Here is a 144179-nt window from a genome sequence, read left to right on the forward strand (position 1 = left end):
ATGTGGTTTTATCCATGCCCTACGCCAGTCCTCCTTGTTGCACGTGAGGTGATTGGAATAAAAACCATAACATAGAACACCAACAACAAATACAGATTTGGCAGGTGTAACAGCAGTCAAACTCCCTCACATGCCTCCCCTTTGCATGGTTTTTGAGCACTTAGAACTTTCCTAATAAATGCAGAAAGGTGTTGAAGATGGATGGAGAGGAGTTTGAGATTTTGTATCAGCTCCCAATCTTGTGCATTGGCCAATGTAAAGGAAATGATCTTCTGCATGGCTAGTATAAAACCCACCAAAGCTTTCAAGCAAATACCATTGACAAGTGTATTGCCAGGTCCTCCTCTCTACTATGGCATGGATCAAAGAAGCAGGTCAAAAATGCCATGAAAGTCTAAGACAAAGATTAAGAAAACACAGTCCCAGACAAAGTCATTTATCCCACATTGGCTGGGAGGTGTACTTTTTTGGCATTTATATGTAAGGCTTCACACATCCATAGTGTGAAATCATTAAGAGGCTTTTGACGAATGGTGCTATGGGTGCCTAAGGTGGACCCCACACACGCGAGCGTGCTTCTTGAGGCGACTGAGGAGGCTAAAAAGTGGCAACAAGTGGACCCCACACAGGCACGGATCCTGAGGTAGCTTAGTTTTGCAGAGAAACAATGACTTAACTAGTGAGCAGGTTGCAGGAGATCCGACAGTGTGCATTGATTCGTGAAGGAAAGATGATCGAAATTTACCCTTCGTGAAATAGCAAAAAAGCATGTGTCAAAAAATGAAGGTAAGGCAGAGGTTAAAGAGTGAGCAAGTTCCATGAAGATCGATGGCTTGCACGATTTCAGAGCCCGAAGGTGCACACTAGTTAGCCATTGCGAAATGGCGAAAGCCAAGTGGCAGGTCTAGGTAGTAGGTCCAGGTGGAAAGACAGCTCATGGGTCCTATCCAGTGGCGCTGAGGTGGCAATGATTTGGTGCATAGGTGGCGGTGACGTGGCGATGAGGTGGCATACAAACAAGCAGACAAGTGGCAATGACGTGGCTGACAAGTGGCAAAAGATGAGGTGTCATCCCAGATGATGCCCAATGGATCCCATCGACGAATCGTAGGTTGCCACGTGGCAGGACGTCAGGCCAAAAATGGGTGAAAAAATTAAAATTAAATATATAGTTTCAACTATAGAGTAAATTCGAAAAATTTAAATGATGGTGCACATATTCAGGATTAATTCGCCCAGGGGTTGTTTTTTGGCCAAATAAGGAAGTATTATATATCAATGGAAAGCTCTCGGAATGAGGAAGGTAGTTATGAAGTTTGTTTCAACAAAAAGCAGATATTTCGAGAGAAGTTTCCATGGGAAGGAAATGAAATTCAGTTAGGGAAAAAAGACACTTGGCAGTGTGCTATGCAGATCTGATCTTTTTCCCTCCTTTTCTTATTCTCAATTCTTCTCATGTTGATGGGTTCCAAAATTTTGGAGGAAGTGCTCCAGTTTTCATGGCTTCCATTTTCTGAAATTCTTGACCCAAATGTGTAAAATTATTTGGTTTGTTTCAGGGTACAAAGATAACATTACAGTCTTGGAGATGTTTTCTAGTTCCAGGTCTTACTTGTGTCAGGCATGATTAAATTCCATACAGTATTGTCTCTAGGCATGTATTTCATTGTCATGAATTGAATCCTTAAGGAGGATGAAATTTGTCAATTTCAAGGAGATTGTTGTGGTTGTTTGTAGGTATCCTTCAATGAAGGTTTTAAATTCTATAGTCAGTCATAAATGATGAAATATGTATCTAGATCTAATAATTTTGTGAATGAATCAAATAATGCATTAGTATAAGGTATTGATGCATGAATATCTTGTTTAAGGAAAACCAACTTGCAATCTATGATTTAGATTTGCAGTTCTATGTGTGACTCTATTGCCCAATGAACAAGGCACTGGACTTGCAGATTTGGGGATAGTTTCAGATTAATTCAAATTAAAGACAAATCTATTTCCCTTTATGTTTAGGGGTTTGTGTTCTATCCTTCCCAAGCTCTGTTTCACCCATTATTTGTACAAGATCTAGCCAATTTGTATATGTTATCTAATTTGTTGAGTTTGTGGAATGGTTTATCTACTTCATTGGTGTTGTCATGGTGAGTAAATGAGTTTGATTCAACGCATCAAAAGGGTGTCCCCCCCTAGGTCTAGCAAAACCTGAAGTGCAGGAGGATCATTTAGGATCCTATGTTATGTTGTCCAAGCCCTGGAGTATTTTCATTGATTGAGATTGGCTTTCGCATAGATCAATTGTAGGTGTACTTGGGTTAACCAGATTTGGTGAACAACCTCATCGATTAAGTTAAGTTCGTTAGATGTATCAGTGAGGGTTAAGACATTATGGTGAAGGTCATTGATGGTTCTCTCCTTGTCAGAATCAAGCGTAGGATGTGACGTAGGGTCTATGAAAGAAGTTTCTAGTTCAGGAACCCAAGAGGTCTTTATTTGTGCTTCTTCATAAACAAGGATTTCTTTGCGGGGTGGAGGTGGTGATGTGTCTTCCTCTTCTGAAGTATTAAGTCATATGGAATCAAATTCCCACTCATGTGAGTTAGTCTCAGAGTCACTTTCCAGTAGCCGATTACTATACCATACGGAGATATCCTTTGAGTTAGGCACTGCATGTGTGATCGGTTGATGTACCTTTGGAGATGAAATGATTGGTGCTGCAGGAAGGATTATGGGGATCAATGAATCTGGTATGAGGAGTATTTGTAGTGTTAACTCTGTTGCTTCTGCTGGAACTGCTGGTGCCATAGATACTATTGTCAGTTCTGATACAGTTGCTGCTGCTAATGGTGCTATTGATGGTATTGCTACTGCTGATGGGGTTACTGGTTTGATTGGTGGGATGATGGTTTTTGATTGGTGGTGTTATCACTGATTAAAAATGGGCTTTTCTTTTCCCATGATTGGCTATGATTTGTTGAAATTTTGAATAGGGTACAGTTTCAAATGCTTCAGCTTTGTTCTAGACTTCAAGAGTTTAAGGGTTTTGATTTTAGATCCTCTTGTGTTTGTTTTAAACCCTCTGATTTCTAATCTTTCGTTACTTTATTCACTTAAGTAATGGGTCGTGGGGTCGTAGGAAGTGTCCCCCCTTGTTGTTTTCCTAGGCAGTCATGTTAATTAATCGAAAAATTTATATGTTTTTCTCCTAAAGTTGTCGGGCCCAGTAACTGGTGTGCATCTCGCAGGTGGATCCACAGCTCGCGTTATTTCGCTAGGCGAAGTTGCGCGTAATTTAAAACCAGCGAAGTTGCGAAAATGACATGGCATGCCACATAGACGGTCCAGCTGGTTGATGATAGCGAGTAAAATGGTGGCATGCGGTGTAAGTTACAACAGTCAGCGGGTCAGGATTAAAGGCTAAAAGGCGGGCCCCGGGGGTGAGTCAGGTCGCAGTCAGGAGATGACCTGGCAGGTATAGCTGTCAAGAGTAGATTGTGGCCCTGTGGTTTCCTTTTGGCATATAGCAAAGTGGCAAGTCAGCTCCAAAGGTGACTGGATGCCAGGTGTTCACAGTGAGTCAGTGGGCCCACTCCTCCCGAAAGCCTTTTTAGATGATTAAAAGATGATCAACTTAAGAGATGATCCGACGGCCCGTGCTATTTCGCAAGGGTAAGATGCTCGTTCTTTATACTCCGCAAAATAGCGAGAGTGCATGAGCACCATCCACATGTCATGATGGCGGCCCTGAAGGATACAGCTGTTAAGAGTTTGTTGGGGCCCTGTGGTTTTCTCTCGGCAAATGAAAAAGTGACAAGTCAGCTCCGACAGTGACTGGACGCCAGGTGTTCACAGTGAGTCAGCGGGCCCACCCCTCCCGAAAGCCTTTTCAAATGATTAAAAGCCGATCAACTTAAGAGATGATCCGACGGCTCGCGCTATTTCGCAAGGGTAAGATGCTCATTCTTTATAGCCCGCAAAATAGCGAGAGTGCATGAGCGCCGTCCACGTGTCATGATGGCGGCCCTGGAGGATATAGTTGTTAAGAGTTTGTTGGGGCCTTGTGGTTTTCTCTCGGTAAATGAAAAAGTGACAAGTCAGCTCCGACAGTGACTGGACGCCAGGTGTTCATAGTGAGTCAGCGGGCCCACCCCTCCCGAAAGCCTTTTCAGATGATTAAAAGCCGATCAACTTAAGAGATGATCCGACGGCCCGCGCTATTTCACAAGGGTAAGATGCTCATTCTTTATACCCCGTGAAGTAGTGAGAGTGCATGAGCGCCATCCACATGTCATGATGACACGTGGTCTAAGAAGAAAGTGTGGGCCCGCCAAGGTGGAACCGACGGTATAAAGGAAAGACACGCGGCCAGCGTTAAGTCGAATGCGAAGGAAATTTCAAGGCCAATGGTTGGGTGCCATGTGGTATCATATAGCCAATAGAGAAGTGGGACCTGGCGCGGAGCCAAAGTTGTTAGTTAATCTAACGCTCAATCAAGTTTCTTTTGATCGGACGGTCGGCGCTATTTCGCAGGACTAAGCTGCCGGATAGTTATGCTTCACGAAGTTGCAAAAGAGCAAAATGAAACACTTGCAGGAATGTTGTGACCCGTTGGAGTGAAAAATACGAATTCTCGTATGAATTCAATTTTGAAGGGACAGCCGAAGCATGCAGAATCAATGTTGTAGTTAAGGCCTTGAGTACAATATTTGATTTCCTATCAACCGGGTGAAGATATCTTTTAAAGGATTTTGCAGAAGAGCAAATGCAAAGTTATTTTCTTCAGGTACAGAGCAAGTCGGTTCAGTTGCAGAGCAAATTCCTTCAAGTGAAGAACAGGTTCTCTCATATTCTTGTGTAGCAATTCCTGTGTAGTGTTTTAGATAAGATAATTGATTCATCACAGAATTGTTTAAGAGTGGTATTCATTTCTTACATTCTCAAAATGGTTCCTAAAAGAGAGTTTTTTGGCAAAGTTAACTATTCAGAAAGGAGTGTTTGTGATGATTTTTTAGAACAGTTGACATTGTCAACTAATCAGGCTTCAAAGGCAAAAGAGTTAGTGCCCAAGGCCCCCCGTTTAAAGATAGGAGAAGGATTATATGACAAGGGTAACTGGTTGAGAGACCCACGGGTTGGATTGTCTGGGTTGGGGTTGTTTAAAGTTAGATTCGGAATGAGAAATTCTCCTACCCCGCAAAACTGTATTTGGGAATTAGATGTCGGGAAATTAGTTGTCCCAGGGGTATTTATGGACACAGATTTGCTAACCCAAATTGCACTCAATTATGATCCAGTCACAAGAAGCATTCAGGATGTAAATGGGAAAACCCTTGTTGAGATTAATGCTGAAGAGTTCAGGACAACTTTTGGGCTTAATGAGTTCACCAATTTTCTAGAACCTATAAATTTCACATCATTAGCCCAAATTTATGGTGCACAGAGGAGTCATCTCAGGAATGGGCCTCTCAAGGAGTTTTTTGTGAAAATGGGAGGGTTAACAGTTGTAGGACCCAACACTCAAGAGCCCTTTTCATTAAGTATGTTCACCCTGAGGGCTAAAGGAATGTATTGGGCACTTTGCCAAGTTTTGGGAGAAGATGCTGAAGCAAATATGCCGAATCATTACTTGTTAATGATTGCTCAGATTTTGAATCCTTCTCTTGCAATTACATTTGATTATGCCTCTTTCATTGTTGATGCTATTCATGGAGGGTTAATAGGAATCAAGAATGGAAAGGTGGATAGGCCTTTCGGATGGTACTCACTCCTGATGCATCTTTTTCTCTTCAAAGGTGGTGATTACTTTGCCAGTGGATTGGACCTTGTTAAGGAGAAGGAAGGAGAAAAAATGTCGGTACAATTATGGAGTACTGTGCTGTCATGGGATAGAGAGGATGCCAGTTTTTTGAAGTTTGATAAATATTTTGCATCAAAGATAAGGACTCTCCTCTTCTCTGAGAACCCAAGAATCCCCAAAGTTCTTTTGGAATTCATAAGACCAAAAGAATTTGCAGAGAACATAAAAATTGTTCATAACTGGGGTGACATTTACTTGTATCCAGTCTCCACAGTTTTTAGAGTGTTTGGTTTCAGAGGCACCCCATTTTTGCTACCTTACCAGGTCCCTCTCAAAGTAGGAATCATAGAGATCCTTAGACAAATTGGTGGCTTACAAGAGGCAGAGTTGACAAGCAGGGGTAAAGGGACTATTTTCCTTGCAGCTACCATAGCTCACCAATTTGTAATAACAAAAGGAGGCTGGAATTGCTTTGAGGATTTCCTCAAGCCTTATCATTTGTCCACTGCAATGTCCAAGTGTGCTGATCCATAAGACTTCTTCAACGGTATGTTTAGGAAGAAGGTAGCATGCAGAGGTAGGCCTCATCAATTCTAGTTTCCTGAAGACCTCATCAGAAATGAGTTTGATCTAGATGGGCAGGAGCTAAGGAAAGAGAAGTGGGTGGCTTATAAGAAAGCCTTGGATTTTGTGCATCAGTTTGATGCCAGCTATGACCCATTGTCTAGCTTTTTCCCACTGGAAGAGAGAATAAAGTTTTTGATTGTTTGCTTTGAAGATGTGATGCAGACACTAAACGAGAAGAGGGAAGCTGTAATCAAGAGCAATCCTGAGAAGGCAAGAATGATCCTAAGTAGGTCAGCTTCCAGCAAGGCAATCCCTCTTGGTGATTATACACTGCATAAGAAATCCAGTTATAGTGTGTTGATGCCTACAACATGGGAGCCCTCTACCTCCAAAGGAAAGAGGAAGATACAAGATGTCATTGACATCCAAGAAAGCCCAAAGAAGCAAAGGGTGGGGAAAGAAGTGCAATCAGATACACCTTTGTATTCCCCATCCCAATCCCCTATCCATATAGGAAATGAGCAAGCAGCAGCTGAGCAACTCCTACAGTTAGATAGTCTAGGGGAAATTGCATACACTTATGATGAAGTGGGGGAAGGAATGCTAGAAGAACCCATTGCTGCTGAAATGGATATCACTACTACTGAACTCAAAGGCTAGGAGTGGGATCCTGAGATAAAATAGGCAAGTAGTGCCTTTTTAGCTGATAACAATTTTGTCACATCAGAAGCATTTATGCAATTTATATGGAAATAGCACATAGATAAATATAATGCTAGATGTGAAACGAGAAAGGCTGAGCAGCCCAATAAAGATCCAGCCCTGGTGGAAGAGGAAATAAAGCAAGAGATGATGGAAGAATTCAAAACCATCACCCTTGAGTAGGGAAGAGATATGGTAGCACAAGTTGGAGTGCTTATCTTACCCGAATGGGATATAGCAGACCCCTTGGTACTAGATGCAGTGAGAAAAGAGACTAAACCCATGGAGGGGATTACTTTCAATAAGGAAAATGTTGCACTCGTCATGTGGTCTCTCAAGAGAAATGAGAGTAAGAAAAGCAAAGACACCCCAGGGTCGAGTTACCTTGGTGGAATGATGGTGAAGAGAGTGTAGAGTACAGGGGTAGTGGAGGCTGCTAGCACTGTGTTAGAGACTGCAAAATTTAGTGTTGCAGTAGTAGAGAAGTAAGCCAAAGAGAAAGAGGCCCTCCAAGTTAAGTTGGAAAGAGTTTTGAAGGCCTATAACAATGCCAAGGAGGAGGTAAGAGGGAAGGATAGCATCATTGCCAAGCTGCAGAGCCAGTTGACAGGAAAATACCATCAAGGTGAGTCTTCAACACTAATAATTTCCTCTTCTCCTACAAGACCTCCACCTTCTAGCCCTATCATTGAGTTTCCACCATCTCCAGCACCCTCCAGCTCTCAAATGGTTGAAATTACTCCTCAAGAATTGGAAAACTTGAAACAAGCTCAGGCCTTTTATGCAAAGAAGTATGAGGAGAGAGTAAGAGCTACAATTTCCAGTTTTGCAGATACAATAAATGCCTCATTGCTCTACAACAATGTAGGTAAAATTATGGATATATGGAATGACCTCAGGAGAGACAAGGCCATTTTGACACCTATTTTTGATAAATGGAGGCCTAGGGAGCAAGATTTAGAGTTTATGTGTGTATCTTGCGATGAGGCAAGGGCCAATCCCATCATCAAATCCACTTCTGATGTTGCTAAAGTCTTAGTACAATTAGCAGTAGAGGTGGATAATGTGGATAGGAAGATTAATTTGTGCAAGAAGGAATACACTGATCAAGTTTTTTGAGTTGCTCCCAGGAGTTTTTGCTAGCCCGGATCAATTAAAGGATAAATAGATGTGGCTTAAGGAGATAGAAGCTAAATTGTCAGCGAGAGTTAAAGGAATTATTGATCTTGATGATGCTTCTTTCTTTGTTGTGACAATATAAGAGATAGAGAAAATTAAGTCACATTATGGCTTTCTCAATTCAGAAGTCAACAACATGAGAAATTCTTGGAAAAGGTTGACTAAGACTAAAGATAAAGTGATTAATTTCTCATGGCCGACAGAAGAGGTGTATAATGAGTGGAAAATTAAATATGCCACCCATGATCGAGAATAGTTGGAGAGTGCCCCTGAAAAGATAGAAGAGGTTGCAACCGAACAGCCTGTTGAAGAAACTGCAGAGGCCGAAAAGAGCTTGTAACTGTTTTTTGCGAAAAGCTTGTAACCTCTTTAATTTTGAAAGAAATGATTGTAACAAACTCTCCTCGACAAGTCCGAAGCTTTGTGCATCCATGTTGTGTTAAATGGATACCAGGACTAGAGAAAAAGGGATCGCAAAGAATTGTAAGAAAACGCTGCAAAAATTTATCTGAGCTTTTCTAAGTCTAATGGAGAATACTCAAAATTTCTTGTAATATTTCTTGAACTAAATATCAATATACAGACCATCGGTTTTGAGTAAAGCTTTGTGTTGTCTTCAAGTGTGTTTACAAATTTGTTTACTATATTCATTCTGAATAATCCAAGGTTGTTCTGTTTGAATGGAATTGCAAAGCAATTTTAGTAGAAGTGTTCGTTAGCTTTTCTCTTTAGGAGGGAAATTAAAGATGTGGGGATCACTCATACCGGTAAACTCTTTTGGAAGAGACTTTGAATTTTGATGATCATAGCTTAATTTGGAATGTGTAAATTCTTGTAGGTGTCAGGCATATACAAGGATTAATAGAAACCAAGCCAATGGGAATCATAAAGATGTTTTGTTTGAGGAGTCTTATTTGAGTTTAGATGACTCTGTGACCTTGGATAAGGCACTGGTATTAATTGAAGTTGTTTATTGCATGTTTTGTTGATTGAAATACTGAATTTAAATATAATTACCATTCTTTGTTTTCAGTTTATTTCAAGGTGAATAGATCCACTGGTTTTCTGGACTGGTTTGCTGTGGGTTTATGTTTGAAAGTGTGAATTCAGTTCACAAAGGTATACCCACCTGGGCTCTGAGTAAGTCCGAAGTGTAGGAGGTTCAATCAAACCTTGTCATATGTTGTCTTGAGAATTTCCTTATCTTTGATGTCTCTTCTGCACCGAGTTTAATCATGTTATTTTAAGGATGTTAAAGGGAGTCAGATTTTGAAGACAACAGGTGGGATGATGGTTTTTGATTGGTGGGATGATGGTTGTTGTAGATGGTTTTGCTGGGATTTTTAGCCTCAATGGGGCAGTTGCTATGGTGTTTTACACTACTTTTATAACCAACAGTGACCTCTTTGTAAAAGGCTAATATAGTGGTTTGTTGGGTTTTCCTTTGAATCTGAGCTTAGGAAGAATCGCCTTTTGAAAGCCTAGGCCAGTGTTATCTTTGGGCTTTAATTTTGGCTGTAGTGGTTCATGTTGTCCTTGTTTGCAAGGTCCTAGAGAAATCTGACCATCATAACCTATTCTTTGCATAATGAGAAGGCCTTTGCCATATTGATCTGTGGGAAGCTTAGCTTGCAGAATATCGGTGGTGATGGGATCTTTATAGATCCATTTTGCTAAGTCTTCATCTCTGGTCTCTTCTTCTTGACTCTTTCCAAGGATGAATGGTGTCAAAGTACATGCTGGTTTGTCCAGCGGCGTTTGAAGTAACCGTTGAGGTTTGCCATGTCTTCTAGAAGAAGTAGACATTTGGCCCACACAAAAGAGTTGGCTCAAATTATACTCCCCAGGACCTTCCTCTGCTATTTTCATCTTGAGCTTCTCTTGCTTGGGTATAGTGGTGTTTGAACTGGAAAGAGAGGCTAGACTTATGTATGATGTGGATGAGATGGCTTCTCTATTGTTGGGAATGATAATATCTGGTTGATGACTTATATTATGACAATATGCAAAGGGGTTTGCATCGCCCAGGATTGTGATTTCTACACCATTATGCAGGAACTTGATACACTGATGGTAGGTGGATAGAATGACTTGCATGGCGTGTATCCAAGGTCTTCCTAATAATAAATTGTATGGCAGAGGAAGGTCCAGAACTTGACAGATGATGTGTTTCACCATAGGGCCTACTCAGATTGGTAGCACCATAGCTCCTTTGGATGAACGCTCTACATCATCATAGGCTTTGATTGTTATCTTCTTGCAGGGATCCACTGATTCAATTGCATATCCCAAAACTGTGACTAATTGCAGTGTACAGATATTCAGGCCTGCTCCATTATCGATCAAGACTCACTTGATCCTATGCTGGTTGATAAACCCTTCAATGTGTAGTGAGGCATTGTGAGGTTTCTGGAAGGATGAGTTATCACTTTCAGAGAAAGTGAGACAAGGTGATCACCTTAGGTTTCCAACCATAGCTTGGAACTGATCTATATTTAGGTTTGGAGGGACTGATGCCTCTTGGAGAGCTTGATCCAAGATTGTTTTATGGGATGGAGATATGTGCAATAGCTCTAAGATAGATATCAGTGCAAGAATTTTGTCTAACTATTCTACAAGGTTATACTGCTTTGGGATAGATGGGGTGCCTTGTGGAGCTGCTTTTATGGTAATCTTGCCGTGACGTGTAACAACATTGCAAGTGGAGCTGGGATTTTTTATGGTAGTAGTTGCAATTTGTTCACTGGCATCATATACCTGTGATTCACAGTGTAATTATATGCGGCTTGTGTATAATTGGCAGTATCTGTGTTTTGCCCTGAAGTGAAAGGACCCCTTTGATCTTGTGATGGAAGTGGATTTTTAAACATGAGATGATCATTGTTTGTTTTCTTTGGGTCATGTCCTTCGATTTTGATTTCACCTTGGTCTATAAGATCTTGAATAAGATCTTTCAATCTGTGACAATTTCTTGTCTTATGTCCTTTCCCTTGATGGAAGTCGCAATGCTCAGTATCCCTCCACCATGAAGGTTTGACTTGAGGTTCATAATTTGATGTTTTGGGCAAGGTCACTAGATTTTGAGAAACTAACTGACATAACATTGTTTCAGTGGGTTCCCCCAAGGTAGTGTATGTTCGTTTAGGTTTAAAATTATGTTCACGTTGTCTGGATTCCTCTTGAGATGTATTGCATCCTTGACTTGGAGGAGCAACTGTGTTATTCTTGGGTGGGGGGTTCTATCCTGCAAATTGAACCACGGGTTGTGCACTTTTGATAGTTCTTGCATCCACAACCCCATCGTTGATGACGTTTTTGTTTTTGTTCCAGAAGTTAGGCTTGTCACTATTGAAGTGTGGGCAAGGGCCATCCTTTGGTTCATTATATATTTTTGTAAGCCCTTTTTTTATGAGAGCCCGCTCACATTTTAAGCCTTTTGTGATCATTTCATTGAAAGAGTCTGTGTCTTTTATGTCTAGGTAAAATTCTATTTTGTCATTTAAGTTGGAAATAAATATTTCCACTAGTTCTTGTTCAGATAACTAAAGAGAATGTTTGCTAGACATTTGATGCCATCGTTGCAGAAAGACTAAAAATAGCTCACCTGGTTTTTGTTTAGTGTTACATTGATCAGCGATTGTGATATCACGTTCAATGTTGTGTGAGTAATGTGCCAAGAATTTCTGGATGAAAACCATTGTGATATCACGTTCAAATGTCTTAATGCCACCTAGTAATCGAGAAAACCATGATGTGGTTGTTCCTCCCAAGCTTTGGGGAAAAAGTCACATTAGGTAAGTATCCTCGTATGCCACTTCGAAGCAAGCTGAATGGAATTCTCTAACATGATCATGAGGATCTCCTTTTCCTCTATACTTTTCAAACTTCGATGTTTCAAACCATTGTGGAAAAGGTGGCATATGAAGATTCCTATCAAAGGGTTAGGGACAAATGTCATTAAGTGAAAATTGATTGGTTTTTACACCACTATGAATTTGTTGGGTGATATTTTTGACTTGTTTCCGTAACATGTCTATTTCATTTGGAGGAGGAGGAGGTGGGGGATTACCTTGATGAAGGTTATATCTGATGTGATCTCGACCTCTTTCATCCTCATTATGACTTTGGCATTTTGATGCTTGTCTTAGTTGTGCAACATCAAAGTCAGAGGGTAGTTTAGCCCCCTCTTGAGCAAGTCTTAAAAAGTGAGCATCCGCATTGCTCCTGAGTATTTCATCAAAAAGTCTATTAAAGAGAGGGTTGTGTTGTGCCCTTTCTATTGTTGCAGGAGTAGGAGTACTTGGATTTTCATCATTTGCATTTCCTCCAAGAGCTTCTTGGAATTCATTAAGATTTTCCTCCTCTTCCTCTTCATTTTCTTGTTGTCTAGACCTGGATCTGGTATGAGCTATTTTGTTTACAAGTTTTTGTTTAAGTTTGATGAAAATGATGATAAGTTGGTGATGAAATGAAAGATTTATGTTTGGTGAAGTGTTTTTCATATGAATCTCTAGCACTAAAGGTAGATGGTACCAAAGTTCTTTCTTGAATTGCTTGTTGTGTTCAATTGACAAAGTTTGATGTGATAAGGTGTAGAGGAATCTGAGATGTATTACAGACTCAACTACCTAGTAATGAGAGGATGCACTCATAAACTAGTTTTAACCTACGTAGAAATGTCTCTTAGGATGAGTTTATCCTAGATGTAGAGACACTCTACAAAGTGATGTGTTGTGTTTGATTCAAGCAATATTGAAATAGAACTTAGGACAAAAACCTTTTGATGTTTTGAGAATTGAAATGGATTGATGATATGTGAATGTGATAATGGATGAGATGTTCAACTTCAATAGAAACTTTGTGTCACATATGGGACAAATTCTTCTTCTTCTCTTTCAGGAGTTGGTGGTTCTTCCTGAGTTACGTTATATGTGTTGCAAATGTCGGGAGAGAAGTTAGGATTGATTTTGCCTCCTTTGTTCTTGTGATAACTCAAATCTCTGTATTGAGTAAAAGCTCTGCGGTTTAATGATTTTGGATCAAATTCATTTGATTTTCCTTGAAGGTAAAGACACATGTGATGTAAGAAGGTTCTTTGAGAGACAAATATTTGTCTATTAAGATAGAAGAATTTCCTCCTTTTGATAAAAGCCTTTGAGCTTAATGGTCTTTTCTTCAAGTTGATATTTTGATGAAGATTCTTCTTTCTCAAGATGTGAAGAATGGTCATATAGTTTGATACTTTTGATTATTGCTCTTTGTTTTTGATCTTCTATGTTTTTGAAAATGTTGGTGTTGGATGAATACTTGTTTTGGATTTTGGTTTTTTTATGATGTTTCTTTGACAAGAAAACTAAGCAAGCACACAAACACAAGAATGTTGCCTCAAAAGGCACAAGTAAGTATGGGTCTAGATCAACCCAATCTTTTGAACTTTGTATGACCCTTTCCTTCAAATGTATTTTAGGTGTTTCCAAAGCCTGAAGTTGGCTCAATTTGAACTAGTCTTGACTCAAAAATGAAAATACTTCTAACACTTTTTATCCCTAAGGTCAAATGGCCAATTACGATAATTTCAGCCCACATCTTGATATTTCTTCGACTTTGGTACTACATACCTTATGAATCCCACTGTGGTAGGTAAGGATATGATATACTAAGTCTTGCGTGAGCATAACAAATAGGTGATCCCTATGATGGGGGAGTCACCACTTTTATCGAGCTACAAGTAACCTTTCAAAAAGCTATGTTTCTACTCAAGGAAATATGTATGGTGAGTATCTTGGGAGCAAAACCATCTATGCTCTTGTACTGAATTTATCACAAATATCCTCAATCAATAGAACAGGTGGGCTACTACTTAAAAGTGTTTTGTAATTTTTGATGTTTTTGGACATAAGCTCATTCTGCAGTGACTCACTTAAGAGCCTTGTAACTTGTGGTGGGGCCCATTTTTCCTTTCGGCAAGTTACACTATAGGAACAACTATACCCAAGGCTACAACTTTCGCTCTCACCTGATTTCTATAGCGGCTCGAAGGATTTACCATGCGAGGTCGTTCCCAAGAGTGATGTGTCTCTTGGCAAGCCTCTCTTAAAAAGATAAAATTTGAGTGTTACTAACACTTTTCTCTTGCACTTAGGACCATGAAAGCCAAGGGAGAGGACAGTGTGTGTTAGAAGTAAGACCACTCGACCAACTCTTTTGCACAAGTGTGCCAAACACAAAATACACTTGTTCTTTTTAACTTGTCATTGCAATGATGTTCTATCTAATTGGAGATGTTGCTCCAACAACCATGATATTCTTTTTAACTTCAAAGGCAAAATGTTGAGTAAACTAGAATTTGAAACCCTGGTTAGCTTAATGAAAAACATGTTTGCATGAAGTAAAATCATTTTTTTGCAAAAATGAGACAAGTTGATTGTTCTTTTTACTTGCACAAAATCGAAATGTTGATTGTGAATTTTTAATTCTAGATTGATGCAAGGAAACCAAATTTTTGTGTTGTTGATTTTAAGCACCAAAAAGAGAATGAATCCTAACTTGCAAGAAATAAAGGTTTGTTTTGTTGATTTTAAAAGAACCAAAATGAAATTTGAATCCTAACTTGCAAGAAATAAAATTTATTTTTGTTGATTTTAAAAGCACCAAAAGAATTGTTTTTGATTGTTAGTAACAAAAAGGGTTAGTTTAAAACTTGCACACGAAACGAACAGTTAGAAAAATCCAAAAACATGGTGGGCTTCCACAAGCCTAAAAAATAATATTATCGGTTACAAGGCCTTTCTTTTACAATGTTCTGTTACAATAGCGCTACTCTATGTGAAAACAGAAGCGCTACTTAACACAAGAGCGCTAAAGTATGGACAAATGCGCTAGTTAATAATCAAAAGTGCTATAATATGGGCAATAGCACCAAATTTGAGACAATAGCACCATTGTAAGAACACTAGCGCTAAAATGTCAAATTACAATAGCGCTAAAGCGCGGGCAAAAGCGCCAAAGTGCAACCTGTGTGTTAAGCTAAACAGTCAAAAAGTTAGTTTTAGAAAAAATAAAAATGTTGTTGGTTGTTAGATTCATGTCGGGTTCACCAAATGATGCTCTACAAAATGAGGTTAATGTTTAGACTAAAACATGTGGTCCTATAACACACAAAACAAAGAAACAAAGGCAAACGTTAGTGTTAATCAACCAAAAACTAGTCTAAGCAGACATACCAAAAGAGACACTAAAAACAAAGTAAAGCATTTAACTATGAATATAAATGCAAGAAGACATCTCCAAATGCCTTCTACCATTCTCTTAGTTCCTTCTCCTTTGTTCCTCTCCTCTCCAAGTTCCAAATTAGTGTAGCTCTCAACAATTTTTTGCACTATGGATGCTTATGGAGGTTCAAGATTGTAGATGATTATGAAAAGTATGCAAATGCAAGCTTAATAACCAAATTAGGATGAACTATCTAAATGCTATTTGTTAATTTTAACCAAAAGAGTGAATGTGAATAAGATATGCTAAATTCTCTCTAAAATTCTCTATAGCTTAGATGCATACAAGTTTTCAGGATCTGGATTATGAAGAAATGGGCTCTATTTATAAGGAAAATGGAGCAATGGATGGTTGAGATTGACTAATCTCAAGAAGGGTCAGGATTGAATGATATTCAATCCATGTGATGATTTTCAACCCAATCCCAAGATGACAAGTGTCAATATGAGATAGGTTGAGAGGAGAGGGAATAAACATTAAATTCTTGATATGACCTGAAGGTTAACTTGGGAGTTAAGGTCAAGGTTGGGTTGAGTGAATAAATTCTTTATTCAAAGAATAAAGATTTTATCCAATGGATAAACTCTTGTGCAAAGGTAAAATGGATAACAATGGTCAAAGAAATAAATGCTTGAGAAGACACATGAGTCATATGAGGGTTGAGTTAGGGGTTAACCATAAATGGTCATGTAAGAGCCATAAGTGGTTTAGAAGTCTTTTAGAGGTTAAATTGTTGAACACACAAAGCATTAAATGCTTTTCAAAGACTTTGAAGTCTTTGAGAAGTGACTCCGAGTTGCTTAGGAATGTGACAATAATTAGGGGATGGATTAGGTTAATTAGGAAGGGTTTAGAATAACCTGGAAGGGGGTTAGGATTGCAAGTGGGTTTGGTGGGTGAGGGAAAATGGGATTTTAATTATAATAAAATAAAATTAATTTATTTCAACTTGTGGTTGCAACTTGATGCAACAGGGGGGGTGAATGATTTAAATAAATGTTTTATTTAATTTATTTAAAAAAGGAAAGAGGATTAAATTGAATAAACAAAATTTATTCATTTAATTAATTGTGAATTTGGTTTAATGAATTAATTAAAATAAATTGAATAATTTATTTAATTAATAGGAGAATGTTTGAAGATGAATTAATTAAATATTAATTTAATTAACTGATGGCTAGTGGATTTTTAATCAAATAAATAGCAAATATTCATTTAATTAAAATAGACAGATTTATGTGACTACACTTTGCATCACTTCTTTGGAGCAATTTCAATCATATTTTGTTTTGTTATGTAGTTGTTCTCTTATTTTTTGTTAGTTTATGAGCATATCTTATGTGTTTTATTTTCAAAACCTCAACACATATTCAAAACAAAGACATATGAGAAGATTTTAATGCTTGCATAGAGGTCATAACTTGTGAAAAGTCTTGTATAGTTGTTCTAGTTGTGAAAACTTAGGATTTCCTTCTAAATCAGCATTGCAAAACATCCTTTTTATGAAATATTGATGTATGGAGTGTTAAAAAACATAGTTTGTGCAAGTAAATGAGCTAATTGAGTCATTGTAAGTCTTAGAACAACAAAGTACAAAACTAAAAAACTACTTTTGGTGAATCACCCAATTAGTAATAGGATACCTTTGAAGCATTATAAGTAGTTTCCTTCTTTCTTTTCTCAATAATTATCCAATAGTCTAGTTTAGTTCATTAGGTGATTAGTATGGAGTTCTAGCTCTTCAATTGGAGTTTTGATCTCAATCATTAGAGCTCACACTCTAGAGATCATTCCCATGGTTGAATATTTGAAAACTCATCAAAAAACCATGATAAGTCGTCAGTCACAAACAAATTTTACATAATTTAATGACCAATATTAGCCACATAGGAGGGAGTAACTTTTGCATAACACTCGAGGACACAATATCCAAGATGAGTTAAAGGATGTACACTAGACACAATAGACACTCGAGTCAATCCACACTTCATTTTTAAACAAATTTTATGGAATATTGTATGCAATCATGATTTCTACTCACTTGTAGTCATTTACTATTCTTAATTCAATGTAGTTTCTTTCTCAAACAAGAATAATTAAGCAATCATTTCTTTATGCAAGAATATGCAGAGGAACATAATACCATGTGTTGGTTAATGGATTGGATTTCTCAAAATTTACAAATAAATACTCATGTTGCCCAAATAGAAAACCAATGATAACCAACAGTTGGGTAAATAATTATTGTTTTTACCCTCTACATTAAGGTACAACTCCCTATATGATATTCAATGAATTTTGAATAATATAATTTTTTTATGTGATTCACTTTTAACCAGAAAGTAAACAAAAGGCTTCAACATTCACTAGTCAACACAATATGAATGCTTAATGATGAATAATGAAATTCATAACAAGACATTTGATCTCAAATTGAAATTAACTCACAGGATGATAAAAAGAATATTTGAACTCTAATTGACACTCACTCATGTCTCACAGGACAAGGGGAATCAGAAAATTCAAAAGCTTACAGCTTGTTTCATTTGCCAAATTGATTTGCAGACTTCAAATGAAAAATCAGAGAAAAGAAATAGACACATGAACACATAATCATTCCAACAGAAATTTTACGCATTCAAAACACACAGGTTTCCCAAGTTGTATCATATATTTCATTCCACTCAAAGATGGGTATTCCACTGAAATTACAAGTGAGATTAGTCTGGTCCTCCAAATTTTACACAAAAATTCTATATTCTGCACAAAAACATCCTTACAAATATATATAGCCGCCAGGCTTAATTGTCTTTTTAAACAAAATGCAAATATGAAATTCAAGAGACAACCGTCTATAACTGAAATTTAACTAAACGACTACAAGCCGTAAATAGAGTCATAACTAAAAGAACAGAAAACGGCCTAAATTGTCTCTGAAGTGTGCATGGTGCCACGTATATTTCACCACTCCATATGAGCCATGGAGAAGTTATGAACTACTTGGTAATGTGGGAGCCCAATGTACAGGATGTGTTGCTTCCAAACTTCTTTATCCATACCCACTTGCGTGACTTTAGTTTTGTGCACTTCTAAGTGATCTGAATAGACAACCAACATGGATTCAATGTGGGCCACTCTGGTGAAGTCATCACGGGTGAAGGATTTTGATTCTTTAATAGAATTGATTTTCCCTTTGAAACTCTGCACCATATCCACTACCTACTCAATGGTCTGTCAGTCATCCTTCAGAAGTTGTACATCGATGCACTTCAAGTCTTTTTGCATCACAGCAATGAGTTCTTTCAATTCTTTTAGCAACTTAATGGACTCTTCATGACCTTGTTTTATGATTGAATTTCTCCATTCAATGTTTTCCTTGGTCACATGCAGTACCTTGTCATCCAAATCATTTACTACCTTTTCTGTAAGGAAGTTCATGACACCATACTTCTGTACATCTTTCATTTCAACCAGTACTGCGGCCCATTTTTTCCTTTCCTTTTCCCACGCCGACACTTCTGTTTCTAGCTCTTGAGTTACAGTCACAGCATCCTCATACACCTTTACCAGATTAGCAATATACTTTGTTCCTTGCTGAATTATGAACTCAAGCCACTCTTCAAAGGTTTCTGCCAGCACATTATTTCTCTAAACCTTATCCAACAAATTCTGGTTCATGGGAGATCTAGGATCAAAATTTTGAGGAACCTATGATAGGGGCTGTGGGCTAGGATGATGAATGGCATTAATAAACTCTGCCATCTGCCTCACAGTCTGTTTCAACTCCCGTTTATCTTTCTCATCCTTCCATGTTCTGGATAACATTCGTTTAGCAGAGGACTCTAGGTGTTTTGCATTAGCAGCCCTTGAAGCAGTTCCTAAATCAAGCTTTTCAACAACAAAATCCTGCTCCGTTGCATTTTCTAGATCTTTGTCTGAAATAGGCCTAGCCACTTCAGCTACCTAGTGCCCTGTATTCTCATCCACCTCCAGCATAGCTTCTTCTTTTAGCTTTTTAGACTTAGGTGTTTTTCTGAGGCATTTTCTCACCATATCCTCCATGGGTACACTGATAGGGACTACATTGCGTTTCTTACTTATTGATGCTCCTAACCACCTTGAAACATTTGAGGATATCTTAGCTGGTGGCATTTGACATTCAGATGAATCCATGGTCACTAAAGAAGTCACTTGATCGGGGCCTTCCCCAAACTGCTCCTTTTCTTTACCTGCATCTTGAGCTACAGGAATGTCTGTTTCTGGTTCACCCATAATCACTTGCACCTCCTCAGTATCAAGAACTATGATGGTTTCTTTTCCTGTGATGTCTGCACCTTTCCTTTTACTTCTGGAATAGGTGACTCAAACTATTAAGGGGCCAAACAGTGGTTCTTTAAGTCTTCTGGTTTGAACCTTTTCACTTTGAGTACCAATGACACCTGCAATATCAACAACAATGTTAGAAGAAGAAATTGGTACAACAGCATGAGATTGCTCAATTGATTTCTCGACTGAGCCGACAGTAAATTTTATTCCAGGCCTATGATCTCTTAACCATTTCTCTGTTCTCCTTATTACATTAAAGGTTATTGAATGAATATTTTCTTCTTCTTTCCTATCCCAATCAATTTCAGGAATAGGTTGCACATGAACTCTTTTATTGAACTCTGGGTCCAATACATCTTCATCTTCTGCTTCTTGTATTCCTGCAATATTCATGGGCAATTTCAAAGTAACGATTTGCTGTAAAGTGAACCTTGACCATAACCTTCTTCGGACTTCAAATTCATCACAACAATCCTCCCAATAGTCTTCTAATTGGGGTATATGTGAAAAGTTCACATCAACATTCAGGTGCTTCACTACATATTCTTTGCTATCGAACCCCTACCGAGCAACATATGGCGACAAGTTCATCTTCTTGAGTTCCAATTCTAAATCCAATGCATCAGAAATAGTTTGGCAACTATAATGTCAGAGTTCAACTGGGAAAATTGCTTCAGATTCACTTTTCATCCCAAATCTCTTATCCACATGAGCTAGTTGTCTGCTAACCTCTAAAAGTACATAATTGTCGAGAGCATATCTGGGTAATCTGAAAGGTTCATCTTCAAAGCCTCCAATTTTGCTATAAGTGAATCTAGGAAATTGAATGAAACAACTCCCATATGTGGTGACCAACTTTAACGCCTCAAGTGACATCCTATTATTCAAATTTCCTTGTAGTTCAAAAGTTAATCTTCCCGCAAAGACATCATTCCATCTCAAGAAATTTTCTGTGTACCTCTATATTTGCAAATGTGGATAGCACTCGTAGACCTTCATTCCATTAACCCAAGGTTCTTGATGTAATCCTGGCCATTCTCTGATACAAGCTAAAATATAGAACAAGTATGAAGTCATGTGAAAATTAGCTGTTCCAACAAAATTACTCAACCCTTAATGCAATCTCTCAGCAATTACTTGCGCCCAGTCTAGGTATTTTTCACCAGCTAATAATACCTGAATGTAAAAATACATCCAGTCCTCCCAATAGAAGGCATGTGAATTCCCCTTAAGCCTGTTCAAAAGGATCATGATGTCCCTGACTTCTGTGATGAAATGCTCTCTTGTTAAGGGTTTGGGCAACCTAAAACCTCCCTTTTGTATTTTAAGAGCCAGTTCCTAGCTATGACTCTCCAATAAACACTTCTCTTCTTAGAGAAAAATGCGTATGAGGTTCCTATGGACCAATCTTCATATGGCTCTTTGTCAGGAATTCCAATTGCAGCCATTACAGTTTCTCTATCAATCTGCACTAGCATGTCTCCATTATTGGCTCTAATACACCTATTACCAGCATCATATCGGTTCATGCATGCGTATACTAATTCTGGGCAAGAAGCAGCAATTGGGAATGCAGCGACCTCAACAAGACCACTGTGAACTATCTTTTCCATCATGGAATTAGCTGTCGGGTTCTTGGCTCTCTCTAGAAAGTTATCTAACTCATCCTGAATGAAGGTTGTATCATCTAGCTCTGGAAGGGTACTAACCAAGCATGATGTTTGACCCAATTTGGGTAGAATTGGTCTCATTTTTGCTTTAAATTGTGTCAATCAGACATCATTCAACTCCGAAGCAAATAATTACACTTTCCAATTTTCAAAACTAAACAGAGTAGGGGAAAATAAGCAATTGAACTCACCTGTCTTCAACATCAAACTGTGAAACCCTCAGAAGAACTGAGCTAAATTACCTTCTGTGTCTCCACTCTTCGCCAACGGCAACAATAATTACCTTACCTAAAATGCCCCATATTTAAAGACGGAAAAGACTGAAATGAACCAACACACGCTTCGGCCCAGCTTATTCATCCATGTGAAACCACTTGTGATTTGATATAATTTTGACATTCTTATTAATTAGAAATCAACTCCACATAGTCGACATGCCTCCTCATGATTGTTTCCATAATTACAATTTGAAAACACGAAAACCAAGGAAAATTTTGTTTTGATTGCGCTGCCTTTTCTTCCAAGACACCATCGGGCTGAGTTGAAAACACTTCTTTGAACCTTGAACTCATTTTAAAAGAAGTTCATTGGTTCAAAATTCAATGACAACAAGTCACATTTGTGAACAAGCAGAAAGAGACAAAAGGAACATTCAAAAACAAGGGAATGAACCTTGAACCTTGAACCATTTCAAAACAAAAGTTCAATGGTTCAAGTTCAAAGCGACCAACAGACTAGTACTAAAGAGAGCTACAAAACACAAAACAAAAGACCGATTGAACCTTGAACCTTGAACCAAAAAGGTTCAAAGTTCAAGTTCAATGACTATGCTAATGACAACTTAGAACTTTATGGAATGCATTTCCCTTGAACTCGAATTGTGAACTTTATTAAAGGTTTGACAAATGAGTACGAAGCTCGTTTAATGAAGACTTAAGTCCTAGGAAAATAATTACCCCTTTTTTTGATAGGCTATAAATGAAAAATAAAAAGGGGGCAACACCATGAACATAGGAAAATACATTAATGCATTGCACAATTCAATTATAGAATCACATTCATGAGGGAGTTACACTCACAAGGATTTGTTACACCAAATTTACCTTACTCACATATTCACAATACAAGGCCACACCAAAGGTACATTATGATTACACAATAAGGGTATTTTACTCCTTATATATACAATGATGACTAACAATTTCTCACATGAGGATTTCACTCATAAAGGTATGTATATACTCACAACACAATTTGCTATTACACAAGGGTTACACTGAGATTCATATACTCACAAATAGAACTCAACAGGAGCACATTGCCCAAATAATAGTAGGCATCACAAAGCACTTTACAATGACAAAACAAGTTGCTCACTTAGGAAATTAAGGTCCTCAAAAGGATAGGGTCAAAAATCCCAATTGTCCTTTTAAACACCCTATGGTGTATTCATACAAGGGAACATCATCCCAATACAATACTAGGGTCACAAATTACAATGCAAGATATGCATAATGCAGGTGAATCAATGATCTTTGCACTACCAGAAGGCTATGGAGCCACAAATATGCTCTTACAATGCAATAAATAATGCAAATTGGGCACATAGGTCCTTAACCCAATTGATCTACAATGATGGTATATAGATTTCTAGTTATGATCATTTGTTTTATTTATGCAATGATACATTATTACCCAAACTCACATGTAATTCACTTCAATGCAATCACAACAATATCAACACATCACTTTCATCAATCATTTCAACTCCTTTCGCATGTACCATATTGCATCATTATGAACATGAGAGACAAGATACACAATGCCAGTACAATAATTTCTAAAACATAAAAGCATGGATCACTTCTATCTCTATCTCATCCAAATGTACATTATACGATGAAGAGCACTATGCTCAATTAGAAGTAAACCATATGCATCTCAGTCAAAGGTAATCCAATAAACGTTCATGCCATCATATTAAGATTGCAACAAAAACAAGGCCACTCAAAATCCTCTAACATTCATGAAAGAAAAGATCAATCATCGAGGAGACCATCACACAAAAGGGGTCTCCTTGGCACATAAGAGGGTCAATCCAACCCAAAGAAATAAGAACTCATCATATATCATGCTAAGTCAAATGAGGCAACACATCCATTTTTGCCAAAAAAATACACACACATAGACCACTCAAAAGCCAAACAAGAGCTCACTATTGTGGAGAAATGCACCAAACAATCGATCGTTAGCCCACTTAAGAGGATCTCTCACAAGGGTATCCATCCATCCCTAATAGGTGCAAATAATTCAAAAGGTATTCTTCCTCCACCCTGATGAACCTTAGTTTTATGTTTTTATTTGCATACATTTTTATATCTTTTTAGGACTTTTATATTTTTTCATTGACTTTATATCATGCTTTAACCGACCTTATGGACCTATTTTGATAATCATGTCACCTATAGTTTAAGACCTTTATTTTGACAAAACCATGAACTTTATGAATGCAAGTATAATATTTATTGTTTTTGTGTCATTGATAAATGTGTGCAATGGATGATCATGAAATGTGGATAGAATGCTTGCTCTAATATTTGTGTTGCAACTGTAGATAGGAATTTGGAAATCATCAAAGCAAGATAAACATTAGCCTAGTTCAATCATGAAAACTACAATGCAGTGATAACAATCCTAAAAACACTCAATAAAGACATGAAAACAAGACATCAATTCAAATGCAAACCATTGCAAACTTGAATGTCTCCTTCATGTGGCTCCATTGTCCTTCTTTCTCCTTCAAATAGCTTTGTTGTGGATCTCACCTACTAGTGCATGAGCATGATGTGAAAGCAAGTAGACAAGATGATAGCACAAGAATACTCGAAGCATGATTGATTCGACCAGGGATCAGGGGATTCAAAAACGTGATCAATTGGGGATCTTTGATTGAAGAAATTCATCCAATTTATAGACAAATTGGAGAAAAGATCAGATTAGCATGAAAGTGATTCGAATGGAAATTCAAATCAAGAATAGCAAAATTATGACATGTGTATGACAAATTGCTATGCAAGGATTTATGACGATTTATGAGAATTTATGACAAATTGCTATGCAAGGATTTATGACAAGATTTTGAAATAGAAATAGACATTTAGGAATTTAGAAAATTAAGAAAATTAGGTTAGAAATGATGACTTGGAAATTAGGAAATCGATGCAAATTAGGTAAATTAATTAATAATTTCTCATTCATTAATTAATTTACAAAAATAGGAGGAATTAATTAGCCAATTAAATAAACATTTAATTGTGACAAGAAGACTTAGGATAGATAAATAAATCATTTATCCTAAAGAGAAAATGGAGAGAAAATGACAAACAAGGTTAAATGAATAAATCATAAAACCCTAGAAGATAAATTAGAAATGCAAGGACAACAATTAGGTCTTGATGTAAAATTGATTTGATGTCGATTAGATCATGATTTTGAATTGATAAATGATTTGATTGATAAATGCGCCAATTGACGAGGAACAATGACTAATTGATCCAAATTGACACGATTGAGAAGGATGATGATTGATGACAAATTGATCGCAAAATGACAAGATTGAAAAGAGGACATCAATCGATGACAAATCGATCACAAAACGACAAGATTGAAAATGACCACGATCGATGACAAATTGATCACAAAACGACAAGATTGATAAGAGGACAAAACCCTAATTAGGATTGATGATGTCCAAAATGATGACAAATGGGCATGCACATTGATGCGACAGGATAAGATTGACCAAAATCATGACTAAAGATTGTTGTCGATAAGACCAAATTTGAGAGTGAGATAAATGAAGAATGCAGAAGGACTCAATGCTCGCAAATGATAAAGACCAAGTGTGTGACATAGAAGAAATGTTAATGCGATGCAAAAATACCTAAAATAAGGCAATGCACCAATGTTAAAGTACGACTCCGCAAGCGTTGACCATTTTTAGATGTCTACATTTTGCCCCTCTTTGAGACAATGTGATATTAAGCGTTGTTCCAAAGAACAATAATGAAAATGCCCCAGACAATAGCAATGACATATGCTTGCCGCCTCGAGGAATTGGCCGGAAACATCCAGAAAAGAGGCCAATTGATCGATAATAATGATAGAACATGATAGGATCGAACGGACTGACAATAGGAGATCGGATACATGAAGGACAATCAATTGAAAGCGTAAAAGACTATGACCAACATGAGATGGAGAGAGTGCACATCCATCTATGCACTGACAAAGATCTATAAATGAGACAAAGAGAGTGAAAATTGCTCATTTGCACTAGCCCAAGAAGAGGATTTGTTGCTCTAGAAACAGACACTTGTAGAGAGATGGCGAACATTCCAATGGAAGATCACCTCGGAGAACGTGTACGCACCTACAGATGACCAAATGATTCAGGAGCAGTGGTATGTATCTCAAAAACCCATATTGTCAATTGTATGAATTTGACTTGCTTCTGGGACATTGTGGGGCTCACAGGGAATGCAGAAACTGACTTCTGCGCTTGTGTGAGCGCATCCTGTGCTTGTGTAGGGTCTTTTGTGCTTGTGTAGGGTACACAGGCATAGTTTGTTGCTACACAGGCACAAGACTTAGCACACAGGCGCAGTTGTGCTCTGGCAACCCTAATTTGGTCAAAAATGGCATGCAAATGATCCCGAAAAGGGGGATAAGAATAGGATAGGTCAAAATAGATTAGAAACACCCTGATTTGGACATGAAACAAGGAAATGCAGCCCATAGGAGAAAACCCTAAAACTGACAAAATGTGCCCCAATTGTGATGCAGAGTCGACAGTATCCATTGATTACGCAGGAGAACTGACCAGATTGCTTCATGTTACGATAAAGACTCAGGAGCATGGATAGAGATACATTAGTAGGACTTGGAATATACTACATCATATTCATGGCCAAGATTAGGGAAAACACAGGACTAGTGACTGCATTGGCAGAGCGATGGCATTCAGAGACCTCCTCATTCCATTTGGTGACTAGAGAGGTGACTGTGACACTAGAGGACGTATGGCGTATCCTCCACATTTTGATTCATGGGGAGATGATAGAGCATGACCCAGTGACAGGGAGAGACGCTTTGTGCAGATTATTTGAGTGCGACGCAAATGATCTGGATATCGTAGAGAGGGAGATTGGCTGGGAGACCATGGCATCAGAGTATGATCGACAATATGTGGTGATAGCATGCCTACTAGCAGGAGACAGATGAGGACATGGATTCCCTATTGGATGGGGAAGAGTGCTAGAGCGGATGGCGATAGAGGGGATGGTGTATGCATGGGGACCATGTGTGCTGGCTATGCTATATTTTCAGTTGCATCAGATAGCATATCAGGGAGTTCAGACTTTGAGCTGTGGAGTCACATTGTTACAGGTATGGGCATTTGAGCACATAGCCATATGTTGACTGATTGTAGAGAGATAGGTATTACCAAACTAACCATATGTGTATTGCTATGGAGGAGCACTGAGATAGGGTCCTTTCAGATACATATTGTATTGGCGACACGAGCTAGACAGATTGAGAGAGTTCACATGGAGGCCATATCTTGATTGCCTTGGATGATCAGATGATAGTGATGAGCTACTGTATTGCAGACAGGAGAGCTACCTGATTGGGTGACCAGTGAATCGCTAGAGAGTGATTGAGATGTACCTGCCAGAGAGAGTCAGATGACAGTTTGGAGAGAGGAAGGATGTACCTAGAAGGACTGCACACTTTGCCCGATCTCATAGAGAGACGAGTCAGTGGGGGAGGATGATTCAGCCACACATAGCATATGCCGACTTCACACAGCTATAGTGGAGACAGTGGGACTGGAGATCAGATGTGGTGGATGCTAGGATGATAGAGGAGTATGAGTGATGGTTTGCACGACGACGGCCAGTGCCATTGACAGATCCTTATATTCTAGTACCGAGGAGACAAGAGGACTTCCCACTCGCAGGAGAGGAGGGAGATGATGAGGATGAGGAGGATGAGGGCAGGGATGAGGATGAGGGGGATGATGAGGATGAAGATGATGATGAGGGGGATGATGATTATGAGCCAGATTCAGCCGATCAGGAGTCATTGCAGGATATACCCATAGAGCTGGAGACAGCTAGGATAGAGGAGATGGAGATGTGTAGGGCTACCATAGCGAGTCAACATGATCATATTGCGACATTAGAGAGACAGAATGCCATCTTGAGGATAGAGCAGGATCAGTTCAGAGTGGAGATAGCCAGACTTATAGCAGCTCGAGATACAACAATAGCCCAGGCACAGCGAGAAGGGTAGAGAGTCACTGAGTATATTGGGTTGATTAGGGACGCTAGTGCATGGGAGATGGCACAGATGTTGGTAGAGACCAGAGAGGAGATACGCCATTGGAGGACACTATATGAGAGTGTAGTTCCACCAGAGCAGAGAGCAGCGTCATATCAGGCACGATCGAGGACAGAGAGAAGGGCATGCATGGGGGTGAGTGGACCTATGAGACCAACACAGCTAGGACCAGGAGGGACATCATCCATGAGACATTGCAGGGATGAGGAGGATAGAGGGAGCACCCAGTGATAGAGGCACGTGCTCCTTACGACAAAGACATATGTAGTTGGACATTATGTAGTCAGCCTGTGGGCCATACTTAGGACAGACAGTCCAATTTTGTACTCCGATATTATGTTGATATATGATATGATATGCATCAATATGATGGGATGCAATGTGTTATTACTTATGTTTATTTTCCATGCATGGATGGCGTATGCACTATTGATGTATTATTGTGGAACATGTATGGATATATTTTTTTATGTGTTTTTGATGCATTTAGAATATGAAATGGATAAAATGCTTGATGTGATGTTTGATATAATGCAAATGTACTAACCAATGAATGCAGGATGCAGCATATGTGTTTGGGAAAATCAGAGCACTAGACCGAACTGACTATCCAAACTAATAGAAGAAATGTTAGTAAGAAGAAATGAGACAGAGGACAGTTAGAGACGAAGAAAAACTTGCTTTCACTAATGCACTTTGTAGGTGGGAACCTTTATTTTAATGTAGCAAAATGGATGCGTAGCATCATGGCAGTGAAGGCCAGAGCTGAAATGCAACCCTTTTTGCAAAAGACAGACACATCGCACACACAAGGAATGAGTGAAGCATCCTAGGGTGCATACATCAAGGGTCGAGGTATGTGCAGCATTCACAGAGTGAACGTACTTATCACAAACACCCAATGATATAGTTGCCCCAGTTTGTAACAAACATTCCACAAACAACAAACACAATAAAAAAAAACAAAAGGGACCATGAACCATCCTGATTACTCTAAATCACTCAGTGACATCATCGAGCAACATAGGAACATGATCAAAGATAAATCAATAAATGATAAGACTCGCTAATTCCAACAAGTCAAATAAACATCTTGATCTTCATTGTCAAAAGTTGAAAGTGTTGATAGGATGATCATGTTGTCTGATTTCAGGGAATACGGTACCCCGTCTAAGACAGGACATAGTCTAATTTCGAGTATACCACACCCTATATAAGACTCACGATAATGGTGACAAGGAAAAATGATATTAATGTTGATTGATTGATATGACAATTGTGATCAGTTTGAATGTTTGGTTTGATTGAAAAAGGTCATCCGTTTTATGCATGATTTCATTAAAGCACAGTGTGTGATTGCGTGTCGTTGGAGGGATGCTCAGTGATATGTCTTATGCACCAAGAGGATTTTTTTTTTTGTTTTTCTTTTCGAGTGTGTACAATTTTTTTGTGTTCATTTTTTTTCAGGACTTTATTTGACTTTTTAGGGATTTTGTTCAGGACATTATTTGATTTTTTTGGATTTTTTCAGGACATTATTTGATTTTTTTGGATTTTTTCAGGACTTTATATGATTTTTAGAGATTTTTTTTAGGACATTATTTGATTTTTAGGGATTTTGCCCCCAGTGTCTAGCAAGGCAAGGAATATGACAAGTGAATAAATAGGCTTTCTGAAATGTTGGTGGAGAGAGGGAAGACAAAGGCCTTTTATCATGGAGACAATGCGGATGCAATTTTCAAGGGCTATGGCGTGATGGGACAAGAGACTAGATATGACAATGTAAAGCAGTGACATGGCATGAGGGACATGTCAAGAGGTTTTTGAATCCATGCTTAAATTTTGCATCCTTATGTCAGATCAAGATCAAGGAATGAAAAAGAGTGTATGGATAGTGATAAGATATGGATAGGATAAGCAAGACCAAGAATGGAGAAGGGACATGGACTGAAGGTCGGGATTGGCTAAGAGATAGTGGCAGAAAGTTGCAATAAGATAGGGAATATGGATGAAAGGTTGTAATAAGAAAATGGATAAATGACCAAAAGCTATGATGGACTAAAAGCTACAAACAAGATGCATGATGCTCATGATGATCCTCAGCCTTGTCAAGATCAAAGGTGGAAAGAGGAAATGGACATGAGGGACAATAGGATAATGGAGGAGTATGACATGATATGATAGGATAATGAAGGGCAATAAGATATGAAGGAGGAAACCTGCCCCCAAGTGTGGTGTGCAAGAAGTTCATAAATTACACATGACACCTATTTGCCAAGTTTCCATCACTGTACTTGCCCAAAGCGCCTGTTTACCAGGTTTTCACTAGAGGGCGAATTATTTTTTGCTTTACTTTTTTCTTTCTTTTTTTTTTCTTTTTTTTCAATTTTTTTTTTTCAATTTTTTTTTGTATTTTGACATTTTAGTCAAAAATGGACACATGATAGGGGATGAAAGAAGGACTCAAACATCTTTTTGTTTGGATAGTATCCTTGAAAAAAATGGACCATGACCTTTAAAAGCATGCTCAAAGACGTTGGTAGGATAAGGACATGGAAAATAAGATGAAACTAAGGTGAGGATTTATGCAAAGGATTGGATCAAAGGGATGGAAGGATGGAAAATATGCATTGGATAATAGGTAGGGTATTGGAAGAATTGGGCTTTAGTGGATGGAAATGAAGGCAAGATCGACATTGGAACACACCTTGAGGGGTGATGGACTAATGGAGGAAAGATGTATTTTGGATATTGAGATTTTGACGAAGGAAAGGTTATGGATTTTGGGACATAAGGGCCCAAAATGGATAAAGAAGGTGATGGAGGAATAGACTTGGAATGTTTGGATGGAGGAATAGCAATTTTAGATGCCAATTTTGATGTTTCTTTAGGCTTTTGTGCTTCAAGGAGCCGCTTAGGGATCCACATGGTTTTTTATTTTTCATGCTTTTGTGGTTCCTTGGAGTGCATTGCTTGCACAAGGGATTTAGGAACCCATATATATTTTGACTTTGCTTTATTTTGCTCAGTGGGCCTTTGTGGCCTTTTGGATATTTCTTTTTCTTTATAGATCATATTGTTCTTTGTTTTGAAATGTTGATTATATTGGACATGTTGATCCTTGAATACATGTGGATTGCTACACTTATGACATTTACACTTGGCATCCAAATTGCTTGGAGGGGGAAAGGAATGCATGGATGGATATGAATGAAATGGACTTCTTTTGGATTCATGAAATTTACTCAAGGATTTGTGCCTTTGCTGACCTTGCATAGAGGATGAAGGGATATAAGGACCTAAGATGGATGGAAGGTATGATGGGGAAGGGATATGTTTTGATTTTGATGGGATGTTGGATTTAGTAGGGGTACTCACATCTTGAGGAATTTGACTGAGGCCATGATCCTTAATATTTTCTTTAACATGAAGGGATTCTTGCTTATAGAGATCTACTCCTTTGCCTTTATGAATATTTTGACTTGTAGGATACTCTTTTCTTTGGGAAGAAGACACGAGTCCATTATGAGGTGGATATGATAGGAGAGAAATAATGAGATCTTGAAGTGGATCGGATTGCACCAAAGTGGAAGAACCCATTATGCATGTCGAGGGTTCATGAACATCTTGCACTGACATGTTAGAATCATGAGTGGGATTAGGATGGTGAGGGGGACTAGGATTGTGTAGTGGACATGGTTCAATGACAGCCTCTTCAAGAGATGGAATGGGAGAAATAATGGGATCATCAAAAGAAATGCGATCTTGGAGTGTATATGGAGCATTAAGACAAGGAGATGGAGGAACAAAAGGATCTTGTAGAGGATTTAAAGGAATAATTTGATCTTGAAAAGGAGGAAGATCATTGGAATCCTCTTTAAAGTTGCTTTGCTCTGGACTTTTAATGGGATCATCGAAAAGGATGGAAGGGATATCTGGAATGTCAATGGGATTTGAAAGGACATTTTTTTTCATGAAATGGAAGGGGATCATTTGGGATTGGATGGACTGGGATATCTTGATCTTGCTCAGGGAATGGAGTGTCAATAGGACTTTGGATAGGGTGGACAAGAATAGGGGAATCATCGTGAGTGTCTGGGAACATGGGGTCCTGGTCAACAATTGGATGGGATGATAAGGTTTCAGGATCTTGATCTTGATCTATTTCAAGACATGTTTCTTCATGCTCTAAATTATCCTCTTGACATGGGGTTGGACTTTGGATATGCATGGGGGATTCTGACAAGGGATTAATGTTTTGACATGAAGGAAATGCACTTTGAACATTTGTGATGGATTCTGGCAAGGAATCAATGCTTGAACATGAGGAAGAGGCACTTCGAATGGGGTCCTCTAAAATAGGTAATGGCAATAAAGTGCATGGTGGCATTGGGTCTTGTATTTCTAAAACATGACAAGGATGTGCATCATGAATTGGATTATCTTGGCAATCAATAATGGATAGCCCTTGGATAATTTCATCCTTGGGTGTATTGTTTGATGAGGACAATATGGAAGGTTCTTGTGAAACTTCTAAAGGTGTAGGGATAGACGCCACTGGAGAGTCAATTTGTTTGTGGGGAGATGAGGCATTGCTAGACATAAGTGTATTATCTTGATCTTCTTCAAAGAACTCACTTGGTAATTTCCTTAAGAGCATTGCAATAAAGCCACCTTTCTTTCGAGGTTTTGACATAGTTGTATCTGGATTTTTAAACTTGTTTGGCAAGAATTTGGTTTGATTTCATGTTTTGATATTGGACTTGGTTCAATTGTTCTGACATGTTTGAAACTTGGCTTGGTGTGGGCTGCAACCTTTGTTTTTGAATGTTTGGTTGTGGTTGTTGACATTGATATGTTGATTGAACTTGTTGATATTCCACCATTGGTTGAACCATTTGTTGACATTGTATAGTTGGTTGGACATATTGTTGAAATTGAACCATTGGTTGTATTGGTTGTATATGTTGAACAATTGGTTGAACCATTGGTTGTATTGGTTGAAAATTTGATTGATAGTAAACACCTTCTTGTTCTTGTTGTGGAGGCACATAATGTTGAAATTGATGTTGTCTCTTTTCTTGAAATTGTTTCATCATCTCTATTTGGGAGAGGAGAGCTGGTATGTCTGATCGCTCAAGAAGAGATCTTACATCAATTGGCTCAATCTTTGGATTTCGACTTGGAAATTTTTGAAACATTTTGGACATTTGTGATCTATTATTCTCAATGTTTTTCACTCTTTGTTCCAATATCTCCTCTTCTTGAGCTAGTTTCTCCTCTAGTTTTTGTATTTGGACATTTACATCATCATGATAAGTTTGATCCAAGTTCTGAGACATGTAGAGATTGGATTGACATGATTGATTGCTCAATTGTGATGACATGGCTTCGTAAGAAGGTTGAGACCTCATTTCAACAAACATGTCACTATGCAAATGCAATATTTTTGGAATTTTTTTTTTCAAGGATGATGTATGATATGCAACTAAATGCAAACTAAATAGATGGAAATGCAATCTATGGCAAGAATGCAACCTATGTTTTTGTTCTTTTTTCAAGATTTTGACAAACTTATGAATGCAATTCTAAAAATGAGACCCTTAGGAAATTGAAATGATGTCTAGACCTCAAAGGACAAAAGGACCAGGTGACAAAAGGACAAAATGACAATGTCTCCTCTATATGCTTGGATAGTAAGCTAGGTTTGACCAAATGACATTGATGAAAAAAAGAGAAAAGGTTTGATAAGGTCTAGACCTCCTAACAATGACTTAGGTTTTATCAAAGATTTGGATTACTCAAGTATGACAAAACCTAGTTTTGACACTATATGCTAAGGGACAATTACTATGCAAGTGACCCTAATATGATATGATAATGACCTAAGCTTAATGAAGAAACCTAGGGTATGCAAATGCAAATGTATGACAATGTCAACCTAAGTTTGGATTATGAAACGGTATTACTCTAATGCAAGCGGGCACATGCAAAATGGATGACCCTTATTGATATGCAAAGGAGTATGACCTAGGTGAAACTTAACCTTGGTAATTGATAATGAATTTGCAAAATGCAAACCTAGGATGAACCTAAATCTAAGTGACATGAATGTTGAGACAAGATTTTGAAAAATGTTTGACAACCATGTTTGAAGGTGTTTTGAACTTTGTTGAATGAAATACTCTTGTGTTTAACCTTGTTTTGAATCAATTTGTCTTGTTTTTGAAATGAGACACAACTCAACTTTTGACAAGCAAAGAAGACAAGATACTTCAACTTAGACTCAAGATAATCATGCTCATTCACACATTTCTTATGGTAGGTAAGGACAGTAGGTACTTGAGAGGTAGACTCGTTATGAGATTCAAGGAGAATACATAGATGCTTGACCCCATGGGCTCCCCTCCACGACACTCACTTCTCAGGGCAGCCAAGCATCAGTCCCCATGGAAATCTCCCCATGGCAAACTTAGTATCTCTTCCAAGTATCCGAACTTGTCATTCTCAAGCAACTAGAAGGATTTTTGGCCTCTAAATACAAGGTGTTTAATAAGGATTTCTGTTAAGCGCTACTCCTTGGTGTCACGCAAGTGTGATTGAGACATAAGCCCACCAAGATACCAAACAAATGTAGTCGCGCAAGCACGATTTAGACCGTGATGCCCTACTTAGATGTTGATATGAGAAAGAGTCCAAGGGTCATCACTTCCCAAGTAACTACAATTCCCACATAACCCTTCCTTCAAAGCTTTCGCCCATCAGGTATTTATTTATAGTGAGTTAGAATGCCAAGGTACTCTAGCTGTGCTCACTTTGGGTCATTCCCTTCTCACGATTGTCACTCTCTTGCAAAAGCAAATGGTCAGGAAGGCAGGCCCTCTAAAGGTGACACACAATAAAAAACATGAGCATGGTATCGAAGATCTGGATTTTTGATCACCCTAAGAAGGATGAGAGCATACTCTCCTACTCTAATGTCAAACTCAACAATCAAAGAAAACATAAATTCATTCCAACCTATTTAGAAATCATACTAGGTGCCTAAATATGAATTTCAAACACAAAGTTTAGTTGTAATCCAAGGCAACCTGTAAAACCACCAAGTTAGAAGTTTGATATGTTTGATCTTTGACTATCGAACCTGCATAAAACTCGTTAGTAGTTTCATCTTTGTCTTTGCCATGCATAATGCCAAGATGCTACACAAAGAATTAGTACCATAAAACCAAAAAGCAGAAATAGAATGCAAAACAAATCAATTTGCAAGTAAGAAAAAATTCTTTTTTACCTCTGTTTCTGGCCTTACACAGGCGCAAAATGCTTGAGACAGGCATAGAATGATGCAACACAGGCGCAGATCCCTTTGACACAGGTGCAAAATTCTTTGACATAGGCGCAAAATGCTTGACACAGGCGCAGATTGCTCCTACACAGGCACAGAAGTGCCTAGAAAGGCCTGCATTACCCTGTTTCTTGGGTTTTTCACCTGCAAATCATCTCAAAAGCACTCAAAAGAATGGTTAGGGGGTTAGTTCACATCGGGTTCACCAATTAATAGATAGGAATTTAGAAATCATCAAAGCAAGATAAACATTAGCCTAGTTCAATCACGAAAACTGAAATGCAGTGATAACAATCCTAAAAACACTCAATAAAGACATGAAAACAAGACATCAATTCAAATGCAAACCATTGCAAACTTGAATGTCTCCTTCATGTGGCTCCATTTTCCTTCTTTCTCCTTCAAATAGCTTTGTTGTGGATCTCACCTACTAGTGCATGAGCATGATGTGAAAGCAAGTAGACAAGATGATAGCGCAAGAATACTCGAAGCATGATTGATTTGACCAGGGATCAGGGGATTCAAAAATGCGATCAATTGGGGATCTTTGATTGAAGAAATTCATCCAATTTATAGACAAATTGGAGAAAAGATCAGATTAGCATGAAAGTGATTCGAATGGAAATTCAAATCAAGAATAGCAAAATTATGACATGTGTATGACAAATTGCTATGCAAGGATTTATGACGATTTATGAGAATTTATGACAAATTGCTATGCAAGGATTTATGACAAGATTTTGAAATAGAAATAGACATTTAGGAATTTAGAAAATTAAGAAAATTAGGTTAGAAATGATGACCTGGAAATTAGGAAATTGATGCAAATTAGGTAAATTAATTAATAATTTCTCATTCATTAATTAATTTACAAAAATAGGAGGAATTAATTAGCCAATTAAATAAACATTTAATTGTGACAAGAAGACTTAGGATAGATAAATAAATCATTTATCCTAAAGAGAAAATGGAGAGAAAATGACAAACAAGGTTAAATGAATAAATCATAAAACCCTAGAAGATAAATTAGAAATGCAAGGACAACAATTAGGTCTTGATGTAAAATTGATTTGATGTCGATTCGATCATGATTTTGAATTGATAAATGATTTGATTGATAAATGCACCAATTGACGAGGAACAATGACTAATTGATCCAAATTGACATGATTGAGAAGGATGATGATTGATGACAAATTGATCACAAAATGACAAGATTGAAAAGAGGACATCAATCGATGACAAATCGATTGCAAAATGACAAGATTGAAAATGACCACGATCGATGACAAATTGATCGCAAAACGACAAGATTGATAAGAGGACAAAACCCTAATTAGAATTGACGATGTCCAAAATGATGACAAATGAGCACGCACATTGATGCGACAGGATAAGATTGACCAAAATCATGACTGAAGATTGTTGTCGATAAGACCAAATTCGAGAGCGAGATAAATGAAGAATGCAGAAGAAGGACTCAATGCTCGCAAATGATAAAGACCAAGTGCGCGACATAGAAGAAATGTTAATGCGATGCAAAAATACCTAAAATAAGGCAATGCACCAATGTTAAAGTAGGACTCCGCAAGCGTTGACCATTTTTAGATGTCTACAACAACTATGTGGAAACATTCTTTGAGATGAAACATGGCTTCACTGATAGCAGCATGGTAATGTGGGCAAAGACTGGATAGCAAGGCAAGAAGAGATCAAGAATTGTTGCAACTCGAGTGCTAGTTGTCCAAGATCATTAAGGAATCTACAAAACAATCATTATTCATTAAATATTTTTGTTGATGGTTATGATGGATGTTAGAGACTATATAGGGAAGATCGAAAAGTGTTCAAGAATGGGACAAAGTCCTAATTGTCTTAGTTTTCCTAGATTTTGTAGTTTAAATGAACGCTTCCACCTAGATATTGGGAAGTGGAGCAAATCTTATGGAAATGTTGTAAGGATAGATTCTATAAATCCCTCTCGTATTCCTTAGATAGTTAGTTACTAGATTTTTTTCAAGCAATGTTATGTTGTTCAATTGATTTTTGAATAAAAAGCATATCTACTTTCTGAACAAGTTTATGATGTTCTAATATGGTTGTACAAGTTCAATAAGCTAGTTTTTGTTGTAACTTTCATTCTAGAAGCCTCACCCAAGGGGGCCCACTTGGTGAGGATTCTATCTAGTTATCTTTTATGCATTTGTCTTTCAAGCTATTTAATTCTATTCTATTGAATTGCTTGATGCCTGCTCCTACAACCATAGACTATTACTCTATGTCAATTCATGTAGCCACGACATAAAAAAATAGTTGTTTCTATATAAGTTAGAAGAATTTACATTTTGATAGTAGAAGTTATTATAGTCTTCCCATGTTATGATTTTAAAAGTAATTTACTTTCCTATGAAGATTTATTTAGCATTTCCATTTCCTTAGAATAGGATAGACTTGTTCCTAGACACTCTTGGTGCATATATATTGCAATCCCATTTCAAGTTGTACATCCTCAGATTAATAGATAAATGAGTCGGGGTAATGGGGTTTGGATAGTTTCTTAGTTAGAAAATCATGTCTCTAACTTGAGTACTAAGCTGTGTATAACATCCGTTATTTTGTACCAACATTTTTTATGTTGTTGTCAGGGAATGGTGACAAACTAAGAGTTTATGGCATAGGATTTCAAGTCATTATAGAAGTACTTTACTCCCTAGAGTAGAATAAGTATTCATGTCATTTGTGCAAGTCTAATGCTAGTTTTTCAATATCTATATGCATAGAAGAAGAGATCCCCTTGGGAGATTCCTTCCTAACCTAGATTACTTTGAAGAAGATCCACCTAAAGATACAAACATTGAGTCAGAGATTGATCATTTTGTACAGCTCTTTGCAGACTTAGATAATAACAGCCTAGATAATCTCATTCCTCCACTTGATCCACCACTTGTAGAAGATCTATTTTTTGCATTAGTGATTTACCGAGGCAATATGGAAGCCATGGGCGGTGGTAACAATCCACCGTCACCTCCTGACTTGACTCCAAATTTCCTATTCCACCACAGGGAGCCAGTGCCAATCTGAAAAACATCCCTCTTGTTGCTCTCCCTCACTTTTATGGTCTTGTTACAAAAGATCCAAAGACCTTCCTTTCTGAATTTGATGTCCTATGTAGAAGTTATGACTATACTATAGATGGAAACAGACTTAAGTTGTTTCCATCCACCTTAAAGGATTATGCTCTCTGTTGGTTTATGTCCTTAGGAGAAGATTATGTAACTGATTGGGACACCATGAAGGAAAAAATCCTTAACAAATACAAGGACTATTGTAGGGGAAGTGATATGAGGGGAGATAATATATTCAAGATGTAGAATAAAGATGAAGAATCTCTAGAGGACTATGTTGGAAAGTTTCTCTTCAGCTTGAAAAATTCCAAACATAATCAATTGAGTGAAGAGTCCCAAAAATTAGTCTTCTTAAGAGGAATTAACAAGGGATGTATTGATGCTTTGAAACTCATGGGCAGTGGTGATATTACTCAAGCTACTTGGAGTGACATACAAAAACTCTGCCAAAATTATTCAAGAGATGCATTGAGAAAGCCCAAAGGATATAAGTATACATCATCAAGAAATAAAGAAAACTTTGGGGTCTCAAAGATGGAGTTGACTAATCTGCTCAAATATTTTCAGCAAGCTATTATCAATAATTTGGCCACACAAATAGACACTCTATAGGAAAAACAAAAGCAAGATGTTGTAGAAACAATATTGTCTAAATTTTATCCTCATTGCAAATAGAGGAAAAAGGAGTGTAGATACAAAAATCTGTCCAACATCGACCACAAAATTCATCAACCAGAATTTCATCCAATAGAGGATGATGAAGGCCAAATTTTCTTTGTGGCCCAAATGAAACCATGGGTTCCAAGACATGGTATGCCACCTGATCTCTTAACTTTCAATGTTCTATATTCATATGCACCTAGTAATCAATGGAAAAATCAATATTCTCCTAACTTTGGTAAGTATGGGAACCCACAATGGAACTATCAGCCAAATCCTTGGTCTAGACCTCAAACCCAATGGAAACCACCTCAAGGAATTTGGTAGCCACAACAAAATAATTGACCTCAACAATAGCCTTGGAGGGGACATCAATGGCCTAATCAACCAGCTACATATCTCCAACCCAATAAACCTACTAACTAGCCATCCATTATGCCACCTACACCTGCCAATGTTCCACCAAGACCTACTCAATTACCAACCCAGCTTGCTCCTAATCCCAACAATAAAACTCAACAATAGTAGCAACCAGTGTATTCAACAAAATTCAACCAATATCATGCATATTTAGTTAGCATTAATGATGTACATCTTAGGTTAGTAAAAACTTTGCAATCACCTGTTACTCCTGTCATCATAGAGTTAACTAATGAAGAGGAGGAAATAGTAGAAACTACCCCTATTTTGCAACCTAAAGAATCTAAGAGTCCAGATCCTCCATTCCCTCAAAGATTGTCTCAAGCAAAGTCTATCTTTGAGCCAACATTTGATTTCTTGGACTAGTTTAAGCAAGTTTCCTTTAAGATAGAAATTAAGGATGTACCTATATATAGTAAAGCTATTAGACATGCATTCTTGAAGAAACCTAGGAGGAAGAAGAAGGACCTTGCAACAGTTCATGTAATGGGTAAGTTAGCCGATATTATGCTAGGGAAAGTAATCATGACTAAGTATTCAGACCCTGGTAGCCCAATAGTTGCAATAATGATAAATGGGGTCATGGTTCAAAATGCTCTCATGGATTTAGGAGATACTATCAATTTCATGACCAAAGACATCATGCAGAATTTGAATTTGGCCAATATAAGACCTACTCATATAGTTCTTCAACTAGCTGACAATTCTACAGTCAAGCCAGATGGTGTGATAGAAGACATTGTGGTCACTCTAGATTCTTGGGAGTATCCAGTTGCTTTTATGGTTTTTATCTCCTAAGGCTACCTTAGGGGGATATCTAGTAATTCTGGGCAGACCATGGTTGGCTACTGCAGATGATTATATTGGATGTAGGTTAGAAGATATGACTATTTCCAATGGAGATAGTACAAAGAAATTGACACTTTATCCACCTCCTCAACCACATGAAGAACATAAAACTTTATTTGGCCTGACTTAGGTGATGAGCCTAAAGAAGATGCCAAGTTTGGGGTAAAATTGATGATGTTTTATATAAGTCCTCTCCTCCAACTTTATGATGAAGATCAAGTCTTAACACGGGTGTTAAATAATACATGTGCAAAGGAGGCTACAAGAGAAGGTACTTCAGACAATTTTGGATGTCCATCATTAAGACTATTGCCTAGTTCAAATTTAATCACTCCAGCACTCCTTCATACCTTTCTACCCCATGAAATAAAGCTACCAAGTGTGAATGAAGCTTCCATGAAAGAAATGACTAAGCAGATTGAAGTAGTTCTTGGAAAGCAACTCATTATAAACTGTAATTTACCACATATGGAGATGAATTTTAAGAGGCACTTGATAACCTATCTAAAGTGCTACAAAGATGTTAGGATCATAATCTTTCACTAAATAGGTAGAAATTATTTCTAGTGATACAAGAAGGAGTGGTCTTAGGTCATTACATCTCAGCTAAGGGAATTTAAGTAGATCCAACCAAAAGTGAGGTAACCCAAACCCTTCCAACACCCATCAAGAAAAAAAATGTGCTTAGTTTTTTGGGACATGTTGGTTACTATAGGAGGTTTGTCAAAAATTTCAGCACCATTTCAAGTCCTTTGTATGATTTATTATTAAAAGATGTAGATTTCCAGTGGACTCCAGCATGTGACAAGGCCTTCCAAGATCTCAAAGTTGTACTCACTCAAGCACCAATCCTTCAAGGACCTAAATGGAACTTTCCCTTCTATATTTACATTGATCCATCCGACCATGTTGTTGGAGAAATTCTTGCTTAGAAAGATGGAGGCATTGAAAATGCAATGTACTACATAAGCAAGAATCCATAAGGAGTTGAACTAAATTACACTATCACAAAAAAAGAGATGTTAGGAGTAATATATGCTCTCAAAAAATTTAGGCATTATATAATAGGGTACCAAGTGTATGTTTAAACTAATCATACAATAATAAGGTACCTCATGAACAAACTGGTTGTTTCTAGCAGACTTGCAAGGTGGTTACTTCTGATGTAGGAGTTTGATATTACTATCATACATAAGCCAGGTAAAGCAAATGTAGTGGTTGACTTCTTGTCCAGACTTACACATCAACCTTAGGAACCTATCATTGATGATTCTTTCCTAGATAAACATCTATTTTCTATCATTGTCCATATCCCTTGGTATGTTGATATAGCAAATAGCTTGGTTCCTAGTAAAGTACCCTCATATTTCTCCCCAAAGGAGAAGAATCCTTATTGAGAAAAAAATTCCATATAACTGGGTCAATGGATGTTTATTTTGCATAGGACCAAATAATTTAATGAGGAGGTGCATCAGGGAAAATGAAACATATGACATTCTGCATGCTTTCCATGATGAGCCTTGTGGGGGTCATTTTGTAGCCAAAAGAATAACAATGAAGATACTCAATATAGGGTATTACTAGCCTACCCTCCATAAGGATGAAATCAATTACATAAGGAAATGTGATAGATGTCAGAGAATGGGTCATCCCAAAAGGTCAAATGAGATGTCTTTGCATCCACGTGTAGTTGTCACACCTTTTGACAAATGGGGAATGGAATTCATAGGTCCAATTGATCCCCCATCTAATGGAAAATCCTATATCTTAGTGTGTACACACTACCTTACAAAATGAGTAGAGGTAAGGGAAATGAAACATTCAAGAGACAACAAAGTTGTCAGGTTTCTATATGAAGAGATCTTTACAAGGTATGGAGTTCCTAGAGAACTTGTTACAAATCAAGGTGCTTAGCTCACATCTAACCTGATTGTTGCTATGATAGAAGAATATAAAATCAGGCGTAAAAAGTCTACACATTATCACCCACAAGCCAATGGCCAAGCTGAGGCAACCAACAGGGAAATTGAGGCAATATTAACAAAAAATGTTGCCATACATAAGAAGGATTGGGCAAATCACCTTCTAAAGGCAGTGTGGCAATACAAGACATCCTGGAAAACTACTATAGGGTTTACACCCTTTGAAATGGTGTATGGAAAAAATGCAGTAATGCCAATAGAGTTTGAGAACAAAACTCTACTTACTGCAATAGAGATGCGTATGGACCTCTCAGAATCATAGAAGAAAAGAATATTACAACTCAATCAACTGGATGAATTGACTAAATCTTCCCTCCAAAATATAATTCTAATTCAACACCGTATGAAATGGCATGATAAATATATCAAAACCAAAGGGTTTCATGTCGCTGACTAGGATTTGTTATATGATTCCAAATATAAAGGTAACCTTGGTAAATGAAAAACACAATGGCTTGGTCCATATGAAATTGACCAAGTGTTTGTTAATGGAGCGGTCAAACTGGTAACTATTGATAATGCAAGATTCAAACTGCTAGTCAATAGCCACCTAGGGATAACTTTAAGAACCCCCCCCGGGTAACTGTGTAAAATCCTAGCGAATCAGACATTATTTTCGGGGGGAAATTTTCATATGGATGGCAAATTTTTTTTTTTAAATGGGGAAAAAAATTATTTCGTATTGGCGATTTTTTTCTAGGGTACAAAAATTCCATAAATTTTTGGCGAATAGTACCTTGTTCTATGGGGAAAATATTTATTGTTGGAGGCGAATAATTTTTGTTTAAAGGAACAAATATATAATTGTATGAGCAAAAATGTTTACTCTGAAGGAAAAATTATCTAAATGTACTGGTGATTTTTATCCACCACTTGAAAATTATTTAAATGTATTGGCGATTTTTATCCACCGCTTGAAAATTATTTAATTTGTTTTGGCAAATATTTTGTAATTTATGGTCCAATATATAATTTATTGGCGATTTCATGAATTCATTGCCATTAATAGACAAGGCACATCACATCACATAATACATTGAGTCTAGACTCTGCACGATGTATCAATAAGCGCAACCTCTTTGACACGTGAAGGGTGACACATACCTAAAATCTATCAGTGATTTTAAACTGTTCGATGATCGTAGATCAATGGCTGAATTTTTGTTTCAACCCAATTTTTTGAAGAGAACATAGCTCACCAGAAAGTGCCCGAAATGGAATTGGATTCAATAGACACGTATCAAATGTCATGAATCATGATCAATAATTTCATTCATTTAATATATATCTTTTCACTAATTTCAATCCACTCTGTCCCCACGACTTCCAATGTGATACTTGCCAATTTGGTACTAGTTCATACTTGTTTCCATTTTTGCACAATAGTGTATTTATGGGAAAGATTTGCAGAGATACGAAAGATTTAAATTTTTTTATAGCAGTTAATACTGTTAAAGAAGTAATTATTACAATCAAGAGTTTCAACAATTTAAAGACGATCTTTGCTTCTTTCATCTTCAATTAGCATTTTCCATTTGGTAGATAAATTGTCGAAGCTCATGATATTTTAGGTTTATAGGCTCACTACTCAGGTTGTTTATTTTGTTAATTTGTTTTCTCAGGATGGACACTCTCATCTACTTGAGAAGCATTTCTGCAGAGGACCAGAGGGCCTTTCTAGGCTCCGTTATAGACCCAACCCTCCAATCAGTCTTCAAGGAGGTTGGGTCGTTCACCAATGAGGTTGTGTGGATGGTGTTGGGCAGAGAATTTCTATGAAATGAAAATAGGTACCATGTTAACATGGATCTTACATCCCGCTTCTTAGTGTATCTTCTGGACCTTGGAGGAGACAAGGTGGATATGTTGATGCTGTTGAGGAAGGGTTTTAAGGAAGAATTCCTTGGAGATGACAATACTCTTGTCATTCTTGTAGAAGTAGGGGTGGGGATCCCTTGGGCAAGTGATTTATCCAAGCTTCTCCTCCTTGACCAAATAGTGTTAGTGGCCAGGCAACCCTTTCTCCTAAACCTGAATGCGTAGCAGCTGATGCATCACAGAAAATGGGCGCGGATTGGCAAGGACTTCCTTCGGAAATGGTTCCTCTTGGACGACTTTCCAAACTACATGTGGCTTGAAGAATTTTCTCAGCTTATGCTGTCTGAAGAATTCTACATGGAAGGAGGGCCAGATTCTTAGGGCAAAATTGTAAACAATTCTATTACCTATTCCCTAGCCCCGCCCCCTTGTAGTTTTTTTTTCCTATGTCCTCGAACCCTAACAGGCTCAGTGCCAATGGCTCACTCATTTTGGCTTTTAAGTTTTGGGGGGACTCAAGTCTCAGATGAAAAAATTATAAATTTCAAAAGTATAAATATTAATGATAATTTTTAAAATTCCAATTTGTTTCAGTTTGCCTCTTACAGTCTTATAGATATAAAAATGCTTTCTATAATTCTATTTCATATTTATTAATTAATTTCTTTCAAATGCTTTTTGTATATTAGCTACGTTATTTCAATTATTTGTTAAACAATGGAAAAAAATTAATATTGTGATCTTTTTTATGTAATGCTATAAAAAAAAAATTCAGTTCGTTCCATTAATTATTTGTACATTGATTATGGTTGATTATAATTTTATAAATATATACTATATAGTGATTCAAAATACAAAATTTCAAAAGTTCCAAGATACAAAAGTTTATTGGTAAAGGTTTTTTCATTGTATTAATTCAAAAGTTTCAAGATACAAAATTTGCAGTCATTCATGCATAAACGCAGACAGAGAGAAAACCATACTGCCCACAGCTTATAGCAAGCAGACAAAAAAACCAGTTCATTGCCGATAGGCTGGTCACTTGGTCTCACTATCCCCTCGGGTTGCCTCCTCCCAGTCCCTTCCCTCCTCAGAGGTTGATGCTTTGGCTTTCCTTTTTGCCACTTCAGCTTTCATTTTTAGAATGCAGTTTAGGCACCCGAAGTCGGGGTCGCCCTCCAAGCTTGCCAGTAGTTGTATGGCCCTTCCTTCTTCAGCCCTATCTCTCAATTCCCTACCAACCTCCATCCTTGCCACCACATACAAAGCCTTCAGGACTTCATCCACCCTGGTTAATTTCATAAAGAGTTTCATCACTTCCCACCCCACTTGGGCACGTTCACGACACTGGTATTTGATTTCATCCACTAGGCCACGAATAAAAGGAAGCAATTCCTCCTAGTCACCCCCTTCCTTAATTTGAATGCCAACTCTCGACACCACCTATTGGGACTCATTAAATTTGAGTCAAGTTTAGAGGCCCATTTCAAAATTTTGCTCTGCATTTCCAAATGATCATAAAATGAGTCAGTTTGAATGGCCTAGTTAGAGAGAGCGTAAAATGGAGTCAATTGATTTTCAAAGGGTAAGGCTTGGGAAGCATGTCCTAAACCTTTTATTTAGCTTATGCAGTGTGTTAAAACTTTCAAAATTTAGTTTGGATCAGTTTATCAGGTACCCATTTCAAGGGGTGAGCTGAAAGTGCATTTTAGGCACATATGCAGTTTTTATTGAGTAGCCTACTTTGAGTGCTTATATCTTTTACCCTATTGATAGTCATGGTGAGATTAAAAATGGATTGAATTCTATGCATAAATGTGAGCCTCCATGCAAAATTTTAAGTCTTTATGAATCCATTTGCTCAGTTTGCAAGTTTAATCCGTTTGTAGTTTGTATAGTTTGACAAATCCCTGTTCAACAGCGAGTCGGAGCCCTATTTTGCATAAGTGTAAAAGCTGCCTCAATGAGTGTCATATTAGAATGTTTTTTTTGGGATATTGTTGGTATAAATGAAAAGATATGTTTCAAATTTCAAGCTCCTGCCAATCCATTTAATCAATTTTCAAAAGGGTTTCTTGAGCCATCTGTTTCAGTGTTTCGTACTTTCATTGCCGCATCAGTTAAAGTAGCCATTTCCATGAGCGCACCAACCCAGTCAACCTTTTGGTCGAACTGAGTATTCTAAGTTTTGATATGTACTTCAAGGTACCTATATCTCAGATTTGAGGGTCTATAGAGGTCATTTGATATTTTTAAGAAAGCTATCATGAGTTGCCTGCACATTGACTTCATCAGGTCCGCAGTGTTGACAAAGCCAGTTGGTCATTTTTGACCATTAATATCTCTTCATTCAGGATTCATCTTGAGAAACTGCTTGGTAGATTTAATATTTGTATATTAGAGTACACATTTATCAGATGACGAGGTCCAAAAAGGTTTTTTGACTGGTTTGAAAATTACGTCTTCGCGATTAAATGCGAAAATGTGGCGCAAGTGCCTGAAAGTTGCAAAACTTAGTTTAATGATCCAAAAATGGTGTCGATCATTTCCAAAGGCATGTTCAAGGTTATTGAATTATTTTCAGAGGTCAATTGAATGAAAACAATTTTTTTTTAGTCGGACCCACTTTGGGGCCTGACTTGGCTCATGCCCGTGCATAAATTTTACGGTAAAATGGTTTTGAATTCATGGCAATGTATACCAATGTCAGCATGAGTTCGATTGGCAACTTGGTTTGAGTGAAGATTTAAATTTCTTGATGCATGTCATCAAGTGCGAAAATGAAAGAGCATAGAAACTCCCTTCAATAAGTGCAAAGTAGAAGGTGTAAGCAAATTCCACAACTTTTACCAGTATCTCCCTGCTGTGTTTGGGAATTCTAAAAATCTTCAAACAAATGTCGGCATTGCCAATCTCCTCCTTGTTGTAGTTTTTAGAAGGGCATAATTAAGCTTTCAAACAAAATGAAATGCCCAAAATATGGCGTTTGGGGAGTAAAGTTTTCAATTTTTAAAACAAAATGCAATGTATAGGTGTATTGCCAGTAGTATCCTTCTTGCCAATTGATGGCTGGAAATGATTTAAAAACTTCAAAATGCTATTGGCAGGTTTGAATGCCAAATGTCCTCCCCTGTGTGCTAGGTAAAAGATGGAGAGCAGTTGAATGAAAAATTCAAAAAATACAATTACCAGATGTAATGCCAATAATCTTCTTTGAGCCAAATAAATTTTCAGCAAATGAAGAAATAATTAGCAGTAAAATGCAATTGGCAGCCATAGTGCCAATTGATCCTTGCCAAATCCTCAAGCCAGTATTCATGTAACTATTGAAAAGGGGTGTAAAATTTTTAACTCCAATAGTTTTTCCATTGGCGAGTGTAAAGTTTATTTAAAGTTTCAAAAATTTTCAAGCACCAGGCAATGTGGTGTTAGCAGCAAGCATTCAAAAACTTTCAAATCAAAGCCAATTGGCAGGCATCAAGCCAAAATGTTCTCCTTGCTGTTTGCGATGATTGAAAAGATTTAAAAAATCTTCAAATAAATGCATGTGGCATGTGAAAATTCCAAAGTTCTCTACTATGGCTGGAAAGGGGCAACATTAAAAACTTAAAACAAATGCTAGAATCTCCAGAAAATCCCATTTGGTGTGACGAATGAGAAGGGAATTAAAATCTTTTAAAGCAAAGGTAAATGGTAGGTGCACAATCCCAATCTCCTCCCATGCAGCAATTAGAAAGGCATTCAAAACTTTCAATCAAATTAAAAGGCAACCATTAAAAGTCTCAGAAAAAGCTTCAAAATGCACAGTCCCAGGAAAATGTATTTATCCCACATTCGTTGGGCAAAGGAATATTATGGTGTATAAATGAAAGGCTTCACCCATTCATAGTGTCAAAGCTTTAGACTTTTGTCACAAGGTGCTAGCACGCGCACAGGCGTGCTTCCTAAGGTGACCAAGGAGGCCAAGTGGTGACTAGGTGGACCCCACCCACGCGGGCATGGTTCTCGAAGTGAATTTTGCAGAAAAAGAGAGACTTAACTAGTGAACAGGTTGCAGGAGATCCGACAGTGCAGGTTGATTTGTGAAGGGAAGATGATCGAGAGTTACCTATCATGAAATGGCAAAAGATTAAAGAGTGAGCAAGTTCCATGAAGATCGACGGCTGGTGTGATTTTGTGAGCCAAATATGCACATCAATTAGCCATTGTGAAATGGCGAAAGGTGACATGGCAAGTCTAGGTGGAGATCCAGCTCGTGGGTCCCGATAACGTAGCAATGAGGTGGCATACAAGCAAGCAGTCCAGTGGCGGTGATGTGGCTGACGAGTGGCAAAAGATGAGGTGTCATCCCAGGTGGGGCCAAGTGGATCCCATCAATGAATCACAAGCTTCTTTGTGGCAGGACGTCAGGCCAAAAATGGGTGAAAAAATTAAAATTAAATATATAGTTTCAACTATAGAGTAAATTCTAAACATTTAAATGATGGTGCACATATTCAAGATTAATTCGCCGAGGGGTTGTTTTTTGGCCAAATATGCAAGTATTATATATCACCGGAAAGCTCTCAGAATGAGAAATGTAGATATAAAGTTTGTTTCAACAAAAAAAAGATATTTTGAGAGAAGTTTCCATGGGAAGGAAATGAAATTCAATTAGGGAAAGAAGACACTTGGCAGTGTGTTATGTAGATCTGATCTTTTTCTCTCCTCTTCTTATTCCCATTTCTTCTCAATTGTAATGGTTCCAGTTTTTGAAAGATTTTCTCCAAGGGAGAAATCCGAAATTGCAGGTTCTAGTGATGACATCTTTTTATTTTTGCAAATGACAGTGTGTTCTTCAAGGTTTTCAGTGTTGTCTTTGTTGTAGGTCTTGTTTCAGCTTGCAAGTTCACACATATGCAAGGTATGTGTGATTTTCCATGAAATTGTCTCCAAAATGTATTTAGATTCATACAATTTCATATTGTCAAGGATAATTTGGATTTGTCTCTTTTAGCCTTCTCTAAGAGTGTAATGTTTGTCTTTTGGGTATTCTTCAAGGAAGAATTTAAATCCTAAAACCCAACATTAATGATGTTGAATATGTATATTGGATGTGTAAGCATGATTTTATGACAAAGCAGAAAATTGTATTAATGTAAGGCATTGATACATGAAAATTTAATGTTGAAAGGAACTTGCATCTGAGATTTCTCTTCCAGTTTTATGCATGACTCTGTGTTTTGGATAAGGCAGTGGTCTTTTGTAACATTGAAGGGTTGTCATAACATCATTTAAAAATCAAAAATCAGAATATCTTTTTTTTTTTGTTCTATGGTAGTGTCCATCCATCTCATGATTAAAAATATTATTGAGTTGTCAATGTAGATTTAGCCTATCTACAATACCCTTCTTGTTGTTGAATCTTTCATGAGATCTATCTACTTTTATTGATGTTGTCATAGGTGTGTAATGGGTATAATTTTAAGTATCAAAGGTATACCCACCTAGGTTTTGCAGAAACTAAAGAGTAGAAGGATTCATATCCTTGTTATGTTGTCCAAGCCCTGAGGTTCTTCATAGATTGAATTGGCTACTTCATAGATCAATTGCAGGTGTACTTGGGTTAATCAATTTTGATGAATAACAAAAATGGTGACTCTGCTAGGGGAGTGTTGTAATAACTCATGTTGAATTGAATCTCGAAGTTGCGCCTATCCAATTTGAGGAAAGAGTCATAAAAGTGTTGTAAATCTGAAAGTATTTTTTAGATCCGTGGTTATTTGCTATGTGAAAGTCATGAATGTCTTCTTTTTGTCAAAAGAGTCAATTCCCATCCAAGTGTTGAAAGTCTGTTATCCTTTTATCTTTGTATAAGTCCAGATCTATTCATGTTCTATGAATAATTTTATAAATTCTCACAGTAGTGAGTGGCGACTCTGAAAGATCTCTGCACCAGTGTGCATTATTGTAACAATTTTAACAGATTTGGTGAATTTACAGCAAAGAGGTAACAAAGGCTTAGAGTTTTGAGACTGAAGGTCCAGTCAAAGAGAAATAAGAAGTGAACAACTGCAATAGTTATTTTACCAGGTATTCCTCAAAGTTTTTATGAAATTATATGTTCCTTATAAGGTGAAAAAGTCACCATTGAAAGGAAAAGAAATCTGCATACTTCATGTTGTGAAAAAGTTTCAGTTAGAAGTGATGTGAGAAGTGTGTATGATTCTGAAAATTTATGATTGTATGTGTTTTGAAGAGAGTTTGTAAAACAGTAAAGACATATCACCATAGTAATGGTTCAGTAAATGTTGTAAACTTGATGGATCTAGATGTAGTTCCTAGATCTAAAAATCCTTTGTCAAATCTAAAAGAAATTGATAGGGAAATTGAGATATGTTTTCAAAAGATTCGGGAGAAGTTTATCTTGTTTTTAAGAAAGAAAGTAGGGAAAAGAAAAGAGGAAGAGTCATCATATGTTTTCTATGAAAGATTTATAGTTGCATTAAATGAGTTTTCAGCTGATCCTAGACCCCATGAGTCTGTTTTGATTGAGTTATTTTTAGAGCTTGATGAGCCCGACTTAGTTAATTGGTCTACAACCTTGAGAGAAGAAAGTATTGCATGTATTAAAGAATGGATAGTTGAGATTGAGCTAAATAAATCTGAAAATGCACATAATATTGAGTATATTGATGCTGAAAGTGAAATTGGTGAATACCAAAGTAATGGAGATGAATCTGTGAATAGGGATATCTCCTGTGGTTTTGAAAATGATTCTTATGATCAACATGACAGTACAAAATTTTGTTCTTAGTATGAGGAGGATGAAAATATAGATTGTTGTTCTATTGTGTATGATTGTAACTCTTTAGAGTTTTCAGATTTGAGTAATATGAATGATAGTATTGTTAAGTTCAGTCCACAAAATGTTTGCAATCAAAGTTATAAAACTATGTTGCAACATATAGCAGCACTTTATGAGTAGCATGATAAAGGCTGTGATGCGGATGTGAGTTGTTGTAATGATGAAATAAATGTGCATAGAGACATGAACATTGCTGATTTAATACCTTTATCAGATTGGGACAATGTTTACAACTCAGAGGATGAAGCCAAGGAAAATGAAAATAAAGAAGAAGGTTCACTAAGTAGTGAACAAATTTAAGAACTCTTAGCTGCTGATCTTCAGAGGTATGCACCCAAAAATGTGCCCAAACTCTCACACCCAACCAGTACATGTTATGATATTGATGATGTTTTTGAGGGTGTGAAGTATGATACTTATGGTATTGATTCTTTCTCGATATTTTATTTGAGTGATGGACAAGATGAAGATGCATATACACTTGATAGGTGTGATAATGTAGATTCATATGTTGATATGAACTCAGATTTTGATATGCATTGTGTGGATTTTTCTTTTAAATGGCATGACAAATCTGAAATAATTTTCTCTGATTTGCAAGTGGGAAATGAACCATTAATAAGTGATGATCATGTTTTTTTACTTGTGCAAGAGGGTGATAGAAATTGTGATCAGCATGAAGATGAATTGTAGTCATGTTATGAGGAAGTTTTCCTCTCTAGTTTGCAAGCCATCATTGTGGAAGAGTGTTCATCATTTGAGTAAAATAGCAATTGAGATGTGCCTAATGTTTTCAACTTTCAAAATAAGTTAGGCCACTTTTCATTTCAGCTGGGAAAGAATGGTAAAGAGTATGGCACTCTTATGTCACCTAGTGACTAGCCCTTTCAGCATTTGTTTGGTTTTCAAAGATTCTATGATTATGAACATGCTACTGATTATGTTTTATGTGATCAGCTGATTAGAAATGGAAGTGTGATTGATCAGGTGAATAATGATGAAACTTCCAGTTTACCTCCAGTTTGTGGAAATGAAATCATGTGTTTGATAGAGGTAAGAATTGATTTCAGTTTTGATGGCCTAGGGCCATTTATAAGTCATATATTTTGTACAGTTGTTTTGCTTCAATTGTGTGGTTTTCAATAAAGTGCCTTGTTGTTTGGGTTGAATAAGGAAGTCCTTTGCTTTTGAGAAGAGAAGAGAAGTGATCCGTTTTTGGGTGGTCTGCTTAACCATAAATTATGAATTCTTGTGTTGATCTTGCAATCAACCATCCCCAGTTAGAGCCACTGTTGGGACTCATTAAATTTGAGTCAAGTTTAGAGGCCCATTTCAAAAAAATTCTCTGCATTTCCAAATGATAATAAAATGAGTCAGTTTGAATGGCCTAGTTAGAGAGAGGGTAAAATGGAGCTAGTTGATTTTCAAAGGGTAAGGCTTGGGAAGCATGTACTAAACCTTTTATTTAGCTTATGTAGTGTGTTGCAACTTTTAGAATTTAGTTTGGATCAGTTTATTAGGTACCCATTTCAAGGGGTGAGCTGAAAGTGCATTTTAGGCACATATGCAGATTTTATTGAGTAGCCTACTTTGAGTTCTTATATCTTTTACCCTGTTGATATTCATGGTGAAATTAAAAATGGATTGAATTCTATGCATAAATATGAGCCTCCATGCAAAATTTCAAGTCTTTGTGAATCCATTTGCTTAGTTTGCAAGTTTAATCTGTTTGCAGTTTGTATGGTTTGACAAATCCCTGTTCAGCAGCTAGTCGGAGCCCTAGTTTGCATAAGTGTAAGAGCTCCCTTAGTGAGTGTCACATTAGAAAGTTTTTTTCCAAGATATTTTTGGTATAAATGACAAGCTATGTTTCAAATTTCAAGCTCCTGCAAATCCATTTAATTGGTTTTCAAAAGGGTTTTTTGAGCCATCTATTTCAGTGTTCCATACTTTCATTGCCACATCAGTTAAAGTAGCCATTTTCATGAGCGCACCAAACTAATCAACCTTTTGGTCGAACTGAGTATTCTAAGTTTTGATATGTACTTCAAGGTACCTATGTCTCAGATTTGAGGGTCTATGGAGGTCGTTGATATTTTTAAGAAAGGCATGATGAGTTGCCTGCGCATTGACTTCATCAGGTCCGCAGTGTCGACAAAGCCAGTTGGTCATTTTTGACCATTAATATCTCTTCACTCGGGATTTGTCTTGATAAACTACTTGGTAGATTTCATTTTTGTATATGAGAGTACACACCTATTAGATGGCGAGGTCCAGAAAGGTGTTTTGATCAGTTTGAAAATTACGTCTTCGCGATTAAATGCGAAAAATGTGGCGCAAGTGCCTGAAAGTTGCAAAACTCAATTTAATGATCCGAAAATGGTGCCAATCATTTCCAGAGGCATGTTCAAGGTTATTGAAGTGTTTTCATAGGTTAGTTGAATGAAAATGAAAAAAAATTTAGTCGGACCCACTTTGGGGCCCGACCTGGCTCATGCTCGTGCATAAATTTTACGGTAAAATGGTTTTAAGTTCATGGAAATGTATACCAATGTTAGCTCGAGTTTGATTGGAAACTTGGTTTGAGTGAAGATTTAAATTTCTTGATGCATGCCATGAAGTGCAAAAATGAAAGAGCATAGAAACTCCCTTCAGCAAATGCAAAGTAGAAGGTGTAAGCAAATTCCACAACTTTTACCAGTATCTCCCTGCTATGTTTGGCAATTCTAAAAATCTTCAAACAAATGCCGACATTGCCAATCTCCTCCTTGTTGTAGTTTTTAGAAGGGCATAATTAAGCTTTCAAACAAAATGAAATGCCTAGAAAATGGTGTTTGGGGAGTAAAGTTTTAAATTTTTAAAACAAAATGCAATGTACAGGTGTATTGCCAGTAGTATCCTTCCTGCCAATTGATGGTTGGAAATGATTTAAAACCTTCAAATTGCTATTGGCAGGTTTGAATGCCAAATGTCCTCCCCTATGTGCCAGGTAAAAGATGGAGAGCAGTTGAATGAAAAATTCAGAAAATACAATTACCAGATGTAATGCCAATAATCTTCTTTGAGCCAAATAAACTTTCAACAAATGAAGAAATAATTAGCAGTAAAATGCAATTGGCAGCCATAATGCCAATTGATCCTTGCCAAATCCTCAAGCCAGTATTCACGTAACTATTGAAAAGGGGTGTAAAATTTTAAACTCCAACAGTTTTTCCATTGGCAGGTGTAAAGTTTATTTAAAGTTTTATAAACTTTCAAGAACCAGGGAACGTAGTGTTAGCAGCAGGCATTCAAAAACTTTCAAATCAAAGGCAATTGGCAGGCATCAAGCCAAAATGTTCTCCTTGCTATTCGTGGTGGTTGAAAAGATTTAAAAAATATTCAATCAAATGCATGTGGCATGTGAAAATGCCAAAGTTCTCTGTTGTGGCAGCCAGTAAAAGTCTTAGAAAAAGCTTCAAAATGCACAGTCCTAGGAAAATGTATTTATCCCACATTCGTTGGGCAAAGGAATATTATTGTCTTTAAATGAAAGGCTTCACCCATTCATAGTGTCAAAGCTTTGGGCTTTTGACACAAGGTGTTGGCTAGGTGCCCAAGCGGACCCCACGCACATAGGCATGCTTCCCGAGGTGACCAAGGAGGCCAAGTGGCGACTAGGTAGACCCCACCGATGTAGGCACAGTTCTCGAAGCGAATTTTGCAGAGAAAGGGAGACTTAACTAGTGAGAAAGTTGCAGGAGATCTGATGGTGTGCGTTGATTCATGAAGGGAAGATGATTGAGAGTTACTTATCAGCAAATGGTGAAAGATTAAAGAGTGAGCAAGTTTCATAAAGATCGACGACCGACGCGATTTCATGAGCCAAAGATGCACATCAATTAGCCATCACGAAATGATGAAAGGTGATGTGGCAGGTCCAGGTGGAGATCTAGCTCGCGGGTCTCGATGACATGGCGATGAGGTGGCGTACAAGCAAGTAGTCCAGTGGCGGTGACGTGGCCAACAAGTGGCAAAAGATGAGGTGTCATCCTAGGTGGCATGCAGTGGATCCCATCAGTGAATCACAAGCTGCTTTGTGGCAGGACGTCAGGCCAAAAATGGGTGAAAAAATTATAATTAAATATATAGTTTCAACTATAGAGTAAATTCGAAAAATTTAAATGATGGCACACATATTCAAGATTAATTCACCCAAGGGTTGTTTTTTGGCCAAATATGCAAGTATTATATATCATCGGAAAGCTCTCAGAATGAGAAATGTAGTTATGAAGTTTGTTTCAACAAAAATCGGATATTTTTGAGAGAAGTTTCCATGGGAAGGAAATGAAATTCAATTAGGGAAAGAAAACACTTGACAGTGTGTTATGCAGATCTGATCTTTTTCCCTCCTCTTCTTATTCCCATTTCTTCTCAATTTTAATGGTTCTAGTTTTTGAGAGATTTTCTCCAAGGGAGAAATCCAAAATTGCAGGTTCCAGTGATGGCATCTTTTTATTTTTGCAAATGACAGTTTGTTCTTCAAGGTTTTCAATGTTGTCTTTGCTGTAGGTCTTGTTTTAGTTTGCAGGTTCACACATATGCAAGGCATGTGTGATTTTCCATGAAGTTGTCTCTAAAATGTATTCAGATTCATACAATTTCATATTGTCAAGGATAATTTGGATTTGTCTCTTTTAGCCTTCTCTAAGAGTGTAATGTTTGTCTTTTGGGTATTCTTCAAGGAAGAATTTAAATCTTGAAACCCAACATTAATGATGTTGAATATGTATATTGGATGTGTAAGCATGATTTTATGACAGAGCAGAAAATTATATTAATGTAAGGCATTGATACATGAAAATTTAATTTTGAAAGGAACTTGCATCTGAGATTTCTCTTCCAGTTTTATGCATGACTTTGTGGCCTGGATAAGGCACTGGTCTTTTGTAAAATTGAAGGGTTGTCAGAACATCATTTAAAAATCCAAAATCAGAATATCTTTTGTATTTTGTTCTATGGTAGTGTCCATCCATCTCATGATTCAAAATATTATTGAGTTGTCAATGTAGATTTAGCCTATCTACAGTACCCTCCTTGTTGTTGAATCTTTCATGAGATCTATCTGCTTTTATTGATGATGTCATAGGTGTGTAATGGGTATAATTTTAAGCATCAAAGGTATACCCACCTAGGTTTTTTAGAGCCTGAAGAGTAGAAGGATTCATATCCTTGTCATGTTGTCCAAGCCCTGAGGTTCTTCCAGAGGATGAATTGGCTACTTCATAGATCAATTGCAAGTGTACTTGGGTTAATCAGTTTTGATGAACAACACCACCCACTCCAAGATTGAATCCATGTTAATCAAAAAGTCACCATCAATCGATTTGACCAATGTGATTTTTACCTTTTCCACCTCCAGTTCGAATTCACAGGTCCATGATAGAATCAAAGAGTAAACCTGCATGTTAGTTCGATATCGGTTACTGATATGTGCCACCTCCTCTGCAAGAATCAGTCGAGTTGCTGCCCACAACTTCTCCTCCTTAAACCTGAACAGTCCTTGCATTCATTTATCAGATACTTTTCCCAAAAAGGGCACCAACTTCTTATCTGTTCGAAGTGTGAAATTGGCCTCCATGGTCACCTGCAATTTCAAAATCACTTCTTGCAAAAAATGTCTTACAAAAGGTATGATTCTACGAACTACAAATTTCTTCTGCTTCAAAGCAAAAACTGGTACACAGATCAAAAGGTAATAAATTTTGCCTCCATCTTATAGGTTGGGTAATGAATGTGTACGATAAGGCATTAATGCCATGAGATCAAGAAAAAGATTTCCTACCATCCTCCCCTTCCTCCATTCGTGCGACATGCCACAGACAACTCCTTTTGCAACAATTAATCACCACCTTGGCATTTGTACTTTCCAAATTTGCTCGCCTTAACAGGTTGAGGACTACACATTTTTTTAAATTAATAAACTAAATTTATGTTGAACTTTTATATATATATTTTAAACTATTTTTAAAAATTATATATCGTAAACATATTTTCAAAGAATTTTGCTAAACTTTAAATTAATATTTTAGATTTAATATTGAATGTTTTCTTTTTCATATTAAACTTTTACCTTTCAAATTGTATTTCAAAATTTATATTTTTATTTAGTTATTTGTTTTATTCTAGAAACTAAGTTTCATGTTTTATACTATTTTTTAATTTCAAATTTTTACAAATAATATCAACATTATATTTAATAGTTATCTCAAACTATTGCACATCTTTAATTACAAATAATATTAACATTATATTTAATAGTTATCTCAAACTATTGCACATCTTTAAAATTTAAATGTCTCTTGTTATGGGATCGACAACATCTGACAACACTCAATTTCTCAATAGGTATCATCGTTCGTTGGATGAGCAAAGATCAGCGGCTTAGGGTGGATTTCGGCCCAAATATGGGTAGTGAACACATTTGTGAGAACTTCGCTCGAAATTGAACATTTTAAATTTAATTAAATAGAATTAAGTCTATAGTCTATAGACTATAAATCTCTTTTTCGGGCGGAATTTTAAAATGATTAAATAGACTTTAAAAACAGACCCGAAAAGTGACACGAGTATGGTGACGTGCCAAAAAAATGGCAGAAGTTGAGGGACCCACTTCATTTGAAAATAGGTACCATCGACTGCTGGATGAACAAAGATCAACGGCTAGGGTGGATTTCGGCCCGAATGTGGGAAGTGAACACCTTTCTGAGAACTTCACCCGGAATTGGACATTTTAAATTTAATTAAATATAATTAAGTCTATAAAAAAAAAATTCGGGTGGAGGTTTAAAATGATTAAATAGACTTAAAAATCAAACCCGAAAAGTGACACGAGTATGGTGATGGGCCAAAAAAATGGCAGAAGTTGTGGGACCCACTACATCTAAAAATGGGTACCATCGATCGTTGGATGAACAAAGATCAACGACTTAGAGTGGATTTCAGGGTGAATGTGGGAAGAGAACAAATTTCTGAGAACTTTGCCCAGAAAAGTGACACGAGTATGGTGATGTGCCCGAAAACCGGTAGATGTCATGGGACCCACCACAACTAACAACGGGTACCATTGTCTGTTGGATGAGCAAAGATCAATGGCTTAGGGTGGAATTTGGCCCGAATGTGGGAAGTGAACACATTTGGGAGAACTTCGCCCAGAATCAAAACTTTTTAAATTTAATTAAATATAATTAAGTCTATAAAGCACTTTTTTGGGCGAAAGTTTAAAATTATTAAATAGACTTAAAAAGAAGACCCGTAAAGTCACAATAGGTACCTTGGTCCCTCGTCCATTGGATGAGAAAAGATCAACGACTTAGGGTGGATTTCGGCCTGAATGTGGGAAGTGAACACATTTGGGAGAACTTCGCTCAGAATTGAAATGTTTTAAATTTAATTAAATATAATTAAGTCTATTAAGCACTTTTTTGGGCAGAAGTTTAAAATTATTAAACACTTCGAAAACAGACCTGTAAAGTCACAACAAGTACCTTGGTCCCTCGTCCATGTTGGCATTATGTGAACTGGTATGAAGACATGATGACATTGTATGTTGTCATTGATGTCAATATGTTGAAGAGGAGAGAACCGGTATATGTGAGAACCGGTATAACATTGTGAACCGGTATTTGTGCCAAAGTGAAGCGGTGTGTTTGCTTAAGGTGAACCGACATGTGGTTATAGGAACCGGCACATGGAAGCTTTGTATGACTACCGGTTGGTAGTCTCAACATCAGGGTTTTTGGTTGAAGTGCTTCAAGCCTGTGTGGCTCAACTGGTGACTTTGTGTGATGAGTTAGCATTGTAATGAAGAATAGATTGTGTTGCCACATCAGCCTTGTGTGCATGAAGGATCCTGCATGAAGGAGATTGTTCCCATCTACCTCAGGAATGTGTGAAGCCTATAAACGGTGATAACACGTGATGGGTTATCAGTCGCCATGAAATTGGTGGAAAACGAACGATGGAGAATATCTTGAGATTGGATCAAGACTATTGCATTTAATGAAATATGCTCAATGGTCAGGATTGAACCATTTGAATTCCTTAACCTAACAGGTTTAGGGTTTAGGGTTTATGCTACTGACCTATCTATTTCCTATAAGGTCAATGTTGTGTCTCTTACTGAGGTTGTTGGCAAAATTTGTAGAAGAGATATGTGATTCTTGCCAGACCAAAAAGAGAGAAGACCTGTAGAGTGTAAGTGCAGAAGGTGAAGAGGAGCTAAAGTGGATCTGCATTGGCATTGAGTGCTGCTACCAGATCATTGTAATACCTATTGATCTCTAACCACTTCAACGATTGGGAAATCCCTTAACAGAGTAGCTTTAACCGGCTTGCTATAAATCCTTTAACAGGGTGACTCAAAACCATTGAGTTCTTGAAATCCTCTAACAAGGTAACCTCTAATAGGGTTTAACCCTTAACCGGGTGTAACACATGCTAGAAATTCATTCTTCAAATAAACAAAGCAAAGTCAATTAGAAGCACAAGGGAAATCATGAATTCCTATCTAATCAACAGATCTAACAAGCTAGACAATGAAATAATGCAATCATCAAGTAAAATAGGAATTATAATTTCAATCTATAAAAACTCCCTATTTCATGACTGTGTATTACTTCCATTGCTCTTCTCCTCTTCATGGTATGATGGCTCTCAGATATTGTGCTAGTAACCTGCAAGTGACACAAAGATTCAAAGTTCATGATTGTTGAAAATGGAGATTGGATGCTTAATTTATAGAAAATTGGAGAAGATTGATTGAAAGGTGGAACAGAATGATCAAGAGGTGTGAACTCAGGTGAGCTCAAATGCAAGTTGATAGTTGAACTGCTGATTGTAGGAGTGAAACTCAATAGATTGAATAGATTAAAGGAGTCAACTGATTGATGAAAGAGTTAGCTGAAGGAAGAAAAAGGATGATTGGTGGAAATAAAGAGGATGACACAGAGAGCTAAATTTAGAAAAAGCTAACTAAAGGATGGAAATAGAAGTTGGAGAGATAAATGATTTAATTAATTAATTTAGCATGTGTTTGCATTTAGATTTAGATTATTAATTTAATCTTTGCATGAGATATTATTCAAATAATTGAATTTATTAATTCAATTTAGCATTTGAATATATTTAGGACTTGACTTTGATTTTCAATTTGGTTTTTGAAATCATGCACATGTATTTGAAATTTGGAAGAAATTAGAAGAATACGAAATTAAATGAAATTAGAATTTGGGGATTTGGAAATGGAAGAATTAATTAGCTAATTAAATAATTTAAAGAAACTATTTAATTATTTAGAAATGGAATTTAATTAAATAATAAAGATTATTTAATTTAAAGGATTAAATTATAATTAATTAAATAATAAATATTTAATTAATATTTAGAGGAGAATTGAATGATTAGATGATTGGAGATAGAAATTGAATAATTAGTAATTTATTTAAATAATGAAGATTATTTAAATTGGGGAACTAATAAGAATTAATTACATAATAAATATTTAATTAATATTTAGGAAATGATTAAATGATGAAAGAATAAAATAATTAGTGAAATGATGAGGAAATATGAAATTAGAAGAAATAGTTAATTAACTTAATTAAATAATTAAAGAATCATTTAATCAATTAGAGGAATAGTTAGTACATGATCAATGATACATTTTTAGGTGTCTACATTTGCCCCTCTTTGAGACAAAGTCGGAACGACATTGTTTCAAAGAAAATGAAAAATTCTGCCCCAGTATGTCTTGGTATTGCTATGTAGTGTAAATATGCCCCCTCGAAAAAGGTGGTTGAAAAATTCAAAAATTGAGACCATGTTTTCGATACCAGTGTAAAGAACAAGCGTATGAAATTTCGTGTCATTTCGAGATCGTTCGAGTAGGCTACAAGTTGTTTGAAGCTGGCAGGGACCATGGGCATCAAGGTGTCTTAAAACCCTAATTTTGAGCTATAAATAGATAATTCTAGGTTTGTATTTGCTCATTTGTGATTTGGTAATTCCTTGATTTCTTTGCAATTTTTGTGCCTATTTCTGAGTTTTCGGTCATCATGTCTAGTTATAGAGCTCGATCGCACTTGTCAGACTGAGTACGTTCATTTCAGAGACCTCTTGGGACTGGCAGCATGGTATTTTTCATTGCTTTTCCATGATTTTTTCCTATTTTTATGCCTTTTTTCCAAAAAAATTCCATGATCACTTTTCTCTCTGCATTACGCAATCACTTGTCGATTTTTACGCATTAGTGCTTAGTGTACCACATTTGATGTAAATGTTACGCATGTGTCATAAGTGTCATGCATTAGCTATATCATGCCGCATAAGTGTTATTTGTCACGCATTCATTCAGTGTGTCATGCATTAGCTTCAATCGTCACGCAAGAGCCATATTTGTACCGCATAAGTCATAACTATTATGCATTCGTTGTAAATGTAAGTTTTTGTCACGCGTTTGAAAATATTTTAAGTTTATCTAGATCCGACATCTGATATTTTGATCATTTTCTCATTTGTAGGAGAACATTGGAGTGTTATACTGTCAACAGAACAGGCCTAGTGGACTTGATCTTCAAGCTGACCTACCAGATGATGAGATTGAGCATATTCGTCAGCTTGGTCTTTACCATGTATTGCATTTGCCAGAGGTTACGACCAATAGGGCCATGATTACAGCTTTGATAGAGCGGTGGCACTCAGAGACATGTTCATTTCATCTTTCGATTGGTGAGGCATCCATTACCTTAGAGGATGTATCGCATATACTGCGTATTCCCATTCATGGTGAGAGAGTTGTATATGACCATGATGATGGCATTGTTGGACTATGTGCACTTTTTGAGTGTGAGATTCAGGATTTGCAGATCAGTGGTCATTATGAGATCCCTTGGGCCCAATTAGATTACGATGACCTGACCATTGTATTATGCGGTATTGTCAGTGGTTTACTGATACCTGACAGATGAGGTCATGGGTTTCCCGTTGGATGGGGCAGAGTGCTTCATGATATGATTGTGCATCGTCGATTGTATGCTTGGGGTCCTTGTCTACTTGCCATGTTGTATTATTAGATGCATGTTATTGTGTATTTGGGATACCATTCTATTAGTTGTGGTGTTACTTTGCTTCAAACATGGGCATGGGAACACATTTCTATATCTAGGTCTGTCATTCATGTAGACTTGCAATCGGGTGAGCCTTATGCTTTCAGGTATATAGTAGGTATCAGACAGAGGGGTTTGGGGAACACCTTGTACTAGAGACATCAGTTTGATATATTGCAGCATTTTATTTGGAGACCTTACTTAGATTGCCCTGGTTGGCCTGATGATGTAGTGCACTTGTCTTTCTGCCGACAGCAGAGATATCTCATTGGGAGGACCTTTGAGACTCAACGGATCATAGAGATGTATCTTCTTGGGAGGGTTCTTAGATAGTTCGGTGAGGTATAGGTGACACCTGTGGTTACTACATATTTTGCTCATGTTTCACGAGAGGTATTTGATTGGGGTGTGTGTATTCAGCCACATGTTGCCTCTGTTGAGTTTGATTCATTGCAGCCATTAATCTGGGGTTGGGGTAGGGGTGGAGCGGATCTGGGGATGATAGTGAAGTATGATACGTGGTTTGCTAGGCACAAGCCAGTGCCTTTGACCGATCCTGTTGTTCCTATTACAGTATAGTAGATTCACCATTCGAGACAGCGGTTGAGGATAGACATAGGGGAGAGAGCCGGTGGACATGGTGGGGATGGGGGAGGAGGTGGTGGAGATGGGGGAGGTGAAGGAGATGGTGGAGATGGTGTAGATGGGGGAGGAGGTGGTGGAGATGAGGATATAGACATTGGTGGAGACACTGAGTCTATTAGCAGTGAGGACATCGATGATTCTTCAGAGTTATCGAGTAGCGATGGTGGGGATGATGATGAGGATATGCCAGAGTTGGAGGGTATGCCTACTGTAGAGGGTGGGATAGGAGAGGTTGGTGATGAGGATGAGTTGCAGACTCTTAGAGTGTGGGTGCAGAGCTTGGAGGATGAGGTCACTAGATGAGATATTGAGCAAGAGACCTACCGTGCAAATTATGGTGCCCTAGAGATGAAGCAAGTGCGTCTTCAGCGGGAGAGGGATGAGGTAGTGCGACGATGTCAGATCACTATGGATGCCTTTGATCATCTTTTTAGAGAAGGTATAGATGCATGTAACCAGGGAGAGAGATATTTCACTGCTACGTAGGAGGCTATTTATTATAGATAAGCATATGAGAGAGCCAACCCTGAGGGTTAGAGAGAGCCTAGATTCAGTGCATTCATGGGGAGGAGATCGAGTAGATCTACTTCACGATGGACTAGTGGTGGTGGTGTTATGGGACCACCTCGACATCCTGGGGTAGGATCTAGTGGACAAGATCCACCTGCTGATAGAGGTAGTGTTGGTTGATCATGTTATCTGAGCCTTCAGGCTTATTTATTGTATTCACACACATTATCTTTTTTGAGTTATATATAGCATGCGAGTTTTGGTAATGATCTATGTATTGTTTTGCTTTCTATGTATTCTTATGAGTTCTATGATGCATATCTATTTGAATTCTATATGATTCTAAATGCAATGGTAATACATGTATGTAGTAATGATGATCTAAATGAATGCAATAATGAATGTAAATGAACCCATAATGAATGCAAATGAACCTATAATGAATGTAAATGAATCTATAATGAATGCAAATGAACCTATAAATGAAATGCATTTTTGTATGATAATGGTTGAATCAATTTTAACTCAGATATTCCTTGAAGAAATGTTAGTCAGATGGTAGAGAGAAAAAATTGATGATAGAAAGAATGTTAGAAAGAATGCGATTTAGACGGGAGATGAGAAACCAACAAACTATCAATAAGCAAATGAGATGAAGATGATAATGAAACTGAATGAATCACAAACCTGTGTCACATATTTTATTGCGTCAATATATATTCATCACTGAGCCTTATTATTTGAGCAATGAAACTTTAGCACATCACGGTATAAGGAACCAAGATGTAAAGATATCTCATTGTAGAAACAAACACATAGCAAACAAGGAGTGAACCCTCCATTCTGGAAATTGTGTTAGGGGTCAAGGTATGTGTGGCTATTTCACCTTGATGTGAAGGCTCTTATCACAGACACCCACTAAAGCAATTTCCCTAGAATTTCATTGGTTCACACCACAAACAGCAAACAAAGAAAAAGATAATGCTCATCATAGCTCCTCTAGTCACTTGTGGATATCCTTGAGTAGCATAGAAACAATAGCTGTCGCCAAATGATAAAAAGATAAAGACTGACCCAAACAAAATTTAGTAGCTATACTGACCTTGTGCCTTCGTTCTCATTTGTTTGATGTGATGGTTGATAATGTCTGATCTCAGAAAGTTGCAGACCCCATTTAAGACTGACTTGTCTGATTTTGAGTGTATCCTCTTTTGTTTAAGATACGATAATGATCATGTTGATATGGATATGATACGATTGATAAGACAGTTTGATTAGTTGATTGCAGATGTTTGACTAGATAGTCATATCGTTTGTTAACTTTGTGCGAAGTGTTTGTTGGATATCTGCTAGGGTATTTGTTTCTTACAAGACATGTTATTGCAAGTTTTTTGATTGATTGATTTTTTATTTTTTAGTTCTTTTCCAAGAGCTTTTTTTGATGTTTTTGGATTATGTAGATCGATATTTGAATGTTTTTGTTTGATTTTCTCAGGATCATATTTGACTGTTTTTGGATGATTTTTTCAGGACTTTATATGGATGTTTTTGGTATTTCATGATTTTCAATGTTTTTGGGTTTTGAGTTTTCCAATGTTTTTGAATTTTGAGTTTTTCAATGTTTTTTGGATTTTGAGTTTTTTCATGTTTTTGGATTTTTTTAGGACTTTATCTGATTTGTAGGATTTTTTCAGTTATGCCCCCAGTGTGCAGACCTGTATGACATGATGATCTGTAGAATGCATATGGAGACAAATAAATTTTTGACATGACCTATGTGAATGCAACGTGTAGGATGAAGATGCATTTCCTATTCAAACAAGGTTGACTGTGTTTGTTTTTACATTTGAATACACCAATTGAAATAGAGGTGCAAAACATTTCATAGATAAGCAATCAATTGATTTCTAAGGCCCTTCAGAACATTCATCTCAACACACTTAGTGACTAGGTTTTACAAATGGAGACATGGAAAACTTCCTCGTTGGTTCTTGAAACTTTGATCTTCTTTTGCCCATGTGTGTGCAGATGAGTTAATTCCCGCTCTTGTGTTCACTAAAGATCCTTAGCATCCTATATGACTAGCTACATGGATTATTCTAACTTCAAAAGCATCCTGAATAGAGCCTCGCTGCCAGCAAGCCTTGAGAGCTCTGACGAGGTTATAGACTATAATTTCTCAATTATTGCTCCATTGCCGGTAGGCGTTCATAGCCCTGATGGAGTTACTTGCATGTTCCCATAGTCAAGCTTTTTATCGCATTTGTATACAAGATATTCCAGTTATATATCATTGCTCTTTTTTCCTTTAGATGGATATTTGGCATAGCTCTTTTTATTTTTATTTTCTTGCCTTGACTTGTAAGTAATGAAACCTACTTGGGTGTGACAATTACAATGGCACTGAAGTAGAATTTTAGATTTTTCACTAGTCATATGATCAACTAGGTGTCTAGAATGAATTAGAGATTTACTGTGTTTGAGGTATAGCAATTGATAGATTGTAGGTTAACAAGTCTCAAATAGTGAAACCACTACCCAACCATAAGTAAAGTGTCGTCACAGGGTAATGTTGAGAATGAATGACTTTAGAACCCCTAAAAATTCATGTTCGAATATCTAAGAAAGGCGATTACCCTTGTTTTCTTTAGATGCCAACGAATGATAAATTCGAACAGTTGCCTTGTTTTATTTGATGCTTCTATATAAGAATGCAGAACTTTAAGAATGCAATGTGTCTAAAAAGGAAACTACATGTTATGCAGTGTTTTAAATGATATGATATGCAATGCGGAAAGCAAAACCTAAACTACACAGCCCTTAGGTATAATATCTCTTAAGGTGCATGTTGTTCATAGGGTCAAAGATTGGATCTCCCTCCATGATAGCCAAATGATAGGCACCATTGCCTATGACCCTTGTTATAATGAAAGGACCTAGCCAATTAGGTTCAAATTTCCCTGGCCTTTCTCGTTCTGCTAAGTTCCTTTGATTCTCTTTAAGTACTAGATCCCCCACTTGAAAGGTTCATAGGCGGACCGTTTTATTGTAACTTTGTCTTAGTCTATTTTGATATCCTTGTAAATGATTGAATGTTGTTTGTCATTTTTCATCAAGGGTCTCTAGTTCTTGCAACCTGGCTACCTTGTAGTCTTCGTTTGATATAATGTTCTATAAGGATACTCTTAGAGATGGTATTTCTATTTCAATGGGGAGTATCACTTCTGTACCATAGACCAATGAATATGGTGTTGCTCCTGTAGGTGTGCATACTCCTATTCTGTAGGACCAAAGAGTGAGATTCAACTGGAGATGCCAGTCCCATCCTGTGTCAGTAACTACTTTCTTAAGAATTTTCAATATTGTTTTATTTGTAGCCTCTGCTTGCCCATTACTTTGTGGATAATATGGCGTGGAAAATCTCTGTTGTATGTGGAATTTGTCACACAACTCTTTCACTTCCTAGTTTTTAAATGGATGCTCGTTATCTGTAACAAAGCACATTGGAATTCCATATCTACATATAATGTAGTTGAGCATGAATTTTTCTATCTACTTTCCAGTGGTGTATGTTAAAGGAATCGCCTCAACCCATTTTGTAAAGTATTCAGTGGCTGTCAAGATAAACTTGTGCCCATTGGATGAAGTAGGGTTGATTTTACCTAGTAGATCTAATCCCCATTGTGAAAATGGCCATGGTGATGTGATGGGTTCAAGATCTTGTGCTGGTGCATGAATAAGGTCTCCATGCATTTGGTATTGTTTACACTTCTATACATACTTGTAAGCATCTTTTTCCATGGTTGGCCAGTAATACCCTGTTCTCAGCAGTTTCTTTGATAATGGCAGACCGCTTTGGTGAGCCCCACAGATTCCATCATGGACTTCTTTTAAAGCAAGGTGTGCTTCATTCTCATCCAGACATTGGAGAAGAGTACCATCAAAACCCTTTCTATACAGAGTATCAGCTATAATGGTGTATCTATATGCCTGACAAATAAAGGTCTTCCTTTGATTTCTGGACAAATCTGGTGACATGTATTGTGTATGCAAATAAGTATATATTTCATTGTACCAAGGTGATTCTGGACCCACAATTGCATATACATAGTCTACTAAGGGAGTCTCATATGCAGGTAGCATTAACTGTTCTATGATAAACTCAAACTGAGTTTCATTAGCAGGCATATTCAGAAGAGATCCTATGGTCGCCATTGCATTTGCTGCCTTGTTTTTTATTATGGGGATTTGTTCGAAGGTAATTTTGCTAAAATGCTCCTTGTAATCTTCAACCAACTTTTTATAAGGCATGAGTTTTTCATCCTTCGTATTGTAATCATCATTGACTTGGTTTACAATTAACTGCGAATCACCATAGACCTGTAACTCTTGTATTTTCCATTGCATCATTGTATGAAGCCCTATGAGGAGAGCTTCATATTCTACCATATTGTTGGTGCATGGGAAATTGATCCTAAATGACTTGGGTATAACATCCCCTTGAGGAGTAATGAAGAGAATACTTGCTCCAGATCCGTGATTTGTATATGACCCATCAAAGTATAACTTCCACATTACTGAGGCAGTTAGTGTAAACACGGATTCATCTGGAAAGTCTATCAGCAATGGGTGATTGTCTTGTATAGGAGCCTCTGCTAATTGATCTGCTATGATTTTTCCTTTGATAGTTTTTCTGTCTATGTATTCTATATCAAACTCGCTCAAGATCATAACCCACTTAGCCAATTATCTGGTCAATATTGCTCTGCTTAATAGGTATTTGAGTGGGTCAAACTGTGCAATGAGTTGTACCTTATGACTCAACATGTAGTGTCTGATCTTTTGGGATGCAAAGATTACTGCTAAGCATGCTCTCTCTATGGGGGTATAATTAAGCTCATAGCCAATTAGAGTCCTACTTATATAATAAATGGCTCTTTCTTTTCCATTTTTGTCATGATGTACCAATAGAGCTCCCAGAGCTGAGTTCATTACTGATATGTATAATAATAGAGGTTGTCCTGGAGTAGGAGATATTAACACTAGTGTGTTCAAAAGATAATCTTTTAGAGCTTGGAAAGCTTCCTGGCATTGTTCTATCCATTTAAAATTAACTCCTTTCCTAAGTAAATGCTGGAATGGGTGACACTTATTTGCTAACTGTGCTATGAATCTCCTGGATTGCAATCTTTCTTGTAACCCTCTAAGCTGTTTAAGTGTTGATGGAGGTTGCATATCAATGATTGCCTTGACCTTGGTAGGGTCTATTTCAATTCCTCTGTTTGATACTATAAACCCTAATAGTTTACCTGTTGTTACGCCAAACACACATTTCTTTGGATTTAATCTAACATTATACTATTCCAATCGATCAAATATCTGTGTAAGAACTGCAAGGTGACTTTCTCTGGTTTGTGATTTAGCCAATATGTCATCCACGTAATCTTCCATTATGTTATGGATCATGTCATGAAATAATGTTGTCATGGCTCTTTGGTATGTTGCCCTGACATTTTTAAGACCAAATGGCATCACATTCCAGCAGTACGTTCCCCATGGGCATGTAAAGGTTGTTTTATGTTGATCTTTTGGTGCAATTTTAATCTGGTTGTATCTTGAAAAACCATCCATTAAGGATAGCATCTCATTTCCAGCTGTGAGTTCAACTATCATGTCGATATTAGGTAGTGGGAAGTCATCCTTAGGGAAAGCTTTATTTAGATCTTGAAAATCCGTACAGACTGTGATGCCTCTCGTGGGCTTAGTCATAGGTACTAGGTTGGATATCCATTCCACGTAGTCAATAGGCCTAATAAAACCTACATCCAACAACTTTTGTAATTCTATTTTAACTAGCAATGCAATACTTGGATGCATCTTTCTTAATTTTTGCTTGTAAGGTTTAACTCCTGGTATCAATGGTAAGTGATGCAACACTAATTCAGAATCTAAGCTCGGCATGTCTAAATAGGACCAAGAAAATTTGATAGGTCATTGCTTGTAAAAATGAATGAATCGGTCTTTTTCTTCTTTGCTCAGTGATTTTGCCAAATGGATGTTATGTACAACTTCCCCTTCTGCTATATTTACTTCTTATGTTTCCTCTATAAGTAATGCTGAACTTTCTCTTTCCATAGGAAGATTTCCCAAGTCATTAGGGGTAGTTTGATCCTTATCTTCTGTTTGAGAAGTACTTTCTTCTCCAAAGTATGTTGTTCTATTTAGGTCTATAGAAAACCCTTCTTTATGATCACCTTGTAGAAATCCCTTTCTAACTCCTAAAAATTCTGAAATTGCTTCGTCGTTTTCAAACCAATCCAACGTTGGTTTTCCTTCTTGCCCCCAATCAATCAAGTGTGAATGTACTAGGGCTAAATCATTACTCCCTTCTTTAGTAGACTTGGATAACATGAAGACTTGATTGTTTGACTGGCTTTGTGTATCTTCATCTTGTATATGCCTTATTTGATTGCTTAATATTACACTTTCTGGTGGGCTAGAATCATGGAGTGACAAGAATTCATAGTCATGAGAATCTATCTCACTATCAATATATGTTTCATCATATGGGCTATCATCACTTATTTCTTCTTGTTCTTGTCCCTGATTCCTCTGCAGATTGACTAGTCCTCTTTGTGCATTAGTGACCCTTCTTAAGCCAGGTATAAGCCTTTGCAATCTTTCTTCATCTGTTTCGTCTGGTTGAGCCTGAGTTGCTTCTCATGGTAGAAGTAGTGACAATAACCATGGGTGGGAATCAGGTGGTGGGGGTAATCCTGCATCTATTGCCACATTAGCCTATACTGTTGTGTCAATAACTGCATCATTTTGTAACTCCGCGGTGGGTTCTTGCAAGAGTTGTCTCATGTCTTCCCCATTTGATTCTGCACTTGGTGATGTAGGTACCTAATTGTTTGTTTGAGTTGAAGATGGAAGAGCCTATGTGGACCAATTCCTTTGTGATATGTAATCTAATGGTTTACTTGGTCGATTTAGTATATCAAGGGTATGTTGTCTGGCTTGTGTGATATGTTGTACATGCTTGTATCCCAATCCTTGATTTCCTGGATTAGCATTAGGAACAATAGGTTCTAGTCTTCCTTGCTTTTGTAACCCTAGGCCTGTGGTACCATCATATCCATGTCTTTGGAGTATTTTGAATCTATTGCCATACTGATCTGTGTGTATTCTGGGTGTTTTCATATAATCTTCTTCTCTATATATCCAATGGTTAACATCTTTGTTCAAGGATTCTTCCTCTAAGTCTCCCCATCTAATGAAAGAGCACGAGTCTGAGTATCTGACAATTTCTTTTCCTTTGTCTTTCTTTTGTACTGTAGTGTGAGGTTTCCCAAAGGAATTAGGAGAAAGAGATAATTGTTTCCCATTTAAAGTATTTGCAATAGAGTACTCTCCACAACCCATATCCTTTATTTGTAAGAAGGATGTCGTAGGCATATCTTGTTATATTTCTATGATTTTCAATGTTTCCAACTGTGTAGTGAGAGGTGCAGCTTGATTGATAGGTACCTGATTATCGACACTGTCTTTTAGATAATTACAATGTTGAAACAGATTTGGATCGCCCTTTATGGTGATTTCAATACCATTGTATGGGAATTTGACACACAGATGAAATGTAGATGGTACTGCTTGCATAGTGTGGATCCATGGGCGGCCCAATAACATGTTATATCCTAGCTCTGTGTCCAAGACTTGAAAAGCTACCTCTATCATTATTGGTCCTACTCATACAGGTAATGTTACAATGCCTTTAGATGGATATTCTTTATCATTGTAAGCCTTGATGTTTATCCTTTTGGAAGAATCAATGTGAAGTTCAGAATATCCCAGTGCTTTGACCAGCTTTAAGGTACAAATGTTCAGACCGGCTCCCCCATCTATAAGTAATCTTCTGATTCTTTTCTTGTGAATGTAACCTTCTAGATGTAGTGAGTCATTATGAAACAATTTATCACTAGGAATATCTTGTTCTATAAATGCAATGTGTACCTTGTGTCAAATTCCCTACCATAGACTGGAAGGCACATTCATCTACATCGCTATCCACTACTGAATCTTGAAGTGCTTTGTCCAGTATAGCTCTATGATTGGGTGAAATATGCAGTAGTTCAAATAAGGATATCTATGTCGGATTTTTCTTAAGTTGCTCAACTACATTGTAAGTCCCTACTATTGGTGGTTGATTTTGTGGTATCCCTTGCAAGGTTACCTTTGTCCTGCGAGTAACCACTGCACAGTCTCTGTCTTTGAGAGTAATTGTGATTGTAGCAATTGTATCATTTGTATCATAGGCTATCTTATCTAGATTTATATTAAATCCTTCTTCATAGTTCCAATGTGTAGGTTTGAAATTCATAATATGTTCAATGAGTTCATCCTCAAACCAATCTGAGTGAGATGGTTGATCCTGCCCCTAGTCTTGGAGACAAAGATTTGTATCATCATCATACTTTGGTCCTTCAGATATCATGCAAATTTGGTTGTTATCTTTATGAGTGTCTTGATATTGGTCCTCCTGATCAGGTGTTTCTTCTGAATCATCATTTGTTATCTCTCTTGAGCTAATGGCATGAATAGTGTAGTCATATGAGAGTTCGTGTAATTAGCCATGTTGTCTTGGGTACCCGATGTGGTAGCTTTTCCCTTGTCATGCTTAACAAACGAATCTTTAAAAATCGTATGATTCGTGTTTGTTGAGGTCTTATCCGTATCAATTGTGATATCCCCTTGGTCTATCATATCTTGGACCAAGTTTTTCAACTTGCAGCAACTTGCCATTTTGTGACCTTTATTCCTATGATAATCGTAGAAATCATTGTCATTCCACCATGTGGGTTTGAAAGGACCTAGTTCATATACTCTTACTTCAGGTAGAGTGATCATGTTTGTCTGTATTAACTTTTTGAGAACTGACTCAATAGGTTCTCCTAAAGGTGTGTAATTTCTTCTTGGAGCATTTACCCTAGGGTATCTTGTGTTTGTATTTTGCGTAGCATTTACATTGATTGAGGTTGTGTTATTCTAGGTATGTGGATTTGTTGACTAACTCGTTCCAAGTGATAAAACGGGTTGAGTTCTATTTATTGTTCTAGCATCTACAATACCATCATTGGTCACATTTTTGTTTTTTTGACCAAAACTTAGATTTGTCATTGTTGTTGGTATTGCCATACTTAATAAGATCTTGTTCTACCAAGCCCTTCTCACATTTGAGAGCCTTTTCTGTGATTTGTTTGAATGTGGTAAGACACTGCATTTGTATGGGATATTTTATCTTAGGAATCAAATTTTCTGTAAACATATCCACTTGCTCTATTTCTGGGATAACTATCTTGCATCTCCTGTAGAGAGCCCTCCATCGTTGTATGAAGGATGCAAATGTTTCATTCTCGTATTGCTTAGCGGCACATAAATCCATCAAAGTAACCGAGGTGTCAATGTTGTGCGATAAGTTTGTAATAAATTGTTCCGCTAATTCTCCCCATGATGTGATGGTTGGTGGTAGATGTGAAAACCACTCTAAAGCTGGACCTCCCAGACTTTTAGGGAATAGTCTCATTAGGTAAGTATCTTCCGAGGCAACTTCTATACATGCCGTAAAAAATTCTCTAATATGATCTCTAGGATCACCCTTCCCTCAATATCTATCAAATTTGGGCATTTAAAAATATTGTGGGAAGGGTGGCATATATAATGTGTGATCAAATGGATAAGGATGTAAGTCTTGCATTGTGTAGCTCTTTTTATCGTTACCAGTTTGCATGGTTGTCATCTGTTGTTGCAAACTATGTACTTGCTATGTCAGAATATCTATTGATGTCAAAGGTATACCTTGTGTGTGTATGTCCCACAAAAGGATTCGTAGTTGCATAACTAGGAGGTTGTTGAAATGTACCAAGATTATAACCTTGTGTGTTGTGTGTTCCTGTAGGTACTGTAAAATAGGCGACATGTGAACCCATGTTTGGTTGATCTATACCTGTTGTATTGGTAATACCTAGATTTGGATTTTGATAACCATATGTGGATCCCATAGAATAGGAAACTGGAGGTTGGTTTACACTTGTTGCTTGCGTTTGAATAGGTGCTGAGATACTTGACATTATTGGTATGCTCTGTGATGGTATACTAGCATTGATCACTGAAGATGACACACTTGTTTAAAAGTTTGCACTTGTGTTGACATTTGTTGGAAGAGGTACATTTTGAGGAAGAGTAGAGGTCATTTCTTGTATTTGCGTCAAGGGTAGTGTTTGATTGTTATCTTGACCTAAAGTTTTTCTTGGTGGTAAAATCTTTGTGACATCAAAATCCTTGGGTAATTTTGCCCCATTTTGTATTAACAGTGAAAGATACTTTTCCCTATCACTATGTATAAGTGCATCTAGGATCATGAGGACATGCGGGTCTTGCTGTGTGGACTCAATTTCTTCCTTTGTCAGATGTTGTTGTAATTCGTTTATGGTGGACATTGTCTGTGTACTTGAGTGTTGACCTGTTGACATGTCCATGTTCCAAGTAGGGTTTATAGACTGTGTGTTGTTCGGATCCATTATTCCTTTTGCTTTTTGGGACCTTGTGACAGGCATCTAAAATTTCCTATATGATGATGGTTCTATGCTTGACGATGACCTAACACTAGACAGTAGACGTAAATATGAGGTATGCAATACTATACTAGACTCTCTATTGAGGATTTTGATGTGAGACCTTTTTAGCCTTTCTAGCTTTCTCTAATGCAAGTCTTTCCATTTGTTGACAAATTTGTTCGGCCTCAATCTCTCTATCAATCTTATGGGAAATCATAGACTCAATATCTATATAACTCCCATATATTGGGGTGCGCTTCTTCTTAAATCCCAAGCTAAGTTAGCTAGACCATCAATGATTTCTCGTTGACCATCATTTGGAACTAGATTAGGTTGCTCGAAGGGGAGCAAGCCATCACCTAGGAGACCCATGAAGGCACATGCTATGGACCTATAACTGATAATGGACTTAGATGTATATGAGGTCTAGGTGAAGATGTATATGATAAATGGTGGACTATGCAACTAATATGGATGATAATGCAAAAGACTTAGGATGATAATAAGGACGTAAGATAGGACTATGCAAAGGACTATGGATGATAATGAGGACATAAGTAGGACTATGCCTAAGGTCACAATTATGTAAGGACATTTTGAGAATCAGTTTCAAAATGGACTTTGTTTTTGGTAACTTCATGTGTAGGACAATGTTTTGCAGTTTTCCAAATCTGAGAACAATGGTTGGCAGGTATGTATAGCTGACTGACTCAATTTTAAAACAATCTCAGAAAATTTAGAGATACGTGGGATAGGGCCTGAAATAGCCCAAGGGATTGACTCAATACTGGTCTAGTACAACGATACATAAAAAAGCATAGAAAACAGTCTTAGGCTAGATATTGGACACCATTCAGTGAGGCCCTTACAATAAAATACCGAAACAAAATGAACAGATAGAGAGTCTGGCAGCACTGGCTCCACTCCACGGCACACACTTCTTGGGCATGCCAGTCTCTCTTACCCTAAAGATCCAAAGATCTTTTAGCCAAGGGATTCCTATATCATACTGTAAGGTACATGAAGGGTATCTATGGGGTATGATCCGCACTCCTGGAACCACTGAATGTAGGATTTTTTGCAACTAATTTGGTTCTTAGTATTAGGTTTTGAGGGGTCTCGATCCAATGACAGATTCTCAGAGAAAGCCACTTAAGGCTTTAGTTGAGCTTATCGGTGCAGGAAAGGCCCCCACATGTCAAATTCACTCAACACTCTAGCCGCCTGACCAGTATATTTATATAGCGGCTCGAAAAACCCGCTCAAGAGTACGATGGGAGAGATGATATCCCCAACTTATCCCAATTCGAAGTACCTCTGTGGGGTGATGAAATCCCCAGTCAAAGATACCCCTCACTATGTAGAATAAAAGAAAATTTGGATGTTGTTGTCACCTTCCTTCTTTCTCCCTTAGGCCCGATGGCGGGTAGAAAGTCAGTTAGTGCAATAGTAGGTTCACCCTAGACATAATGAAAAGTTCATTTCCCTTAAGAAAATGAAAAATGATTTAATCTAATGCAGCCTGATTCATGTTCTTTTTATAGCCCAAATTTAGGTGTTAGATCCGCATGTGCATGTAAATTTTAAACACCAAATCCAAGAATGAAGGCATACATGTCAATTTTAACCATTTGTTTGATTTTTAAGCACCAAAAACCAAGTGTGAGATACACGCATGTCAATTTTAGCCCATGTTCATTTTAAGCACCAACAACGAAGTGTAAGATTATCCATGCATGTCAATTTTAACTGTTGTTGATTTTAAGAACTAAAAATTGAAGTGTGAGATGTGCATGCATGTCAATTTTAACTGTTGTTGATTTTAAGCACTAAAAATTGAAGTATGAGATGTGCATGCAAAATAACTAATCTAATCCTGTCTGTGAATCTGCCACAGGCTGTAAACAGAAGATTAGTAGCCAAAATAAACCAATAGAAAACAGAAACTGAGAACTTGGCAGAGGCAATTGCATAATACTACCTGAGCGATTGCGTGATACTTACTGAGTGAATGCATGAATCTAACAGAGTGAATGCATAAATCTGATAGAGTGAATGTGTGACTTTATCTGCTCGATTGTAGCACTAATAGGTGGATTGCGTGACAGAATGTAGACAACAAAAAAAAATTAGAAAAAAAAAAGAAAACTAAACCCAATCAGGAACCTGCGAAACCAATTATGAAGCCCTAGCCAAATCCCTCATCATCCATTCAATATTGATTAGATCATATTTAACTATATAAGAAAGAAATAGGCTATTATATTTGTCTAAGGCCAGTTGTTCTTCTAAATCATGTATCAATTTTTCTGCTTGGAGAAATTTTTGATGTCGTTTAGCTTCCCTCCTTTGTTGTTTCGTCCTTCTTGCACCTAAAATTTTGAACTGAACTTTTCTTGCCATAAACTTTGTTAATCAAATCCTGAAGTAAAAAGAAATTTTGATCTCGGTTTAACCAAATTTAGGATAGAATTATATAGAATTAATAACAGATAGAAGAAAAATAAAACAACAATTAACTCTGCGGATGCGTGACCTAGAAAGGGCGATTGCATAATCCGCACAGGTTGATTGCGTGATGGAAAATCTTTTCTCAAAATTTGTGCAACCTGCAAAAAAATAAAAAAATCCACACAATCTACAAAAATCACACAGAACACAAAAAAATGTTAAATTGTTGTTAGTTCACGCCGGGTTCACCAAAATGTAATGCATGCTAGAAATTCATTCTTCAAATAAACAAAGCAAAGTCAATTAGAAGCACAAGGGAAATCACAAATCCCTATCTAATCAACAGATCAAACAAGTTAGACAATGAAATAATGCAATCATCAAGTAAAATAGGAATTATAATTTCAATCTATAAAAACTCTTTATTCTATGACTGTGTATTGCTTCCATTGCTCTTCTCCTCTTCGTGGTATGATGGCTCTCAGATATTGCGCTGGTAACCTGCAAGTGACACAAAGATTCAAAGTTCGTGATTGTTGAAAATGGAGATTGGATGCTTAATTTATAGAAAATTGGAGAAGATTGATTGAAAGGTGGAACAGAATGATCAAGAGGTGTGAACTCAGGTGAGCTCAAATGCAAGTTGATAGTTGAACTGCTGATTGTAGGAGTGAAACTCAATTGAATAGATTAAAGGAGTCAACTGATTGATGAAAGAGTTAACTGAAGGAAGAAAAAGGATGATTGGTGGAAATAAAGAGGATGACACAAAGAGCTAAATTTAGAAAAAGCTAACTGAAGGATGGAAATAGAAGTTGGAGAGATAAATGATTTAATTAACTAATTTAGCATGTGCTTGCATTTAGATTTAGATTATTAATTTAATCTTTGCATGAGATATTATTCAAATAATTGAATTTATTAATTCAATTTAGCATTTGAATATATTTAGAACTTGACTTTGATTTTCAATTTGGTTTTTGAAATCATGCACATGTATTTGAAATTTGGAAGAAATTAGAAGAATACGAAATTAAATGAAATTAGAATTTGGGGATTTGGAAATGGAAGAATTAATTAGCTAAATAAATAATTTAAAGAAACTATTTAATTATTTAGAAATGGAATTTAATTAAATAATAAAGATTATTTAAAGGATTAAATTATAATTAATTAAATAAAAATATTTAATTAATATTTAGAGGAGAATTGAATGATTAGATGATTGGAGATAGAAATTGAATAATTAGTAATTTATTTAAATAATGAAGATTATTTAAATTGGGGAATTAATCAGAATTAATTAAATAATAAATATTTAATTAATATTTAGGAAATGATTAAATGATTAAATGATGAAAGAATAAAATAATTAGTGAAATGATGAGGAAATATGAAATTAGAAGAAATAGTTAATTAACTTAATTAAATAATTAAAGAATCATTTAATCAATTAGAGGAATAATTAGTACATGATTAATGAGACATTTTTAGGTGTCTACATCGGGTATTCTAGTCATCCCTTAACTGGGTGATCCCTAACAGGATTGGTTCCTAACAGAACCTATTGTATTAGTCTTTAACCAGACAAGGCTCCTAACAGAGCGGACTTCTAAAGAGTTCAAAAACAGCTTGTGGGTATTCATCCCCACAGTGGTTTTTCCCAGTTGGGTTTCCACGTGAAAAGTGGTGATATTCTTGTGATGGTTTGAGTGATTTGTGTCTGAAGGTAAATCATGTTGATCTAGCTGCTTATACATCTTTTGATGATAGATTACATGTTCATGCACTAGGGTGAAATGGAAATGAAGTATTAGAATGTATGAAAAGATAAGTGTCAACTAGTTTATGCTTGTCTCAGTTATTCTGGGTTCTGTTGGTTGTACTCTATTTAAGACCGGTGTTACTGTTTGTCTGTCAAAGCACAGTGTCTGCTGACAAACCAGTTTAGGATTGTGTTTTTGTCTGTACTGATTCACCCCCCCCCTCTCAGTACTAGTTTGGTACTATCTGTTCATCATTGAGTTATCAATTGGTATCAGAGCCTCCTCTAGGTCCTCTGTGTTATAAGCTTAACCGCTTGAGGTAAAGATCCTAGTCTAATGATGAAGAGGGAAGGTCCAAAGTTCAACAGAGAAAATTTCAATATATGGAAAGACAGAATGAAGATATACATCAGAAGCATGGGTGCTCAACACTGGAGTTATGTTGAGAATGCCTATGTTGCTCTTACCGGTACTCTCACTGATGACCAAAAGAGAGAGATGCAGGAGAATGGGCAAGTCATGGAAGCCCTAATTAGTAGTTTATCTGACATTGAATCTATTGATGTCCAAGATAAGGTAAATCCCAAAGAGGTATGGGATACTCTTGAAAATATCTATGGTGGTGATGAGCATGTAAAACAAGCTAAGGAAGAAAGCTTTAGAGGGAAGTTTGAAGACATGTAGATGGTTGAAGGTGAGACCATTCAACAGTATGGAATAAGAATCAAAACTGTTATTGGAGATATCAAGAGTGCAGGTGGTGAAATGGAAGATTCCACTATGGTAAGCAAAGTCCTAAGATCCTTATTACCGGTCTATGTAATAAGAGTTGCTAATATTCAAGAGTTGAGATCAATAGACAAGACTAAGGTATCCCTAGACTCCATCATTGCAAAGTTGACAGCCTATGAGCTAAATAGTTTTGATGGCAGTGTTCAAAAGACTGAATCAGCTTTTAAAGCTTTTGTTGTACCATCCAGAAAAGGAAAAGAAGCTAGCACTAGTGGTGAACCAAGACAGAGTAGAGAAATGGATGATGAGGAGATTCTGATGACATTTGAAGCTCTTCTTGCTAGGAAACTCCCTAAAGGAACTGGCAAATACAGAGGTTAGCTCCCTTTGAAATGCTTTTCTTGCAACCGGATAAGACATATAGCTGTAAACTATCCTAATGGCAATAACAAGGACAAACCAGAAAGGTTCAAGAAATTCAAAGGAGGAAAATGGAGAAACTGTTTTGTGGCAGTTGATGAAGTTGTCACAGATGAGGAATCAAAAGATGAAGAAAATGAAGATATTGTGTTTGTTGTTGTCAAGGAAGATGTGTCAGACAAGAAGGCTCTTGTCTCCTGGTTTGATAATTTCAATGAGTGGATTATTGACAGTGGTTGTTCTCACCACATGACTGGTGACTGGAGCAAGTTTCTATCCTTGGAAGAATATGATGGTGGTGTGGTTTGCTTTGGTAATGATGCACCATGTATGGTCAAAGGCAGAGGGTCCATCTCTCTTAATGGAAAGATTAGTGACGACAATGTGTATTGGGTTGATGGTCTCAGACACAACCTTCTGAGTGTTGCCCAGCTGAATGATAGTGGTCTGACTCTAGAATTCAAGAATGGAGTATGTAGAATCAAAGGAAAGAATGGTGAATTGGTGGCCACCGGCATGCAGACCAAAGGTAACCTATTTCAGCTAAATGCAAATATAATTACATGTCTTATGGCTAAATTTGATGATAGCTGGATATGGCATAGGAGACTCTACCATGTAAACTTTGATAATATTGTAAAGGCCAGTAAGATCAAGGCAGTTAGAGGGTTACCGGTGCTAAGAAAACTAGATAATACCTTGTGTAGAGAGTGTCAATTGGGGAAAATGTCTTCCTCAACCTTTAAAGGTAAACCTTTCACTGCTGACAATTTGCTTGATCTTGTGCATATTGATTTGTGTGGTCCTATGATAAATAGAAGTGTGCAGGGTGATAGGTACTTGATGATTCTCACTGATGACTACTCAAGAATGATGTGGGTCACATTCTTGAAGACAAGTCTAAAGATTTTGTAAAGTTCAAAGCTTTTAGAGCATTAGTGGAGAAGGAAAGCGGTAAAAGGATCAAGTTCCTGAGAACTGATCAAGGAGGAGAATTCACTTTCGATGAATTCAACAAGTACTATGAAGAACATGGCATTAAGAGGCAACTGTCTGCCCCCCTGACTCCACAATAAAATAGCCTAGCAGAGAGGAATAACCAGACTATGGTTGAAGCAGCTAGAACTATGTTGATTCAAGGAAAGGTAGCTCACACCTTTTGGAGAGAAGTGGTGAGCACTGCAGTCTACACAATGAACCAGGTACTCATCAAGAAAGGTAAGGATAAAACTCCTTATGAGTATTGGACCAGTAAGACACCTATGGTTAGCTACTTTAGAGTGTTTGGTAGCAAATTTTACATCAAGAGGAGCACACACCAGAGCAAATTTGATGCAAAATGTGATGAGGGAATATTCCTAGGGTATTCCACCAAGAGCAAAGCTCTCAAGTGTTTCAATAATAGGACTCAGAGAATTATGGAAAGCATCAATGTAATAATTGATGAAACCTCTGAGAAAACTGAGGAAACTAGTAATAAGCGAGTGGTAAATGAACCGGTTGTAACCTTCTAGGAACCAATTGTTAGTCAACCATGTACCAATAACAGTGTTCCTACACAGGTAGATGTAGATGTTGATACTGATGGAGATGAGGATGAAGAAGAAAAGCAAGAGGAATCTATCAATACCATTCCTCGATATGTCAAGCTGAATCATGATCCTAAGCAGATCATAGGAGATAAGGATGCAGGAATTCTTACAAGAAGAAAGGTCAGAGAAAACTCATGTATGATCTCTGAATTTGAGCCTAAATCATTCAAAGAGGCACATAAAGATGAAGACTGGATCAAGGCAATGGAAGAGGAACTTAACTAGATAGAGAAAAATGGTACATGGTCTTTGGTACCCAGACCGGAGCATAAAAATGTCATTGGTACCAAATGGGTTTTTAGAAATAAGCTGAATGAGGATGGCATAGTGATTAGAAACAAAGCCAAACTAGTGTGCAAAGGATATGCCAAAGAAGAAGGAGAAGACTATGGAGAAACCATTGCTCCTGTAGCCAGATTGGAAGGAGTTCATATGCTTCTTGCATATGCAGCTCTTAAAGGATTCAAAGTATATCAGATGGATGTAAAATCTGTATTCCTAAATGGTTTACTTGAAGAGGAAGTGTATTTAGAGCAACTAGATGGGTTTGCCCTATTTGAAGATAGTGACATGGTGTGTAGGCTACATAAAGCCTTATATGGTCTAAAGCAAGCACCTAGAGCATGGTATGAATGCCTACACTCCCATCTTGTGAAGATTGGATTTGAGAGAACAAGCAAAGATAGCAATATCTACTTGAAGTCTGAGGGAGATCAGATCCTGATCTGTGAGGTATTTGTTGATGACATTATCTTTGGTGGAGATGACAAGATGAGTCATGAGTTTGCAAATGAGATGAAGAAAGAGTTTGAGATGTCACTCATAGGGGAGATTAAGTTCTTCATTGGACTACAGATTCAGGAGATGAAAGATGGAATCTTTATCACTTAGTCCAAATATGTCAAAGAGGTGTTAAAGACCTTTGGCATGAAAGATAGCAAACTGGTTGGTACACCGATGGTGACCGGTTGTAAATTATCCAAAGAGGATGTCTCAATATTGGTTGATGAGAAGGAATACTGATCAATGATTGGTAAGTTGCATTATGTAGTGCATAGCAAACCAGATATTGCACATGTAGTTGGCATTACTGCAAGGTTCCAGAAAAGCCCAAGAGAATCCCACTTGGTTGCAGTCAAGTGGATTCTTAGGTATCTGAAGGGAACTATTGATTATGGATTGTGGTATCCATATAGCAAGGATTTCATCTTGAAAGTATTCACATATGCTGATTGGGTAGGTAATGTAGATGACCGAAAGAGCACAACCAATGGTGCATTCTTTCTTGGTGGTAGACTGGTATCATGGATGAGTAAGAAGAAGAGTTGTATCTCTCAGTCTACAATGGAAGTAGAGTATGTTATAGCTTTCATGAACTGCACTCAGACAATTTGGATGATGCATGTATTAAATTGCTTCAAAGTTACTGTATTTGAACCGGTAAGTATATTTTGTGACAATACTAGTGCAATTAACATCTCCAAGAATCCAGTTTTACATTCTAGAACCAAGCACTTTGAGCTTAAGTATCATTTCTTGAGGGAAAAGGTTCAGAACAAAGAGATTGCACTGGAACATGTTTCCAGTAAGGAGCAGTTAGCAGACATATTCACCAAGCCTCTCCCAAAGGCTACATTTATGTACTTAAGAGGTGAATTAGGGGTGCTGCCCCTTCAAGAGGTAAACTAAAAGTATCTGCTCCACATCAGTCAAGTATTGCATAAGTCAAAGTTTTCTTCAGGATTGATGTGTTGAAGGGTGCTACTCCTTAGGGGGAGGAGCATAATGGAATAGGGAAGCTTGTGCCTCCACTTTGGCATTGTTGTCAAAGGGGGAGAAGAAGAGAAGTGGAGAAGATATTTGTAGAAATTGAGAGAGAAGATGTGAAGCAAAGAGAAGTGAAGCGGAGAAGATATCTATAGAAATTGAGAGAGAAGATGTGAAGCGGAGAGATATCTTTGTATATTTCCATCAATGCCAAAGGGGGAGATTGTTGGCATTATGTGAACCGGTATGAAGACATGATGACATTGTATGTTGTCATTGATGTCAATATGCTGAAGAGGAGAGAACTGATATATGTGAGAACTGATATGTTACCACGAACCGGTATAACACTGTGAACTGGTATTTGTGCCAAAGTGAAGCGGTGTGTTTGCTTAAGGTGAACCAGCATGTGGTTATAGGAACCGGCACATGGAAGCTTTGTATGGCTACCGGTTGGTAGTCTCAACATCAGGGTTTCCGGTTGAAGTGATTCAAGCTTGTGTGGCTCAACCGGTGACTTTGTATGGTGAGTTAGCATTGTAAAGAAGAACAGATTATGTTGCCACATTAGCCTTGTGCGCGTGAAGGATCCTGCATGAAGGAGATTGTTCCCATCTACCTCGGGAATGTGCGAAGCCTGTAAATGGTGATAACGCGTGATGGGTTATTAGCCACCATGAAATTGGTGGAAAATGAGCGATGGAGAATTTCTTGAGATTGGATCAAGACTGTTGCATTTAATGAAATATGCTCAATGGTCAGGATTGAACCGTTTGAATTCCTTAACCTAACAGGTTTAGGGTTTAGGGTTTATGCTACCGATCTATTTGTTTCCTATAAGGTTGATGTTGTGTCTCTTACTGAGGTTGTTGGCAAAATTTGTGTGTGTATCCAAGAGAAGAGATACGTGATTCTTGCCAGACCAAAAAGAGAGAATTGATACCTGCAGAGTGTAAGTGTAGAAGGTGAAGAGGAGCTAAAGAAGATTTGCATTAGCATTGAGTGCTGCTACCATATCATTGTAATACCTATTGATCTCTAACCACTTCAACAGTTGGGAAATCCCTTAATAGGGTAGCTTTAACCGGCTTGCAGTAAACCCTTTAATAGGGTGACTCAAAACCATTGAGTTCTTGAAATCCTCTAACAAGGTAACCTCTAACAGGGTTTAACCCTTAACTGGGTATTCTAGCTATCCCTTAACTGGGTGATCCCTAACAAGATCAGTTCCTAACAAAACCTATTATATCAGTCTTTAACTAGACAAGGCTCCTAACAAAGTGGACTTCTAAAGAGTTCAAAAATAGCTTGTGGGTATTCATCCCCACCGTGGTTTTTCCTAGTTGGGTTTCCATGTGAAAAATATGTGTGTCATGTGTGGTGATATTGTTGTGATGGTTTGAGTAATTTGTGTCTGAAGGTAAATCATGTTGATCTAGCTGCTTATACATCTTTTGATGATAGATTACCTGTTCATGCACTAGCATGAAATGGAAATGAAGTATTAGAATGTATGAAAAGATAAGTGTCAACCGGTTTATGCTTGTCTTAGTTATTCTGGGTTCTGCCGGTTGTACTCTGTTTAAGACCGGTGTTAATGTTTGTCTGTCAAAGCACAGTGTCTACTGACAAACTGGTTTAGGATTGTGTTTTTGTTTGTACTGATTCACCCCCCCATCTTAGTACCGATTTGGTACTATCCATTCATCATTGAGTTATCAGTCCGTTGGATGAGCAAAGATCAATGACTTAGGGTGGATTTTGGCCCGACTGTGGGAAGTGAACACATTTGGGAGAACTTCACCTGGAATTGAATGTATTACATTTAATTTCCTCAGAATTTATACTGAAGTAGTGAATGTTTTGTCCTTCGACATCGAATAGTTATTAATAATAATTAATAAAATTACAACATGATTCTTAATGTCCTCAGAATTTATACTGAAGTAATGAATGTTTTGTCCTTCGGCATCGAATAGTTATTAATAGTAATTAATAAAATTACAACATGCTTCTAGATATTTTTCCCTTTAGGTTTTACTTTTCTACTTTTCAGAGTTTTCTAAATAAGAGGCTCATAAATCATAATCATCTTTCATTTCTTGGACAAACCTGTAAATCGAGGGAGATTCAAAAATGATTACTAGATTGAGGAATGCAAGTTGCAACAGAGACTGTCTGCGCCAATGTAGTGAAATAGAAATTCCAATTTTCGGGTAAAATCTAGAACACCTACATCCCGCCTTTTTTGCTTTTGGTAATCTCGTGGTCCAATTTGAGGGTTAGCATTTTTAGGTTTTTATCTAGCATTATTTTGAATTATTAACAATAATAGTGATGGGGAAAACAGGAAGCAGTAGTTCAACAAGAAGCCAAGTGAAAAACAAAATGTACCTAACCAAACTGGTTAAAACACCAGGTTTCACTGATGAATACCATGATATTTATGACCCTGCTATCCATGGTGAAAAGTGTATCATAGATATTAAATATACATTGTCTAGTAAGGAAAGAGATGCATCCAGGGCAAAATTTACTATTTTCAACCCAATGGTACAACAAAAAACATAAAATCGCATCGTGGGATGTTGGATTGGGAAGTATGGTGTTACCTGAATTATTCCCTTGCCCTAATTTTGTCATGGTCTATGCCGAAAATTATGATGAAGATAAAAAAGCAATTGTCAATAAAAATACAAAAGAGGAAATTCTATCCATAAATGAGGGAGAATTTGCTTGTTTGTTGAACCTAGGATTTGAATCCCAAAACTCAAACATCCAAATTGACCTTGAAAAGTTGGCAGGGAATTATGAGAGTCTTGATCGAAGTCGCAGAGATTCATTTGTCAAAGCTCTAATAAAGAGTGGTACTGGTATTATGTTGGATCAGAATCATAAGCCTCCTTATGATTCTAACATTTTTGTTCCATGGGTTGGGGATACTATTTCCTTGCTGTCGTTTTGCCTGGGATTGGAAAATGATAGGGAAGTGGGTGCAAGCCTTCTTGAAATGATTTATAATATCCATTGTGCAGGTCAGCCAGTAAGATATAATTTTATTGAGCACATTGTAAAATCCATGCAAAAACAATTACTAATGATAAAAAATGTAAGACATTTAGGTTCTCATCCTACTTGTGCTATCTCTTTCTATCCAAGTATCATGCAATATTCAAGACCAACAAGCTTAAAATTGTGAGCTATAAGATTGATGAGAAGACTAGGAAGAGAACAGAGTGTCCAATATATAATTGGATGCCAAAGATAAGGATGCATGATAACAGAAAGAACTACAACCATTTTGTAGACTTATTTTTGGCACCAATGTATAATGAAATTACAAGCACTCCAATGACTAGGTTGCCTGTGTCTTGTAGAGATTGCATTCAACTCGGAAGTCAAATAGAATTGGCTGACTGGTTCTTCATGGAAGAATTCACTGTGTTAAGGTTTTACGGATCGATAGTAAAACCATACAGACTTCCAATACATGTGACAGAGAGGGTATTTTCATTAGAGTATGTACGGAAATTGGAGAGCACAGATAGGCACTTCCATGGTCAGAAAAAGAAGAGCATATTTCCTTCCTTGCCTTTCTCATGTGGAGGGTTCATATTTGAGAGAAAAGCATTCAATGTGGCACATATTTTTTTGACAGTTTTTAACTTTGGTGATGAGGGTCTCTGGCAGTATGATCCAATCAGTGTAGTTCAAGCAAGGCTTAAGAAAAATGGGAACTCTTCAACATTATGTCAACATGAAAGTAAACCATTGCTAGAAAAGCTTAGAAGCATGGACTCCTGGGATGAGGTTAAAAAAGAGATGGAGAAAATTGTAGCTGACAATAACATTTCAACAGAAGAAATTTCATCACAAATTATGGCATTGCAAATGCACACAAAGAGGACAACAGAGGAGGGTCAGGGCATCCAAAGTATGAGGTCCTACAATTTCTACCTAAAATCTGCTAATCCATCTAACAAATCTATTCCCAAATCAATTTTGGACGAATGTAAAGAGAATTATTTCACTCAAACCAAAATAAATGATTTTTGGAATACGAGGAGGAATCTCGGTGAACCAAAGACAAGTGCTGAATTTGAGAGCATCGACGAGGATGCAGAGTTTAGCAAATTGTGGGATATGGAGCATGGTAGGACTGAAGATGATGATGAGCATGAGGTTGCCATTGAGCCCCCTCCAATAGCTACTATAGTCCCTAAAATATTAGGTGGATTCAGTGAGTCCATGAAAGAAAAATATAGCAAAGGGGAAAACCTTGTGGAAAAAATGGGTTTTGAAGGTGGTGGTCTAGGTCCCAGAGGAGAGGGCATTTGGTATCCACTTCAAGTACAACTTCCATCATAGTCAAAATCAAAAGGTCCTTATAAACCAGTCATTGGACTTGATTCTTTAGATTCATCAGGGATAGGTACTACTCATTACCCTCAGGGTCCACCTACATTTGTTTCGGGTTCAAATCCACAACCACCACCACCACATCATGGTATTCCCATTGGTGGTGAATCAAGTGCCACTGCCACTGGTGGGGAATCTGGGGATAGTATTCCTATTATTGTTCAGTCAAGTATCGCTATGATTGGTGGGGTTGGCATGGGTACTACTACTGATACTAGCTATCTTAGTGTTGGACAAGGGCAACAACAAAATATCTCTCGCAAGATGCCACTAGAGGTAGATAATCAATCTCATACTATTGAGAATCTTATATCAAGCGCCACTGACACTACAAATCAATCATTTGCAGCTTCAGATCACACACCTCAAAAGACTATGAAAACTACACATGAAAGTGTCAATGGGAGTGGGACATCATCAGGAATTGTTGTTGGTAATCCTTGTCAAGCATTAGTTAAAACCACAAGAATAAGTGGAACTAGAGCCTATGGTATTCCAATGTCACCTTTCAAACATTCAATTGCTTCAACAAGCCCAGATTTTCAATTTCATGATTACTATGAAAAATATGAACACACAACATAAGCAAATAAAGAAAAAAAAACATTTCATAGGGTTTTTGTGTCTGAAGTTGTAAACGAACAACTTGCAAGGAATAGGGTATTTCCAACATATGACCCACATAAAGATATGATGGAGTTCATGGTTGTTATGCCCCAGGGCCCATCTAAAGATAAAAATCCACCACACAGTCGGATAGATCCCTCTCAATTTCAAGTTAGCACCCTCCAAATGGATTTTTCCAAAGTACATAATGTGGAAAAAATTAGTGTGTCAAAAAGGACTAACGAAGTGGTCTACACTTCACTGCTAAAGCTGGAGAGAGAAAAAATAAACTGGAGAAACAAATAGAAAAGTTACAGGCAGACCTGGAAAACAAAAAAATAAAGGAGGAAAGCAACAGATAGAAAGTGCAATGATTTACAAAAAAAGATAAAAAAATCGGGCTCTGCAGTAGAAATTGCAGAGCGGGAGAAGAAGGATGTAGAATTGAAGGACTTGACAGAAAAACAGGCTAAAAACAGTAAAAAAATTGTTGAGGAAAAAGCCAGTTTTCAAAAATTATACAAAAGTTATGAGTCTGCTGCCGCCAAAATGAAAAAATTACATGACCTATTGGATCATGGGAAGGAAAAAGAAAAACATTTGCAAGAGGAAGTAGAGGAAGAAAGAAAGAAATGTGCACAAATGAAAGAAGACCTGCACAATGCAAATGCTAAAATAAAAACTTTGGAGGATAGATTGAAAGATAATATGAAAAATACAACAAAGTATATACAAGAAAAAATTTGGCGGCAAATAATGTAGAGGAGTGAGAAGTTGTGTGAATGGTTTCAATTGACTGGAAGTATGAGACCAATTTTTATAAAAATCAAAGGGCACTTTGAGAAGAGCACACATTTTTATTCAAAAGAGGAAAAGGCAAAAACGATTCTGAAAGTAGTCTACAGTTCCAATGACAGCTACTTGGCATCCAAGGGAATTAAGAGCCGCATTGATGCCACAGTTAAGACATCATCTATCATTCAAAAATGCCAGAAGCTAAGGGAAACAACAAAAGTTATGGAAAGTTGTGGAAAAAAGATATTTAAGTTGCAAGAAAAGAAAAATAATTTGATTAAACTTGGTTTGCCTAAGCTTTTTGACACATCAAATAAATTCATTGGAGAAGAAGCTTACAAAAAAAGCATGGAGATAAAATGAAGTCTGATTTAGACTTGCTTCCAAAGGGCACAACTCCCAAAAGCTTTCTGGAATTCATCCAACCATTTACAACTCTAAATTCGGTATTGGATGAAACAGTGATGTCAAGTAAATCTTCTAAATATGGAATATTGATGAATTTGGAGTTGACCTTCCATAGTTTACAGAATATTGAACTTCCATCAGACGAAGAGTGGAGCACCCTACAAAAATTGGCACATAATTCTTAAGAATTATAGTATGTATTGCACAATTTTCTTCTTTTATTCTTAATTTCAAGGTTTTATGTTTTTTTTGTTTGCTATTTTGCTAATCCAGCCTATGAATCTATGATGCACTCACTATTGCTATTTTGCTAATCTAGCCTATGAATCTATTTTATGAATAGGAAAAAAAAAAGCACTCACTATTGATATTTTGCTAATCCAGCCTATGAATCTATGATGCGTAGTGCAAAACTTCAGCCAGTAAATTTGTATTCTCAAATTCTCCCTTGCTTTAACATTTATGCATTTCTCTATTTCTGATTAGTAGGTTTTAGGCATTTCTATTATCTATGTTTAATTTGTCATGGCGTGAATTAATTTTGAACTCTATTTTTTGAACAGGAGACATCAAACATGTAGCAGATGTTAAATTGCTAATATGGCCTGTGATGGCCATATAAATCTATGTTGAGTTTGTGATTTTGATGTTCAGTCTTCACATGTTGCAAACTTGAAATTTGACCTGAAGCTGTTCTTTCTCCCTTGCTATAAAAGGGAATTTAGGGTCATTTGCAAAGGGTTCTAAAACTTTGTATTCACTTTTGCAATTGGCATGGAGAGTCTCACAGATTGGTGTATTACTATTGAATGAATTGTATCATATGGCTATATTCTGAAAGAATTAATGAAAATATAAGTTCTCGACATGTCTATTACTATTGAATGAATTGTATCATATGGTTCTGAAATGTATCACATATATTTGAGACTCAAACATGTATAAATAAACAATAAACATCTCTGTATCAATAAAAACATTATGGTTTTTTATTATTATGCTATTTTAAATCTGGAAATAGAAAGTTGAAAAATACAATTACAAATCAATATTAAATTATAATTTCAAAAAGTAATATGCTTTTGTAATATGAATGATGAGATACAGTAATAAGATTAATAAATACCAATCTCTTACAGTTGCCATTCATCCTCATCAAATTCAATGCTTTCTTGATTCTTGTCTGTGGTTTCTTCACTTTGAGTCTGCATACCTTCGATGAACTGCATCTCAATGCTACCAGTAGGTCCAGTACATGAGTCAATAGTCCCACTTTAGTTTGAAGTGTTGCCCAAACCTCTTCTTTCACATTTGGACCTCCAGATTTGCAGTGCCCTATCGTAAGGAAAAGTGTGGACATCATACCTAGATGTATAGAGCCTCAAGCAATTTTCTAAATTTTTGTCTAGTTTGTTTCTTATCTTTGATTTTAGGAACCCCAAAGCATTGAAAACTCTCTCATCTTCCACAGAAGCCAATATCATGGTAAGACATAAATCAACAAGCTTCACATATTCTGGCATTGAATCATGCAACATTGAGTTCTCAACTATAGATTTCCAAAGCCTTGTTACTAATCCCTCTTTGTGGGGGTTCTCCATTTTGGCATATTGTTCTTTCATAGTGTATGCAAAATGAGATGATTGCTCTCGAAGATAATTTTCATCTAATATTCCATCTATACTTACTCCATTCAATTCTCTGGATATGCAAAATTGTTTTATCAAAGTCAGTAGCTTACTTCAAAAATTAGTTGCATTATTGAAGCTCCAATAATGAGGAAACACAATAGACATGGCTTCGAGTAGGTTGTCAGGAGGGAATCTGCTTCTAATTTGTGAGGAAAGATCATATGCAATTTTATTCATAGAAGTAGTTATAGTCTCAACAATCTTGTCGAAATCTTCCCTTGTAACTCTTGCTTTTTGCTTCCTGGGGCGCTTTTCTGGTTCCTTAGGGTCGACCGTGGCATAGAAGTGCATTGGTATCTCAACTCCCCATACATTGGCACATACCTCCCCATCTACACTGATTTGTAAAAAGTTATCAGGATTGTTCAAATCTATGAGTGTCCACCACTTAACAAATCTTTCATCAGATAGTGTTGGTTGATTTAGATAGAGATTGTTGAGGGTATTTAATCTCATCTTATGTAGCGTAGCATATTCTGCAATATACAAAGCTCTTTTTTGGGCAGCCCTCATAATATTCCTCATTTCCTCTAGCATGGGCAGAAGAGCTGCTAAAGTTAAGAGTGTCTCTAAATTACTTAACCTGCCAAGAAGTTAAGGAAATTTTGGTTGATCTGATTCATCATGAGTTGTGTGAAATAGTCCAATCAAGGATGGATATTCTGAAAACACTCGATGCGCTGGACCATCCAAAGAGATCCATTTGGTATCATTATCCTTGAGAATCTTGTTTCCATCAATTAATCCATCAGTAAAGTGTTGAAATTCCATAAATCCCTTGGGACTTCGACAGAAGTGTGAGTAGAGCTCTCTGATTAAAATTTCAATTTTTTTAATCGAAGCAAACTTGCTCACAATTCCAAAAGCTAGATTCATTCTGTGAGCCATACAGTGAATTGCAGTAATGTACGGTGCAAATGAAGTTTCAATCTTTCTACAAAGACTGTTCCTGTGACCTTGCATTACTGAAGCTACATCTGCTCCAACACAAACCAATTTTTTGGCTACCGTCATGTCATCCATACCTCCATATTCAATTAAACTTCTCTTTACTAGTTGAAATAAATTTTTCACTATCGCACTCTCCTTCATTTTAGCAACAGATAGTAGATGAGGTTGGCGGGTATGATTCTCTATAGTATAAACATGCATGCATACCCATGAAGTATTGTCTACTATCGTAACTTCATCTATAGAAAATGCAATGAAGTTTGACTCTCTTATTTTTTCCTATACATCTTCTTTTTCAATCTTAGCAAGACAACTTGCCCATTCCCATCCACTATTTATTGACTAGTGTCTATTAGGATAGTTAGGAACTTTCAAAAACTATAATAAACCACTAATTGATGGGAAATCTGTCATAGCACACCCTCTTCTCAAAATATGAAAAACAATGCTTAACTAAACAACTTTTCCCAGCTGTTCTATTTTCATTGCTTTTCCAAAAATAGCTTCAATAGAACCTTTAACTTCAGCATGCTTCATCTATAATTTCTCATGAAAATAATACTCTTTGGCATTCCTCACATGCTTACATTCCTCCTTTGTTTTCCATCTTATCACTGATTTTTCAACCCCGTCTATCATTTGTTTTTCATAAACTTTACCCATATGCTTTTCTATGGTGTCAAATTTTAGCTGCAAACTAATTTCCTTGTTATGTTTCCAAGTGCAAATCTTACACCTGCATTCTATTGGAGGCTCACCTTCAATTGGATTCTCCACTAGTTCAATGAATGGATACTTTAATGCCCAAATAATTTGAAATTCCTCACTGACATATCCCACTCCCGATCCTTTTTTGATTGTGGCTCACCCTTTTTTGATATGGCTTTTCTTTTCCCCTTCCATGCATTATCATCAATGCCATTATCACCCAAGTCGATTATATCATTCCAACTAACTTGGGTATGTACCAAATAATCTTCTTCCAGATCATCCTGATCTGAGATATCAGGTTCACTGTCATCTTCAACATGTGGTGTAGGTGGCAAATTTTGTACTTGTACTTGTGATGATGTACCTTCCTGATTTTCACCACAATCTTTTCCAATGCCAAAGTATCAAGACAATGTTCTAGTTTTTGTTGGCCTCTCCTAGCCTTCCCCACATTTAGGTTTCCTACCCCTCTTCCCGTTTGACATCTCCAATGAAATAAAGGCTGCCAAAAAAATATCAATTTGTTGAAGAAGCAATAATAGACTATAATGTATAATATACGACTTCAAAAATATGACCGCTCACCTTTAGGCTTTAGGTCACTAGCAATCACCAATGCAGTCAACAACAATGATTTTCCTTGGTCTGAAACTTTGCTATTGATCAGTATTCAAAGCCTAGAACCCACCAGATTGTGTTGAGATAGATCTGATCTTTGTATGTATTTATACCAATCCTTATATGGCGAATTCCGTGGGAATTTTATATGGTATACAAATATTTGGCAAATCCTACATAACTATAACATGACTTATGTAATTTTTGAGGCAAGTATAGGTCATCCAAATATGACTTATGTAATTGTCGAGACAATTATAGGTCATCCAAATAATAGGTGAATACAATATAGTTGGTGAAATTTGGGGTGAATGGAGACACGCATCGGCAAGATGTCAGGAGAATTGGGTCCCCCTGGCTAACAAATCTTCACATGTCTATAGGAGAATTAAGGTCATCTATTAAGGCAACCTCAGAGAGTGTAGGTGAAACAATTAAATTTACCATGTGTCCATCATATATTGTATTGGTGAAATCATTGCATAGAAACATTTAATTGCATAAAACATATGGCAATCGAGCCGTGACTTTGACGGAAATTGATAATGTTCCGGTGACATGGCCACCCCCAATCGGTATAAAATATTCGCCATTTCTGACATGGCCGACATGAAAAATTTTCCATTGGCGAATATTTGCCACTAAAGTAATCTTTGTAGCCACCTTCTTCGTCTATATCACAAGCCCAACAATAAGGAGGATTTTATACAACAATTTTAAGGACTTTTAATCCTCTTGTAGCCACTGATGGTGACCCTCTAAGTTCACCATTTGTTTGACCATAGTTCGCACTAATCATAATAAACAACTCCATGTTTACATGGAGTTCATTTCTCTATTCCATTCCACGTCACCTCTGCCTCACTCATACTTATTTTCTTCCATCTTTAGTTTGGTCACCACAATCATTATTTGAACATCTGAAAATGCAATTCATTCACATCACACGTGCTAGTAGTTTTATGAGTGCGCAGAATAATCTCTTCAGCCACGTAAGTACTTTCATTGCTTTCATGATTACATTATTTTTGTTCCACATTTTCTATCATATCATTAAATGTGAATATTTATAATTGCATTCCTCTATCCTACCTATCTACATGTTTGAACAATTGTGTCTAACTTCAATTCGGGGAGGATAGATTATGGTAAAAATATATTGTCATTATTAGGAAGACATGTTAACTTAGATCGGTTTTTGAGTCAATTTTACTTCACCTCGATGTTTAAAGTCCAACCTATTCAAATTTTAAAATTTTCTTTTGAATCGAGTCTATGTGACTCCCTCTTAACTACTCTTATTATAAGTAATTCCTATTACATTTGAGAAGCTTTGCCATAGTGCATTCCACTTTTTCTTCCTGAGACTTGGGGAAACAGAGAACTTCATGTTTTGAATTACACTAGAAGGGTTTTCTTGAAGGTGGTGATAGCTATTGTAAATGGGGGTCCTCCGATCAAACAAGAACCTATAGATCATAGTCTGATATTAAATGATCAAGATTGTGAACCTATGTTCAAAGGTTGTGGATGGTTAGACTATTATCTCAAATTGTATTCTTAAGATGAAGATGTTACTCTAGAATTTTCACAATTGCTAATGGATTATATGGCACTGGTGAAGGGATTGAGGGTTCCTATCATAGAGGAACACATTGCACAAGTTTTAGGCCTACCTATGGATGGAGAGCCTTTCCTTGCAACTAAGGATGCTAGGTTAGCTCGAGCCCAATTCACAAAGCATGGTTACCCTCTGTTGCATGTCACTAAGAAAGGAACAAGTAGTTTGTCTCTCCCAGCTATCTACGCTCACATAATAACTTATTTTATTATGCATATCACTTGTGAAGAAGACAATCTCAATGGCACTCTGTATATTTTAAGTTGCTAAGTCATTTGAGGCATGGTAGACATATGAATGTCCTCAATTTTCTTTATAACATGTTGAAATAGATGGTGACTCAAGTACAAAAGGGTAACCCTCAATCTGTCCCATCACTATTTAATTTGGTTTTTGATTGAACAAGCCCTAGTGGAAACTAGCCCTAGAATGGAGTAGACTTTCTAGCTATAAGTAGGGCTTCGACCATTAAGGAAGATTTCTAGCATTGGAGAAGTCACAAGTGCTTCATCCTCTAGACCTATTGAAATTGTTAGTGAAAATTCTTCTAGTGAGGGTGAGGATGCCACTTTAAAGGTTGTAGAGAAAAATCCTATTGCATGAATTCTTGTATCTAAAGGTAAAAAGAAGGAGAAGCCAGCACAGGAAATAATGGTTAAGGGAAAGAAGAAGGATAAGCTCCTCGGAGTTACCCTGAAAGATCTAGCACCACAAACAACCATCTCTAAAAAGAAAAAAGGGAAGAAATCTAAAACTCCTGCTGCAATGCAGAAAATGAAAAAACCAATTGCTAAAGCAAGCCAATCTGGCTAGAAAAGGAAGAAATGAGAAAAAAATTATGTAGGAAACGATCTACAAGGACTAGTCATAGGTTGAAAAAGAAGTTTAAAGGAAAAATAGCTATAGGAGATAAAATTGATATTTAGAGCTTCGATACTAAAGAGGAAGAACCTCCTCAAAGGAGTTCTCCTATAATTCCATCTGTGTTTTCCTCCTCTAGCGAGGAAGAAAAATAATAGCAAGAAATGTCTCATTCAGAGGACTTGTCAGAAGAAGAATTGAAAGAGGATTCAAGAGAGGAAGAGTTAGGAGATGTAGTATTTAATGAAGTAGAAAATGCAGCTCATAATATTACTTAGATAATGTCATAAACAAAGACACAAGGTGGTAAAGAACAGGAAGAAGCAAAGGAATAAGAAGAAGAAGGTACAGAAGAAGAAGCGTCATTACACTTTGGAGAGATTCAGATTGACTTGAATATTGGAAATGCTTCTAACCCTTAGCAATGGTGTAGGAGAACCCTTCCAAGCTCTTCATCCTTCTTTTTTTTTTTGGGGTTGTGCTTCTTTTGAAGCCATTGTATATGTAATAAGACCCATGAGCTCATTTGTTTTTGACTAGGTCCTAGTTTTAGGTCCTTAGTGTTTTGTTGTGATTTCTTATGCAGGAGAGGTTGAGTGTGCCTTGGATGTGTGTTAGGACTTAATGGTATTTTGATATCCTTAGGATATCCCAAAATAGGCCTAGGAGTCATGAAAAGCAACAATGGCAAAGTTGCTCAAAAGATGCAAAAGTTACATGACAACTTTTAAAAGTTGTCAAGCAACTTTTTCCACCCAAAAGGTCAAAGACACTTATTGAGCATGGAGAGCCCTAATTTTGGCACACTGACCAAGGAGAGGGTAGTATAAGTATTTCCAAACCCTAAGTTAATGGGTTGGATGTCAGACATTGTACGACCCAAGGAAGAAAAGCTTGACTGTGACTGTTGTTTGGTTACCAGTCAGTTTGTATGAAGCAACCGAGCAGGTTAATGGATTGATTTGCATGTAAAACTATTTGGAGTGACTTCTATGGTGTAACTAATTTCATTGTGAGAAATTAGATTAGGTTTTTATTTGCAGGTTGTGTGTGTTTGTAAATACTTTGAAAACTGTCTTTTCACTATCCAGTTTAGGACTGGTTTGTGCAAATGGAATCATAACTCCATTCCCCATTGTGGAATCACCATGAAACCATGGGGAATGAGAGTAGAGACCTTGTATTATAGTTCTATGCAAGAAGGTCCCTTGAAAATGCAAGGAAGCCATTTGAAGACCCATTCCTAGGCGAGACTGGACAGTGCCCAGTTAGGAATGGTTGTTGGTGTAGAGGTCTTGGAGAGCAAGGTGGGTCAGTGGAGAGTGCACCCTTTGGAGGAGGTGTAGAGGAGTGTGTGAAGCACCACTGGTGTGAAGGAGGAGCCTCCAACAATCCAGACAAGGTGGCTAGAACACAAAACACCCATTGTGACCCAGACAGACCTTAAAAACCCTCACAAAACCCTTAAAAACCCCAAAATTCACCCTAGGCACTGTACGACCACTTGGAGGCCCAAAACCAAAGAAATAATTGAGCCCTTGCCAAATGAATGGCAGCCCATTTAGGGAGTTTGGGAAGTTTGTGCATCGTTTGTGAGAGGAAGCCCTAAAGGACCAGGTAGGAGGCCTAATTGGTCCTAATCCTTGTAGCCCTATTTTGTAGACAAAACAAAAAATAGTGAAATTGGTAAGGGGTTGAAGGCTTGAAACCTCTTGGGGGCATATGAATGGGTGGAAAGACCATGAATTAGACCTAAATTAACCTTTCTAAAACCTTCAAAGGTGTAGAACCAGCCTAGCCCTTATTAGCCATAGTAAGGGGTTTTGAGTCTCATGAGTAGGTGAGACCTTAGGAGAAGCATTGCAACTCATTGGTGGGTGGAATTGGGCAAGGTCAGGGGATTCCTCAAGCAAGGGAAGTCCTAGAGACCCTAGGGTGTGTAGAGAACACCAAGTGATCCAAGGAAAGGATCCAAGAGCATAGACTAGGCTAGTCTATCCCTAACCCCATCCCATCAAGCAAGTCCACCATGAACAACCTATTGTTGAGAAGGGGACTACTGCATCTAGGTTGATGAACTTGGCTAAAGCTCCTAAAAAGGTGAATCAAGAAGAGAAAAGGACAAAGGTTATGGTAAGTAAGCATAATCCATCCCCATTTTCTTGGGCCTCAATTGTTATTGAATTTTGGAAATTCTTAGAAAAGAAGGAGAAATAATGGAAAAGGGAGAGAGAAGAGTTAGAAGAAAACTAAGAAAGAAAGTTGTAGAGATAAATAGGTTGGAGGATATAATAGACCATATTGCTACTCTACTGCCTCAGGCAATTGAGTGTAGGCCACCTCCTAGGGTATATTACTTTTATGTGAAGGAATTGCATCTTTCTTACAAAATAAGTAGGGAGTTGTCTGGATTAAGCTCGTTATTAATGACCCCTGAAGAATTAATCAATACTTATAACACCTCCTTTCTTCAATAGAATAATTTTCTTTGTGAATTTATCTTTACAATTATGTCATTCCATATACTCCACATTGGAATCCACTACTCTCCATTGGAGATATTCACCTAAAGGCGTTTATGTCCTATATTCATAATGAAAATGTTAGACAGATTAGATAACCAGAGGACAAGTGAGAGGGGGTGAATCAGTTGTCAACATATTATAGAGCTTTAAGTATTCAAACCCTGATTACTGTAACACATAAACCCAATACCAAAATGCATAAACCAAATACCGAAATAACTGATACAGAAATTAAGCATAAACATAAATCATAGAATAGTTACCATCCATCCAGAACACATGACACCAAAATTTGTACGTGGAAAACCCAGTAAAGGGGAAAACCATGATGGGAAGCCTACTCACAGTTAGATAATACTTTTGCAGTAAGTATGTGACTACAAAATAAGGGGCCTCTACGTGTAGGAAGGCCAACAACCTAGAGCACACTTATCATCATAAAAAGAGCCTCACTAACTACAAAATAAATCCAGACTACAATCTGGAAGGAAGTGTGAACTGCAATGATAGCATCTCCTATGCTTGAGTACAATTCTAGTTAAACTCAGTACTAGAGGTCTTGAACCTGTCTTACCAACCCAATTTGATCACCTATGATATACCAAAAACTTTGCATATGATTACATCATTAATTGCATAGAGATAATTTCATAACCATCCCATAACCATAATCCCATATACCCATGATCTACAAAGAGATCTTACATCATATTTATACCAACCCGGGACCTAAACAATTAGGTCGGCCACCTAAAAGTTAATACAATAAATTCTTAAGATAAACCTGCAATCCAATGATCAACTAAGTCAGCCTAAGACTGAGACAACATAATCCAATCAATGAATCCATTCAGTAACATATCGGGATCACCCATCAACACGTAATATAAACTAGTCCATAACCTAGCAGAATAAGATAGCATTAGGTCCGAACCCAAATCCACAACCACTGATAAATAGGAACATGAACAAGATAACCGACATCATCTTGAAAGCCATCTAGAAGCTACACCAACACCACATAGTAGGTGCATCAAAAGATCTTCAACAAAGCTCTGTCGGTAAAACCCTTACCGGTAATCAAAAGGCTTACTAGAACAAATGATAGAATTTGAGTCATCAAATCCTGAACCAACTAATCGTGATACACATCTAAATAGCATGAATGATAGATCCAAATCAATTCCATAAACCAAAGCATACTGGAGCATATCGGATCAATATCATAATCCAACCACTCTACCCAAACCAACTAGAAACTAGTAAACAACCAAAATAGTCGGTTTTGCCATCAATGAAAAAACATCAATGCAACACATAAATAATTCCTCTAAATTTCCAACAAAAAACACTAGAGGTCAGCAAGTTGAGGAATGTATGAACATGGAACAAATTGTTCCTTTTCTATTGAGGGATGAGATAGGAGATCCAAATGAAATATATTACAGATGGAGTCAACTTACTGCCAAACTAGAGGTTAAGAAAAGGATCCTATCATTAAGGGAAGAAGTTTATAGTGAATATGAACATATGGCAGGCACAATAGCTAGAACAATATATGGACATCTAGCCTGAAGATGGAATTGACTACCTAAGGATCTGAAAAGAGTGGAGCCTCATTCCCTTAGGAATTATCATGCAACACTCAGAAGAGTAGCCACTTACATTCACTTGGGATGAGCTCAACAAGAAAAATGGACACCCTTAATCTTCTAGCCACCTATGCTATGGTGGCATGTTCCACACTATGAATAATTGTAGTATTATGATTTAGAACAAGAAAAGGACAAATGGGAGAATTTTAAGAAGGATCAGGGGTTCTATTGGAGCCCTATTACCAAGACCAGAGGGGAAACTTTGGTTGCTGATTTCAAACTACTTATCTAGAAGGAAAATCATAAAACTTCCGCTAGTTGACCAATAAAACCTTTAGTTGGAGGGTGTGATGAGCCTTAGTTTTATTCTTTTATTTGCATACATTTTTCCATCTATTAGGATTTATATTTGTTGATGGACTTTATATCATGCTTTAACCAACCTTATGGACCTATTTTGATAATCATGTCACCTATAGTTTAAGACCTTTATTTTGACAAAATGATGAACTTTATGAATGCAAGTATAAGTATTTACTATTTTTGTGTGATTGATGAATGTGTGCAATGGATGATCATGAAATGTGGATGGAATGCTTGCTCTAATCTTTTTGTTGCAGCTACATGGAAACATTCTTTGAGATGAAATAGGGCTTCATTTATAGTAGCATGGTAACGTGGGCATAGACTAGACAACAAGGCGAGAAGAGGTCAATGATTGATACAACTCAAGCACTAGTTGTCCAAGCTCATTAAGGAATCTGCATAACAGACACGATTTATTAAATAGTTTTTCTAATAGTTATGATGGATGTTAGAGACTATATAGGGAAGATCTACAGATGTTCAAGAATGGGACAAAGCCCTAATTTTCTTAGTTTTCCTAGATTTTGTAGTTTAAATAAAAGATTCCACCTAGATATTGGGAAGTGGAGTGACTCTTATGGGAACTATTGTAAGGATGGATGACAAAAATTCTTCTTGTATTTCTTAGATAGTTAGTTACTATTTCTTATCAAGAAATTTTATATTGTGCACTTGATTTTTGAATAAAGAGAATATCTACTTTCTGAACAAGTTTATGATGTTCTAATATGGTTGTGCAAGTTATATGTTAGTTTTCATTGTAAATTTCATTCTAGAAGACTCACCCAAGGGGGCCCAATTGGTGAGGATTCTATCTGATTATCTTTTATGCATTTTGTCTTTCGAGTTATTTAATTCTATTCTATTGAATTTCTCGTTGTCTTCTCCTACATCCATAGACTGTTACTCTGTGTCTATTCCTGCAGGCATGGCAAAATAGAATTGTTATTTCTGTATATGTTACAAGAATTTACATTTTGATAGTAGAAGTTAATATAGTTTTCCTGTGTTATGATTTTAAAATTAATTTCCTTTCCTATGAAGATTTATATGCATTTATGTTTTCTTAGAATAGGATAGACTTGTTCCTAGACACTCTCAGTGCATATATCTTGCAGTCCCATTTCAAGTTGTACATCCTCATATTGATAGATAAATGAGTCAGGGTAATGGGGCTTTGATAGTTGCTCAGTTATAAACTCATGTTTCTAAGTTGAGTACTAAGTTGTGTATAACATCCATTGTTTTATACCAACACACCACAATGCTACTTGGTTTGGTTCATCCTACTCTCACACACTCTATTCAAGGAACCCAAGCAACAAGATAACAACTAAATCTCCAAGAAAACACCTACATAGTTGTAGACATCTAAAAATGGTCAACGCTTGTGGAGTCATACTTTAACATTTGTGCATTGCCTTATTTTAGGGTTCTTACGTCGCATTAACATTTCTTCTATGTTGCGCACTTGGTCTTTATCATTTGTGAGCATCGAGTCCTTCTTCTACATTCCTCATTTTTCTTGCTTTCGAATTAGGTCTTGTTGATAGCAATCTTTAGTCAAATTTTTTGGTTGATCTTTGTCCTTGTCAATCTCGTCAATTTATGATCGATTCGTCATTGATCCTTATCAACTTGTCAATCTCGTCATTTTGCGATCGATTCATCATTGATCCTTATCAACTTGTCATTCTCGTCATTTTGTGATCGATTCATCATCGATCCTTGTCCTTGTCAATCTTGTCATTTTGTGATCGATTCGTCATCGATCCTTGTCCTTTTCAATCATGTCAATTTGGATCAATTAGTCATTGTTCCTCGTCAATTGGCGCTTATCAATTTGATCTCCTTGTCAATCTTGGTCAATTTGTCATTGACTTTTGTCAACCAATCTCAATCATTTATCAACATTGATCCTTTGTTAATTAGAATCATGATCGTACCTACATTAATTTCTAGGGTTTTATGATTTGTTCATTTAATCCTTTTTCTTCTCATTTATGGGTTAAATAAATCTATTTATTGAGTCCTAGGTCTCTTTCATGAATTAATTAATGGATGAAAACCTATTAATTAATTCACCTAATTTCTATTTCATCTTTTTCCTCAATTTTCTAATTTGCTAATTTCTCCTAATTTCTAATTTCTATTTCTATTTCAATCTTGTCATAGTTTGTCATGCATTTTGCATAGCAACTTGTCATAATTTGTCATACTCCTTGCATAGCAACTTGTCATTTGTCATAATGTTTCCTTTCTTGATTTGAATTTCCTTTCAAATCTCTTCATGCTAATCTTGTCCTCTCTCCAATTTGTCTATAAATTGGATGAGTTTCTTCAATCAATCAATCAATCAATCACACTTTTGAGTAGCCTTATGCTGCGAATTTCATCTCTCAACAACTTGCTTTCTACTTGCATTTTGCACTTGTAGGTGAGATCAACATCAAATTTGAAGGTGAAAGAAGAACAATGGAACCACATGAAGGATATATCTGCGTCGGTTTTCTTCAATTTCATGCAATTTGAATATCTTGTCTTTATGTCTTCATTGATTGGATTAGGATTGCTTTCATTGCAGTTTTAGGTTTTGTGATTGTCCTAATTGTTATTGCTTTGATGTTTTCCCAATTTCCTGGTCTACAATAGCTATGCACCAACAACACCAACTACCTAGAGCTCACTTCTCAATCTACAAAATGGAAGTCTCACTAACTTATAAAATGGATTATGCGAATCCAATATAATGTACTACTACAATTCAACATCTGCTATGCCAAGTTCAGTGCCGGTTTAAGATCATACTATAACCATAAACCTTTTAAAAAATCTGCCTTAATATTCACTCATCACTTCTACCATATCCTTATCTTACATCATTACAAAATGATTTACAAGATCTCATAAATATATGAGTCTATTAAAATATGCCATGTCAACTTTACAAAAGATATTTATAATTAAATACAATAAACAAAAGTTTGTTCCTATCAGTTGGGGTGTTGGTATACATTGTTGTCACTACCAGTGAAGTGTCTGTTGGTGTTGGTGCCTGCTAGTGGTTTACCAAATGAATGCCACAAGGTTGCAAGGTTGCCATCAATGACAACACCTTCAATTCTCATTAGAGTGTATAATGCCAACAATCTCCCCCTTTTGCATTGATGGCAACACTCATGAGAAAAATCCAAAAATCTATTCCAAAAAGTGAGGTCCAAAAATTTACCAAAAATGTGTGCTCCCCCTAAGCATACGATCTCTCTGATTAGCCATTTTTCTCTATCCACTACTCCCCCTTTGACATCAATGAAAAAGGTTGTCAAAAATTATCAAATGAGTGCAAAATTTCACCTTGAAGTTTGTAACCGGTTGGTTACAATCTGAAATATGTCAGCCAAAACCAAGTATAGACTCTGTATGAATCTGTTGTTGTCCTTCATGGTTGCCTTAGTTCTTTGGATTGTACCGGTGAGATGATGCATATGCTCCTCCAGTGGCTTTTGCCCTTGAATTAATGCCTCAGAGATCTCTTTCCTCAGAGAGATAAGATTGTCTAATTTAGGACTGAGTTTGAACTTAAGCTCTCTTGCATTTGCCTTGATACTTTCTTTTTCTTTCTCTAGCTTCTCCAATTTTTCTTCAAATCCTACTATCTCTTTCTCAATAACTGATATAGGTTCAAATGAACCAATGATATTATCAGCTATACCATCTATCTCCTTTTGTACTTTGCTTATTTTCTTTTCAATATCCTGTGTTAATAGATGTGGCTTGCATGTGTCCCTATATAGTTCCTTGTACTCCAAAATTGTTTTATTCAGTGCCGGTAAAAGTGTGTTAATGTGTTTTGTGCACTTATTTATTGTTTCCTCAAAGAATTTTTCTTTTTCCTTTTCCATTTTCTCTTTGAATGTTTCCTCATTTATTTGGTCAACTGCTAAAATATTTCCAACAATGAATTTAGACAATGTGTCTAACTGACTTAAAGAATCATTTACATGATCTATATTACATTTTGGTGGAATCATCTTAAGAATAGGAATAGTGTCATCAATTTCCTTATAGGCCAATGCATTGCAATCCGTTATCTTCTTTATTGAGTCTAGAAGTACCTTTGTCACATTTGTAGGTCTGAATTCACTTAGTGAAGTACCAGATGTATGACCAACTACCTTTATTATCTTAGTGCTTGTAGTACTAGCAACCAATTTTCTTGAATCAACCTCTAATGGATCAGTCTGAGTTTGCATTTCAACTAGCAATGGTTTGGGCTTCTCAATGATTACCGGTTTTGCTATCTCAACATGTACCTATGCCTCTTTCGGTTTCTCTATTGGTTTCTCTATGTTATCTACTGATGGTATCTCTGTCTCTATCGGTTTCTCCATGCCAACATTACACTACCAATATTTGTTTCACTGTCCAAAGGTTGCTCTGTATGCACTGTGTCCTCTGTTTGCTCTGCTTGTATTCCAACCTCAATATTTTCAGTGTTAGCAATATTATTTTTCACCTCAGTGCTATCCTTGTCCACTATAATGTTCACTTCCTGAGTATCAATGTTCATGGTGAATAAAATTTCTGACTCAGGGTCAGTGTCCTCATGTGGTGTGTCAACATTTTTTGTAGCTGATATGTCCTCAATATTTGTCGGTGTAGTAACCAAAGGTGGTGGTAGGTTGTCAGTTACTTTTATGTTTGGTAATCCACCAACTTTACTTTTTCCTTTGTCTCTTTCCTTTTGATAAACCTTGAAAGTTTTCTTAGGCCTGTTCAACTCTTCCTATTTTTCCTTCTCTACAAAAAAGATATCCCACTTGTCTATTGTTTCCTCTACAATTTCATTGACTCTACTAGCCATTAGGCTCACATGTCGGTGACCACTTGCAAAAACTGATCTATTAGCTTCACTAATTAGTTCATCAATCTCCTCTATAGAGTTAACCGGATGTACCACTAGAAGTTTTTCAATCTTGACTTTCTTATGTAACTCCATAACTGCAATCCACTTTGCATCTAACCTTCTGTACAATTCATTAGGCAAATCATCTACAACTTCTATTAACACTTTCTTGTAAATGTCTAGATGTAGAATTATGTTGTTCTCAATACTTTCCTTCTCAGAATCAGAGAATGTTTTATAAATTGTCGTTATCAATGATATCACTCAATAAGTTATCCAGAGGTGGTATAACCTATTTTTGTTTCTTCTTTGGTGTCAACTTCTTTGTCGGTGGTCTTACTACCTATTGCTTCTACCTTGTTTTCTTTGATGAAGGAGAGGGTACCGGTGAGGGTTTTCTCTTCCTATTAACTCTCTTAAACTTAGTAGGTATTTCACTTTCAGATGATGTACCAACTAGTGAGATGTGTGCCTCTAGTTGTAATCCTTCTAGGTCACTTTCCTTTATTCCAGTTATGTTCATGATGTTTTCTTTTATTTCCTTTACTTGCTTTGTTGCACTTCTTATGTACTTTTCTCTTTTCTTTCTTTGTTTCAATGTCTGTACACCACTTTCAATTGTTTCTGCATTACCAAAAAACTTTTCTGTGGGTTCTCTAGGTGCTTCTAATAGGGATTTAACATAAGTTTCAATAATATTTACATCTTCTTCATACCCCATTTCAGTTACCCAAATAGTTCTAGGAAGAACTGCTTCCATCCATATTTCATCCTTTTTAATCACAATAAATATTTCTTTGTTGTACTTGTCTACTACACTCTGTGGTAGTCTCTCCTTGCTTTTCATTTTTGCTTGGAAGGTTTTAAAATACTCTGTTATTTTTTTTTCTTTGTGCCCATGCCAGTGAAGATTTCTAGCAATTGTTTGCCTACCAGTATATCATATCCAAAATCTTTCTTTCCAATATCGGGAACTTCTTTTGTGAAATATAACATAAGACATACCAAAAGATTGCCAAAACAAAATGTTCCTTTCTTATCTCCTTTTATCTTTTTCAGGTTGTCTATTAATTCATCCTTTAGCCACTCACATACATCTATTTTTGCATGATTATTCACCATATCATAAGCACTTTTAATGAAAAGACTAGAAACTGAGTTAAGTCAGTTTGCATGTGTGGTCTTGTAACCTAAGATCATGCTTATAAATCTGACATTTACATCCTTGATGTCATTTACTCTCAGGGTTGCTCCTGTTAAGGTCATGACTGTGTTATTAGGTACCTTCTTAGTCTTATCTGGCCTACTACTGGTGGAGGGTAAACCTATTACTGCCCTAATTTCTTCCTTAGTGATTTTGCAAATTGAATCTAGCCAAAGAAATTCTCCATGAACCCTGCTAAGGACAATTCTCACTACCTCCTTAGGAAATTCAGGGATGTCCAAGATTTCCAGAAAACCTAAAGTTTCAATTACCTTGTGTTTGGGTTTGACATTTCTATTTTCATCACAGATAACAGTTTTAAACATCTTCAACACTTCCTCAAAACCTAATTCCTCAATATTTCTATGAATATAAATTCTAGGGTCTTCAGCATAAGCAACACCTTTACAAATTTTTGAAAATGTGTTTATGGAATCATCTTGCTTGGCTATTTCGGGGATAATCTTAAAAATAGGCCTAGGGCATTTTACAACTTCCACAACAGTAGGGTTTGCAATAAATTCTGGAGTAGAGGAGGAAGCCATTGAAAAATACCTTAAGCTACATAATAATGGTTGAGTGCTTGAAAGAAATCACTTCACTTCTTCGCCTTGGATGCCTTCACTTAGATTTTGTGCTCTTTGAAAGTTTAAATGCTCGGTGAATTGAAAAAGAGGGAAAACGGATGATTTATAATGTCTTTTCTTCCAACAACCACATTAAATGCTTGTTGTGTGAGGCCCTACCCCAACCCATCCTATCTCTTCAGTTATTTTCATATTGGAACTATTATGGATGCTAGTTTTGACACACTATGGATATAGAACTTTATATGGTCCCACGTTTTTGGTAACATTGATATATATATTGATGCTTCATTTCTATGCCTTGTGGTTATAGAATGTTATATGATTCTAGATTAGGGTAACATTGTGATGATGTATGTTATTATCTGAATTTCAGGATTTGTTATAATGCTATAAATATGTTTGCATATCTTGTAGATGGATCAAATTTTGAGGATTATGATGAATTGCTTTGATTTGTGACAAATCGTATTTTATAATGACAAGTTATTGTAGAATGAATGTATTGTATTCTAATTATGTGTTTTATATTATATGAGGCTATTGGGAAGTACTAATGTTTAAATTGAGATGTGCAAGAAATTATCCATGTGACCATGGAAATATTATGGAGAATCAAGCCTAGGCCTATGTGCATTCGTAAAACCAGGGGTTGTCTATTTGGAGAGGCAACACCCCGTATGTATTGTATTTTATTCATAAATGTAAAATGTTGCATGAGTGTAAATTGTATTTATTGAATTGTTTAAATCATTTAAGGGACAATTGCCACATGTGTATTGTGATGTGGAATTATTTTGTAGTGTCACTTGACACCTATGTAGTATGTTGTGTTGGCAATTTGTCATGTCACCTTCTTGGAGAGTTTTATTTCTATTAATTGTTATATCTCCTAATTATCCTTGAAGGAACCAAGAAATCTAGGTTAGTGAGCCACAAGGAGGGTCAACTCAGAGTTGACCCGTAGGTTAACTTTAGGTGGACTTTCTGAGGGTCAAATCAACTCCTAGAGTCAATTTTAGAGCATTTCTATTAGGCCTCATGGGGTACCTATGGGTGAAGGCCAAAATTGGCCATGTTTCTTTCCCTTAGGACTTGTTTAACCACCCAAAAAAGTGGTTTTCCCAAGATGGACGAATTCCATCTATAGGAGTGCCATCCTTGGTAGGATAACCTTCTTGAAGGGAGTAATCCCTCTTCCCCATTCCATTTCCCTTCTCTAGTGTAACGTCATAAATTGTACGCACTTGCTAAAGCAGTACAATTTAACACCTAGTTTAGCACCCGCCTTGGCGCAGTTGCATTTTGCATATCTTTTCCCCTTTAGCACTTAATTAATCAAATTAATTAGGTCTAAAGGTTCTATTTCATCATCTTCTACATCATAAAGTCGGGCCCTTTCATTAAAGCGTGCCCCTTTCATTTTATTCCTCCAATACATCACTTAATCAAAAAACCCTAATTAGGCCCTATTCTGAGCTCGGGGGCTTGATTTCGGGGGTCAAAACATCTCGAAATCACCTGTAACTTTGGGATTCTCTCTAAAATCATCATATCTGATGGCCCTAAAAATTTGGTGAAAAGTTGTCAGGACCGTGGCGCCCGGAGTGCACACGGTCCCAGACATTTTTCCTGAAATTTTAGGAGCGCGATCCAATCATAAAATAAAGCTTAATCCCAAGAAATTGGCGGGATATTCAATCTCTAAGTCGGCCAAAAGTTGGAATTAAGACCTAGGGTTTCATACATAAGAGCTCTCTTTCTTCATTAGAAGGGATCTGGATTTTGGTTTTCAGGAACCTCATATGCAGTGAAAGAGCAGATCTTTGAAGACTTCAACCACTCTCAACATTCATTCTCCAAGCATTCATCAAATCCATTCATTCACTTAGGGCTTTGAAGGCATTGAAGAGCAATAAGGGATCACTGACTGAAGATTGGCTTGTACCCCTCCCTTGGGGTTGGGTATGATTTCATGTTGTTTTCATGTCTTTACATAAGCTTCATTATATCACTTACATTCATGCTTTAGATCACTTGGCATCTTGATTTGGAGCATTTACATTGTCATTTACAAGCAATTAGGGTTTACTTTCTAGGTTGCTCTAGTTTGCTTACTTGCATTTTAGATCTTGCACACACACAAGGTCTGCACACACATTACTTTTACAATACAACTTGGCTATTTGTGGAGGTGGAAATCACCGAAGTGGGGGTTTGACTAAGGCAAAACCCTATATAGCTGCCCAAACACCTCTTTCAGATATAAGTGTAGATTTCGGGACTCAGACGACGCGGCAAGTTACAAATCCGAAAGAATCAGATGGAGATGGAACCACACACCTAGTTTCGGAGCAGAAGACCAGGACAGGGGCGTGGGGCACCCTGGTCCTGCCAGGACAGGGGCGCTAGGTGCCCTGGTCCCTGGGATAGGGACATTGGGCGCCCTGGTCCTCCTGATAGACAACAATCTTTAGCAGTTCAGACAGTTTTCCAGAGTGCAAAACAGCAGTTTCAGGTGCAGTTTCAGGTGCAGAATCAGGACAGTGGTGCCCACGCCCCCGTCCCAAACATTTCCACTCAGATTTTGACTCCGGGTACGCATTTGCATTCTTGTCTTATCTTTGTATTTATAGCTTTCCATTGTTTAAGTTCAATTCTGCAATCTTGTTATTAGTTCATACTTGCATTTTAGGGTTAGGAATTGAACTTGCATAATCTTACCTTTCAATTACAACAAAGGAATAGAAATCCTAATAGGTAGCCTGTGGCTCTCTCTTTCACAAAAAGAAGTAGCCAATTGTGTGATACCTCTAGGCTCTTTCATATTCCGTAATGTGTGTCAAAAGGTAGGATTAGGGCATGATAACCTAGTCTCGCTTTTTCCCCCACACATCTAGATACCTAGGTTAGGGAGTGTGTAAGACCTAGGGAAGACCAACCTAATGGGGGATCCCTCATTCTATCCAAGAGGTTGGAAGGAGTGAGAGAGACCTTCTTAGGCTAAGAATGGAAGCTTAGTGAGCTAATCACCCACTCTCCATCTTTGGAGATTTTTGGAGAAATTTTGGAGGAAAACCAATTTTAGGAATAGTAAATTTGGGGGCTAAGGAATTGCAGAAAAAGATTGGAGGATTGGGCAGCTCTTCATCAAGCTTTCCCCTAGCTTTTCCTTAGCAGGTCAAGGTTGGTGTTACTTTTCCCTCTTATGTAAATGTAAAAATATTCTAGAATTCTTGAATGGAAATTATTTTATTTCTTTATTTGTGTTGTACTTGTAAAAATCTATGTGATTTCTTGCTTATTTCTGTTTTATGCATTGTTGTGTTTGGGGAGTGTTCAAGACCATCCTTTCCTTGGGAGGAAAGATTGGTCTTGGGGGTGGAAGGAGCTTGACAACCCTTAGGGTGAGAGACTCTCATTATGAGAGTGATCTCAAGGGTCTATCCATGAGACCCTTGCTGCTTTTCTTTGTGTTATTTCACTTGGGGGTCATAAGGGAGTGCAAATATGGCATGTTTGCCTTTTTGGAGGTCATAAGGGTGTAGGGATTAAGGATGATTTTTGGTTATGCTTTCATGAATGCCATGAGTTGGCTGTAAGTTCTATCTAGCAGATTTTTCCCCTAGGGTACTTGGTCCACTTCCACCCTAGTAAGGCATCACATTTTGTGATGGAGTTTCAGGTTGGGAAGGGATGTGTCTGTTGTGTTGATTTTTTTTCCCCTTTGCTTGTTGTATTGCTTGGTTGTAACCCCGTCTAGGTCTTGATTCTCCAAGCTCGGGGGTGGCTTCTGGTAAGCCTAGGCTGGGAGGTGAGCACCCCATGGTCACAGCCCTAAAAATTTTGTATGCAGGTTGCTGGGAAAAGAATCTAGGAGTTGCAGATTTTTATTCAGATTCAGATTTCTATTTAGATGCAGAAAAGCAAAAATGTAATTTTATGAATTGTTGCAAAAAAAAAATGTAAATAAAGGGCTTTAATTTGTTTCTTTTATTTCTGTTTAAAGAAATGTATTCTTTTATTCAAGTCCTCATCATTAAGAATGAGAGACTAGTTGGGTTATTTCACCCATTGTAAATGTGTACCCTAGTATTCAAATATTCTATATGCAAAGTACCTTTTATTTAAGTTCTGATCATTTATTAGGTTGCTATGAATTGTATCAAATTCTGTCTCAAAAAAAAAAAAAAAATGCATTATGTTTGAGTAATTTCTTGCAAAGTTTATTTACTGTTATTTTGTTACTTTTAACTCTGTTTAGGCATAGCTGAAAAAGAACTAGTATTTAAACATTGTTGTAGAAAATATGTTGCACAGTTGTTTTAAATAAATAAATATATATATATATATATATATATATATATATATATATATATATATATATATATATATATATATATATATATATATATATATATATATATATATAACTTCTAAATGCTGCACATTGAAATAATACACACCTAGGAAATAAAATATTCAGTCAAAGCATAAGCTGTCATTATTTTAACCCTTCCTGCAAAGTTTTAAATATAAAAAGAAAAGTAAGACTTATACGTATTGCTGTTAAAAGACTAAGGTTTGCATGCTTATGTGATAAAATTATTTGAAATAAGCTTCCTAACCCTAACCCTATTAGGTTGATATATATATATATATATATATATATATATATATATATATATATATATATATACATCTGAAAACATACTCAATGGATACCTTTAAAAAAAAAAGATATATGTATGTATTCTGGTCATGGTAGTGAATATATATATATATATATATATATATATATATATATATATATATATATATATAAATATATACATATAAAAATATATTTATATATATATATATATAAATATACATATATATATACTTTTATATTAAAAAAAAATATTATATAAAAAAAAACTACGAAAGAAAATAAAAGAGAGGAAATCAGGGTATCGGCCGAGCCACTGTGTGTAAACACAGTGGATGGCTCTCAGGCCACGCCACTATGTTTACCCACAGTGGACGGCACGGGAAATGCTGCCATTGTGTGTAAGCACAGTGGACGGCTCTCAGGTCGCACCACTGTGTTTACCCACAGTGGACGGCACGGGAGGTGCCGCCACTGTGTGTAAGCACAGTGGACGATCCGCGGCCGCCACTATGCGTATACATAGTGGATGGCTCTGCCGTCACTGTGTATAAACACAATGGCATCCGGGAGACCCCCGTGCCACCTCCTCCACTCTTGCTCTCTTTGAAACACTTCGCCATGTCCATGGCTGTCGTGCCCTAATCCGACCCCGTACCTGCATCCACACACACACTTTGAACAAAAAAAATGTGGTATAATAAACCCTAACCCGAAATGGGTTAGGGTATAAATTAATAAGAAATAAAACAAAAGTGAGTAATAAATAGAAATGCAACCCTAACCCAATTTCGGGTTAGGGTTAGCATTTTATGAATAAGGAATTTCCTTTTAAAAAAAAAAAGAATTTTGGAAATTTGATTTTAAGTTTTAATATTTTAATTAATAATTAGGGTTAGCATTTTATGAATAAGGGTTTTCTTATTTAAAAGAATTTTGAATTAGATATGGGAAATTTGAATTTGAGTTTTAATATTATAACTAATAACTAGGGTTATTTAAATAATTGAATTATTTTATGCTTATTATCCTTAGAGAATTAAAATTTTAATATAGTTATTTCAAAGGGGTTTAAAAATGAAGAGTTAATATAGTTGGATACACTATACACTAAATCAAATTAATTTATTTAATTGGTCACTAGATTACCCTCAATTTAATTTTAGGGAAATTAGAATTGGCTTTAGCTTAATATCGGTTTTGTGGGCAAATGGCATTATAGGAATTCAAACCCTTATCGGTTGGATTTAAATAATAAATTTGCGTGAGCATCAATTAATTTATATCATTATCATTTTATGGTTGGAAATGATTTAATACATTAAGATAACCAATTAACCCTCGTTTTTAATTAGCGACAACTTAGTTAAGGTAATTGAGCTAGCTAACTAATCTGTGACACTGATTTATCTCCACCAAATAAAGTCGCTCGTTCGAGTTGGTTAATTAACCCAACCTTAGTAAACAATTTTATTTTCACCCTAGATAAGATAAAACTCTAATAAAGTTATTATAATTGTAGGATATGTTGCAAGTTCATGTTGTCAAAAAAAAATTTGTTGTTCCGTTTTTTGCCCAAAAGTTTGGGCATGACATTTTGGTATTAGAGCAAGGTTTCCAACACTAGGAACCTTTCTCCATTATGTTTCGCTTTAATTATCTAAATTAATCAAATATTTTCCCAAAAAAATATATATATATGAAAATTAAATTATTTAATTATTTATTTATTTATTTTATTTTTATTTTCTCATTAGGATGCCTCCGACTACGCGACAAGCTCGCAAGCGCGGAGGGGGTCTTAAGCATACACGTATGGCATGCGAGGATGTTGATAGGGAGGAACCGGTTCTAGAAGGGAACCCGAAAGTGCCTCCCGAACCGCCGATTGACCCTAACCGAGACATCTTGCTAGCTCTTCAGAACTTGATTGGGATCGTGCAGGATAGGCTTCCAGCAGTGGACCGTCATGCAAACAATCAGAACTCAGGGAGTCATAGGTCAGTAGATAAGTAATGGAGTAGGAGTCCACCTCCTAATCCCATAGAGGGCGAGGCAGAGCATGAGTCGGAGTCCATTCACCTGCCTGGACCACCTCCAGTAGCAGCACTTGTGTACTTTGAGAGAGCACGTCAGGAACCAGGAGATCTGATTAGAGAGGTTTTGCACCTCCAACCACCATCTTTTGGAGGAACTACTGATGGAGTAGAGGCTGAGGCATGGCTTTTGAGCCTAGATCGGTGCTTCACATTGCAATCTTATGAAAGCAATCTGAAGGCACGAGTTGTAGTCCACCTTCTAAGATTGACAGCCTCCACATGGTGGAAGCAGGACGAATTCAAGTGTGGACTCACTGCAGATACCATCACATGGGAAATCTTCACAGAGAGGTTCAGAGAGAGGTACCTGTCAGAGCACTTCAGGCAGCGTCAGATCGATGAGTTCCACGACCTCCAGCAGAAGGGTCTCTCAGTGACCCAGTATGAGAGTAAGTTTATTGAGCTCCTACCTTATGTAGATTACCTAAAGGATGAGAAGCTGCTCATCAACTGATTTGTCAGGGGACTTAATGTTGGGATAGCAGGACCAGTGAGGATGGCCACTCTAGGAAGCCTTCGGGTTGCTATAGAGAAGGCCCTTATAGCTGAGGAGATTCAGATCAGGCCACAGGACACGAGGGATCAGTTTCAGAACCGAAACCCGGCTCCCCAGTCTTTCGGGTTTCAAAAACCCCATTGGAAAGGCAACCACATAAATGTTTCAGGGTCCTATAAACCCCCTCCTCCGCAGCAGTCATAGTAGAGTCAGAGACAGAGGCCCCCTTAGGGACAACAGGGCTCCAGGCCCAAGCAGTGGCAGTCATAGGGTCCTAGGCATGACCAGAGAGCACAGGGTACATACACACCCCCAGCACGGGCTCAGCAGTCCTCCAGGGGTGGGTACAGTGGTTCTAGCTAGACAGGTGGGCATCCTTTTTCCAGGCCTCAGGGTACACAGTTCCAGGCACACGGTGCTTTCTCTACGTGTGGAGCCATGGGGCACATGGTGAGAGAGTGTCCACAGGGTCAGATGACAGGAAATCAGAGGATGGCAACATCAGAGCCTACAGTTGGGGATATGGGCAAGTCCCATAGAGTCTTCGCAGTGGTTGACAACTGCCAGGCAGAGCATCAGGCTACAGTCATCGAGGCTGCAGGTAAGATCAGAGGTAGCAGTATTTCTATATTATTTGACTTAGGAGCGACTGACTCCTTTATAACTCCATTGGTTGTGGAGTGTTGCGGGCTAGTGGCAGTAAGGCAAAGTGTCAGCTGGGAAGTGGAGTTAGCTTCAGGGGCTAGAGTGTCAGTGGATTCAGAGGTTAGGGGATGTCCGCTCCAGATTGGTAATGCCACCACCTTAGTAGACCTTAGAGTTACGCCACTCGAATCTTATGGTGTCGTACTTGGCATGGATTGGCTTTACGCCCACAGAGCTAAGATGGATTGTCGCTTGAAAAAGGTCGAGTGTGAGGATGATCATGGTGCTCCCATAGTAATCACTGGGATTCAGAGACCCATGTCTCTTCGTATGATATCCACTATGCAGCTTAAGCGGAGCATGCGGAAGGGATGCTAGTTGTTTGCTATCATGATCAGTGACAGAGAGGAAGAAAATGAGAAGGAGCCTTCCACAGATGATCATCCCATCATTGAGGCATTTGCAGATGTGTTTCTAGCTAAGCTACCCGGTATGCTACCTAGCAGAGAGATTGACTTCCACATAGATTTGGTACCGAGAGCTGAGCCAGTTTTGAGAGCACCTTATAGGATGACCACTCATGAGCTTAATGAGCTCAAGATGTAGCTAGAGGAACTCTTAGAGAAGGGTCACATTCATCCTAGCGTCTCCCCTTGGGGCGCACCAGTCATCTTCGTGAAGAAGAAGGATGGATCCCTTCAGTTGTGCATGGATTATAGGCAACTAAATAAAGTAACCATCAAGAACCGCTATCCCTTACCGAGGATCAATGACTTGTTTGATCAGCTTCAGGGTGCCAAAGTGTTTTCCAAAATAAACCTGAAGTCAGGATATCATCAGTTGAGGATTGTGGAAAGTGATATCCACAAGACCACGTTTCGCACTAGATATGGCCACTACAAGTTCACTGTGGTCCCATTCGGTCTTACGAATGCTCCAGCTGTATTCATGAGCCTCATGAATGGGGTATTTCGCACCTTCCTTGACCAATTTGTGATTGTGTTCCTTGACGACATATTGATCTATTCCCGGAATGAGAAGGAGCATGAGGAGCATTTGAGGCAGGTTTTGCAGTGTTTGAGGGACAACCAGTTGTTCGGCAGTTTGTCGAAGTGTGCCTTCTTTAGATCAGAGGTCAAGTACCTAGGGCATGTTATTTCGGGCGATGGGATCTCAGTTGACCCATCAAATATCAGAGCCATTATGGATTGGCCGGTGCCTACTAGTGTGACAAAGGTCAGGAGCTTCATGGGTTTAGCAGGATACTATAGACACTTTGTTGAGGGATTTTCCAAAGTTGCACACCCCATCACATCTCTCCAACGAAAAGGAAAGAAATTTGAGTGGACAGAGAAGTGTGAGAGGGATTTTCAGGATCTGAAAAGGGCACTTACTAGTGCACCTATTCTTATTGTGCCAGACCCCATGGCCGACTTCATGGTATGCACGAATGCTTCCTTAGATGGATTGAGAGTAGTTCTTATGTAGAAGGGTAGGGTTATAGCATACGAGTCTAGGAAACTTAAGACTCACGAGCTTAACTACCCTACACACGACCTAGAGCTTGCAGTAGTTGTACATGCACTTGTGAGGTGGAGACACTTCCTTTTAGGTCATCACTTCGAGCTTCATTCAGACCATTAGAGTTTGCACTACATCTTCACCTAGCCTAACCTTAATGCACGTTAGAGGAGATGGATGGAGTTCCTTTGTGAGTATGATTTTGATGTCCACTACATCAAAGGGAAGGAGAACGTGGTCGCAGATGCCCTAAGTAGGAGATGACATGAGGTTTACACCATATCCATGAGCATAGATTTGAGAGACCGTATTTTGCAGTGATTGCCAGAGGATGGATGGTATTTAGAGGTTTGTCAGAGGATCCGAACTCAGGAGGCCCTGGAGGGGAAGTTTGTGGACTACTTTTTAGAGTCCGATGGTTTATTACGCCATAGAGGGTGCATCTATGTACCCTCTCCTGGGGGTTTGCGAGATTTCATTATCATGGAGGCTCATAGAGCTCCTTATGCAGCGCATCCCGGGGTTAAGAAGATGCATGCTAACTTGAGGCAGTTATATCATTGGCCAGGAATGTGGTAGCTTATCGCCGAGTTAGTAGCCTGATGCCTTGAGTGTCAGAGAGTCAAGGCGGAGCACTGCCATCCAGGTGGGTTACTCCAGTCCCATTCTATACCAGAGTGGAAGTGGGATACTATATCCATGGACTTCATCATTGGTCTTCCTATGTCATCTCGTCGCCATGATGCTATCTTGGTGACAGTTGACAAATTGACCAAAGTGGCCCACTTCTCACCAGTTTCGACTACCTTCACAGCTCCAGCAGTGGCATAGGTGTTCTTACGAGACATTGTCAGGCTTCATGGTGTCCCATGCAAGATTATTTCTGATAGGGATTCCCTCTTCACTTCTTCCTTTTGGAAGGCATTACAAGCGACGTTGGGCACCAAGCTCAATTTCAACATAGCCTATCATCCAGAGACGGACGGACAGATAGAGTGGGTTAACCAAGTGTTAGAGGATATGCTCCGCATGTACGTCATGGATCATCAGACCCGATGGGAGGAGTACCTGCATTTAGTAGAATTTGCCTATAATAATGGGCATCACACTTCTTTGGGGATGCCACCTTTTTAGGCTTTGTACGACAGACCATGCAGGACACCTTTGAGTTGGGACCGTATTGAGGATAGAGTGGCCATAGGCCCTAAGATGGTCCATGATATGGAGTAGCAGGTAATTTTGATTAGACAGTGCCTTAGAGAGGCACAAGATAGGTAGAAGAAATATGCAGATGCAAAGAGGATAGATCGGAGTTACATGGTTGGGGACAGAGTTTTTCTGAGAGTGCGACTGCATAAGTGTCCGATCATCTATGGAAAGGGTTCTAAGCTCGCACCTCGCTTTGTCAGACCTTTTGAGATCCTTGAGAGGATAGGACCAGTTGCTTATCACCTAGCTTTGCCACCTAGCCTGTCACGCATCCACGATGTGTTTCATGTGTCAGTTTTGAGAAAGTATATCTATGATGAGTCTCATATTTTAGATTGGGATGCCTTGCAGGTGGAGTCGGATGGGCAGCTAGCTTTGGAGCCCATTCGCATTTTGGCTCACCAGATGTTGGCCCTTCAAGGTCGAGAGCTGGACCAGGTTAGGGTCCAGTGGGATTGCTATGATGAGGTTATAGCTTCATGGGAGGATGCAGCATGTATGAGATCATAGTACCCTCATCTTTTTTATGAACTCCAGGAAGACGTTCATTCCTAGAGGGGGAGGGTGTGAGGCCCTACCCCAACCCATCCTATCTCTTCAGTTATTTTCATATTGGAACTATTATGGATGCTAGTTTTGACACACTATGGATATAGAACTTTATATGGTCCCACGATTTTGGTAACATTGATATATATATTGATGCTTCATTTCTATGCCTTGTGGTTATAGAATGTTATATGATTCTAGATTAGGGTAACATTGTGATGATGTATGTTATTATTTGAATTTTAGGATTTGTTATAATGCTAGAAATATGTTTGCATATCTTGTAGATGGATCAAATTTTGAGGATTATGATGAATTGCTTTGATTTGTGACAAATCATATTTTATAATGACAAGTCTTTGCAGAATGAATGTATTGTATTCTAATTATGTGTTTTATATTATATGAGGCTATTGGGAAGTACTAATGTTTAAATTGAGATGTGCAGGAAATTATCTATGTGACCATGGAAAACCAGGGGTTGTCTATTTGGAGAGGCAACACCCCATATGTATTGTATTTTATTCATAAATGTAAAATGTTGCATGAGTGTAAATTGTATTTATTGAATTGTTTAAATCGTTTAAAGGACAATTGCCACATGTGTATTGTGATGTGGAATTATTTTGTAGTGCCACTTGACACCTATGTAGTATGTTGTGTTGGCAATTTGTCATGTCACCTTTTTGGAGAGTTTTATATTTGTTAATTGTTATATCTCCTAATTATCCTTGAAGGAACCAAGAAATCTAGGTTAGTGAGCCACAAGGAGGGTCAACTCAGAGTTGACCCGTAGGTTAACTTTAGGTGGACTTTCTGAGGGTCAAATCAACTCCTAGAGTCAATTTTAGAGCATTTCTATTAGGCCTCATGGGGTACCTATGGGTGAAGGCCAAAATTGGCCATGTGTCTTTCCCTTAGGACTTGTTTAACCACCCAAAAAAGTGGTTTTCCCAAGATGGACAAAGTCCATCTATAGGAGTGCCATCCTTGGTAGGATAACCTTCTTCAAGGGAGTAATCCCTCTTCCCCATTCCATTTCCCTTCTCTAGGTACCTAGGTTAGGGAGTGTGTAAGACCTAGGGAAGACCAACCCAATGGGGGATCCCTCACTCTATCCAAGAGGTTGGAAGGAGTGAGAGAGGACTTCTTAGGTTAAGAATGGAAGCTTAGTGAGCTAATCACCCACTCTCCATGCTTGGAGATTTTTGGAGAAATTTTGGAGGAAAACCAATTTTAGGAATAGTAAATTTGGGGGCTAAGGAATTGTAGAAAAAGATTGGAGGATTGGGCAGCTCTTCATCAAGCTTTCCCCTAGTTTTTCCTTGGCAGGTCAAGGTTGGTGTTACTTTTCCCTCTTATGTAAATGTAAAAATGTTCTAGAATGATTGAATGGAAATTATTTTATTTCTTTATTTGTGTTGTACTTGTAAAAATCTATGTGATTTCTTGCTTATTTCTGTTTTATGCATTGTTGTGTTTGGGGAGTGTTCAAGACCATCCTTTCCTTGGAAGGAAAGATTGGTCTTGGGGGTGGAAGGAGTTGGACAGCCCTTAGGGTGAGAGGCTCTCATTATGAGAGTGATCTCAAGGGTCTGTCCATGAGACCCTTGCTGCTTTTCTTTGTGTTACTTCACTTGGGGGTCATAAGGGGGTGCAAATATGACATGTTTGCCTTTTGGGGGGTCATAAGGGTGTAGGGATTAAGGATGATTTTTGGTTATGCTTTCATGGATGCCATGAGTTGGCTGTAAGTTCTATCTAGCAGATTTCTCCCCTAGGGTACTTGGTCCACTTCCACCCTAGTAAGGCATCACATTTTGTGATGGAGTTTCAGGTTGGGAAGGGATGTGTCTATTGTGTTGATTTTTTTTCCCCTTTGCTTGTTGCATTGCTTGGTTGTAACCCCGTCTAGGTCTTGATTCTCCAAGCTCGGGGGTGGCTTCTGGTAAGCCTAGGCTGGGAGGTGAGCACCCCATGGTCACAAGCCTAAAAATTTTGTATGCAGGTTGCTGGGAGTTGCAAATTTTTATTCAGATTCAGATTTCTATTTAGATGCAGAAAAGCAAAAGTGTAATTTTATGAATTGTTGCAAAAAGAAAAAATGTAAATAAAGGGCTTTAAGTTGTTTCTTTTATTTCTATTTAAAGAAATGTATTCTTTTATTCAAGTCCTTATCATTAAGAATGAGAGACTAGTTGGGTTTTTTCACCCATTGTAAATGTGTACCCTAGTATTCAAATATTCTGTATGCAAAGTACCTTTTATTTAAGTTCTGAACATTTATTAGGTTGTTGTGAATTGTATCAAATTCTGTCTCAAAAAAAAAAAAAAAATGCATTATGTTTGAGTAATTTCTTGCAAAGTTTATTTACTGTTATTTTGTTACTTTTAACTCTTTTTAGGCATAGTTGAAAAAGAACTAGTATTTAAACATTGTTGTAGAAAACATGTTGCACAGTTGTTTTAAATAAAAATATATATATATATTAATAACTTCTAAATGTTGCACATTGAAATAATACACACCTAGGAAATGAAATATTCAGTCAAAGCATAAGCTGTCATTATTTTAACCCTTCCTGCAAAGTTTTTAAATATAAAAAGAAAAGTAAGACTTATATGTATTGTTGTTAAAAGACTAAGGTTTGCATGCTTATGTGATAAAATTATTCAAAATAATCTTCCTAACCCTAACCCTATTAGGTTGATATATATATATATATATATCCCTGCATCTGAAAACATACTCAATGGATACCTTTAAAAAAAAAAGATATATGCATGTATTCTGGTCATGGCAGTGAATATATATATATATAAATATATACATATAAAAATATATTTATATATATATATATAAATATACATATATATATATATACTTTTATATTAAAAAAAAAATATTATATAAAAAAAAAGTATGAAAGAAAATAAAAGAGAGGAAATCAGGGTACCAGCCGAGCCACTATGTGTAAACACAGTGGACGGCTCTCGGGCCGCACCACTGTGTTTACCCACAGTGGACGGCACGGGAAATGCCGCCACTATGTGTAAGCACAGTGGACGGCTCTCAGGCCGCGCCACTGTGTTTACCCACAGTGGACGACACAGGAGGTGCCGCCACTGTGTGTAAGCACAGTGGACGGTTCGCGGCCGCCACTATGCGTATACATAGTGGACGGCTCCGCCGTCATTGTGTATTAACACAGTGGCATCCGGGAGACCCCCGTGCCACCTCCTCCGCTCTTACCCTCTTTGAAACCCTTCACCATGTCCATGGCCGCCGTGCCCTAATCCGACCCCGTACCTACATCCACACACACACTCTAAACAAAAAAAATGTGGTATAATAAACCCTAACCCGAAATGGGTTAGGGTATAAATTAATAAGAAATAAAACAAAAGTGAGTAATAAATAGAAATGCAACCCTAACCCAATTTCGGGTTAGGGTTAGCATTTTATGAATAAGGAATTTCCTTTTTTTTAAAAAAGGAATTTTGAAAATTTGATTTTAAGTTTTAATATTTTAATTAATAATTAGGGTTAGCATTTTATGAATAAGGGTTTTCTTATTTAAAAGAATTTTGAATTAGATATGGGAAATTTGAATTTGAGTTTTAATATTATAACTAATAACTAGGGCTATTTAAATAATTGAATTATTTTATGCTTATTATCCTTAGAGAATTAAAATTTTAATATAGTTATTTCAAAGGGGTTTAAAAATGAAGAGTTAATATAGTTGGATACACTATACACTAAATCAAATTAATTTATTTAATTGGTCAATACATTATCCTTAATTTAATTTTAGGGAAATTAGAATTGGCTTTAGCTTAATATCGGTTTTGTGGGCAAATGGCATTATAGGAATTCGAACCCTTATCGGTTGGATTTAAATAATAAATTTGCGTGAGCATCAATTAATTTATATCATTATCATTTTATGGTCGGAAATGATTTAATACATTAAGATAACCAATTAACCCTCATTTTTAATTAGCGACAACTTAGTTAAGGTAATTGAGCTAGCTAACTAATCCGTGACACTGATTTATCTCCACCAAATAAAGTCGCTCGTTCGAGTTGGTTAATTAACCCAACCCTAGTAAACAATTTTATTTTCACCCTAGATAAGACAAAACTCTAATAAAGTTATTATAATTGTAGGATATGTTGCGAGTTCATGTTGTCAAATAAAAATTTTGTTGTTCCGTTTTTTGCCCAAAAGTTTGGGCATGATATGTTGGTTAAGTGAAACTTAACACATCTTTCGATAGAGAAGAAATCCATCTTCTCACCATTAACCGAGGGTAAACTGTATGATATTCAACTTATTGCAATACCCCCAAAGGGTTAGTTTTCAGTTGGATGAAGAATCTCCTACCGGTGGAGTAATACTTTGTTCTACCGGTGAAGGAATAGTTTCATCAACATTCTGATCTCTCTTTCTAATCCACTGTTTTGAAAATTCTTGCTTTACCTCATCTACTTCTCTTTGCCTTTCAAACTGGGTCCTTTATTATTTTTCGGTGAAGTCTTACTTCTACAAAATTTTGCAATGTGTCCAATCTTGTTACAAGCATAACAAGTCACATTATTCTTCTGAATAGCCTTTCCATATTCTATATCGGTTTGTGTTCTGCATTGATTAGATAAGTTCCCAAATCTTCCACAAACATAACATCTTACATTCATTCTATAGTTTTCTGAATTGTGACCAATTTTGTTGCATTTGGAACATTGATCGGTGGGTGCATTAATGATCTGATTGTTTCTAGATCTACACTGATTTTCTCTATGACCATACTTGTTACATTTAAAGCATTTCCCATTAAATTTGTAAGCATTAGGTTGTCTTACCGGTTTACTGTGATCATGATTGTTTGCAATACCAGAACTTTCTCCAACTTCAAATCCAAGTCCATTAGTATCTCCATTAGGTTTCTGAGTTTTCAGCATATCATCAAGTTCTTCTGAACTTTTCTTGAATTTCTCTTTATGTTGATTTGCAATAGCCAACTCATTTTCCAGAATTTCCTTTTGTCTCATAAGTTTAGTTTTATCATGTTGCGTGTGAATCAAATCTATTTTCAATATATCATTTTCATTACTGAGTCTTAGATTTTCATTTCCAGCATCATTGAGTCTCCTAGTCAAGTCATCTTCATTCTTCTTTCTATCTTTAATGTCTTACAAAATCTCAAAGTTGTGTCTTGCATTTCATTCCTCATAGTATTGTTTTCTTAACTCAATTTGTTAACAAGATCATTAAGAGTTTCCTTTTCATCATCATTACTCTACATCTTCTCATGAAGTTCTTTTCTTTTATTTCTAGAAATAGTAAGATTCTCCTGAAGTCCTTGAGTGAATTCCTGTGCCGTTCATAAATCATCTTCAATTTTGATATTCTTCAACTTCTCTGCATAATAGTCTGCAAGAGCTCCTTCTAATTGCTTTCTTAAGTTCTCCATCTATACCGATGTTAAAATCTTCCTCAAGTTGTTAGACTTTTGAAAATAGAAGACCAGGCTCTGATACCAATTGTTAGGATTAATGATAGTCCCAAAGATACTAAGAGGGGGGGGGGGGGGGGGGGGGGTGAATCAGTATCTAACCGGTAAACAAAATATTTGACCTTATTAAGTATTTTTCATTCCAAAATAGTGTACCGATAAATAAGAATTAATGCAGTAAATAGGAACAATAAAGACAACATAGAAAATAAACCATAACACAAGATTTTTAATGAGGAAACCCAGTGTGGGAAAAACCTCGGCAGGATTTGTGACCCACAATATTCACTCATTGGCCAATGAATGGATATTACTTACAATGTGGTGCCTACACATGTAGGAAGGTCAACTACCTAGAGCTCGCTGCTCAATCTACAAAATGGAAGTCTCACTGAATTATAAAATGGATTATGAGAATCCAATATAATGTACTACTACAATTCAACATCTTCTATGCCAGGTTCAGTACCAATTTAAGCTCATACTATAACCATAAACCTTATACAAAATCTGCCTTAGTATTCGCTCATCACTTCTACCATATACTTATCTTACATCATTACAAAATGACTTACAAGATCCCATACATATATGAGTCTATTACAATATGCCATGATGGCTTTACAAAAGATATTTATAATTAAATAGAATAAACAAAAGTTTGTTCCTGTCGGTTGGGGTGTCGGTATACATTGTTGTCGCTGTCGGTGAAGTGTTTGTCAGTATCGATGCCTGCTGGTGGTTTACCAGATGAATTCCACAAGGTTGCCTGAAGGTATCCACAAGGTTGCAAGGTTGCCATCAATAACAACACCTTCAATTCTCATTAGAGTGTATAATGCCAACAATTACAACATCGTTACTGGTTATAATTGACATCATTGACAACACAATAGGTCATCAATGCAATCTTCAATCAAATTCCAACAATCTCCCCCTTTTGCATTGATGGCAATATAAATATTAATACCCTTGATTGTGATGATTGAGAGTAATGCACATACATAGGTATAGGAATCTTGGGTTTCATTTTACCATGTACTCTCCTTCAACTGGTCTTGGTTTACATTTCTTCTCCCTATCAATCATACAGTTCTTCTCCCCCTTTGACAACAATGCTAAAGTGAAAGTAAAACATGTAGTGCCATACTTCACTATTCTACAGCTTGATGCTCCCCCTGTGGAGTATCTCCACTCTACACTGATCCTGCTTCAAGATCTTCAATTTTGTTCAGGACTGATGTCTTCTACATCTGCTCAAATGATCTCATGTAGGGGCACAACCCATAACTAACCTCTAAGATACTCAAAAGTAGTCTTAGGAAGAGATTTAGTAAAGATATCCGTGTTGGATATTATTGGCATATGATGAACCAAAATTTTGATATGATGATAATATATGTTGTCATTGATGTCAATAGGTTCAAGTAAACTGGTAAGAAGAAGTATGAGGAGATGTAGTGAACCGGTGTCAAGGTTTCACTAAGTGTGACTACCGGTTGGCAGTCTCAGCTCTTGGGTTATCGGGTTGGTGATCCAGCTTGTGCGATGCAACCGGTGATACTCTGTGATGAGTTAGCTAATAGATATGAGTGAGATCAAGGTGCCACATTAGCCTTATGCACATGAAGAATTTCCTTGAGGATCTTACATGAGAAGATCGACTACACTTGAATTCTACCCCGGGAATGATCATTCTTCCTAGTGGTATGAGAAGAGAGTGTGATGGGTTACAGATTCCCATGTGTGGTGAAGAATGAACAATGCATATTGTCTTGTGATCTGTTTGAAATCATAATACTCTATGCAATGTGTTTGGACAGTCAAGATTGGACCGCTTGTGTTGTAAACCTAAGATGCTTAGGGTTTAGGGTTTATGCTACCGACCTAATTGATGTCTATAAGGTCGATGGTGTTTGTTATTGTAAATTTGTTGGAGAATTTTGTGTGTGTATCCAAGTGATGAGATACTTGCCAGACCAGTAAGAGGAAAACTGCAGAGTGTGATTGCAGAGTAGAGGAAATGAAAAGGATCTACCTTGGCATGCAGTGATGTTATCAGATCAGAAGTTTTACCTGCTGTCTTCTAATCATTTCAAAAGTTGGAAAATCCCTTTATCGGGTAGCTTTAACAGGCTTATTGTAAAACCTTTAACAAGGTGACTCAAGATCATTGAGTTCTTCAAATTCTCTAGTGAGGTGACCTTTAACAGGGTTTCAACCTTTAATAGGGTATATAGCCATCCCTTAATTGGGTGATCTCTAATAGGATCGGTTCCTAACAGAACCTTATTGTATAGTCTTTAACTAGACTAGGCTCTAAATAGGGTGAGCTTCAAAAGAGTTCAAAAACAAGCTTGTGGGTATTCATCCCCACCGTAGTTTTTTCCCATTTGGGTTTCTATGTGAAAAATCTGTGTTATGTGTTATGCATTTTTCATTTGATGATTATGAGTTATTTGGTTGAATAATTATATATGCAGAATTAATAGGTTATGGTATTACTGGTATACCACATGTATATGTTTATGGGTGAAGTTGATATCAAGTATTGATCGTATTTGAAGTGTTCAGACTTATCAATTTATGTTGTCTGATGTCTTACTATGTTTAACCGGTATTGTCGTGGTTAAGTTTAGTGATGGTGACAACCAGTTGGTATTGCTTTAACCAGATAAGTTGTTGAGAAATTTTTTGCCTGTACTGATTCACCCCCCCTCTCAGTACCTGTTGGGGTATCTTTTATTCATCATTATTCATTAATTGGTATCAGAGCAACTCCAGGTCCTCGGTGATATAATCTTAGCCACTTGAGGTAAAAGATCCTGCTGTAATGATGAAGAGGGAAGGTCCTAAGTTCAATAGAGATAACTTCAAGAAATGGAAGGATAGAATGAATATTTACATCAAGAGTATGGGTGCTCAACACTGGAGCTATGTTGAGAATGCCTATGTGACTCCCACTGGTACTCTGACTGATGATCAGAAGAGAGAGATTCAGGAAAATGGGCAAGTCATGGAAGCTCTTATCAAGAGTCTGTCAGATATTGAGTTTATTGATGTACAAGACAAGGACACACCTAAGGATGTATGGGATGCACAAGAAAACATCTATGGTGGTGATGAGCATGTAAAGAAAGCTAAGGAAGAGAGCCTCAGAGGTAAATTTGAGGATATGAGGATGGTTGAAGGTGAAACCATTCAACAGTATGGCATTAGGATTATGACTGTGGTTGGTGATATCAAAAGCGCTGGTGGAACTATTGATGATACCACTGTTGTTAGTAAATTCCTTAGATCATTGTTACCAATCTATGCAATCAGAGTTGTTGCTATCCAGGAACTAAGGTCTATTGATAAAACCAAGGTATCCTTAGATTCTATCATTGCAAAGTTAACTGCATATGAGTTGAATAGTTATGATGGTAGTGTTCAAAAGACTAAGTCAGCCTTTAAAGAATCTACTGTACCATCCAGAAAAGGAAAAGAAACTAGTACCAGTAATGAATCTAGACAATGTAGAGATATGGATGATGAAGAGATTCTAATGGAGTTTGAAGCTCTTCTTGCTAAAAGACTTCCGAAGGGAACTGGAAAATATAGAGGTAAACTTCCTTTGAAATTTTTTTTCCTACAACAAGATAGGACATATAGTTGTTAATTATCCTAAAAAATGACAATAAGGATAAACCAGAGAGGTTTAGAAAGTATAAAGGAGAAAAAAGAAGAAATTGTCTAGTTGTTGTGGATGAAGGTGTCACTGATGAAGAATCAGAAGATGAAGAAAATGAAGACATGGTGTTTGTAGCAATAAAGGAAGAAGTGTCTGACAAGAAATCTCTTGTCTCTCGCATTGACTACTCCAATGAGTGGATAATTGATAGTGGTTGTTCTCACCACATGACAGGTAACCAAAGAAATTTTTTGTCTCTGGAGGAATATGATGGAGGTGTTGTTAGATTTGGCAATGATGCACCATGTTTGGTAAAAAGTAAAGGATCCATCTTACTGAATGGAAAGAGCAGTGCAGATGATGTCTACTAGGTAGAAGGTCTTAAGCATAACCTATTGAGTGTTGCTCAGCTGAATGACAAAGGACTAGTTCTAGAATTCAAAGGTGGAGTATGCAGTATAATTGGGAAGAATGGTGAACTTATTGCCACCAGTAAGCAGACCAGAGGTAACCTATTTTAGTTGAATGCAAAGATAAGTCGGTGTCTAATGGCTAAGTTGATGATAGTTGGATATGGCATAGGAGACTCTGTCATACGAACTTTGACAACATTGTTAAAGCCAGTAAGATCAAGGCGGTAAGAGGATTACCTTTGCTGAAAAAACCTGAGAATTCTTTGTGCAGAGAATGTCAACTTGGGAAGATGTCTTCCTCAACTTTTAAAGGTAAGTCTTTCTCAATAGAAAATTTACTTGATCTTGTGCATATTGATTTGTGTGGTCCTATAAAAACTAGAAGTATTCAGGGAGATAGGTATTTTATGATTCTTACTAATGACTGCTCAAGAATGATGTGGGTCACATTCTTGAAAGACAAGTCTGAAGCATTTGGAAAGTTCAAAGCCTTCAGAGAATTAGTTGAGAAAGAAAGTGGTAAAAAGATAAAATGCCTGAGAATTGATCAAGGAGGAGAATTCACTTCTGATGAATTCAATAAGTACTATGAAGATAACAATATCAAGAGGTAGTTGTCTACCTCAAGGACACCACAACAGAATGGCATAGCAGAAAGAAATAACAGGACTATAGTTGACGCGGCTAGAACAATGTTGATCCAAGGAAAGGTTTCTCACACATTTTGGAGAGAAGTGGTGAGCCCTGCATTCTATACTATGAACCGGGTACTCATCAGAAAGGCAAAGATAAAACTCCTTATGAGTAGTGGACCGAGAAAACTCCCACTGTGAGTTACTTTAAAGTGTTTGGTAGTAAGTGCTATATCAAGAGAGGTGAGCATTTGAGAAAATTTGATGCAAAATGTGATGAAGGAATATTTCTAGGATATTCCACTAAGAGAAAAGCTCTCAAGTGCTACAATAATAGAAATCAGAAAATTGTTGAAAGTATCAACGTCAGGGTTGATGAATCCCCTGAGGAACCTGAGGAAACATGCAGTGAAGAAGTGGAAGATGAACCAGGTATAGCATTTTGGGAACTGGTTAAGAAAGAAACTTGTAAAGATCTTAGTGTTCATGTACTAGTAGAAGCTACATTAAGAGAAGAAGAAGAAGTAAGTGAAGAAGAAGAAGAAGAAAAGCTAGCAGATCAGGCTAGAGTCATTCCTAGATATGTAAAGCTACGTCATGATCCAAAGCAAATCATAGGAGATAAAGATGCAGGGATACTCACAAGAAGAAAAGTGAAGAGCTCTTGCACGATTTCTGAATTTGAACCCAAGACTTCCAGAGAATCTCTTATAGATGAAGACTGGATTAAAGCAATGGAAGAGGAGCTAGACTAGATGGAAAAGAATGCAACATGGTATTTGGTGCCCAGACCAGAACATAAAAATGTCATAGGTACCAAATGGATCTTTAGGAATAAGTTGAATGAAGAAGGCACAGTTGTAAGGAACAAGGCTAGGCTTGTCTGCAAGGGATATTCTCAAGAGGAGGGAGAAGACTATGGAGAAACCTTTGCTCCTATGGCTAGACTAGAAGGTGTTCATATGTTACTTGCATTTGTAGCATTTCAGGGATTTAAGGTTTATCAGATGGATGTGAAGTCTTCATTTCTAAATGGAATTCTTGAAGAGGAAGTGTATATAGAGCAACCAGAAGGGTTTTCCTTATCAGAAGATAGTAACATGGTGTGTAGATTACACAAAGCCCTGCATGGATTGAAACAAGCACCTAGGGCATGGTATGAAACATTACACTCTCATCTTGTGAAGATTGGATTTCAGAGAACAAGTGAAGATAACAACATCTACTTGAAATCAGAAGGTGATCAAATTTGGATCTGTGAAGTGTTTTTGGATGACATAATCTTTGGAGGAGATGATAAAATGAGTCATGCATTTGCAGATGAAATGAAGAAAGAGTTTGAGATGTCTTTGATAAGAGAGATAAATTTCTTCATTGGTTTATAGATTCAACAAATGAAAGAGGGTTTCTTTATTATCTAGTCCAAGTATGTCAAAGAGGTATTGAAGACTTTTGGCATGGAGGAAAGCAAACCGGTTGGTATTTCGATGGTGACTAGCTGTAAACTAATTAAGGAAGATGATTTAGCATTGGTAAATGAGAAGGAGTATCGGTCAATGATCAGTAAGCTGCACTATGTGGTGCACAACAAACCAGATATTGCTCATGCAGTGGGCAGAGTAGCTCATTTTCAGAAATGTCCAAGAGAATCCCACTTGGTAGCTGTCAAAAGGATTCTTAGATATCTAAAAGGAACAGTTGATTATGGATTGTGGTACACATATAATGGTGACTATAATCTTAAGGTATATACTGATATTGATTGGGGAGGTAATGTGGATGACCAAAAAAGCACAACCGGTGGAGTGTTCTTTCTTGGAGGAAGATTAGTATCATGGACAAGTAAGAAGTAGAGCTATATTTCCCAATCTACAGCTGAAGAAGAATATGTGATAGCATCTATGAACTGCACTCAAGCAATTTGGATGAAGCATGTATTTTAAGGTTTCAAAGTACCTATATCTAAGCCAATGAATATATTTTGTGATAACACAAGTGCAATAAATATTTCCAAGAATCCGGTATTTCATGCTAGAAATAAGCACATTGAGGTTAAATATCACTTCTTGAGAGAGAAAGTTCAGAATAAGGAGGTTGTACTACAACATGTTTCCAGTAAGGAGAAGCTAGAAGATATGTTCACTAAGCCCTTACTAAAGACTACATTTACCTATTTGAGAGGTGAATTAGGGGTTCTACCCCTTTATGAAGTCAACTAAAGTTGTGTGCTCCACATCAGTCAAGTACTATAGTGACAAATCCTTTAGGATTGATGTGTTGAAGGATACTACTCCTTAGGGGGAGCAGCATACTATATTTTGGAAGCTTGTGCCTCCACTTTGGAATTGTTGTCAAAGGGGGAGAAGATATCTGATGTATGGGGAGAGGATATGTAATGTTGAGGATACACTGGTCTATGATGTTTTTAGTTGCAATGCTACATTGAGTATTGCCATCAATGCCAAAGGGGGAGATTGTTGGATATTATTGGCATATGATGAACCAACATGTTGATATGATGATAATATATGTTGTCATTGATGTCAATAGGTTGAAGTGAATTGGTATGAAAAGGTATGAGGAGATGCAATGAACCGGTGTCAGGGTTTCACTAAGTATGACTATCGGTTGGCAGTATCAGCTCTAGGGTTATCGGTTTGGAGATCCAGCTTGTGCGATGCAACTGGTGATACTCTATGATGAGTTAGCTAAGAGATATGAGTGAGATCAAGGTGCCATGTCATCCTTATACGTGTGAAGGATTTCCTTGAGGATCTTGCATTTGAAGTCTGCCTCAGGAATGATCATTCTTCCTAGTGGTATGAGAAGAGAGCATGATAGGTTACTGATTCCCATGTGTGGTGAAGAATGAACAATGCAGATTGTCTTGTGATCTGTTTGAAATTGCAATACTCTATGCAATGTGTTTGGACGGTCAGGATAGGACCGCCTATGTTGTAAACCTAAGATGCTTAAGGTTTAGGGTTTATGCTACCAACCTAACTGATGTATATAAGTTTGATGATGTTTGTTATTGTAAAGTTGTTGGCAAATGTTGTGTGTGTATCCGAGTGATGAGATACTTGCCAAACCAGTAAGAAGAAAAATGCAGAGTGTGATTGCAGAGTAGAGGAAATGAAAAGGATCTACCTTGGCATGTAGTGTTGTTATCAGATCAGAAGTTTTACCTATTGTGTTCTAATCATTTCAACAATTGGAAAATCCCTTTACCGGGTAGCTTTAACAGGCTTATTTTAAAACCTTTAACAAGGTGACTCAAGATCATTGAGTTCTTCAAATCCTCTAGCAAGGTAACCTTTAAAAGGGTTTCAACCTTTAATAGGGTATATAGCCATTGCTTAACCAGGTGATCTCTAATAGGATCGGTTCCTAACAAAACCTTATTGTATAGTCTTTAACCAGACTAGGCTCTTAAAAGAGTTCAAAAACAAGCTTGTGGGTATTCATCCCCACCGTGGTTTTTTCCCATTTGGGTTTCCACGTGAAAAATCTGTGTGTTATGTGTTATGCATTTTTCATTTGATGATTATGCATTATTTGGTTGAATAATTATACATGCAGAATTAATAGGTTATGGTATTACTGGTATACCACATGCATATGTTTATGGGTGAAGTTGATATCAAGTATTGATCATATTTGAAGTGTTCAGACTTATCAGTTTATATTGTCTGATGTCTTACTATTTTTAAGCGGTATTGTCATGGTTAAGTTCAATGATGGTGACAACTAGTTGGTATTTCTTTAACCAGATAAGTTGTTGAGAATTTTTTTGCTTGTACTGATTCATCGCCCCCTCTTAGTACCGGTTGGGGTATCTATTGTTCATCATTATTCATCAATTTGCTAGCTGCTCCTTAATAGATACATGCTCCAATAACACATCTTTACTCTACAATTTCTCCCTCAAGAAATGATATTTCAGCTCAATATGCTTGGTTCTAGCATGCAACACGAGGTTCTTTGAAATATTTATTGCACTGGTGTTATCACATAAAATCTTTACCGGTTTTATGATCTTCAATTTGAATCCTTCCAGAATGTGTTTCATCCAGATTGCCTGGGTACAATTCATATATGCTACAACATATTCAGCTTCAGTAGTGGACTATGATATACAACTCTTCTTCTTTCTTCTCCAAGATACAAGTCTTCCTCAAAGAAAGAATACACCACCGGTTGTGCTCTTCCTGCCATCAATATTTCCTGCCCAGTCTGCATCTATATAAACCTTCAAATCAAGGTTACCTGCATATATATACCATAATCCATAATCAATAGTACCTTTCAAATATCTGAATATCCTTTTAGTTGCAATCACGTGTGTTTCCTTTGGGTTCTTCTAAAATCTGGCAACTAATCCAACTGCATGAGCAATATCCAGTCTTCTGTGAACAACATAATGCAGTTTCCCTATCATTGACCTATAATCCTTTTCATCAATGGATGCAACATCATCCTCCTTAGACAGTTTACAACCTATAACTATTGGTGTCCCAACTAGTTTACAGTCTCCCATTCCAAATGTCTTCAATACATCTTTCACATATTTGGACTGTGTGATAAAAATACCACTCTTCATCTGCTAAATTTGTAGAACTATGAAGAATTTTATCTCTCCTATTAGAGATATTTCAAATTAACTTTTCATCTCATTTGCAAAGTCATCACTCATGTCATCATTTCCTCCAAAACTGATATCATCCACAAATACTTCACAAACCAATATCTTATCTCCTTTAGTCTTGAGATATATATTGATGTCTTTGCTGGTTCGCTGAAAATCTATCTTCATCAGGTGTGAATGTAGTCTTTCATACCATTCTCTTGGTGCTTTCTTCAAACCATATAGTGCCTTGTGAAGTTTACACACCATATCCTTTGCATCAATCAAAGCATAACCATCTAGATGTTCAATGTATACTTCCTCTTCTAGTGTTCCATTAAGAAATGCTGACTTCACATCCATCTGATATAATTTGAATCCCCTATATGCTGCAAATCCAAGAAGAGTCCTAACACCTTCCAATCTAGAAATTGGTACAAATGTCTCACCATAGTCTTCTCCTTCTTTCTATGCATAACCTTTGCATACCAATCTTGCTTTGTTTTTGACAACTAGTCCATCTTCATTCTATTTATTTCTTAATACCCATTTAGTACCTATCACATTGTTATTCACTGGTCTGGGTATTGTTGTTCCCCAAAAGTGATAACTCAAGACACCTGTAAATCTATCTATGAGATAGCCAATCTCAATCAATGAAACACCTCAGGGCTTGGACAACATAACATAGGATCCTAATGATCCTCCTGCACTTCAGGTTCTGCTAGACCCAGGGGGGGACACCCTTTTGATGCATTTAATACAACAATCACAAACATAAGACTGCATCAACAATGAGCAGACAAACCATTCCACAAGCTCACCAAATTAGGAACACACTACAGATTGGCTAGATCTGTATAAATCATAAATGAAAACAGAGCTTGGAATGAGAAGAACACACCCCTAAACATAAAGGGAAATAGATTTATCTTTTAAATTGTTTGATCTGAAAGACATCCCCAAACTTGTAAGATCAGTGCCTTATCCAAGGGCAACAGAGTCACACATCAAACTATAGATGAAACCTTATACTGCAAATCCATCTTCATTATTAAATATTCATGCATTTAATGCCTTGCATAAATGCATTACCCAGCTCACTCACAGAAAATATCAAATCCAGACACTATATTCCATTATTCATGATTTATTACAGAATTTAAATTCTTCCTTGAAGAATCCCTGCAAACAATCACAATTACCTCCTTGAGATAACAAATCTCATCCTCCTTGAGGATCTAATCTGAATATAATGAAAATACAAATCCAGAGACAACTTCTGTGTGAATTTGTGCATGCCTTACATACACAAGAACCTGCAGCTAAGAACACCTATAGCAAAGAATCGAACTCCATTACTGAAAGGATAACCCTTCTCTATACAATCTGGAAGAATATTCAGAATTGGAAGCCATGAAAAAATGGAGCCATTCTCCAAATTTATGGAACCCTTACAACTGAGAAGAATTGGGAATAAAAAGGAGAGGGAACCAAATCAAATCTGCAACTGAATTGCCAAGTGTCTCCTCTCTAACTGAATTTTGTTCTCATGGAAACTGCTTCTAAAATATCCCACATTTGTCAAAATTAACCTTGTAATTGGATTCCCCACTCCGAGAGCTTTCCGAAAACATATAACACTTTATATTTTGGCCAAAATTTAGACCTTGGGCGAATTAATTCCCCAATGTGCTCAATCATTTAAATTTTTCGAAATTTAATATAGTTTAGACTATATCATTTACTCAATTTAAATTTGATTTTTGCCTCCATTTGGTCCTGACACTTTGCCACGTGGTGGGATCTGATTGGTCAATGGGGTTGACCGGATGCCACCTGGGATGACACCTCATCATCACCATGTCATCTGCTTTGTCACTGCCACTTGGCCGCCACATGTACACCACCTCAGTGCCACGTCATCGCCACCTAGGCACCACCTCTGCGCCACCTCATCGGGACCCGCCTGCTGGACCGCTGACTGTACCCACCACCTGGCTTTCACAACTTCGTACGGTGTAACTCGTGTGCATCTTCCTTTCGCGAAATAGCATGCACCGTTGATCCATCTCGAACCTGCTCACTCGTTAACCCGACCTTCCTCTGCAAAATTTTGCCTGTCTGCCTCAAGAAGCGTTCCTATATGGGGTCCACCTATCACCGCCCAGTCACCTCCTCCATCACCTTGAGATTCATGCTCATGTGTGGGCCCACCTTGGGCACCCATAGGCACCGTCCATCAAAAGCCTCTTAAGGCTTTGACATTATAGTATGGTGGAGCCTTATATTTAAATATCAAAAAAGTTCATTTCCCAGCCAATGTGGGATAAAGTGTTTTTCCTGAGACTATGTTTTTAAGGTTTTTCTTGAGAACTTTAATGGCCTCTTTCTTTTGCATTTGCTTGGAATTCGATTTTAAACCATTCCATTACCCACCACGCATAGGGAAAAGATGCTGGCAGAAGCATTTGTTTGAAATATTTCTAAAGCCCTTTTCATTACCTTCATGATTTAATTGCTGCTAATTTTATTTACCACGCACAGAAAAATTACATTAAACCTAGCAAAATTTCCAATGGAATTTGAATTGCAAGTTCATCTACCTTCTTCAGCTATCACGTGAGCCTGTGCTTCATGTTCCATATGAAAGAGGGGGGTGCTGATTTTGAAATAGCTTGCAAATTCTTTAAACATTAAAGCTACTGCTCAAAAACCACGCACAGCAAGGAGGATTGGGGACAAAACACTTTCTATTTGCATTTGTTTGGAGTTTCAACCCCCTTTTCACAGGCCACGTGAGGGAGGAAGTTGCTACTATTTGCTTTCCATTATAAAACCCCTCTCTAATCTCCACACAACAAGGAAGATGTCACAGGTTATGGCATTTGGCACTACACTTGCCAATCACATTTTGCTTGAGTTTTCTATGCTACACAAACTCCACGTTGAGGGGAAATATTCTGCATTGCATTTGTTTGGAGTTTAAAATTGCACTCCCAGCCATCACACACAGCAAGGAGAATGCTGGGAAGGTTGTGGAATTTGGCTTTACACCAACCAAAGGCATTTGCTGAGAAGTTAAGAATGGCATTTGCTTGGAATTTCACCATGGGGCTGCTGTATATGAGAGGAAGGAATGGCAATTTTCATTTGCCAGAAAGTTCATGATGCCCTCTTTCAACTTCTATGTTGCCATTGGAGGGAAGACATTGCAATTTAATTGCATTTACTATTCACTATGCTGCCCATTTACCACTTTTCTGAAGGTTCTAATCCATCAATTGGATTTGCTGAGAGTTTTTTAATGGCTGCCTAAATTAGTCCATGCATTATTGGGCAATATGGCATCTCATTGGAAAAAATGGCTAGCAGCATCTAGTTCATCAAACACTTTTTTTTAAAAATGGCTTATACATTTTCATTTCAAATATATATCCATCAATCCATAAACAAGTACACTGAAGTCACCTCTCTCCATCCTACTGGTGAATTACAGTCGAGCTGACATTGATATACATTACTCTAAATTAAGACCACTTCGCCATGAAATTAATGCACGGGCATGACCCAGGTCGGGCCCCAAAGTGGGTCCAACTAAATTTTTTTTTGTTTTCAAGCTAATGGCCTTTGGAATATCTTCACGGACCTCAAACATACCTCTGGGAATGATCGACATCATTTTTGGATCATTAATCCGCATTTTACAACCTTCAGGTGATTATGCCACAATTTTTGCATTTAATTGCGAAGACATAATTTTCAAACCTGTCAAAACACCTTTCTGGAGCTCGCCATCTGATAGGCGTGTACTCTGATATACAAGGATGACTTCTACCAAGCGGTTTCTCAAGATGAGTCCCGAGCGAAGAGATAATAATTTCCGAAAATGCCCAACTGGCTTTGTCGACACCACGGACCTGATGAAGTCAATGTCCTGGCAACACATGATGCCTTTCTCAAAAATATCAAACGACCTCCGTAGGCCCTCAAATTTGAAACATAGGTACCTTGAAGTACATATTAAATATTTGAATCCTCAGTTCGATCACTAGACTGACAGGATGCAAATGGTGCACTCACCAAAACGGCTACATTAACTAATATAACACTGGAATGCGGATAACTGAAAATGATGGCAAAATGAGCTCTTTTGAAAACCGATCAAACGGATTGATAAAGGCTTGAAATTTGAAACGTAGCTCACCATTTATACCAAAATTAGCCCAGAACAAACATTCTGACATGATGCTTACTGAGGCAACTTTTACACTTATGCGAAATAGGGCTCCGATTAGCTGTCGAAACAGGGACTTGCCAAAACATACAAACTGCAAACGGATTTGGCTTCAAAAACTGAGCAAATGGATTCGTCAAGACCTAAAATTTTGCAGGCTGACTCACATTAATGCATACAATTGAATCCATTTTGAATTTCTCCATGACGATCAATAGGGCAAAATATGTAATTGCTCAAAGTAGGCTACTCAATAAAATCTGCATTTGTGCCTAAAATGCACTTCCAACTCACCCCTCAAAATGGGTACCTCATAAACTTATCCAAATTGAATTCTGAAAGTTGCACATTGTTGAATAGGCCAAATGAAAGGTGTGGGACATGAATCTCAAGCCTTACCCTCTGAAAATCAACTGGCTTCATTTTACCCCCTTGCTAACTAGGCCATCCAAACTGACTCATTTAGGTACTTTGGAAATGCAGGGCAAAATTTTGAAATGGGCCTATAAACTTAAATCAGTTTTAAATACTCCCAATAGGTACTAGGGTCCATGTATTGTTCTTCTCAATCTGGTCAAGCTCTTCTTCCATAGCCTTGATCCAATGATCATATCCAAAAGCTTCCTTAGTAGTTTTAGGCTCAATAGTGGAGATCATGTAAGAATTCTCTCTAATTATTCTTCTAGTTAACACTGCAGCATCTTTATCTCTAATAATTTGATCACGATTATGATTGAGTCTCACATACCTTGGAATGACATGATCATTATCTCTAGGTTCTTCTTCCTCACTATCATCATCTTCTTCTGTAGAATATATATGTTCCTATTGAACTGGTACTACAACATTCACTTCACCAACTTCTGGCTTCACTGGTTTTGGTTCCAAAATTAGAATGTAAGGTTCATCTTCCTTCTTCTCCTTACTGGTTTCTCCTGTAACTTCAGGACACTCATCCACTCGGACATCAACACTTTCAATGATTCTCTTTGTCTAGTTGTTGTAACATTTGTAGGCTTTACTCTTGGTGGAGTAACCAAAAATATGCCTTCATCACTCTTAGCATCAAACTTAGCAACATAGTCACCTCTCTTAGTAAAACATTTACTGCCAAAAATCCTAAAATAATTGACATTAGGTGATCTACCATACCAGTATTCATAAGGAGTTTTATCCTTACCTCTCTTTACCAATATCAGGTTCATAGTATATACACCTATGCTGACAGCTTCTCTCCAGAAAGTTTTTGCTACACCTCCTTGTATTAGCATCATTCTAGCAGCTTCAACAATTGGCCGGTTGTTCCTCTCTGTAATGTCATTCTGTTGTGGTGTCCTAAGTGCAGAAAGTTGCCTCTTAATTCCATTGTCTTTAGAATATCTAGTGAATTCCTCTGAAGTAAATTCACCTCCTTGATCATTTCTCAGACACTTTATCTTTTTACCACTTTCCTAGGTAAGGCCCCGAATTCCTTAAACTTACTAAAGGCTTCTATTTTTTCCTTCAAGAATGTGACCCACATTATTCTTGAGCAATCATTAGTGAAGATCATAAAATATCTATCACCTTGAATACTTTTAGTCCTTATTGGTCCACAAAGGTCTATATGAACCAAATCTAACAAATGTTCTGCTGAGAAATATTTTCTCTTAAAATTTGAGGATGTCATCTTCCCTAACTAACATTCCTTACATAGAGCATTCACCGGTTTGTCCAACTGAGGCAAACCTCTTAATGACTTGAACTTACTGACTTTGACAATGTTATCAAAATTTATATGACAAAATCTTCGATGCCAAAGACAACTATCATCTACTTTAGCAATTAAACAGTTGTTGACTTTAGGATTTAGGTAAAATAGGTTACCTTTTGTCTGTTTGCCGATTGCAATCAGTTCATCTTTTCTCCCATAGATTTTGCAGATTCCATTCTTAAATTTCAATGGATAACCTCTATCATTTAGTTGAGCTACACTCAATAGATTGTGCTTTAATCCTTCAATCCAAGAGACATCATCTGCACTGCTCTTTCCATTAAGAGAAATGGTTCCCTTTCCTTTTACCATGGAGGGTGAGTCATTTCCAAATCTCACAACTACTCCATCAAATTCCTTCAAAATAAGAAATTTACTTCGATCACTGGTCATGTGGTGTGAACAACCACTATCTATTATCCAATCATAAGAACTATCCATGCAAGAAACTAATGCCTTATGTTGAGATGTCTCCTCTTTAATGGAAAAAAAGATAATGCCTTCATTAGCATCTCCCTTAGATTCCTCATCAGTGATTCCACCATCAATTGAAATGAGGCAATCTCTTTTGCCTTTTCCTTTGTACTTCTTGTACTTCTCACGCTTATGCTCATTGTCACCATTAGGATAGTTAGCAGCAATATTTCCAATCTTGTTACATGCAAAACACTTCAAAGGTAATTTACCTCTGTACTTACCGGTACCTTTGGGTAACCACTTGGCCAACAATGCTTCAAGCTCGATCATACTGTCTTCATCATCAACTTCTTTGTTGGATCTATACTCATAACTATGACTGGCTTCTCTTCTTTTCCTCATAGGTGGGTTAGAAACTAAAGCTCTAAATGCGTATTCGAATTTCTGAGCACTACCATCATAACCATTTAACTCAAATGCAGTAAGTTTACCAATGATGGCATCAAGAGTTACCTTTGTTTTATCAATAGACTTTAGCTCCTAAATGGCTGCAACTCAGATAGTGTAAATCGGTAGAAGGGTTCTCAACACCTTACTAACCACTGGGGCATCCTCCACTTTACCACCACCACTCTTGATCTCACTAACTATATCCTTGCTCCTCTGAGCATATTGTTGAATATTATCACCTTTAGTCATCTGCATGTCATCAAATTTACCTCTCAGACTCTCTTCTTTGGCAATCTCCACATGCTCATCACCGCTATAGATATCCTAAAGTTTCTTCCACACATCATAAGCAGTCTCCAAACAATGGACATCAACATACTCTGAATGAGACAAAAAACTGATAATGGCCTTCAATGCTTGATTATTCTCTTGTTGCTCTTTCTTTTGATCATCAAACAAAATCCCACTAGGTGTAGTATATTTTGTAACATGTTCCCAGTATTGACTTTCTAGACTCTTGATATAGATTTTCATCTTATCACTCCATATTCTGTATTTTTCCCTATTAAACTTTCAACTTTCTTTCTTCATCATGTTCTTCTAGATCTTTACCTTAAGCTATTACGCTTAGACACTAGAGGACCTGAAAATCTATGATACCAATTGATGATATGATGAATCAATAAGAATCCAAACAACTAATGAGAGGGGGGGTGAATCAGTAGATGGAAAACTAACTAAACTTTCACCAAACTCAAAAACAATCACTGGACTAACTGGTCCAAACACTGAACTACAAATTGCAATAGCACTGACAATTTACCGGTTGAGTGGCATATCAAAATAACAGTATAACAACTCCAGAACTCTCAAACCATTCAACCAGAACATTAAAATACTTTACTAACAATAGTAAAAGTACATTTCAGATTAATATCAGTCATCTTAACATAACTAAGTGGATTTAATAGTTAAGCAAATTAACCATATCAAACATAACCACAAAAACCATTCACCACTTAACACAATGATTTTTAACGTGGAAACCCAAATGGGAAAAACCACGGTGGGGATGAATACCCATAAGTATTCTGAACTTTTCTGAAGTTCACCTTGTTAGGATCCAATCATGTTAAAGCTTTACAAAATGTCTTGTTAGGAACAGATCCTATTAGGGACCACTCGGTTAAGGGATTGACTAGAATGCCATGTTAGAAGAAATACCCTATTAGGAGTAAACTCGGTAGAGGATTTGAAATCCAAGCTAATGGATCACGTGGTTAGAGGATTTAGAAAGCACTAAGCCTATTAAAGCTTACCCGGTTAAGGGATTTAATTGTTGCAATTGTTAGAGAACAATAGGGATTTGTTGATCTGGTAAATAACACTACCCTACTTGATCAAATCCTTTACATGCTCCTGTCTGCCTTCACACATACTGCAGATACTCCTTCTAGTTTGGCAATCAATCACACTGACACTTAACCAAAATTGCCAACAACACAACAAAATAACTCATCGACCTTATAAGCAAAACAATAGGCCGGTAACAAATCACAAACCTAAGATCTCATAGAGATTAAAAACAAAGCGGTTCAAGTATGACCATTAGATTACATAGCAATCATCAACACATTGTTCAATACAACCTCGATCACTCCTTGATCATCACTCATCGATTCCTATAACTCATCACATGGTTTCCTCTTCATGCAATGTACTCACTCATTCCCAAGATAAAACCATTATCTCTACATGCCAAAAATCACTTGAAACTTATCATATACTACATGCATATGTGGAATAATCATTACCGATCACCATTTGATCATAAATCAATACAACCAATTCACCAAGCTCCATCGGTTAGGGTTTGGCACATCAACGGGTAGGGTTACCGGGTGATATCACTGCCTCTAAAGTAAAACCAGTTTCCTTCACTTGCTCAACTACCGGTTGCAAGACAACATCATTACAATATCATTACTGGTTATAATTGACATCAATGACAACACAATAGGTCATCAATGCAATCTTCAATCAAATGCCAACATATAGTTGGTAATAATAAAATAAATAAATGGTTGGTAATAATATTTAAAGTAATATTGGTAAATGATTTTATATCATTGGATATTTATTATTTATTATTTATTGGCTTTTGGAATTATTATTATTGTTATTAATAATATAGTGTTATTTATTTGTGGCTTTAATTTATTTATAGCCCTTGGTTTATTTTATTTATTTATTGGGCTTTGTAAAGATTGTGCCCATGAGTATTATTATTATTCCTCTTGGGATAACTAATATATTCTTTCTACTTACCCTCTTACTCTATTGGCTGAATTATTGGGTAAATTAATTAAATAATATCTTATTATTTTTACCTCGGATTTTGGAAAGGGTTGGTAAGAAATATTATTAAGTCTATTATTCTTATTGGCTGACATTATTGCATGGTTTGAGATGATTTCTATTTATTTGATTTCCTGTGATTTTCTAGGGGTTGGCTTCATGGATGTATTTTTTGGAGTTGGATTTTTCTTGCTTGTTGGAGTTGGATTGCTTGGGCTTGTTTTGATTTCAACCTTCTTCATCAATTTTCTATACAACATTTACTAGGTTGGAGGATTATTTCTCCTACAATTTCAATTTGAAAAGATTGTCTGCGTTGTGTCTGTTCTTGCGAGTTTTGGGGAAAATATTTCTTTTATATAGTTTTGTATAGTTGCATAATTTGATATATGAAATTATTATAAAGTTTAACTATAGTTTGGGGGAAAATTATTTGTCTGCATTTGTTTTTCCATCGTCGTGTATGGCTGGCTTTGTTCTCTGTGATCTAGGCATCCTTGGCTCCCTGCGTGTTCTTTTGTATGGGGTTTGAGGATTTAGTGTTGTTACGAGTTTTCCTCATTGAGTTTTGGGAGGTGTGAGTCTTGTTTAGTTGTCTGAGAATACTCATGTCGGGAATCGCTAGGAGTATTTCTTAGAAGCGTGTTTATTTGTTTGTGTCTTGAATATTTATCCTTGAGCTTTAAAACCATATTACTATGCTTAGTTTTTTAATTGCATTCCTTGCCTTATGGTTTTCAATGCCTTATATTGATTTTATGATTTTTGGTTGTTGCTGTAAGTTTATTATTTCCATGATTTTCTAAGTATTTGTGCTAAAACTATATATGCATTATTTCATTGGTCATATGCGTTGATTTATTTATCAAATGTATTGTTTTGTGTCACACATGTCCTGCAGAATGATGCAAAAGTGTTGAAACCTTATGTATGCATTGAAACATTATGTATATGTGTTGAATCCCCAGGTAAAAGTGCTGCAGGAATTTGCAAATGCAATATTGAACATTTTAAATGCGCTACACAACTAGGTAAATGCACAATTATGGTTATTTTCTGTGTTTTGAGCATTTTTCTAGATTTTTGAGTGTGAGTTTTTGATTTCTCAGTTGATTTTGTAGTCTGTCCAGAGGCTGTGTTGTTCTTTTGAGTGCTCTTGGATGTGTGGAGTAATATGTTAATGTGTTATTTGATCATTTGTATTGTTGCAAGAGGAGTATTACCTTGCTATGTTAATGGTTCTTTTCTCTATGATGTTGTGTGATCTATGTGACTTATGTGATATATATTTTTGGCCCGTTGTGCATTAATGAGACTTTATATTGGTTATTTGGATAGTGTTTTGTGAAATTTCTTGTTTGATTTCATGTGTTGTTGAGGCCTAGGTGCATGGTTAGGGGGAGTGGGCTTCTATGAGTCTGTCGAGGTTATGAGGAATAGATTGCTAGGATTCTTGAGTAATAGAGTCTGGGTCTAGACCATTTGGATATCTCATTGGAAGTTTTCCATTGTAATTGACAAGTGATAACATAATAATTAATATTAGGTGGGTTGGGTAGATTAACTCATCTAAGAAAGATAATAAATATGTTTTGTGATACCCATCTCAAGGATCAGAGACCAGAGTGAGGTGGTAGATTTGTTAACTAGGTAAATCAAACTCCCCTGATTTCCTCAAAGGTTGGGACGGTTCCACATGTGTATCCTATGTGGTAGCATGTGATGACACTCTTTCCCTACATGTTGGTCCGAGTTCCTTATGTCTTGTTATTGAGTCACCTCTGGAGGTTTCTTGGTTGTTTGGTATGTTTTCCTTAGTATGTGTTAGAGTTATTTCCTCTTTGATTTATAGGTGCCATCTTAGATCTAGAGTGTGTATGGGATATTATGTCATCTCCTAGCACGAGGGGTGGTTCCTTTGGTTCCACATGTTTGGGTGGTTGGTGCCTTTCTTCCATTAGGATTTTCTTTATTGGATGCTTTCTTTGATTCTCTTATGCAAGGATATGGATCTCTTATCTCTTTAGTTCATCAATGGATATTCGTAGCAGATTATTGTTCATGATTTATTTGACATGTATATGTAATTGTATTTGAGGACTATGCTCGTTGTTGTAAAATATATTGTATTCATGTATCTAGTAGATTTTATTAGGGAAAATTATGTACCATGTGTATTTTGAGGATGATTAATAATGAGAATAATTAATATTGAATCTATGGATGTGTACTTAGTGCTATGCTTGTGATGATGTAATTAGTTCATATTGCTATGGTTTAATAATGTGATAATTGGTATTATAATGATCTTATTTGATGCTAAAAGTAATGAATGGTTGGGATTAGGAACATTTAGTATTGGTGTTTTAAAATGAACTTTATGGGATGGTTTGAGTATTCATAGGTTAATGTAATCATTCTAGGATAAAGTATTGAATCATATATGGTTGTGTGAAAGGAA

This window comes from Cryptomeria japonica, chromosome 5 (genome assembly GCF_030272615.1).
Source record: "Cryptomeria japonica chromosome 5, Sugi_1.0, whole genome shotgun sequence".
NCBI classification, from domain to species: Eukaryota; Viridiplantae; Streptophyta; class Pinopsida; order Cupressales; family Cupressaceae; genus Cryptomeria; species Cryptomeria japonica.